Raw genomic sequence first — 120,124 nt, forward strand, 5'->3', positions numbered from 1 at the left:
CTGAAAGTGCATGTTATTATTTAGGACGACAACATAAATAAACCAGAGAACTTGAAAGGGTAGATAATTCATGTTCAATGTTGTAAAAGTAATAATAGTAAAGATATGTTTATATGAATGTGGTTTTATAAATGCCTGGAAATTAAATATATAGATACAAATTGTCAGTTGTCTAAAAATGTGAAACAGTATTACCACAATTTGTTTGTTAATGAATAGAAGGCTCAGATATTTTATACGTCACAATGTTTGAATTATAGAATGTACAAGTCTGAGTTTGGTCTTGAAGATTTTTTAACTACATTGACTTAATTTTGATCTAATAATTAATTTGTGTAAATATAAATGTTGTAGTCAAAGGTTACATATTGAATGTGGTACATTTTATAGCATTGGTTGATAAATAAAGGCAACAGTAGTATACCGCTGTTCAAAACTCATAAATCCATGGACAAAAAACAAAATCGGGGTAACAAACTAAAACCGAGGGAAACGCATTAAATATAAGAGAAGAACAACGACACAACACTGATATGTAACACACACAGAAATGGACCAAGCATCAGACAAAATCCCACGAGATCAGAGTGATTGACAAAACGAGCGGACATATATACGTTTTAGGGTTCAAAATTCCAAGTTGCTATGGTTCCTCAATTTGTATTCTGACACATGTACAGTGGAGATCACTTCTAACCTCTCATTAAATCTGTCAGAATCTGTCAGGAGAACTGTTCTAGGACAGTACGTAGAACTGTCAGCCTGACACCTTTTAGTCAGTTCTAGGTTAGAACTGTTCTAGCTAGAACTGATTTGGTCAGTTCTACCTAGAACTGATTTGGACAGTTCTACCTAGAACTGATCCTGACAGTTCTACCCTAGAACTGATTTGGACAGTTCTACCTAGAACTGATCCTGACAGTTCTACTCTAGAACAGTTTTAGTCAGTTCTACTTCTAGAACAGTTCTGATAACAAATTCAACGGCTAGAATTGATTTATAAATTCTACGGCTAGAATTGATTTATAAATTCTACGGCTAGAATTGATTTTAAATCCGACGGCTAAAATTGATTTATAAATTCTACGTCTAGAATTGATTTATAAGTTTTAAGAACTCTTTGTCTAAATATAAAAGCTTCGGCAAAATAGCGATTAATATTATAAAGAGTTTTGCTATTTTGCCGGTTTTATTTCAAATTTTTCGTCGGCAAGAGAACATGTTTACCCCCGTCATATTCTGCATGTAAGTGACTGTTCCAAGTCTGGAGCCTGTTATTCAGTGATTTTGTTGTTGTTGATGTGTTACATAAATTATTTGTTTTTCTTTCATTTTTGAACATAGATTAAGCCGTTAATATTGGGAAAAAGGGGGGGGGGGGGCATTTTTATTTCAATTGTTTTACATTTGTCATTTGGGGAGTCAGGATGGCTCATTTTACATAAAAAAAATTATCTGACCTTAATCTTTGTGCAATATGTTATTCTGGCCCAAACCACCAGGGACGGATCCAGCCGTTTTAAAAGGGGGGTCCAACTAAATGTCCTCATTCAAATGCATTGATCGTCAAAAAAAGGGGGTCCCCCACCGCTCTGGATCTGCCATTGAGCCACTATTAACTTAAACTGATCATATTTGATTTCATCATATAAATCTATATACATTTAGCTGCAAACTGCAGGAATCCAGTTTATCTTTAGGCAAGGATACCAATTATATTGGAAAACATTAATGATTTCAAATTTTTTTTATAGTACTAGCATGTCCTCTTTTTATTTAAAATATTGAATTGTAAACAAATGTGATATCTTTTTACAAGTAGTTTTCATACCTCGGACGGACCTGTTATACAAAAATCTTTTGACCGCATCAATCTAAACTGACCTTATTTGCTCTTTCTTCCTGCAAATCTATATAGCTGCACAGTAATTCAGTTATAAATTTAGGTCAAGAGGGACTGATAAATACAAGTTACAGCAATATTGGAAAACAATGACCTCAAAATGTTGTTCACATGAATTTAAAGTGCTAGCATGACCTCTTTTTATTCAAAGTATTGAATCGTAAACAAATATCAGTAGTTTTCATACTTCAGACTGAGTCGTGTAATAAAATATTTTGACCGCACCAATCTAAACTGACCTTATTTGCTCTTTCTTTCTACAAATCTGCTTTGTAAATAGCTGCACAGTAATTCAGTTATAATTTTAGGTCATGAGGGACTATAATATACAAGTTACAGCAATATTGGAAAACAATGACTTCAAAATTTTGTTCGCATGAATTTATAGTGCCAGCATATCCTCTTTTTATTCAAAGTATTGAATCGTAAACAAATATCAATAGTTTTTATACTTAAGACTGAGTCGTGTAATAAAATCGTTTGACCGCATCAACCAAAAATGACCATATTTTCTTTTTTTTTATGCAAGTCTATATAGTTGGACAGTATATCAGTTATAATTTTAGGTCAAGAGGGACTGTAGTTTATAAATAACTGCAATATTGGAAATCAACAACCACAAACAAAAATCGCATTGATTGAGAGTGCCATCATTTCCTACTTTTATTCAAAATATCGCATCAGAAACAAACATCAGCTAGTTTTCATACCTCAGACTGACTCATGGAACAAATATATGTGTCTGGGCAACAACAACCCAACCATAGAGCAGACAACAACCGATCACGATGGATTGTATAATTCAAATGTCAGCGTGTCCTCTTTTTATTCAAAATATTGAATTGTTAACAAATTTCAGAAGTTTTGATATACATGTATCAGACTGAGTCATTTTAATAACAAAATTATTTGACCGCATCAACCAAAACTGAACATATGGGACCTTTTATAGCTTGTTGTTTTCGGTGTGAGCCAAGGCTCAGTGTTGAAGGGCGTACATTGGCCTATAATGGTTTACTTATTTTTAAATTGTTATTTGGATGGAGAGTTGTCTCATTGGCACTCACACCACATCTTCATGATCTTCCTATATCTATATATTCTTTATCATGTCAATATATATGGCTTCATTCTAAACCAATAATATTTCTAAGTCAGGACAGATATTGTATGATAAAGAGGACACCAAATTTTATTCACATCATTTTAGAGCGCCATTATTTCCTCTCTGTATCGATAATATTACTATTTAAGGAATGACTGTAATATTTTTTCTGTCTGTGAAGAAATAACATAAAAAACTTGGTGCACACTGATAAATGCGCGTAGCGGGTTTTTTAACAGTGTGCACCACATTTTTTACGTTATTTCGAATAGACAGATAAAATATTACAGTCATTTCTTATAATTTAATTCTAAATTTCATTTTAACAAAATGTTTAAACCTTGGCAAACCATTAAAAAAACGTTGATGATGTTACGTTCACATGGCTAACTTATGTCTATGGGTGTTGATAACAAAATAACGTCAGAAGACCCGTTACATCCAAACTTAAATTATTAAATGTTGAACCGTCACAAAAGTGACTTTTTAAGTCAGTACATTTAGTTCATGATGTTTTTTTTAAACAAAACTATTTAACGGCATAATCCAACACTCACATGACTGATTCATATACTTTATTTTAAAATGAAAAGTACATGTACATGTATGAGAAGTTCTCTTCTTGGAATAGTATACTGACTATACTGTTAATATATAATTTGAAGAAGGACAATGATTGGTTTTGTTTGTAGCCTTACGTCCAGTGGCAAATATTTCATTTATGTTCAGATCGAGTATATTTTTCAGACTTTCAGGACTCCCAGATATTATTCATAATCGTTATGGATAAGTTTGGCAACGAGCTAAATTAAATGCAAATGTACATAGTTTTTTTCACGTTTTACAACACTGATTTCATTAATCCCATAATCCATCCACTGTACAATTTTCGTTTGAACATTTGTCAAAACAGAATCCTAAATCATGAATGTAAATCCAAGGCAAACAAGGTAAATCAAGATTAAATTTCCATGAATTAAATGCAGTTATATTTATGAAGAGACTGTTAAAAACGGGGAACGAAGAGACGTAAACAATGATGTTTCATTTGCAATCTTATAAAAATATTTCTCCGATGAGTTGGATAACCTCCTATCCACTTCGATATTTGTACATGTAAATTTTGATCAGTAAAAATATAGAAAAATCCGCTATTATATAAAGTAAAGTAATTGGAACTGATTTTTTCTTCTAAATTCTAAAGTGCCCTTTCTGCAGTGACGTCATTTAGAACTGTTCTTCAGTCCTGACTGATTTGGTCAGTTCTGCTGACAGTTCTACAGTTAGAACTGATTTGGTCAGTTCTACCTAGAACAGTTTTAGACAGTTCTACCCTAGAACTGATCCTGACAGTTCTACCTAGAACTGATTTAGTCAGTTCTACCTAGAACTGATCCTGACAGTTCTACCTAGAACAGTTCTAGGGTAGAACTGTTCTAGCTAGAACTGTTCTAGGACAGGTTAGAACAGTTCTATGACAGATTATTCTGACAGTTCTAATGAGAGGTTAGAACTGATCTCCACTGTATACCGTAACGATCTTTGTCGATTGCACCCTAAATTGTACTGAATCTTTCCAAATTTACCTTGATTGCAACTAAATATGAAATTCATCCGGCGACAAAGACGCTAAAAGATACCAAAGTCAAATAACGTGCACACATTTTTCAGGACAATGATTATGTTTTTGGATTTTACACCATTGAAACTATGTCGAGCTATTCTGGTTATTTCTATCCAAACATGAGTCGTATTGTGAAATTATTAATTATAGTGTCATGTTTATTAGTTAGTTAATGCTGTTATAAACATTACTTTTCAGCTCTTAGAAGACTACAAACATGGATAAGGTTATCCACGACTGAGTACAGACTGTACGGCATCTGAATGCTATATATATACATAAAAGTGAAACTTTGGGTGCACAGGCACTTGTTTCTGTCAATGTGGGGTTTACTATCCATACCAGTACAAAAAATAAATTTTGTACTGGTATGGATAGTAAACCCCACATTGACAGAAACAAGTGCCTGTGTTTGGGTGAGATAACCACCATTTTCAAGTCTAAAACTATGGAGAAATCTGGTCATTGTAAGATTTATCTCGCTATTGCCAATTTAGAAAAACATTGCATTTAAAGAAACTTGTTAGTATTTTTTTTTCTATCATATTAACAATTTTCATAAATGAATGATTTAACATGCATCTTTGGTTTTCATGCATCTTGTCCTGTATAACTCCTATTCACTTGAGAAGTCCATTAAAAGTCTTTGGATTTTGCACCATGAAGAATTCAGTCTGATTTTTTCTTTCAAAATTTTAAACGAAAAATATTTTACGGCTATGTACGGAAGCGTATTAGCGCCACACATTTTTTTTTTATTTTTCTTCCTATGTTTGCGTTATAACGCAAACATTTGCGTTAAACGCAAACCTTTGCGATATAACGCAAACCTTTGCGTTATAACGCAAACCTTTGCGTTTTAACGCAAACCTTTTGCGTTATAACGCAAACCTTTGCGATATAACGCAAACCTTTGCGTTATAACGCAAACCTTTGCGTTATAACGCAAACATCTTTATTTCAATTATTCATTAAGTTTTGTATATATGTCCGTCTGTCATTCATTTCGGATGTGATTTACTAGTAGATAAAAAAAGAAACATACATACAAGGCCAAATCATTATAATAAATATGCATAGGAATAATGGAATAATTGAAGTGCAATTATACATAAATTAAGACTGATTTGTGCATCAGAAAAGTATATAATTTAACAAGAAAATAGATATAGTATATAGTCATATTAAAAATAATGTCATACAATTGTGAAACCTCCAAGTCAAATAGACAAAATGATCTTTCTGCTTTAAAATGAATTATTAATAAGGAAACATTTTTTTTAAATCTCAGAATATGATCAAGATTCTTTGATAGAAAGTCATTGAATTTTCATTTCAATATAATGAAGTATTTTTAAGATGCTTGGGTAGCAATTTGAATAGAGAGAACATAATTTTATTAATGAAACATCTTCATTCTATACATTTATTGCCAAAGGGTAGCTTGTTTGAATGTAACCTACTTTACACAGTTCTCAAACGAGAGCTTACTTTGGAAGTATATTTATATTCGGTTATAGCTATATTAGCAGGGTTGATTTTTTTCTTAGGTATAACCTCAATTTACTCAATTTTCTTTGTAATATATATACTAGTAGTAACTTGGATATCGTTTTTTGGGACCTTATAGTTTGTTGTTTAGTGTGAGCCAATGCTCCGTGTTGAAGACCGTAATTCGGCCTATGATGGTTTACTATTACGAATAGTGACTTAGATGGAGAGTTTTCTTATTGGCACTCATACCACATCTTCTTATATTATTATGCTCATTATTAGTCATTGATATGATCTAATTATTCAAGTAGTTTACTTTGCAATTACTACAAAGGTGATAAATTTTATTATATCCAGCCTCCTCCATTAATAACTACTGTTTCCTTTGAATCTTAAATAAGAAATAAGATAAAACAAATGTTTGCGTTATAACGCAAATGTTTGCGTTATATCGCAAAGGTTTGCGTTATATCGCAAAGGTTTGCGTTATAACGCAAAGGTTTGCGTTATATCGCAAAGGTTTGCGTTATAACGCAAACATAGGAAGAAAAATTAAAAAAAAAATGTGTGGCGCTAATACGCTTCCGTAGCTACGTAAGTCTGTATACTTTTTTTTTTTTTTTATAATATGAGAACACACAATCTTCTCAACTTTGTAACTATCAAATGATTAAAAAAATGTATGAACAAAAATAATCTCCGTGTGTAATTTGAGTGCTGCTTCCCTTACTCAAAGCAATCAAATTTTGTAGAAAGTATGATATGAACATGAAAAGGCCATTTTTAATATTTTACCCTTGAATTGATTGTTATTGTCTTTACATGGTACAGACATTTTCTTATGTGAATTGTATTCTAAATATAGAAGACATATTGTTTACTTAGTTTGATAAAGGTTTATTTCTGGTAATCCTTTTACTATTTTTGATGGTAAATATATTAAAATAGCGTCTGAAGAGTTTGTTATCAGTGGTTATCAGCGACAATGTGAGACTTAAAATTAAATAACTAAGAATAGATAGCCAAATGTATTAAATATAGTTACAACCTTTAAAAGTGTCATATTGACCCTGCATTGAAAAGAAGAGAGACGGACAAGAACAAACTATTTCACACAACAAAATAAAATAATAGGTAAGGTTCACGATATCTCAAGATTTCACTGACCATTTCTTTTGAAAGACAACGCTATAGAATAGTCAGAAATATGACAGTTGTTTCATTTACATTCCGTTGGTTGATAAAATCTAACATTTGAATTGGTCAGTTTGTATTGGCTTTCCCTTTTTTATATTAACCTTTGAGAACGATAATTTTGTAATTCTGTACTATTATTTCCATGCAACAACATAAAAATCTGTAATTGTGATACTGAATAATAAATTTAATTCAGAATGGGTGAATGCAAAATATAGTTACCCAAAAACTCAGATTGAGTTGTGTATACAGTGCACGTTTCAATCCTTTTGAAGCACCCAATCGTAGTTTGTGGTAGCCTTGGATCTTGACCATGTTTTTTTTAAAGTTTTTAGGATACGAATATGGATAATAAAATGCCCGTTGCTGGAAAACAAATACATCTTGATGCCAACATTAATTGCGTTATAATAATTGAATACAAATAAACAGAAAATAAGAAATAAAAAAAAACATTATTTTCATCTGAAAACCGAGTCCATGTGGCTACTACCTCAGTACCTTTATTTCTTTGTTTTTAGATTATTAAAAAAAAATGAAAGTGGCTATAATTGGTGCTGGAGCCAGTGGAATAACTGCCATCAAATGCTGTTTAGACGAAGGGTTACAACCAACATGCTATGAACGGACACATGATATAGGTTGGTAAATACGTATATTACCTTTTCTTTAGTAAAACACTAATTGTTCATACACGGAGCACCTGCAATATTCCCCTGTTTTGGATGGGGTTCGTGTTGCTTAGTGTTTAGTTTTCTATGTTGTGTCCTGTGTACCATAATTATTTGTCTGTTTATTTTTTATCTGTGAGTTTGAATGTGACCCTGGTATCTTTCGTCCCTCTTTTATATACGTATTGCTGGTAGATACACATTCTACGTGCCAGGTAAATTAAAATCGAACAACGATCACTTAATTATTTGAAATAAACACTTTATTATGATAAATGTTTACTTTTAAAATTACTAATGTGAAGACAATAATAAAATCATGCACAATTATCAATGATGTTTTATCAACATTCTGACAAATACAGACATGATCTAGCAATAGATATTAACACTAAAAAACATTTTAGCAAACCAATTTGTGATACATATACACCAATATCTTATGTAGAAGGGTCGAAATTGAGCAAATATACCGAAACTCTAACACTCAAACTCATAGACATGTCGAAAGCAAACTGACAACGCAATAGTTAAAAACAGAAAAACGTCAAATGACGAACAGCAGTATACAAAACAAAACATAGAAAGATACAATTTGAGCAACGCAAACACACATAAAAACCGGATGATCCTGGTCGCTCCGGAAGGGTAATCATAGTCTGCTCCACATAATCGCTCTAGAAGGGTAATCATAGTCTGCTCCACATAATCGCTCCGGGAGGGTAATCATAGTCTGCTCCATATAATCGCTCTAGAAGGGTAATCATATTCTGCTCCACATAATCGCTCCGGAAGGGTAATCATAGTCTGCTCCACATAATCGCTCTAGAAGGGTAATCATAGTCTGCTCCACATAATCGCTCCGGGAGGGTAATCATAGTCTGCTCCACATAATCGCTCCGGGAGGGTAATCATATACTGCTCCATATAATCGCTCCGAATGGGTAATCATAGTCTGCTCCATATTTGTCAAACTCTTTAATTTAGTAGGTCATATTCGAGGAAAAAAGCACGGAGTTGTGGTAACGTAGTCCGAGATTACTCAGACGTCCAACGGCTGTTTTGTCAGACAAGCTTGGGCTGTTGGACGTCAGAGCCATACCAAAACGTGAATATTTGCCTGTCCAAAAAAGATGCGCTGCTTCGTCGCTTTGTGTGCCGACTAACGTCCTTGGAATTATATAAATCCGGTATCAATTTGTTCATTTTTCATTTATCTCTTTATTTATGTAAGTTTCATCTACCTGCCATCCTTTATTTTCTCATATTTAGACAGTTTGCACAGTGAACCATCGAATCAGACATTTTTACTTAGCATATTCGTCATCACCGTGAAATCGATATACCATTGTATTCTTCATTGGTCTACCACTAATGGCGTCCGTACAATATCTAAATGGATGATTTCAACACTGAAGGTTAACATATCTTTTTCTTGTATTCTATAATACTCAAGTTCGGAACAGCTTAAGCACTTTGCAATTTCAATATGTTGAATGTAAATAAAATCAAAGGTATCAAATGGTGTTATAGGTGGTCTTTGGCGCTATACGGATGAGGTCTCGGAAGGTCAGGCATGTGTAATGAGGTCAACAATCATCAACACCAGTAAAGAAACGATGTGTTACAGTGATTTCCCAATACCAGCGGAATACCCAATCTATATGCATCATTCTTATGTTCAGAAATATTTCAATTTGTATGTCGACAAATTTGAATTGAGGAAACATATTTGCTTCAGGCACGAGGTGAGCATTTCATGAATGTCAGTTTATTTAATTCATAAAGCAACTTGATATACCGGTATATCGCTTGTGTAACGCTTCAGAGATACCTCTTTATGTTCCACCTAAGGGCATTATATTTTTCGGTCTGTGCGTCCTTTCGTCGTACCGTACGTCCGTCTGACCAACTTCAAGTTATAGTTTTTGGTCAAGTAGCTGTTTTTGATGAAGTTGTAGTCAAGTCGGTTCATTCAACCTATGCCAACATTTTAAAATTTAGGTATAATATTGTGTGAAAAAATGTTGGCAAAGTTTGAATAATTTGTTACAGATTAAGTGTTATAAAAACATAAATTAATTAGGGGCTAATCAATCTACAACCAGTTTAAACCTAGCGTTGATGTTTACTCAATATACTATGTCTTTTTACAAGTACTAGTGAAAATGTAGGTAATTGTTTGTGTTGAGGATCTCTATTTCATATGGGAATAAGTTTAAAATTAGTATAATGAAATAATGAGGGAAAAGGGATTTTATGAATTTTTATTTGAAGGAACAATCATTTAGTCATTTTGAATATTTATGAGTGTCATTTCATGAATAATATACATGTAGAAATATATGATAAAAATATTCAATTTTATGTAAAATAGATTCCTTAAATTAAAATGGCATACACCACTTTTAAAACTCATGAATTTCATAGATACTGACTCATGTAAAATATCTATTTTAAATGTTCACTATCAATTCCAACACTTTCAGAGAATAAGACAAATTTCACTAATATGATTGCCTCAAAAGTCATAATATGAGATATGAATTGATGCTGCATCTGCACAAGCAACTGATGTCATGTTGTTATCCTTTATTTAAAAGACAAGACATAACGATCCTACATTCCATCTGCATCGGCGATGGCGGCTCTGTCCACTCTGTGGTTAACATTTTTGAAATCTTAATAATATCTTTCTTAAACTATTGTGGATTTCTACCAAACTTGGATAGAAGCTTGTTTATGATCATAAGATAGCATCCAGAAGTAAATTTTGTAAGAGAAAAATTAAAAAATCCTATTTTTCCGTATTTTGCTTATAAAAGGACTAAGTTATTTCTGCCAGGAAACATTACATTCGCTCTGTGGTTAAAAGATTTAATTTTTTTATAACTTTCTTCAACTATCCTGGATGTGTACCAAACTTGGACAGTAGCTTGTTCATGATCATTAGATAGTATCCAGAAGAGAATTTTGTAAGAGAAAAAAAAAGTTTTTTCAGTATTTTACTATTATTAAAAGGACTAAGATTTTCTTCCAGGATACAATACATTCACTCTATTGTCAAAGTTTTTAAAAATTTAACAACTTTTTTACACTATCCTTGATTTGTACCAAACTTGGACAGAAACTCACAACTCAATATGTAATGAATAAAAAAAACACAGAGTACTTGAATTTTCTAAACTATCCGTAAAACAAAGTAAATAAATAGTGCAATGTCCAGCTGGAAAGTTGCAGCCTATAAATGAACCAAAGATATTTTTTTTTAATATCTTTTTTAAATTTTATATTTCAAAATTGATTCTGTTGAAGTATTTTATATTTGTATATTCTGTTGCTTGTTAAAGTATGTTTCATATTTAATACAACAAAATAATGATTTTTTTTTAAATTGTACAATTGAAACACTTTTTTGTCATGTTTTTTTTGTATTGTTACTTATGATGTGATTGGTTTTTAGAAATTTAGTCTTATTTCATTTTTACAATAATTCAATATTTATTTCAACTTAATTTTGCTAGTATCAAGGGTACTTTTTAACATTTTTTGTCTTTTTAGAATTTTTTATAACTACATTTTTCAATACAAAACAATTTTGCAAATACTAAATATTTTTGTTTGTGAATTTTTAAAGAGTAATATTTAATGCTTAAATATACTGACTGTATTTTACCTTTTATTAATTAATAATTGTTATAACAACACCTATTGTATTTTGTTTGTAGGCATAGGTTGAATATATTTTTATCAAATGTTGGCATAGGTTGAAGACACCGTCAAGTCATATGGAAAGTAGGGCATCCCTGTACTATATTGACACATTCTTGTAGGTCATACTAGTTTAAAACGTGATAAGCTACTGTTTTAGCTGAAGTGAGAAGACTTTTTTTAGAACGTTATATTTGTTTATTGAGATACAATTTCAAATCAACGAACTTAAACATTATTTTATACAGTATATTAAGTAAGCTGTCGAATTAAGTCTTTAAAATGTATGTCGTTATAAACTATACAATTATTGATATAATTGTTACAGTAAGATGTTTAGCTGCAGAGACAATCATATAACATCAATCTGATCGATGGAGAAATACATTATTAGTGACTATTACATAAAAACATATGTCTAAAGAGTTCCCTTTATCTATATTTCAATGTGACTGTCAGTTCGACAAACTAGAATTCAAAATTACCTATTAGGTTAAATGCAAGCGTAAGTGGGAAATTGATAAAAATAGAGGCGAATGATACTGGTGTCCACGTGACAACCAATCTTATAAGTCGAAATAAACTGACAACGCCATGACGTAAAACGAACAAAAGACGAACAACAGTATAAAAACACAGCATTGAAAACTACAGACTGAACAACACGAAGCCCACCAATAATCAGAGGTTATCTCAGATTAAAGAAGAGGACCCGTATGCATAAATCCACTTAAGTAATAATAAAAAAAACAATCGTAGTATCAATATATCGTTGAACATGCAGAAAAGTCCGTTCGTTCGGAACAACTTTTAACTTAAGTAGATTTATGCATACGGGTCGAGATCATTTTATTAGTTTTCAAACATGCATTACATAACTATGCAGTCTATCAATAAATTTGCCATACATCAACAGTAAATGTTGTCAAATTCCTTTATTTTTAATTGATTTGTTTTTTGTTTTGAGATTATATTAGTTAAACCAGCAGATGATTTTGAAACAAGCGGCCAATGGGAACTGAGAGTCAAAGATCTAGCAAAAGATGTAGAACAAAGTATAATGTACGATGCCGTAATGATTTGTACTGGTCATCATGCTGAGAAAAACATGCCCGATTTTCCTGGATTGCACAATTTCAAGGGAAAAGTTCTTCATAGCCATGACTACAGACATACTGCTGGATATGAAGACAAGAGGGTCGTTGTCGTTGGTATTGGTAATTCTGGTGGCGATGCAGCCGTGGAACTTAGCAGAGTGGCATCACAGGTAACGTTAATCTTTTTCTAAGGTAAGGTTGAAAGTTTTGTTGACCGATACTTTTACGCAATGGATATTTCATTTGCAATTAATGTTTTTAGACTGCAAAAAAATTCAACAATTCTCTCACATAATGTCATATAAGTGCTGTAAAATAGGAATTACCAAAAGAAAAAACTTTTTAAAAAAGTCAATAGAACAACAACAACAAAAAGACTCACAACAATAACCAACAAAAGAGAATGTCAAGAACTATGCATTTCTTTATGAATTTTATAGTACATCATCTCCTTATACAAATTAAACCCATGGGATAAAATAAAGCACGACAAGAAACACCTTTTTATCTGATTGTTCTATGTATTGATTATTTTATCGTCACTATTGTTCCAGTTTCGAATTTAATTTGAATTTGATTTATTTCCATTTCTCTGATATATATTGTGTATTTGCTTGTAAATTAATTTTGTTGTAATCTTAGTCCTGTTTAAATTGTTTATAGACATACTTGAGCACAAGATCCGGAAGCTGGGTTTATAATCGAATATCAGACCGAGGTTTACCCTTGGATATGCTTTACGCACGCCGGATAACGTTTGCATTTAAGAATATGATTGGTGAACCTATTGTTCAACATTTCGCTCAAAAGAAACTGGAACAAAGATTTGATCATTCGATTTATGGCTTAAAACCAAAACATGGAATACTTGCTCAACACCCAATGGTCAACGACGAAATACCAAACAGACTCGCAAGTGGTATGCTTAAAGTTAAACCAAATATAAAGCATTTTACAGAGAATGGCGTTGCATTTGAAGACGGAACAACAGAGGACGATATCGATGTTGTAATGTTTGCTACTGGATATGTTTTTGGGTTTCCTTTCTTAGATGAATCTGTTATAAAAGTTGTAGAAAATAAAGTAGAATTATATAAATATATGTTTCCACCTAATCTAAAGAGACAGACTTTATGCATTATTGGTTGTGTACAGGCACTGGGCGCATTAATTCCTGTGAGTGAAATGCAAACTCGTCTGGCAACAAGAGTATTCAAGGTATATTATATACAAATCTAATTCAAGCATGTATTCTAAACTCTTCAAATACATTCATTCCTAATCCATAATGTATAATCGACAAAAAATATGTCAGTCGGTGGCTGCTTTTTAACTCACAGAATTTGGTGCCTATGTTTACAGATTGTCAGCGTGATAAACAATCAACCCAGATTACATGATAGAGCAATGATTATTTTTTTTATTTTTATGATCGTTGATTCATTTATTTTCGTAAATATCAATTATCACTTTTCATTAATTCCGAAAAAAAAATTGTAGATATGTTTTCCAGAGAATTACGTCGTTTGGCTACTAATTGCTAAAAAAAATTTGAAAAGTTATACTTCATTAAATATTTAATATCATGGTTTACCTCTGGCGTATAAAATTATAATCCTGGTACTTTTGATAACTAATTACCTATACCCATGAAATCTATGAAATGGTTACCATACGAAAATAATGTATCCACAGTATTTTGAGATGACGAAAGATATTTTGTTGATAAACAATATTAAAAATATAACTTGTGTAAACGGTACTTTAAAGTTAAACGTATGCTACTGGAGTTCTAATATATGTATCTAATCAAACCGCTAGGGAGACGTTTTGCTTCCACCAAAAGAAGAAATGTGGAAAGATATGCATAAAAACATTGAAGCAATGAGAAAGAAATACATTGCTGGAACGCGTCATACAATCCAAGTTGAATGGCTAGAATACATGGATGTATTAGCAGCTCTCAATAAGTGCATACCTGACCTATGTAAGTATAAATAAAGTGATTCATTCTCTCCGTCTTTCAATCTCACTCTTTCGCTTTCCAAATCATCCATATCCTCTTCATCGTTTTCTTCTCTCACTATTTTTCCCATTCTTCTCTCTATAAATGCGACCCATCGCAAGCTTTCTCACTGACTCCTTCTAACACACACTCACCTTGAGCTCACTATGTCCCCCTCTCTCATTCTATCCCACTCTACCCCTCTGCTCCTCTCGTTCACTGCACAATCTGTCCTCTCTCATTTTCACTGCCTTTCTCTAACTCACAGTGTCCCTTTCTCCCTCACTGGTCACTCTGTCCCTATCTCTAACTGTTACTGCTCACTCTGTCCATTTCTCTCACTGCTCACTCTGTCTATCTCTCGCACCTTCACTCTCACTGCTCACTCTGTCCCTCTCTCTCTTTCTCACTGCTCACTCTGTCCCTCTCTCTCTTTCTCGCTGCTCACTCTGTCTCTCTCTCTCTTTCTCACTGTTCACTCTGTTCCTTTCTCACACACTCACTCCTCACTCTATCCCTCTCTCTCATTGTCACTTCTCACTCTGTCCCTCTCTCTGACTGTCATGCTCAGTGCTAACTGTTTCTCTCCCTCTGAATCTCACAATGTCCCTCTCTGCTCACTCTGTCCCTATCTCTAACTCTCACTCGGAATTTCTCACTGTATCACTCTCTCTCACTTTTGCGCTGTTCTCTCTGTAAGGATAAGAGCAAAAGGATTAGAGAGAGAAATATAAGGTTTATGATATAGGGAGAGTTAAATAAAAAATGGAATGGGATAAGACAGAAAAAATGAAAGATAGAGAGAAATGAGAGAGATAAGAAAATGAGAGTGTAAGATATAAAGAAAGAATGAGAGAGAGGAAGAGAAACAACAAAAGAGTTGCTTCATTCTAAACATGTGCGCACGGTCAACGCTTTAAAGCCCTATGAAAATACAAAAAGAAACATTCAATACCTATAATTACTTTTTTTTAGCTAGGATCACGAAAAACACATTTTTATCAAGTGTTTCGTTAATTTACCTGTTCAATTTATTGTTGGAACTCGTGTCATAATGAATGTTACATTTCATTATGTAAGCAATGTTAATTTCAGAAGGACGGGAGATTGCCAATAGCCAATCAAAATAACGTATCATAATGGAACATACCTTTGACGTAATTTTTATATATTAGGGAAAAACATAACTATGAGAACAGAATGTTTACTTTACATGTATATATAGATTATAGCACTGCATCGAGTGTGATACGATATTTATCCACTCGAGACAGTTTTATTCTCAAATATAAAACATGAGGCTCGCCGAGCGTTTCAGAAATTCACATTCTAATGCAACAACGTTTGTAACGTTCATTTTGATTGGATAACGTCACTTATTTACATGGCATCATTTGACAATTGATGCTATTGGACGTACGCGCATGCGTAGACGGCATATGACAGATTTTAAATGCATGTTTTAACGTTGTTTTCTGTCAGTTACATTAGAATGGTGATAACAATATTGTATTTTAAGCTCCGATGGCATCAATTGGGGATTTGATGGTCGCAAATACCCGTTTACAGTCTCCGCTAACGCGTCGCCAGTAAACTTAATTTGCGACCATCAAATCCCCAATTGATGCCGTCGGAGCTTAAAATACAATACCGTTATCTCCTAAATGTAACCGTCGAGAGTGGATAAATATCGTATTACACGAGATTTGGAGGTGTAATCTGTTTCTTTAATGATCTTCAAACAATATGCAGGCATACATGTTCCTCCTTTACCAATGATATGCAAAAAGATATTTTCTTTTTATGTGACGTAATGGTCTCCTTTTTTCGTGCCGTCACAATAGTAAATTCAGAGGAAAGCAAGAAAATTCGACGTCATAATCGGATTTTAACCAATGTTGAACTGAGATCAAACGAACCACCTGTTGATTAATTTTTTTATACATTATGTTCAGAAAGGGATATATTAATAAAGTCGTGAAGAATTTGAGAAATATATATATACTTTACCGTTAATTTTCACATTTTTAATCGTTTATTTTAGGGAGTATGTTGAAAACAGATCCCAAATTGGCATTGGCATGTTACTTTGGACCAAGTACTCCATATCAATATCGACTTGAAGGTCCAGGGAAATGGAGTGGTGCTCGTGAGGCTATCTTTACACAGTGGGATCGAACACTTACGCCGTTGAAAACAAGATCTTTAGGCTTTGAAGAGAAGAACATTGGCCTTTCAAAGTTCAATGTCTTTTGCATCGCCGTCGTGGCTATTATTGTGTGGTACTTTCTTGTATACTATAATATATGAAAAACTACTATACGAATCTTATAACTTGTGCCCTTTTTTATTTCACTGAAGGATTAAATTCAATTAGTTTTATTGTTCTGTTTATATCAGTGGTAATTCTTGCTGTTTCTTTGTATGTGATACAAATTTTCAAGATAATAAGCAAGCCAAGTTTGGTTGAAATTGAAGAAAATTTTGATTGCAAATAATCTCGCCGTTAGTGTTGCGAGATCAACTTCAAATGACGATAGTTTTATGTTATGCGGTAGAATTCACATGTGGATCAGTTGTTTAATTAGTTGTCAAAGGTACCAGGATTATAATTAAGTACGCAAGACGCGCGTTTTGTCTGCATAAGACTCATCAGTGACGCTCATATCAAAATATTTATAAAGCCAAACAAGTACAAAGTTGAAGAGCATTGAGGATCAAAAATTCCAAAATGGTAATCTATGCCTTGGATAAGAAAATCCTTAGTTTTTGAAAAAATTCAAAGTTTTGTAAACAGGAAATTTATAAAAATGACCACATTATTCATATTCATGTCAACACCGAAGTGTTGACTACTGGGCGGGTGATACAATCAGGAACGAAACGTCAACCAGCAGTGGCATTAACCCAGTGGTGTAACTAGTTATCTAAGGTACCAGGATTATAGTTTAGTACGTCAGTTTAAGACTCTCCATATACCATTCTCTCAAAGATTCAATTTAGCTTTTGCAGAGTTTTCAATCTGAAATTTAAGACAAAAACGTCGTCATATTTGCCACCAGATTGATAGTAATAATATTCATCGTTTTTTTACGAAATTTTCCTTTTCGGAGTCTCAGCGGAGTCGAGTGATATGAAAAACTATCACTAGAAACTAAGGGTGCACATGGCGTTGTCAATAAAATTGACATAGACAACGTCGTCATATGTACAATAGCGATAAACAGATTACTATTGGTCATTTCAACTCGTTTACTTTTCTCACTTTCGCCGTACCGGCTCAAGCGAGAATAGCAAATCTCGTTTAGATTATCAACGATAATCTATAATTATGATAATGATAATATTGATATTTACAAATTGCACACTTCTTTAAAAAGAGTGTATTTGAATGTAGATACCGTTTTTGATTATCTTTATTGTAAGTTGCAGCAAACAAAATTGGACCACCAAAAAATACTTGATTTGTATATTTTTACATTTGATTAAAGAACTATTAAACTATCTGATTATAAAAGACGAGTATAGTTAGATTGTTTACAATTCAAGTGTAGGCACAACCATATTTAAACATTAAGTATTTTCCTGATAACATTATGAGGATTTTAACAAACTGCAACGCGTACGTTGTCTAGAAAAGCGAAGAGAGAAAATAGCAATATCGTTTTAATAATAATGTAACTCATTTTAATATAAAATGTCTTCACAGTATTCTTTTAAAACTGTCTGTAAGTAAGCATTAGGACAATTTGAAATTATCTCGTATACGAAATTAAACTTTGACCATATTCAGATTCAGAATTTCCAAGACTACGTTTACACTGTTTCCATTTTAAAACAAACGGATGCGAGAAAATGTAATCAATAACTCATAAGTCCCTGAACTTTATAAAAATTGACACCCAAAGGGAAAATAAAATTATAATACTGAGATTGACATTTTATTCGTCTGTTTTCTCATGCTTACTGACGACAAACAGAACCATTGGTACGTACATACGTTCGTACTTGTAGCACTGCCAACTAATATTACATTAGTTTATCATCACCTGTACCACATGAAACAATGGAATAAACCTTCAATAAAGTAAAAATTCTCGCAGGTCAGTATGTTACATTACTTTATTACTAATCTTAATTCATCATGCTTAATAAGAAAGTCAACGTGATAAATGAAATTGCGTTGATAAATATAAAATACCGTCATATTATTAAATTAACATCAAGTTCATATTTTTATGATTCAAATTTTAACCAGCTTCAAGCACATCTTAATGGTTATTTTCATTAAATAAAATTACTCAAATACAGTTATTGAAGAAAACACAATTTATCAGAAATAAAAAATCTTTCTTTCTGGTTTATCTATAATTCTGAGAAGAGTGTATATGTTTTCATGTTGTAATGAATTCAAGTAAAAGTATTGGCAATTTGCTATTTTTCACTAAATACATTTAATACTCGTTGTATGATTTCGTTGTTTTATTAAATAATAATTTTAACAAATGGTTAAATAATGTTCTATCAATACATGCAAAGTGAAACCGACATTCATTATTGTGTTTACATGCAATGGAAATATGTATATTAAGCGTGGGAGGTCATAGACATATCTTTTGGTTCATCTATTTATCCGTATGCATAAATACATAATACATGATAATAGAATCTAAAGCACTTGAGGGTCTTCATGGTTACCAGGTATAGTTGATAATTCCATAACCTAATAAAGGTTTATGACATGTCAAAATCACCTGCCATGTCATTGGCGGATCGAGGGAGGGGGGTTCATGTGGTTGGAACCCCCCTTTTTTGGACGATCAATGCATTTGAATGGGAGCATATAGTTGGAACCCCCTTTTAAAAAGGGCTGGATCCCCCACTGCATGTACTCTGAAATTGGTATCATAAGCTTTAAGATGATTGGAGTAACGGAAGTGTGTACGTCATACTTGAACCAAGGGAACTAAATTTTACGAATAAAAAGAGATATGATTTTTTCTTTTGTCCTCCACTTTTGTCCTCCATTTGCAGCAAGCATTTCGATATCTCATGACAATCATGCAAGATATGTTACGGTCCAAAAGCAAAACGAGAGGTTTTTGTTGTGTTTTTCGCTCATATTTTTTGTAGTTCAACCGTATGCATGATGTGATCATCTTAAATCTTATTATCCATTCAATAGTTTTCTTCGTATTTAAATGATGTATAAATGTTTGTGCATGTCTGCGAGATTATTATTGTTAAAAGAATGAGAAGTTGGCAGTGATACATTTGTACATATATGTAACATAAGATAATTTCAAGGGAGGGACAAAAGATACCAAAGGGACAGTCAAACTCATAAATCTAAAACAAACTGACAAAGCCATGACTAAAAATTAAAAAGACAAACAAACAATAGTACACATGATAACCATAGAAAACTAAAGAATAAACAACACGAACCCCACCAAGACTAGGGGTGATCTCGGGTTCAATGCACCTTTTGTACTTTTATGTTACTTTTTAAAAGTACATCATAGAGGTGATAATTTTGTTTTTGTGTCCGAACTATTTGTCTATATTATGCCTATGATCGAAATATTGAAGAATAAAACCTACTAGTATTCCTTTTCTTGCTGTTAAAGCTAATCTCATTTTGTTTTTCTAGAACAGCTGACTTTAACAATGTCAGGTTCGATTACCTAGATTAAGATATATAAGAACACATATTTTATTGTTTTTATCTTGTGTTTATATTGTGAGATGTAAATTACCCGTGTAGATCCTCAAAGATTCTGATGCAGTTGCCAATTATGATAGAAAAATGAATAAGTCACCTCCAGGTACATATGATTGACCGATAAGAAACACATGTATACACACATAGAAATTATGTTTATTATATACATTATTATTTGTATATATCTAGTATACTCGCCTTGTATAAATATTTTGATACAGATTAATTGAAACAAAAAAGTGTCACGTATATGTTTATGATATATCTCTAAAAACCAGAAATTATACTGATATGCACCAAAAATACCAATAAATGTAAATGGGGTGTATGCATTTGTCTTTCAATACCATGCATGCAATAAGATTAAATAAATTTTGCGGAAATATCCCTACTAAATTATTCAAAGCAATTATTGTACATTAACTATTATTATCATGGCATAGATAATAGAATAAGATAGTTTTGACTTTAAAATATTGTACATCTATTTAATTAAATAGTTATCAAAGGTACCATAATGATAAGATAGATTACGGTGTATCATATATGCCCATTTTTTGTTAAACTAAGAAATTTCTAAGTTCTGTATTGTAATGGATATTATATATATATTTGGTACTTGCGTCCTACCGTCAAGCACTTTATGAGAGTTCGACTCACGGTTTATCCCGTAATTGTTAACGAAAAAAGTAATGAATATTGCTGATCTTCAAGAATATCTAAATACCTATTCAAAGCATAAATATAATCGTTGTAAATCAATATTCCCCCTTTTCAACAGTTTCAACAATTGTGTGAAAGATGACAACGCTTCTTCAACAGTTATGTTTTTGGGTAACATCCTATTTCTTTGACGAATTCACTATACAAATTAGTGTTTAATTGACATGCTATTTTAAAAGTGTGTTATACAGTATCGTGTTCACTCCTCTTATCTAGTATTTCCTAGCCCATAAGGGATGATGATAGCTTCTTTTTTTTTTTTTTTTTAATATTTCACCACTTTATAACACTGCTAACAATTCTACATTCACAGTTAACTGGAGTACTTTCATTTCACTATTCAGAAAAGAATTTAAATGTGTATCATTACCGTTTACTTTTTTTTTTTTTTTTAAACTTTAGACCTCTAGTGCTTTTTTGTCTTTTATCATGCAGTGAATACACAATTTTCAAAAAATTCTAAAAAATCATTTTCATCTGTATGTAAAATCATTACACATTTTTCTACACCTGGATTTTTATTATCTAATTATACGTCGATAACATCAGACGTCGTTATAGAAATATCCTCTTCCAGAATAAGAAGGATGTAGACGAAATTCATGTTTGGCGTAATAGAGTATAGACATGCTTTTATCTCTTATGAGTATTTACATTTTTTTATGTCTGTGAAGAAAGATCCTAAAATATGTGGTTTAGGTGCTAGTATGGCTAAATAAAATAAAATAAAATGCAGTCATTCGGTAATTTTATAGTTTTGTCGTAAATATTTCAAATGCATATTTAAAAAAGACAAACAGACAAACAATAGAACACATGACACAACATAGAAAACTAAATAATAAGCAAGACACGAACCCCAACAAAAACTTATGTTGATCTCAGGTGCTCCGGACATTTCTTTTCTGTGAGTATCAACCCATTGTTAATGAATCGAGAAAATGCATAAAAAAATATCTAGATCATTTACATTTTCTTTTACTTGTAGGTAAAAAGATAATGGGGCGAAACCAATTTGCAGTTCTTGGTCTCATGCCTGGGGCATCAGGGGATGAGATCAAGAAGGCTTTTAGGTCCCTGGCACTGCAATACCACCCAGATAAAAACAAGCATGCAGGAGCTGAAGAAAAGTTTAAAATCATGTGTGCAGCATATGACTTTCTCAAAGACGAGACTAATCGTTTATCACACGCGAGAGAATTGCGAGAAAATTTTGATTGTAAGCGAAAACATAGAAAAGGACATAGTGAAAAGCATTATACTTATTCAAGTCAACAAGAAACCGACCCATTCGGACATTCACAGACGTTTGAGGACAGGTTTAGACCAAAATTTGATAGAAAGGGATATGAAAGAACAAGCACTGACTCAAACAGTAGATCAAGACATGATAGAAGTAAACAGGAAAATAGTGGGGATCATAAGTCAGAGAATAGACGACGAGACTCTCAAGGGAAGAATAGAACGGAAAAAGAAGAGTTTTACCAGAGAGATCATAAAAGGTTTATTCCAGGATTCATTTTCGAAGACTTCTTTTCCCTTTTTAGTGAACCATTCAAGTCGTTCGAGCAGGATTTCGGTCCGTTCCGTCAAAGGAGAAGCCCATTTAATGTGTTTCATAATTCGCACTTTGAGGATCCATTATTCGACAGACATTTTGAAGAACATTTTCATGTATTTCAAGAATTTGAAAAGGAGCCTATGGCACATTCATTTGGACCTTCAAATATTGAGGATATGATGAATGACTTCGAACCTTTTGCTGACGTGGGAAGGGATAGAGCTCATAGTCGGCGAAGGTATAAACCTGCAAGACGAAATTATACTTCATTCCATTATCGAGGAGACCCATTCAGAGAAACACTTTGAGATATTGCCTTTAATAATCATTGGCAGACATGAAAATGGATAATTGAAACGATGCTGAAGTTGGCCAAAATTGAAAGTCCGATTAAAATGACTTAACATCTGTGAAATTATTTTGCACTATTAATTTTTGTAATTCATGATCAACATGAACTTGCTATTAAAAGTTTATTCAAAGAGGAATACTCAATTTGAGCTAAGTTTTATTTCAATTTGATTAGATTTAATTATTCATACACCCAGAAGATTCATTTTTGATAGAAGAAAAAAAGTTATTTATTCACTAGGTATTAATATATGAACACAAATATAAAACAGGATTGAAAATCGAGAAAGGTTATGATTCATTTTCTTAGTCTTTTAACTCAAGGTGCAATATCAAAACTCATAAAAATAATAACAGATTAGCTAAATGTACTCCTATAATGAAGACAGACTGGTTCATTTAGTTGCTTTCTAAGCGTATGCTTAATGTTATCATATTCAATACAAAAACACAATCAACATCAAATCAAAGTAATAGGTTCAAAAATAATATTAACAGTACCAATGTTCTTGCACCAGATGCGCATTTCGACAATACATGTCTCTTCAGTGATGCTCGTGGCCAAATTATGTGAAATCAAAAGCTTATATAAAAGATGAAGAGCTATAATCCAAAAGGTCCAAAAAGTATAGCCAAATCCGTGAAAGGAATCAGAGCTTTGCATGAGGGAGATATATTCCTTAATTTCTAATAATTTCTAATATTTTGTAACAGCAAATTTTAATAACACAAAAAATCCGTATTACATGCCAGAACCGATGTACTGGCTACTGGGCTGGTGATACCCTCGGGTACTAATAGTTCACCAGCAGAGGCATCGGCATAAAATACGTTGGGAATGAATATCGGGGAATTTTGGACTGCCAAAAGGAGAGCAAACAGATTATTGTTGATTGCTAAATGCAAGACAAGAAGAAATAACAATGAGTTTAAAAGGGAAGTCCAGGAAAGTATACGTAAGGTGGGGTGTGTAAGTTAGATAGGAAGAAATGTATCCACGCAATAATATACATACAAGCCTTCCGGAAAAGTTATTGCATTTGGATTATAATATACAAAAAATTAGGAACTCCTCATACATGAGCCACTGGAGTTAACGTCTACAATCTGAGAGAATGTTACTCCTTTTTTATACATCGTAAACAGATTGTGGGTTATTCCTAGGTATTTTTTTACAATACCACAGTCACCCTCGTGGTCAAAATTTGTTTTCGAACCAAAAACAATAAATACCATTGCATAAGTGTTTTTCTTAATCTTTAAAAATAAGTAATTATAACTAATGATGAATTAGGGAAGTTAAAGATATAACTGTATATCTTGTTATATGTTAAAAGTTTGTTAAAATATTTACACCACTTAATATTCATTTAAATACGTTTCTAGATATATAATCCACTGGACAAACGATTGCTAGATGATATATGTACAGAATGCAAGTATGAAACACAAAGACAAAAAAAGGTACTACAGACACCATAAAGACAGTAAAATCCAAAACATTTTACCAAAATAAGGTTGTAACATAATTATTCTTATGTCTGAGTATAAATTCATGTAAAGTTATATATTGGCGTTTCTTATGATCAGATTTCTATTGTTTTGAATTTTGGATTAAGACCGATTAAATGTACAGCAAATTAGACGTTTCAAAAAATAATTTTAGTAAAATATCTGATAAGATCACACATACTATATTTTACCATGCGTATAAGTCATTTTGCCAAGGGGAGGTCATAGACAATAATTTTGTAATACATATGCAACTTTTTCTGTTAAAACAGTTAGATTTTATTTATTAAACAAAAATTTAATTCTGATCTTTAAGTTATCATCCTTTAGGTTAGACGTAGGTTTCATAAAGTTAATATCCGCCAACCTGTACTTCATTGTAACGTTCAAATAATGAAAGAAGAAGCAATATTGAATGTGCAGATTGTTCCACTGTGCACGTTTATAGTGCTCACCGAACAGTTCACAACAATGGCTAACCAGGTTTAATCCACCTTTTTTCTGCGTAAGAATATGCATGTCAGATATATGACAGTACTTTTCCATTCGTTTGATTTAAGTTGTCAGTTTATTTTTCGATCTATGAATTTGACTGTCCCTCTGGTATCGTTTGCCCCTCTTTTTAGACCAAAGTAGAAAATTTGAAGGAACTAAATATTTCCATACAGTCTTTAAATAAGGGATAAAACCAAGAGTAAGCTATGAATATGTTCAAAGTGGCCTTAGCATACAAAAGATATGTGTAGAGTCATTTATTACATTGGGCAAGTAAAACATTGACTTGCTAGGGTGTTCAACAACTGTCACGCTGTGCTTTGATTTGTAGTGTTATAATTGGAATGTCTTCATTATTCCAGTCGCCCTGAAAAAATAGAACTTATAAATTAGAAATATGAGAACTCTGTTGACCAACATTTCTATACTAATAAGTCACCGATCTACTCATACTGTGGATTTATATATTTTAGTTGGTACCAATTTTCGTGGATTTAGGAAAAATAGCATTTTCGTGGATATCTATTTTTGATGATTTTGGCGTAGTCATTTCTTTTAAAAGTGTAATTCGTTGAACATTTATATTCGTTGTTTCATTGTATCGATGAATCCACGAAAATAGATATCCATCGAATTTTAACGAATACACAGTAGTCATATCTTCAATACTGTCATGATTTAATACAAACTTTTCTTATGTATAAACTTAAAAGATTTTTTTATGAAATTGTGTGTTCAACTCCCTCAGACAAAGTTGACCTTAAATGAATTTTGGCTATTAGTTTTGGTTAATTTTGGTCATAACGCTCTTCAAGTACTTCGGTTCTAATACATCTTTGGCTATAATTCATTTGGCTTTGAGCTTTCCCGATGAAATTATTCCATAAAAGCGCATTGAACGCTGTAATTTATGAAGTGTTGTCTCATGTTTTATTTGGCTAATTCAATTTTATGATTACAATATAATGTCTCTTACAATGACTCATTTTTTCTAATTATCAAAACAAAGAGACAAATTGAATTCAAGAATTTATATTGATCATGTTATAATTTTGATTTCCATTTTTTTGTGTTTTTAGGGTTTCATTTTGGCTTCGTAGCACTTCAAAATTTGAATATAATTGCATCGGCCTCAAATAGAATGAATATATCAGAATAAATGTTTTATAATAATATTTTATCATCACTTTTTTTCTAAAAATGTCAGATTTACTAAATATATTTATGCAACTGATGCGTTCAAGGTTAACGATTTCCTTTCTTAACACGTATTTGCTTTTTTCTTAAATGTGGATTAATTTAAATTAGTATTGACAGAGAAGAGAAGATGCATCGTTATCAGTAGTAATAATAAACCATAAGATTTAAACAAAACTAGAAAAATGCAATTGACAGATACTCACTGGGAATCGGGTTCCGTCTGATCGATTACATTGCATCGATAATGGTGCGATATCGTAAAAAGTGCTCAACATCTGACTTGCTCGATCAGACCATTTAATGGACTGGTAGTTTTCTGCAACGTTTTGCGTCGATGACGTGTTATCTTTGTAACGTCTAAAAATGGAAAAAGGATTTTTATGTTTTGTTGAAGTATAAAACAATACAATTGTCCACTTAAAGCTGCCACAAAGATTCAACTGTTGTCTTTGTTACGAAAGCTTGTGAATAATTTAATTATAGAAACAGGATTGCAATTGTCTAAAAAAAACTCATTAGTTAAAACGGCAAAATAATGTGTAAAGTTAAAGAACAGCGAGGACATAACATTTCTAAAGCTTTTGCAAAGCACAGCTTAAGTAATCTTTTGTTAGGGAGGATGTTGTTGCATCTAGACACCTATTTTTTTAACAGTCATTTAATTAAAATGACTATATCCACACTGATGCTTACGGGAGAGAAACCTCCACCAAAAAGTGGCTTTAACCAATTGATTAAAGATAAACTCATCACAGATACCAGGATTATAATTATGAATGCAACGCACGTCTTTTTCAACAAAAGATTATGTTACGCTCGATTCAAGTATATTCTAAGAAAACACCAGAATATATACGAAATGGGCACTCAAAACTCATAAGCTGTTCGATTTTTTCCCCAGTGAAATATGCAAAACAGTTACATATGAATACGTTTGTTTGTAAATATAATGTCCTAAGGACAATCCATAGCTTTCTATGATACCCTTTTAATAAGTAACAATGCAATAACTAACTATGACATTATCATCTTACTTATTCATAAACCTAAAGAATGCCTGAAGGGCGTCTGAGTCGACAGAACTCTTGCAGACTTCTAAATCAACTGCTGGGTAGTAGTGAATATAGTTCACACACATTTCTTCTTTGATAGAAAAGCCACCCTAAAAATAAAGATTGTTCCGAGGAAGGCTACATTTATATAAGTTGTTTAAATAAAGGCAACAGTAGGATACCGCTGTTCGAAATTCACAAATCGATTGAGAAAAAAATAAATCCGGATAACAAATTAAAACTGAGGAAACAAAACAAAGATAAGAGGTGAACAGCGACACAACAGAAACACAAAAATGAAACACACAAAGAAACAAATTATTACATAACAATAACCATTTTGTACAGGGATATTTCTGTTACATAGTTCCTAAACGAAACAAACAATTAAAACAACTTGTAAGACTTTATTTTAAGTATTGTTTGATAAACTGTTAGTTTGGAATTCAAATGCATATCCTCGTTGTAAAAAAATGTATGTGTTTCTACGTATTGTTTGTCAATGAATACAATTGTCCCATGGCAGTTCTATTATAAATACGTTCTCCGACGTTTATTTCAAGTTTTTAAAACTGACAAAGAATATGTCAAAGTATGAGACATGTATATATCAGCATTTAAGACTATTTTTTACTTCTTCTGGTTGCATTAACTAGTAAACGAATTTGTGGTTGAAACTGTCATTTTTATCTTAACATCATCTGATCAATCTTTATAATATTATGCATAAGTTGTTTTGTTATGTTCAGTTTTTCAGTAATGAATTCATTACTATTCAGACAACTCCTTGCAGTCAATTCGGTCCGGTTCAGTAGCTTGTCATAGAATTCGGTATGCTGTTGATCTGTATAAAAGAATTCAACTTCTGAGCAATGAGCGAAAAAAGTACTAGACAGTAAGCGAATAATCTGAATAAACAGCATTCAATTAACTGCAGTCCTTAGGTCTGAAATTTGAAATTGGCAAAACAAAAAATTACTTTACAATATTCTGTTCAGTCTTTTATGAGCTGTTTATATCAAATGATCGCTTAAGATTGATATTCGTTTAATAGCGTTGAATAACATGAGGCATAGCCTCAAATTTGCATATATGTTATGTTGGCATGTGGAGCAGGATCTGCTTACCCTTCCGGAGCACCTGAGATCACCCCTAGTTTTTGGTGGGGTTCGTGTTGTTTATTCTTTAGTTTTCTATGTTGTGTCATTTGTACTATTGTTTTTCTGTTTGTCTTTTTCATTTTTAGCCATGGCGTTGTCAGTTTGTTTTAGATTTACGAGTTTGACTGTCCCTTTGGTGTCTTTCGTCCCTCTTTTTTTGGTAAAACACACACCAAAAAACTTATACTACATTCATAATTTTTCTCTTGGAACGCGACTCTAGTATTATTAAAACGCACTTAAGGGAAATAAATAATCATACTGGCCCGAGATTGAAGTCATTCTGAACACAAATATATAGGGACAGCTTCAAATTGAGGGGTTATATATTCAATTTGACAGATTAACCCATACTCATTTTTGACCTTTTTCAACTGAACCATATCACTTATCTACCTGTTAATTCATGTCCCAGTTTTTTCTCAAAGTGTAAAAGAGTGCTCCTACTATCAGCATAGTTTTATCAAAAATATACCGCAATGTATTTTGTCATCAAATTTAAATTTCTGTAAATTCAGTCTGGTGTAATTAAAACTGAAGTTTAAGGTCATCAAACTGATGTTTCAAACATTTACAATTCTAACTTAATTGTAATGCTGATTAATCTCAGCATATGCTAAATTCAAAAGATTGCTTACTAATGTGATGTTCTCTCTATCAAGTGTACTATCCTCACATGTAGTTATAAGACTGTCTCCCTAAAAATAATAAGGCAGTATAGCATATATGACTTACAAAAATTGGCATAGTTTTCGAAATTCATCCCTTTAAAATACTTTTGCGTTTGTTTCAGTCGTATAAAAGTCTACTTAATGTAAAACTATTGCCAGGATACGTATCGCAGGTCTTAAAGTGTTTCAAATCGATCTTAAACATTTATCAAACTTTTTTTATTTTTAAAAAGACTAAATTATTGATTAAAAACACAAATGAGTGCTCTAATCTGCAAAGTATTTACAGCTTTTGTTCAAATACATTACAGTCATAATTGCTATCATTTCTCATATTCTTAAGTAAGATGAACCATGTGCTTTTAAAAATATTATAGCTGTCAGTGACATTCGTACATACAGCAAACATGAAATATTCCTTTTTTTTATATTGATTGTTTTCTTTATTACTTTATTCTTTTAAAATGATTACACCTACTGGTAAAACAACGACCGGTTCTTGTAGTCTTCTTATCTCTTGAAAATGTGGACTATAATGATTGTCTCTATTCAGTTCTGGTAATTCTTTTCCATTCCTGACATGCTTTGTGTATACACGTTTCCCTGTCATATGCGTGTGCAATTGAGAAGCATATATGTGTATGCCTGTTCTTGGTAACGCCTGTAAAATGAAAAATATATATATATATATATTTATTGAGAAGCGAAAACTTGACAGCTAGGAACTTATAGCTGGGTTTATACAAGTATGCAAACCTTAAGTGTATCAACAAATCTGTTTGCCAATACGTTAATTTGATATCATGGTTTTGTTGCAATTAACATGATTTACATTTGTAAACGAAAAATGTTTTCTTTAAATTACCTCAATCGAAATTGAATATGTTACTAGATCTCAGCTAGTTTATTTAAAAAGCTGTTGTTTAATATATCATTTAATACATGATTCTCACAGTTCGTGTGCAATCCGCGATACAGTATCCTGTCAGAGAAAACAAGTTCTGGTTTGGAGGAATCGCCATTTTGTTTGTGTATTCCAACCCCAGCTCCATTATCCCCGAATCAAATTTTCTCAGTTTACTTGTAACATACAAACGGATACCAGACGAATCTTTCATACCTGTAAATAATTATAGTATATTAATAAGGCTAAAACAAAATTGATGCAAAATGGATAAACATATTACATGCTAAAACATCGGTTGAAATATTTGCGTTATAACAGTATAAAACTGAATGCGAACAGAGAACATCAACATATTTGCATAGAGCATTTGGAATGTACTAATTGAAAAATTTCAGCTAATCGAATGTGTCTTAGGTCATGGCAACATACCAAATACATTTTTTATCTGACAATAAGTTACATTTTTATCACAGTGACTTCTCTCGAGGGGTCAGTGAGTGTCGTTTTGCAATATATAATATCTCTCTCTGTATAAAACATTGAAACTACATCGTCACTATTAGATTTGTTTTAGAATGCTCGTAAATTAGTAAGTCTTTGAAGCCAGTGCCTTTTCGATATAAGATATGGTAACTGTCATATCTTATAAACAGAATTATGTATACAGACAATAACTGTTGATGATGGCAAATACAACTAAGGTGATATTCATGAATTAATTATGATCTAGATAATGAGTTGTTCAAGACAGAACAAATGACCACTTTGAATTCAGTGAATAATTCCTACATATATAGGTTCTAAAAAGCTGCAAAAATTCCATAGCAGCATCGTATTTCATCTGAATAGCTGAACGTTCTTGTTAAAGCTAGTTTGTATAACGAAATATTGCGTGAATCTACGTAAAATATATTTTCATTACACTCATAAGCGTGTTTAAGCGGCTTTTTAGGCATATTATTTGGATATTGTATATATATCTTTTAGAATATTTTCTTTAATAGAAGTGACAATAATGATGGTCTTTTTAAAGGGCCCTTTCAAAACAATAAGTATCTCTCTGACATGTCTTAAATCAGTACATGCATAGATAACCTAGTTTTCCTTTAATAACAAAGACTAATGAAAAACACATTATTTTGTAACCGTTAGCAATAATGCATGTGCAAACATCTTCATTTTCCTTTATTATGATAGATCTTCCGACTATTTGACATTTGACCTAAATAGCTATTCAGCCAGCTATATAAACAGTTCTGTTCTCAAAAACCATGACAAGGGTATAAAAGGTAGACAATTAATTATTATGCTCCACCTACAATAGTAGAGGGGCATTCAGTTTTCTGGTCTGTGCGTCCGTTCGTCTGTCCGTCGTATCGTTCGTTCGTTCGTTCGTCTGTCCCGCTTCAGGTTAAAGTTTTTGGTCAAAGTAGTTTTTGATGAAGTTGAAGTCCAATCAACTTGAAACTTAATATGCATGTGCCCTATGATATGATCTTTCTAATTGTAATGCCAAATTAGAGTTTTGATCCCAATTTAACGGTTCACTGAACATAGAAAATGATAGTGCAAATTGCAGGTTAAAGTTTTTTGTCAAAGTAGTTTTTGATAAAGTAGAAGTCCAATCAATTTGAAACTTAGTATACATGATAAGATCCTTCTAATTTTAATGCCAAATTAGAGAATTTATTCCAATTTCACTGTCCACTAAACATGGAAAATGACAGTGCGAGTGGGTTATCCGTGTACTGTGGACACATTCTTGGTTTTTTTTCAATGATTATGCAGGGATAACAAACGAGAATCATCTTTCAAAATTAATTCTTAAATTGCTGTATTAATTACAGAGGAACTAATTTAATAATTGCCTTTACTTTTATACATGTGCTAGCGATATGCTTTGTCATTACTGTTACCTTGGGTCAGCTGTGGGTTATTATAATGTACCTCTAGCAACACAAATCTACGTTACAGTTACCTTGGGTCAGCTGTGGGTTATTATAGTGTACCTCTAGCAACACAAATCTAGACCAACCATCACCGCCTACTGGTGTTCCAGCTTCCTCTGGTAATGTAACAGACTACAATATATTATCTAAGTAACAATGGTGCTGAAAAAATATTGCTTTACCAATACCCATGGGTAAAGAATTTTATAATTGAAATGTGCAAATACCTGCACATTTTGATAAGACAACGAATTAGAGGATTATTTTCGCAAACGTACAACATTATTGTAGAGTTAAAAATCTGTTTGTATGACGCATATGGAAAAAAACTGGCTGTAAATTATATAAGACAAGTGAGGTCTTTTTGGTTTGGCATATATATTTGTATTGCATCGCCATGATGGCTCTTGTCTTACCTAGCACTTATGTTCTAATTAATTATTTGTATACAATATAGAGTAATTACAGAGTAATAACAGAGTCACTGTAAATTATTCTTCCAATATTTCAAGCAAGTCAATAATATGCAACACAACTTGCATTTAGGTTGGTAGAATGTGAACATGAAGGGAGCGTAAGATAAACAGGCGGAAAGAGAAAGAGATAAGTCTGATAATAAGACACATAAGAAACATTTTACTTCCTTCTTATTGTATAAAACTATTCTTTCGCTCTGTCAATTTAAATAAATTCTGTTAAATTATAGTTATTTAAAATCTTTATCGTCATGGATATTTTTTATTTTGGAATTGATCGCGACCTATGTGTACTAGTATCTATTACTTACTGATGCGCCCATTGCCCATGCGCCAATGACTTTACGACAGATTGACAACCCTGGTGGTTTTCCTTCCGCTAAACCAGGACCATTATATGATGGTACAACTTCGTTTGGTCCGGCTTCACAATGAAATAGTTCCATGTGGTGAACAAGATGTTCGTGGCCTTTTTCGATGATCCCTTCATACTACGAGAACACGTAGGAAAAAGGTTTATATATTAAAGTCTTGTTATAATTTTAAGATGATAAAAACATGGATATTGAGTGGCAACATAATAACTACATTAACTCTTTCAAAAAATTGCTATATATTGGAATTTGCGTGTTATTTCTCAGTTCTTTTTCAGTTAAAAAAAATATAGTTATTGTGACGTCTTTTTTCACTGCACCAGTACACATTCTTTGTTTGGAGACCAACTGAAGCCCACTTTCTGGTGCTGGATTTTCTCGGTGTGTTGGAGACTTATTGGTGGCCTTTGTGTTGTTTTTTGCTAATTGGTCGGGATGATGTCTTTTCGAAACATTTCCCATTTTAATTCCCAATTTCATCATAAAAACTATCATATTTTAAATACATAATATGATTGGAGAACGTTTGCTTGGTTTGATTCAGATTTACTTCATACATTTTTAGGTTTCTCATTGTAATGTTACCTTGATGATATGATGTTTCCGTTTGAAATCTGGTAACTTCGTTAGATACCACCAGTAAGTAGTATCAGTTGATGGAACTGTTATCTATAAATATATATAGACAGGAACTTAAACATTATCACACATTTGGAACTAAAAGAGGGGCGAAAGATTTCAAAGGGACAGTCAAACTCATAAATTTAAAACAAACTGACAACGCCATGCATGGTGTCATCAAAACCGTGATTATAACATTTTAAGTTCGTCGATAATCTTGTATGCTATTGGCATGTGCCTAGATTGATTTCTATGCCATCAATATTTTGATCAATCCTAAAAATTTACACTACGATTTTTTTTGCAGATTAAGAAGTCAAACTATTTAAAACTGAATAAAGAAAGCCATTCTATAAAAGTTTAATACAATTTATGATCTGTTTACTTTATTTGATAATATTTAAGGAAATAAAGCCGTTCCAATTATTAGATACCAATATGCTAAAGTGCAAAATAAAATTGTGATTTCGCCTATAAACAGGTCATTGGACTTAATTGTTGCAGACCATTGCGTATTTGCGTTACCTAGTAGAATACATACCTCTTGGTTCGTGACGTCAATTACCGATGTGTCGTCTGGCATGTTCACATCTGGAATATCTGGTTTTAAAATTTGAACTCTTTGCAAGCCTTTCTTATTCTCTAAAGTGTTGATCCGTTTGGGATATCCGTAGCCAGTGAAAAATATAATGTGTGTCGTTCCATTCTGTTAAACATACAAATAGTTTTATTACATTCTACTTATTTTATACATGTGACGAAACAATGTATCTTGGAATAGGCTCCTGGGTATAAATCAATTTTTTTTCTAATATAGGATTTCGCTATATTTTTCTCTAAATAAACTTTATCCTATACCTAACAGAAAAATAAAATAAAAATATGGGGTTACTGTTCATTTAGGCTCACAATCTGCCATCGAAAAAAGCATGCATTTTTGTTTAGGTACTTTTTTTCTGTTGAACTAATAGGAGAGAAAAAAGGTAAAATCGAAATAAAAAAAGAACCTAATATAAGAAATTGCTTAAATTTTACAATTGTTTAGTTTAAGTGCAGCTTATTTGAAAAAAATGATAAAAAAAATATAGGTCACCGATAAGTTTAAAAAGATATTTCAATTTTAATGCCAAAAAATCTCATTTTTTTTCACCGAAGGGAGATAATTTGGAGCTTTTTCAATGATATCAAAATTTTAAAAATCATTTGGGGCTAAAACGCCTTGATTTTTTGGGTTGATTTTTTTACCATAACATAATGTTACAACTTATAATGTAATGAATAAAATTTGTTATGAAAAATAAATGTTTAAATATTTGCTGATTTTTGTTGTACCTACGAGCCTCCTTAAGTGAATCATGAGCTTTTGTATTTGTTCCTTTTATTCAAGATTGAATAAAGTGATATTGCGAAGTGTACAACAGTCTAAAAAATAGTCGAACATCCTGTTTCCCCCATAATATGATTGAATTATAAATTTATAATTACAATATGATCAATTATACAAGATCGCATATATGAAAACATTCTGTCAAAGAGTGTCAGAGGAGTTGCATTCAAAAAGTGTCATTGTTGTAATATAGCATTGGCGAATCCAAATGGGGTTTCCGGGGGTTGAACCCCCCTTTTTTTCTTGGCCGATAAATGCATTTGAATGGGAACATATAGTTAGAACCCCACCCCTTTTGTCTTGGGTTAGGACCCCCTTTTTTTAAATGACTGGATCCGCCCCTGTACAATAGTAAAATAATGATCATATCTTAATGACAGTCTTATCAGGTCAACTATTTCTGTGAACAAACAATCCTAGCAAGTACGAGTGCTTTCTGTTAAAAGGTGTCAAAAAAGTTTCGTGCACAAAGTAACCAGATTTCTCTCAAACGGTCTCTTGAGTATTTGTGTGTTTCGCGGGACAAACGTACGAACAGACGGACGAATATAGACCATCACCACCATCCTAACTCATCCCAGCCCCCACCCCAAAGCGTGTGCAAGGTGGTCAAAAACTTTTCAAAATAAAAATGTATACGAAAACTGCTGCACTAGAATGTTCTTACTTATCATTGTTTTTCAAATGTTTAACAACAAAATGGGTCCCGAATCAGTTTTGTGATATAAACCGCGTTTTAACTAAAACTTACGTCTAGCTTGTAATCGTCTCCGTCACATGTATCGAACTTCCTAATGAATTCTAGCGTAAATCTGTTATATTTCCACTTTACAGTACGAGTCCGGACGTAGTTTTGGTTTTGGTCAATGTGTATGTATCCTTTATTGTCTGTATGGGCGTCCTAAATTAAAAAGGTAATAAAATAACAAAAGATTTTTTTCACAAAAATTAACAAAAGATTTTTTTTAAAAACCTAACAAAACATACTTAGTAGACGATTTGGGTTTACAAATTAATGGAAGTCAAAGTTGACCTTAAACCTCACTTCTTCCAGTTTTGTATTAAACAATCATACAAGTTTCATACGATTCCTTAATTTTGATTGGCCGTGACATTTCAAAATGTATATTTCATTTCCGTGTAAATTGCAACATCTAGCATGACTGTACGTGTTCAGTGATAAAGTCAAAACAATGTTTAAACAAACAAGAGAAAGCTTTTTGTAACTAGTATTTTAATGGTTGTTGCATAATTATGTAATAGTAAGAATTGAATGCTTCATAGGATCGTGCACATCTAAGGCATCCGTTCGAGCTATCCGTTAAGGTGTGACCGAGGCTTAAAAGTATGACGCGCTTTCATATTAAATCTGTCTCGGTCAACTCTTTTACAAACTATAATAATACAAAAATAGATATTCAATTCTTGAAGACATTACCAAACTTTCAAACTGAGTCCGGACTTAAACCATCTCGAAACTAAATACTGGGCATATAATGTTTTCCATTTGACTCTCAATTTATCAATCGTTGGTGAATACATTATTCATACTATCTAAAGGAGGAACTTACTTTGAACATTGTATTTCCAAATAAGTCCTTCCAAAACAAAACCGAATCATACTATCTAAAGAGGGAACTCAATTTGAACATTGTATTACCAAATAAGTCCTTCCAAAACAAAACCAAATCATACTATCTAAAGGGGGAACTTACTTTGAACATTGTATTACCAAATAAGTCCTTCCAAAACAAAACCAAATCATACTATCTAAAGGGGGAACTTACTTTGAACATTGTATTACCAAATAAGTCCTTCCAAAACAAAACCAAATCATACTATCTAAAGGGGGAACTTACTTTGAACATTGGATTACCAAATAAGTCCTTCCAAAACAAAACCAAATCATACTATCTAAAGGGGGAACTTACTTTGAACATTGGATTACCAAATAAGTCCTTCCAAAACAAAACCAAATCATACTATCTAAAGGGGGAACTTACTTTGAACATTGTTTTATCAAATAAGTCCTTCCAAAACAAAACCAAATCATACTATCTAAAGGGGGAACTTACTTTGAACATTGGATTATCAAATAAGTCCTTCCAAAACAAAACCAAATCATACTATCTAAAGGAGGAGCTTATTTTGAACATTGTATTACCAAATAAGTCCTTCCAAAACAAAAACAAATCATACTATCTAAAGGAAGAACTTACTTTGAACATTGGATTACCAAATAAGTCCTTCCAAAACAAAACCAAATCATACTATCTAAAGGGGGAACTTACTTTGAACATTGTATTACCAAATAAGTCCTTCCAAAACAAAACCAAATCATACTATCTAAAGGGGGAACTTACTTTGAACATTGGATTACCAAACAAGTCCTTCCAAAACAAAACCAAATCATACTATCTAAAGGAGGAACTTACTTTGAACATTGTATTACCAAATAAGTCCTTCCAAAACAAAACCAAATCATACTATCTAAAGGAGGAACTTACCTTTAACATTGTATTACCAAATAAGTCCTTCCAAAACAAAACCAAATCATACTATCTAAAGGGGGAACTTACTTTGAACATTGTATTACCAAATAAGTCCTTCCAAAACAAAACCATATCAGCATTCTCACATTCTCCGTAATCAGAAAACCCGAACGACAACCATTCGTTTGGTCGCAGTTTTCCTTGTATCCGAAACTTCACCAGTTCATCAGCATAATTCACATTCCATAGCAAGTTAAGTGATTTGTCCATACTTAGAATTGTTTCATAATCAAAATGTTCGGCAAAAATAATAGTATAACATAAAAATATGAAATACACAAATGAAATATATTTCATTTTGCTGCTCTTTGAATCAGTAAGCACGATATGCTTGTTATAGTAACGAACTATATTTCTTCTTTTATATGTTCCTTAAAGATTCCTCTTGAGAAAGGCTTGAAGAACTAAGTAATTCTACATCGACATTTTTTTTATTCAACGAAATTTGGCGTATTTTCTTATCTGTAATATATGTAGGTTGTAATCGAATTATTAATGCTTCCTTTAGACGCCAGGGATATTTAAATTATCGCTCTAAGATAAAAACAAATTTCAAATTAGATTCTTAATTACTATTCTTTAGTGTAAATTTAGAGCCATCAATTAGAAAAATATTTTTATCTAGTTATTCTTGTCTAATTTCATTTCATGCAAAAGGAATGAAGATGTACATTTCTCGTTGGTCATTACCCTCTCCCAGACAATGGAAGCGAGCTTGACAGGTGCTTCCCAAATTGATTCCGGATATTAAATGAGTGTCGACAAAATGAATATTTCTTTATTTCTTTATTCAGTTAAAGATAGCTCTGAATTAATTTGTAGTTATTGATGCAATGTTTTGTTGTCGAAAATTTAATCAAGTGTTTACAAAAAAATGAGTTTCGTGACAAGTTTTCGTTCAATTACCGCTTAAGTAATTGATGACATTTGATTTCTTGTATATTGCTGTATTTGTTGATTTTCGTGTATTACGCATTCATTACATGCTTTCTGGCATGTTAAACATATTAGGATTGGTCTGGAATTATATTTGATAGACACATATAGAAAGAACATTCGGTAAAACAAACTGCTGCGTTCTTTTCTGTATTTTATTGCACCGAAAGAGAAAAAAGGGAGGAACAACTCAGATAATGCACTGCAGCAATAACTAAATTGATTCCACAAGGTTATGTTGAGACCAGATATGTGTAGTTGATTAAAAATCAATGGCTGTTTAAAGCTGTTCAAAAAACCAAAGGCACATCCAACGGCTTCGGAAAGAAAAAAATAAAATGCCAGCACGTAAAACAAAACGAGACCGGTTGTAACCTCGATTGAGTTATTCAATAGTGATCAATCTTCCCTTCAAAATGTGAACGGATTTTCAGTTAATCTTTCAGATATTCTTCATTATAGACTAATACTACTGCAAAGTACAAAGCAAACAAAAACAAGGAAGACAGATTGAAAATCATATGATTCCCTTATTTGCCAAATCAATCACAATGAAGACTGTCTCCCTCATCAACGAACCATCCGCCCATTTTCTGGCATACTACCCAGAATTCACTTAATCGGAGAAAATCCTTTTTAAGATCAACTGCATCTCTTGCATAATATGGTGAATTACAATCGTGACAATCACCAGCCAAATCATTTGCCTAAAATGTACATATTATCTGCAAAAATTAGTCAAAATTATGGCATTCTATCGGCACTATTTTTTTAATTTGATGTTGCGGCTTTATACACATGATTCTTTTTACAGTTTTTTTTTCAAATTTTTAATGTGCAATGACTGTATCAGATTTTTCGGAGTGATTATTTGACTTATATTATATTTCTAGATTGTTACAAATACTGCACAATGAAGAAATCTCCGGTGTAAAATAGCAAGAATATTTCAAAGTTGCTATAGATCACAAAACCAAAATCAAAAACAAAAAGCTTACTAAGGAAAGTCAAAAAATCATAAGAAGCAACTTCCAGGTCGACTGTATAATAATTAGTAAAAATTAGTGTTGTCAACGGTTAACCGGTTAATCGGTTAATCGATCGAACGACCGAATACCGAATACTCAAAACGCTAACCGGTTAACCGGATTTTTTTAAATTACGATAGATTTGATATAAATTTGTGTTGAAAATCAAATCATTAAATAGTTATGTTTTATTTTAAAATTGTCGTCGTCGTAATTAGTTTGACAGATCAATTGTCCAGTATATTGATTGCTATTGTTAATCCTAAAAACATAAACATTAATTAGAGTTCGGGGCAGGATATTTAAGAAACATAATTAGTAAACATGTTTTTTTAACAGTAACTTTAAATCGGTAAAGAGATTTAATTTGACAAATTACTTCATTACTTCGTTTTCGATCTAATATTGTGAAAACCTACATTTAAATGTGCAACCTCCGTAGTGCAAGGGTTAGTCTTACTTTAAATTAAAAAATTGCGAAATGCAAACCAATGTGAATGTACTCAATGTATACGTGAAAGTACGAGAAACATACTTAAAGAAAAAAGCAAAAACAGTGATCAAACAGGTTACTAACAAGAATGTGTCCACAGTACACGAATGCCCCACTCGCAGTATCATTTTCTATGTTCAATGGACCGTGAAATTGGGGTAAACACTCTAATTTGGTATTACAATTTGAAAGATCATATCATAGGGAACATGTGCACAAAGTTTGAAGTTGATTGGACTTCAACTTCATCAAACACTACCTCGACCAAAAAATTTAACCTGACATGGGACAGACGGACGAACAGACAGAAGAACGAACAGACAGACAGACAGACAGACAGACAGACAGACAGACAGACAGACAGACAGACAGACAGACAGACAGACAGACAGACGAACGGACGCACAGACCAGAAAACATAATGCCCCTACTACTATCGTAGACGGGGCATAAAAATTGACAGAACAATTTATCATTCTGCAATTTTGACAAACTTATCATAAATTCACTACTGGTATCTGAATTACAAAGTGAATTAATACTTAACGTAGTTTCATTAAAAAGAACAAATCATATGACAAACAAACTTCCCAGACAAAATATACAAAAATAAAAATATCTAATATGATTGTTATTGTACGTTATTAACTATGCTTTTGAGACCAGGTGCGTGTTATTGTGTTCTTCAGTAGTGAGAAAAGTGAGGTCCATTTCTGTTGTTTTTTGTTTTGTTTTGTTTTTTGCATTCGGAGGATCTACCTCTTCTTTTAAATTATGTGGTTTATACGCAGGGGCACATCACAAACATGTCGTCATTTAGTATTGCAGCCTCAGAACATTCCTGTCAGGAAGATAAAACCTCAGAACATTCCTGTAGGGAAGATAAAGCCTTATAACATTCCTGTAGGAAGGATAAAGCATCAGAAAATTGCTGTCGGGAAAATAAAGCCTCAGAACATTGCTGTAGGGAAGATATAAAGCCTCAGAACATTCCTGTAGGGAAGATAAAGCCTTATAACATTCCTGTAGGGAAGATATAAAGCCTCAGAACATTCCTGTAGGGAAGATAAATATCAGAACATTCCTGTAGGGAAGATAAAGCCCCAGAACATTCCTGTAGGGACGATATAAAGCCTCAGATCATTCCTGTAGGGAAGATAAATATCAGAACATTCCTGTAGGGAAGATAAAGCCCCAGAACATTCCTGTAGTGACGATAAAGCCCCAGAACATTCCTGTAGGTAGAGATAAAGCCTCAGAACATTCCTGTAGTGAAGATAAATCATCGAAACATTCCTGTAAGGAAGGTAAAGCCTCAGAACATTCCTGTAGGGACGATAAAGCCCAAGAACATTCCTGTAGGGACGATCAATCCCCAGAACATTCCTGTAGGGAAGATAAAGCCTCGGAACATTCCTGTAGGGAAAATAAAACATCAAAACATTCCTGTAGAGACGATTTAGCCTGAAAACATTCCTGTAGGAAAGATAAAGCCTCAGAACATTCCTGTAGGGAAGATATAAAGCCTCAGAACATTCCTGTAGAGTAGATAAAGCATCAGAACACTCCTGAAAGGAAGATAAAGCCTCGGAATATGCCTGTAGGGAAAATAAAACATCAGAACATTCCTGTAGGGAAGATAAAACATCAGAACATTCCTGTAGGGAGGATAAAGTCGTAAATTATTCCTTTAGGGAAGATAAAGCCTCAGAACATTCCTGTAGGGACGATAAAGCCCCAGAACATTCCTGTAGGGACGATAAATCCCAAGAACATTCCTGTAGGGAAGATAAAGCCTCGGAACATTCCTGTAGGGAAAATAAAACATTAGAACATTCCTGTAGAGAAGATTTAGCCTGAAAACATTCCTGTAGGAAAGATAAAGCCTCAGAACATTCCAGTAGGGAAGATATAAAGCCTCAGAACATTCCTGTAGAGAAGATAAAGCATCAGAACATTCCTGTAAGGAAGATAAAGCCTCCGAACATGCCTGTAGTGAAAATAAAACATCAGAACATTCCTGTAGGGAAGATAAAACATCAGAACATTCCTGTAGGGAGGATAAAGTCGTATATTATTCCTTTAGGGAAGATAAAGCCTCAGAACATTCCTGTAGGGACGATAAAGCCCCAGAACATTCCTGTAGGGACGATAAATCCCCAGAACATTCCTGTACGGAAAATAAAACATCAGAACATTCCTGTAGAGAAGATTTAGCCTGAAAACATTCCTGTAGGAAAGATAAAGCCTCCGAACATTCCTGTAGGGAAGATATAAAGCCTCAGAACATTCCTGTAGAGAAGATAAAGCATCAGAACATTCCTGTAAGGAAGATAAAGCCTCGGAACATTCCTGTAGGGAAAATAAAACATGAGAACAACATTCCTGTAGGGAAAATAAAACATCAGAACATTCCTGTAGGGAGGATAAAGTCGTAAAATATTCCTTTAGGGAAGATAAAGCCTCAGAACATTCCTGTAGGGAAGATAAAGCCACAGAACATTCCTGAAGGGAAGATATAAAGCCTCAGAACATTCCTGTTGGGATGATAAAGCCTCAGAACATTCCTGTAGGGAAGATAAAGCCGCAGAACATTCCTGTAGGGAAGACATAAAGCCTCAGAACATTCCTGTTGGGAAGATAAAGCCTCAGAACATTCCTGTAGGAAAAATAAAGCCTCAGAACATTCCTGTAGGGAAGATAAAGCCCCAGAACTCTCCTGTTAGGAAGATAACGCCTCAGAACATTGCTGTAGGGGAGATAAAGCCCCAGAACATTCCTGTCGGGAGGATAAAGCCTCAGAACATTCATGTAGTGAAGAAAAAGCCCCAGAACATTTCTGTAGGGAAGAAAAAGCCCCAGAACATTGCTGTAGGGAAGATAAAGCCCCAAAACATTCATGTAGGGAAGATAAAGCCCCAGAACATTCCTGTAGGGAAGATAAAGCATCAGATCACTCCTATAGGGAAAATAAAGCCTCAGAACATTCCTGTAGGGAAGATAAAGCCTCAGAACATTCCTGAAGGGAAGATAAAGCCCTAGAACATTCCTGTATGGAAGATACAACATCAGAACATTCATGTAGGTAAGATTAAACCTCAGAACATTCCTGTAGAGAAGATAAAGCCTCAGAACATCCTGTAGGGAAAATAAAGCCTCCGAAAATTCCTGTAAGGAAGATATAAAGACTCAGAACATTCCTGTAGGGAAGATAAAGCCTCAGAACATTTCAGTAGGGAAGATAAAACATCAGAACATTGCTGTGGGGAAGATAAAGCCTCAAAACATTCCTGTAGGGAAGATAAAGCCCGAGAACATTCCTGTAGGGAAGATAAAGCCTCAGAACATTCCTGTAGGGAAGATATTAAGCCTCAGAACATTCCTGTAGTGAAGATAAAGCCTCAGAACATTCCTGTAGGGAAAAAAACATCAGAACATGCCTCTAGGGAAGATAAAACATCAGAACATTCCTGTAAAGACGATAAAGCCTCAGAACATTTTTGTAGGGAAGATAAAACATCAGAACATGCATGTAGAGAAGATAAAGCCTCAGAACATCCTGTATAGAAAATAAAGCCTCCGAAAATACCTGTAAGGAAGATATAAAGACTCAGAACATTCCTGTAGGGAAGATAAAGCCTCAGAACATTTCTGTAGGGAAGATAAAACATCAGAACATTGCTGTAGGGAAGATAAAGCCTCAAAACATTCCTCTAGGGAAGATAAAGCCCCAGAACATTCCTGTAGGGAAGATAAAGCCTCAGAACATTCCTGTAGGGAAGATATTAAGCCTCAGAACATTCCTGTAGTGAAGATAAAGCCTCAGAACATTCCTGTAGGGAAGAAAAACATCAGAACATGCCTCTAGGGAAGATAAAACATCAGAACATTTCTGTAGGGAAGATATTAAGCCTCAGAACATTCCTGTAGTGAAGATAAAACCTCAGAACATTCCTATAGGGTAGTAAAACATCAGAACATGCCTCTAGGGAAGATAAAACATCAGAACATTCCTGTAGGGACGATAAAGCCTCAGAATATTCTTGTAGGGAAGATTAAACATCAGAACATGCCTGTAGGGAAGATAAATCACCAGAACATTCCTGTAGGGAAGATTAAGCCATAGAACATTCCTGTAGGGAGGATACAGCCTCAAAACATTCCTGTAGTGAAGGTAAAGCATCAGAACATTCCTGTAGGAAAAATAAAGCCTCAGAACATTGCTGTAGGGAAGATAAAGCATCAGAACATTCCTGTAGGGCAGATAAAGCCCCAGAACATTCTTGTAGGGAAGATAAAGCCCCAGACCAATCCTGTAGTGAAGATCAAGCCCCAAAACATTCCTGTAGGGAAGATAAAGCCTCAGAACATTCCAGTAGGGAAGATAAATATCAGAACATTCCTGTAGGGAAGATAAAGTCCAAGAACATTCCTGTAGTGAAGATAAAGCCCCAGAACATTCCTGTAGGGAAGATAAAGCCTCAGAACATTCCTGTAGTGAAGATAAAGCATCAGAACATTTCTGTAAGGAAGGTAAAGCCTCAGAATATTCCTGTAGGGACAATAAAGCCCCAGAACATTACTGTAGGGAAGATAAAGCCTCGGAACATACCTGTAGGGAAAATAAATAATCAAAACATTCCTGTAGAGAAGATTTAGCCTGAAAACATTCCTGTAGGAAAGATAAAGCCTCAGAACATTCCTGTAGGGAGATATAAAGCCTCAGAACATTCATGTTGAGAAGATAAAGCATCAGAACATTCCTTTAAGGAAGATAAAGCCTCGGAACATGCCTGTAGTGAAAATAAAACATCAGAACATTCCTGTAGGGAGGATAAAGTCGTATATTATTCCTTTAGGGAAGATAAAGCCTCAGAACATTCCTGTAGGGACGATAAAGCCCAAGAACATTCCTGTAGGGACGATAAATCCCCAGAACATTCCTGTACGGAAAATAAAACATCAGAACATTCCTGTACGGAAAATAAAACATCAGAACATTCCTGTAGAGAAGATTTAGCCTGAAAACATTCCTGTAGGAAAGATAAAGCCTCCGAACATTCCTGTAGGGAAGATATAAAGCCTCAGAACATTCCTGTAGAGAAGATAAAGCATCAGAACATTCCTGTAAGGAAGATAAAGCCTCGGAACATTCCTGTAGGGAAAATAAAACATGAGAACAACATTCCTGTAGGGAAAATAAAACATCAGAACATTCCTGTAGGGAGGATAAAGTTGAAAATATTCCTTTAGGGAAGATAAAGCCTCAGAACATTCCTGTAAAGAAGATAAAGCCACAGAACATTCCTGTAGGGAAGATATAAAGCCTCAGAACATTCCTGTTGGGATGATAAAGCCTCAGAACATTCCTGTAGGGAAGATAAAGCCGCAGAACATTCCTGTAGGGAAGACATAAAGCCTCAGAACATTCCTGTTGGGAAGATTAAGCCTCAGAACATTCCTGTAGGAAAAATAAAGCCTCAGAACATTGCTGTAGGGAAGATAAAGCCCCAGAACTCTCCTGTTAGGAAGATAACGCCTCAGAACATTGCTGTAGGGGAGATAAAGCCCCAGAACATTCCTGTCGGGAGGATAAAGCCTCAGAACATTCATGTAGTGAAGAAAAAGCCCCAGAACATTTCTGTAGGGAAGAAAAAGCCCCAGAACATTGCTGTAGGGAAGATAAAGCCCCAAAACATTCATGTAGGGAAGATAAAGCCCCAGAACATTCCTGTAGGGAAGATAAAGCATCAGATCATTCCTATAGGGAAAATAAAGCCTCAGAACATTCCTGTTGGGAAGATAAAGCCTCAGAACATTCCTGAAGGGAAGATAAAGTCCTAGAACATTCCTGTATGGAAGATACAACATCAGAACATTCCTGTAGGTAAGATTAAACCTCAGAACATTCCTGTAGAGAAGATAAAGCCTCAGAACATCCTGTAGGGAAAATAAAGCCTCCGAAAATTCCTGTAAGGAAGATATAAAGACTCAGAACATTCCTGTAGGGAAGATAAAGCCTCAGAACATTTCAGTAGGGAAGATAAAACATCAGAACATTGCTGTGGGGAAGATAAAGCCTCAAAACATTCCTGTAGGGAAGATAAAGCCCGAGAACATTCCTGTAGGGAAGATAAAGTCTCAGAACATTCCTGTAAGGAAGATATTAAGCCTCAGAACATTCCTGTAGTGAAGATAAAGCCTCAGAACATTCCTGTAGGGAAGAAAAACATCAGAACATGCCTCTAGGGAAGATAAAACATCAGAACATTCCTGTAGGGACGATAAAGCCTCAGAACATTCTTGTAGGGAAGATAAAACATCAGAACATGCATGTAGAGAAGATAAAGCCTCAGAACATCCTGTAGAGAAAATAAAGCCTCCGAAAATACCTGTAAGGAAGATATAAAGACTCAGAACATTCCTGTAGGGAAGATAAAGCCTCAGAACATTTCTGTAGGGAAGATAAAACATCAGAACATTGCTGTAGGGAAGATAAAGCCTCAAAACATTCCTCTAGGGAAGATAAAGCCCCAGAACATTCCTGTAGGGAAGATAAAGCCTCAGAACATTCCTGTAGGGAAGATATTAAGCCTCAGAACATTCCTGTAGTGAAGATAAAGCCTCAGAACATTCCTGTAGGGAAGAAAAACATCAGAACATGCCTCTAGGGAAGATAAAACATCAGAACATTTCTGTAGGGAAGATATTAAGCCTCAGAACATTCCTGTAGTGAAGATAAAACATCAGAACATTCCTATAGGGTAGTAAAACATCAGAACATGCCTCTAGGGAAGATAAAACATCAGAACATTCCTGTAGGGACGATAAAGCCTCAGAATATTCTTGTAGGGAAGATTAAACATCAGAACATGCCTGTAGGGAAGATAAATCATCAGAACATTCCTGTAGGGAAGATAAAGCCATAGAACATTCCTGTAGGGAAAATAAAGCCATAGAACATTCCTGTAGGGAGGATACAGCCTCAAAACATTCCTGTAGTGAAGGTAAAGCATCAGAACATTCCTGTAGGAAAAATTAAGCCTCAGAACATTGCTGTTAGGAAAATAACGCCTCAGAACATTGATGTAGGGGAGATAAAGCCCCAGAACATTCCGGTAGGGAGGATAAAGCCTCAGAACACTCATGTAGTGAAGATAAAGCCCCAGAACGTTCCTGTAAGGAAGATAAAGCCATAGAACATTCCTGTAGGGAGGATACAACCTCAAAACATTCCTGTAGTGAAGGTAAAGCATCAGAACATTCCTGTAGGAAAAAATAAAACCTCAGAACATTGCTGTAGGGAAGATAAAGCCTCAGAACTTTCCTGTTAGGAAAATAACGCCTCAGAACATTGATGTAGGAGAGATAAAGCCCCAGAACATTCCTGTAGGGAGGATAAAGCCTCAGAACACTCATGTCCAGAACATTCCTGTAGGGAAGATAAAGCCCCAGAACATTCCTGTAGGTAAGATTAAACCTCAGAACATTCCTGTTGGGAAGATAAAGCCTCAGAACATTCTGTAGTGAAAATAAAGCCTCAGAACATTCCTGTTAGGAAGATATAAAGACTCATAACATTCCTGTAGGGAAGATAAAGCATCAGAACATTTCTGTAGGGAAGATAAAACATCAGAACATTGCTGTAGGGAAGATAAAGCCTCAAAACATTCCTGTAGGGAAGATAAAGCCCCAGAACATTCCTGTAGGGAAGATAAAGCCTCAGAACATTCCTGTAGGGAAGATATTAAGCCTCAGAACATTCCTGTAGTGAAGATAAAGCCTCAGAACATTCCTGTAGGGAAGAAAAACATCAGAACATGCCTCTAGGGAAGATAAAACATCAGAACATTCCTGTAGGGAAGATATTAAGCCTCAGAACATTCCTGTAGTGAAGATAAAACATCAGAACATTCCTATAGGGAAGAAAAACATCAGAACATGCCTCTAGGGAAGATAAAACATCAGAACATTCCTGTAGGGACGATAAAGCCTCAGAACATTCTTGTAGGGAAGATAAAACATCAGAACATGCCTGTAGGGAAGATAAATCATCAGAACATTCCTGTAGGGAAGATAAAGCCCCAGAACATTCCTGTAAGGAAGATAAAGCCATAGAACATTCCTGTAGGGTGGATACAGCCTCAAAACATTCCTGTAGTGAAGGTAAAGCATCAGAAGATTCCTGTAGGAGAGATAAAGCCTCAGAACATTCCTGTAGGGAAGATGAAGTCCGGAACATCCCTGAAGGGAAGATAAAGCCTCAGAACATTCCTGTAGGGAAGATAAAGCCTCAGCAGAACAATACTGTCAGGAAGATAAAGCCTCAGAACATTCCTGTATGGAAGATAAAGCCTCAGAACATTGCTGTAGGGAAGATAAAGCCTCAGAACATTCCTGTATGGAAGATAAAGCCTCAGAATATTCCTGTAGGGAAGACAAACTTGATAAATATGGACAATAACAGTGAGGGAACGACTATTTGATATTCTGGGGAGGGTTCAGGAAACAGTAGGATTTGTTTACGGATTTATGATTAATTTTATTAGGTTTTATCAATTCTATTTTCAGCTCTTACCAGGCCAACCATGATATTTATATTTAAAATACTCTATCTACCGTCCCAATCAAAAATAATATCAAATTATTTTCTCCTGATTTTTAACACGATTTTGAATTGATTTGGTGTTTACCGCTTGTTTCTAAGTGACAAATATTACATGCATGTCATGAAAAAGAACTCGAATCAGAAAGTCATGGAATATAATATAAAAATTTTAAAAATGAGGTAAAGTGCCAATGCGACAACTATATATTGGAGTATAAATTAAGAGGATAAGGAGTATTATAGGTAACTGTTTGGCCTTCAACAATGATAAAAATCCATCCCGCATAGTCCGCTATTAAAGGACCCGAAATGAAAAAAAAGGGAAACAATTGAATCCAAAAAATAACGGCCTTATTATATGTATCTTTCATTAATTTGTAGGATCCTTTACTATAGATAATTTAGCTGATCTGTAACAATAACATATTCATGCCTTATATATCATGTACTGTAGTACGCCGCTAGATTAAAACTGACGAGGAAAGGTAACATACGGCCAGCGAAAGCTCTATTATTAGTAGAGACAAGGTGGTCGTGTGGTCTAGCGTGACGGCTGTAGTGCAGGCGATTTGGTGTCACGATATCACAGTAGCATGGGTTCGAATCCCGGCGAGGGAAGAACCAAAAAAAAAAAAGCGAAAGCAAATTTACAGATCTAACATTGTTGCGTTGATGTTTAGACGAGTTGTATATATATATCTTTACTATTAAACGAGAAGACCTCATTTTGGGTGTCGCTTCTCTTCCTTCCACAATAAATCAATCATCATGCCTCTGTGTCCTTTAGGTAACATGCATAGTCGCATTTGTCATCCATTCCTATGATTATTCAGATTGAGTTATTTTGGGAGAAAAACATCAAAAAAGAGTCCGGATATGATTCCGTCATCGGACTATCTTTTAGTCACAGATGAGATTTCCGGTTTGAAAGATGCACAAATACAACCAATCGTATGATAGATAACTAAATATGAAAAATAAATAAGCCATTCAGAGCGTTCTCCATAACATGGGGCTTAGATCGCACGAACCACAACTATAATACCTCCTTATAGAGGTCTGGACAAAAAAAATCGCGTTTATCTATTATGTAAACTACGATTATGATACTTTAATATATAGAGAATCTCTGTATTCTGTCTTCTGTTTTCTTTAAAATGTTTACTATTTAAGGGGTCATACCAGTTGTATATATATATATATATATATATATAAAATAAGTAAAATATTTGACCCAAGTACAACCAATCGTATGATGGATAACAAAAATGGAGAAAAAAAAGCCATTCAGAGCGTTCTCCATATCATGGTGTTTAGATCGCAATAATCACAACTATTATACCTCCTTAGAGAGGACAATTATTTTTCGCGTTTCATATCACGGTGTTTAGATCGCAAGAACCACAACTATTATACCTCGTTACATAAGTTAATTATTTTTCGCGTTTATCTACATGTAAACTACGATTAATATACTACTTTAATATATAGAGACTATTTGTATTCTGTCAGGGACTTTCTATGTTAGTATAGAATGTCGGCCCTGATTCTGTTTTCTTTGAAATGTTTACTACTTAAGGGGTCATACCACTTGCATATATATTAAAATAAGTAAAACATGCTTAACTTCATCTAAAACTACCTCGACCAAAAACTTTAACCTGAAGCGGGACAGACATGGACGGACGGACGAACGAACGAGCGAACGGACGGACGGGCAGACTAGCCTGAAAACATAATGCCCATAAATGGGGCATTAAAATTTATTGTCGAAAGGGAAAATAGTGATTTGGCAAAAATGAAAGTAAGTTAGAGATTAAATTTAGGCGAGCATTTTTCGGGGCGTCGGGATCGTGTGTTTTTAAGCTCGGGATTTGGGGATTGATCCTTTCTGAATCCGGAAATATATTTTTCGATTTCGTGATTTCGGGATATGCATTTCTTTTAATTCTGCATCTCTGGATTTCATGGTTTTTAAATCCGCGGGATTTCGGGATCAGGACCCCTCCGACCACCCCTCAAATTAGCCTTAGTCATTTATACATGATGCATATCCTACCATTGACATCTTAATAAGGCTCTCAAAAGAAAAAGTAAAAACACTGAAGGATTGTCCTAGAAGCATATTTTATTATAATGATCTATATATAAGCAGTTAGATTTATTTCATGTTTGAAACGGTGCAAATTGTTAATTTTATTTAACTTTCACCAAAAGCAGCATTGTAGCAAAGGAGAAGAATAAAAGTGGTCTGAGGCCAGACTCACGAAAATATTTGAATTTAACAGATAGGAAACAAATATCGGACTTTTGAACAAGGGAGAAGGCTGTTGATACCTTTTATGAAATTTCCCATACATACTATCTTTCACAAAAAAATCATCCTACAACAGTCCACAAGCTGTATATACCCGCGATTTCGCGGGTGTGTTCTAGTATATATATATATATATAAACAAGTCTAAATTGAAAATACGTTCAAACCTATGATTGCGTTGGATAAAAACCGCAATTTTTATACGTGTGCATGTAAAACCGTTGTAGAAGGGTCTAAATACTGCAAAAACAACAATTTCCAAAAGACCAAAAAAGTGAAGAAAAAAAAGTATATTTAAACAAAACGCATTTGACTAACAGGTCGAAAAACTGATGTTCTTTAACCCTGCTGACTGCCATTGGCGATTGCCAAATAAAATATATATATATCAAAAACAATTTACAAATCTCAAATATGAGTCAGAAGGTTTTGACCACTGAAATTTGTCAATAGAAATAAAAGTTAGATCAAACAGATTTTGAAAAGTGTGCGATATATTTTATACAGAAATAGTCCAGTGCTTTACTTTATAAACTTTGATAGACAAGACGTCCTTTTCAATCATATAATATATTATAGTACTTGGTAAAACGTTTTTTTTTCTGTGTCATATTTTCTCTTTTAAAAAAATGAAAATATCAGCATGAAAACGTTAAAAAATGAAAATATAATGCGGAGGCATAAATTATAAGACCATCTTCTCCCTTTAAAAAAAAGATCCACAAAATACGTTCGTTACTCTCCCCAGACGTTAACTATACTTGAAGCACAAAATGGCTTTGAACGCGCAGTGTACAGACTCTCAAAAGGAGGTAAACATTTAATTAATGACTTAACAAAACATAATTTACAAAACAAAATCAAATACATACACTCAAACCTTAACTTTCAAAACAAAGATAAAAAAAAATGTTCTGATAAAACCATTGATTTACGTGTCTCTCCTGCAACAAATAAGAAACAACTTCAAGGGAATACTATTTCTTTCAAGTGTATATGCTCAAAATTCTAGGGTAAATATTGTAAATTACAAAATGAGAAAAAAAAATATTTGTCAAGGGATTTGTTAAAAACAGAAATATGTAATCGTTATGTCTTCGGTTTGTTTGAATAATGAAATAACAAATTTAGGCGTGTTTGATTCATAAAATGATCAACTTACGGTGTGTTTGAATATTAAAATACATGTGCCATAAACATTCCAAACTTCTTTTGAAGTAGATATCCGCGTGTTGTTGTGTCATAATATAATAATAATAAGTGTGACAAAAGTGTCCAAATCTGGGCAAAATAACTATTTAATTGGAGTATTTGGGTTTAATCAAACAATAAAAAAAGTTTTTATAAAAGAAAGAACTTCAACTATTATTTAGGTAATAATGTTTGTTAATTTTTTACTCAAACACACCTTTGCAAACCTTTATGAATAGTGTACCAAACTTGGACTTCGTGTTCCATAGCAAGAATCTAAAGCAAAATTTTCAAAATCAGAACTTTTTTCTTCGTTTTCTGCTTTTTACTGTCAGATGAACAGGATTGTGTTTTATTGTTGTCATCATTCACATGACGATACAGCCTGTGGTTTTGTTTTTTGATTTTTTAAAATAAATTTTGATAATTATTTTGAATTTTTCATGTATTTTTCAGAATTTGGACAACACTTTTCTGTAGTTTATTTTTATTATTTTTGTCATTTTTTTTTTTTTTTTTTTTTTAATTATGTTCATAATTACTTATAGCAGCAGTCAATGGCAAAACACATGGTTTTGATTAACTTACAAAACATTTCCAGCATATATTCCTTGAATAACCACGTTTTGCATTGGTTGTCATTTTAGAAAGTTCGATCAACTTAAAGTTGATACATGGCCAGTCACTCAGTAGATACTCATTGTACATACATGTAACAACCACTAACATGAAAGAGCCGCTAGTTAATGTAATGAATAAGGTTCTAACTTTCTTCTAAATCACTAAATACTATACAGTTTCTTTTGTGGGAAGTTAATATTTTTTAAGACATCTTAATACAACAACCGGTAAACAAAAAACAGACAGATAAAAAAAAAATAGAATAAAACATTGTCTCTGCTGTTAATGAATATAAGGACGTGTTGCATGGTGGTCAATCAAGCCATTTTCCAATAGAGTCAAAATAAAGCAGATATAAGCAAGCCAATCATAGGTTAACGTATATCCCTTAACAATGAGCAAAACCTATGCCGTTTAGTCAGCTGTTAAAGGCCCTGACTTTACAAAATGTATGACAATCTAAAGTAATTATTATCGATTCTAATAGACTGTGTATTTACTTTTTTAATTTGTAGATGCCTCCAGTTGTGAAACTTAATGTAGGTGGTAGACATTTTGAAACAAGACTTGAAACATTAAGGAAATATCCGGAATCAATGCTAGGAGTTATGTTTAGCGGCCGATATAAATTAGATTTGACCGATGATGGACGGTATTTCATAGACAGAAACGGTGATTACTTTGAACATATTTTAGAATTTCTGAGAGACAGCTCTTACCTACCACCTAAGGACTTTCTTTTCGCAGTTTTCCGCGAAGCTGACTATTTTGCCCTTGATGCACTATGCGATAAAATGACGATGACACCACCAATATATCCATTTTGCGGTGACAGACCTGACCCAGTTCCAAATTACATGGAAATTAAAGAAAATATAATGAAAGAATCACGTGATTTCGTGAAAGCTACAGCACGCGGACAAACAATTGTATATTTACTTGCGCTTCAGGCCATTGAAGACCACCAGCCGTATCCTGAGTATGTGTATTCCAGTGAAATAAAGCACCTGTTGAAAATCGTTGTACCAATTGATAGTCCATGGGATTGTTTTTCACACCAATCAAATGCAATTAAAAGTATCGTAGATGAACAGGACATTGAGGGTATCGAAGATGTTCCACCTATACTTACATTTAAAGCTGAGAGCAAAGACCACGCTCTGTCTGTTTCCAATTGCTTATTCTTTGATTTAAAGAAACACGGATTAGACATCAAAATGGAAAATGAAAACTGTACTTCACTAGGTTTTGTGGATCAATTTGATTTTAAAACAAAAGAATATGGAGAATTTGGATGTAATCCTTGTCATCATCACAGTAAATTCACGTTCCTCTGGTAAAGGGAATGTTGTTGATGTAATTGTGATTAGTCCATCAGAAATATTGTGTTTTGGCCGAATGCACACGATTTTACATTAACCGAGTCGATATGTAGATATTAGCGAAAGCACAATCAGTTTTAGATAAATAAATGCTATCAGCTACTTTGAATATAAACATTTTCAGAACTAAGATTGTTTTAATAAATGTATATTCCTGCGACTTTTTCTGATTTGTAAAAAAGCATTGTAATGTTCAGACCTGGCAATCACACAAAAAAGATCGATCTTTAATAAGGTCGATCTGAAAAAAGATCGATATTTACTAAGATTTAAGATCGATCTTTGGTCCAGTGTAAATGGGTAAGATTGATCTTCAACCGGACTTAACAAGTTTACCTCTAGAGGTGGTTTTAAAAAGATCAATCTTATTTGAATCGATCTTTTTTTTTTTGTGAATTTAAAACGTTTTTAGGTTTTTGTGTTATATTTAGATAGGAAAATAAAGGTCATACCGGTTCTTTTTATGTTATAATAGTGTAAACACACAGGATTAGATAAGATTATCTTGCTTGTGCAATGAAACGCAAGCTGGTCTTTTAAAGATCGATTCAAATAAAGATCGATCCAATTTCGTTGCCAGTGTAAACGGGATCTTATAGTGGAATCCGATTTAGTTAGTGCATATGACAATTACTAAGTTAAATGTTAATGTATACGGATGGACGTTAAAACACGTTACTATAGATTACTCTTCTTTGTTCCCATTTTCAAAAAGACATTTTTTTGTAAAATAAATGAATAAACATAAATTTATCCATTTCTAAATTGTCAAAATAGTTTCAATGCTGACACCCCCCCCCCCCCCTATTTTAAATAGCTAAACACGTCAAGTGCACGCGAAAACCCATCTCCAACTAAGGGGTTACATCGGAGGTCACATGAATCCGGATCCAATGGGATTGAATTATTCACTTGCAGGTGAATAACTTAATCATTCATAAGCGATGTTCCTTAGCTTATTTTGTCAAAAGCGAACCAAACTAGTAGTGCGGTGACTGAAGGTAGATTTTTTGGATTTTAATCTCCCCACCGAACACACACCTATATAATATATCATTGCAAAGAGGAAATCGTGTACTATAATAATATGCCTGTCGTCAGGACTTTGTATGGTCACAACTTTTTTAAATTGAGGTCAAAGGTTATATGTGAAAATCTGTGAAAATTTGGGAGGGTTTCAATTTTGACATTTTTTTCTATTTCTAAACTCTACATAAATACAAACGATACTGTTTTGGCTTTATTAATGTTTGTTATTATACATAAACCTTAATCATTAAGATTTATTTTATCAAAAAAATCCTAAAACGACGTTTTAGAAACAAAACTTCAAAAATTAAGTTTTCAACCTATAAAATGTTTAGAGCACCTGAACCTTTTGAAAAATTTCAATTTCAGGTAAAAAAAAACGTGTCATGCAGGACAATACTTTCAATTTATTTTTTAAACTATCATAGTTGGTGAGGTATCAAATCAAAGCAATAGAACACTACAGTCAAATACGACCTCAAATTGAATTGCGGATACTTCAGATTTTATCATAGACTATTCGTTGCTTTTGTTTTTTTCACAATTATTACTGCTTCCATATAGTATTATCTTTTGTTGCGTATTTAACTCTGGTTAATATCTATTACATTATAAGTTTTGTACCTATATCCCCCCTTTTTTTTCCTTGCAACGAATTTCAAAAGTATTCCATATAAAAAAAAGAAAAAGTGATATGATTGCAAATGAGGCAACCCTCCAAATGAGACATAAATTACCAATACGTCCCGTATGGGCTCCAACGATGAGTAAAATTTATACTGTATAGTCTTCAATTCACGAGATGAATATTGTAAAACAAACGAAAAATCTCTCGACCTGATTAATGTGCAAAATGAATAAGAAACAAACAAATAAAGTATATAGAAACATACGACAAACACTGCATTATCGTCTCGTGACTTGAAACAGACACAAACAGAATGTGGCGGGGTTTGACTTTTTTAAGGGCACGCCAACACTCCCCAAACTCAGGGGCTGGGACCATGTGTATCAGTTCAACAAGCTCTATACCTAATCAACCGTTATCTCCATCATTTTTATTTTCACCAACCGTCACAAGACATGTTTTTAATATTTCTATACATTTCACTCATGGCCACAGGTATGCACATGAAAGGTTCTGCTCAAAGCAAACACGTTATTTTGAGTTTTTCTTTACAAGTACAGACAAGGTATTGTAGGAAGTCCGAAGACATTTGTTCCCAAAGAAATAACAGCTTTAAACCATCCCTTTCAATTCATCCAATATTTTACAGAGATCTTAAATGGGGTTATATACATTTTCATGGACCTACAATCTGTCGATACCTGTAACTTGGCATTGCACACGGTCATGTTCTTCTCTGGCTGTTTATGACGTCTTTACACTAAATCCATTGTATGTTGGATGTGTACGGATTGAGTGCTTAGTCTTAGAGGCATGGTTTTTTAATTAGTTGTTGGTGGTTTTGAACTAGCTGTCAGATAACTGCGAGTACTCTTAGATCTGCTCATTGTGCCTTTTTTGTCGGGATGTATAAGTACCCTGCCACGTCAACTTGCATTTTTTGTCTATCTGATGAGTGAAGTCTTTTTCAACTGACTTTTATAGTTCGTTCTTATGTTGAACTGTTATACCACTGTCCAAGGTTAGTGGGAGGGTTGGGATCCCGCTAACATGTTTAACCCCGCCACATTATTTATGTATTTGCCTGTCCCAAGTCAGGAGCCTGTAATTCAGTGATTGTCGTTTGTTTATGTGTTACATATTTGTTTTTCATTCATTTTTTACATAAATGAAACCGTTAGTTTTCTCGTTTAGATTGTTTTACATTGTCTTATCGGGGCTCCTTTTATAGCTGACTATGCGGTATGGGCTTTGCTCATTGTTGAAGGCCGAACGGTCATTTTGGTCTTTTGTGGATAGTTGTTTCATGGGCAATCATATCACATCTTCTTTTCTATATTAAGATGACATCCATATGCTTGTCTGCAAAGATGATGGGGAAACATTATGCATGGGACGTACACACTATCTTGTTTTCGCTCAATTTCATGGTTTGCAACACATTAGATAGCGTCGCACTATACTTTAAGAAGCATAAAATCCATTGGCATTCAATATTTCAACAAGGTGTTTCGAACCAAACTCATGGTACATTTATAAAGCCAATCCGAAATGAAAAGGAGTAAAACAAAATGGCCATACAAACGGTTGACGCAACTACGTAATTTCTGTGATTCCATTTCCTGAGAATAGTCTTGGCTATGCAGTTTCATCGAGTTACCATAAAATGAATTGCAATAAAGACGAAGGCATTGACTGAGTTGAAGAAGAAAGAGACATTTCTTCGGAAGGTGGGTATACTTCTGTAGAGTTTGTAGAGATGTCTTTTCTATTGTATACTTGCAGCGGAATGACATATCTATCCGTTATTTGTGTCTATTACATTTGACATTAAAATTTTGAGTTCAGTTTTCAATTGACTAGCAGCTGATATGGCATCTCAAATAGTTATTTTGTTACAAAATATTGTTATATTTGCCTTGAACTTGTTGAAGTTGTTTGACAACTGTATTTCTATAGAAATCAATGAGTTTAGACTGTATTTTACAAGTAGAATATTTTAAATTAGAAACAGCTGGAAGAAAAGATCTACTTCTCAGTAGTATATTTATCTAGAAACAGTGTCATGAGTAATGACCATTACATCGTTGTCAATAGCCAAAATAAAATTAGTAAAAGCAGTATCGTGATCTGAGATATCTGCTTTTTTTTTTTCGTTTTTAGCAAATAATTTGTAATGCAACCAAAATGACAGAGTGCTTGAAGTTTAAAAGATGGACGGGAAACTATTTCAACTCTAACTTTAACTGACACGGTTAAAACATTCTTAATACGCTCATATGATTCAAACTTGAGTAGTTTTTTTATCTTTCTAAAATGTTTTGTTGCAACAAAATATACAAGCGCTCTAGTTGAACGACTGCATTCTAGAACGCGTACACATACCCGAAACTGAGGGACAACAGTCCGATAATTGTATGTCGTCATTAAATATCAGATAAGAAGCTTCCTCGCTCTAAAAGGGGGAACAAATATGTTAACTTGTGGAACTCTTGTAGCATGAACAATGATAAACAGCCTGCAAGGACTTCTGTAAATTAACAGCTTTCGCATGAAACATCTTGATGTTCACCTCATCTAATCTTTTATTCAATGCAGGTACAAAAATCGACTTTCCTATAGTGGTAAATTGACCCAAAATTTCAGTCCATTTTTTCTTTTCTTTGCATATTAAGCACTGCATAAAATTTAACAACTTTTGTCTTTTCTTTGGACTTAATGGAGCAAGTTGCAACTGACTTGACATATCACGGAATATTTACTGAAACTATCCGTCAATTATTTTGATTTTACAATTAGACTTTTCTGACAAAGTATATTTATTGTTTTATAACAAAAAAATCATAGAATATAAACACATACAAACAAAGAATGTAGCATATATCAGTGCAAATATGTGTATATAATAGCGAAAAAGGTAATAATATCATATATCAGTTGAGAGCAAATTATTGACTAATACACAAAATGTGACGGAAGGGAAGTGATTAAGTTCCGTGTTGAAATTGAAGTTTTTTATTCCATTCTTTTTCCATTGATTTCTTAAGGGTTTTTTTCATATTTTGGTTCCGAAATTTTTATCACTGATTAGTTTTATGAAATACTATATGCTAAAATTATTATGGGATAATTTTTATTACTACTATAAAGAAGAAACTAAAGTTTGTGTCTGAATTTGGAATTACAATTACCTCAATTTTTAACAGTCTAAGATTCGCAAATTTTATAGATTATAAGAAAATGAAATACTAAATAGAATATTTCGATATATGAAAATAGCTTCCGGAAAAACTATATCAGTTAAATGTAAGCAAACATACACAATTTTTCATTTTGAAAAAGGGGGGTTGAAACTCTCCAATGTACTACCAGTCATTAAAACGACTATTTAGAAAAATGTGACCGTACGAAATTCTGACGACAGGGCAAAAACTAAAGAAGACATATTTATCTTTAAGTTAAGACCATTTTTAGCCGTGTGTTATTTGGGGAGATTAAACTCGCGATCTAGACGACTTTTTACACTTCTGTCACCGCACTATAGGTGCTAAAAGCGAATATTTTTATTATTTTTCACTTTCCTATAATGACTCAATTTGAACAAAAATATATATATATATAAAAGAAGATGTGGTATGATTGCCAATGAGACAACTATTCACCAAAATACACGTATTTCATTTTGTTAATATCTCGTACCTGATGCCCCTTTTAACTAGCTAGCTATACTGCAGTCATGTCGTATCTCTCTAACGTTTAGAATCAATATGTGTATACACTCTTCAAGGCAAGAAACCCATTATTGGCTGTAGCTTTCCATTTATACATTTAGTTTTATGTCGATCGTCTGAATCAATTATGCATATTGTCTCACTATTGGTTGACCCCCACACAAATGGAGATTTTTTTTAATCAAAAGCACCATCGTCGGGGTGTGATTTTTCTGTATTTATAAATGAAATGTCGGATATTAGTTTTTTTGCTTTGGTGATGACGACGAGTCGGCTTGCAAAAGATGGAGATTGTGTATTGTGACCTTGACTTATCAACAAATCTACTGAGATGTTTTTCAATGACATGGAGCATTCTCAAGCTATGTTTGGTGATTTATTAGACAGTCACAAGCATCATAAAATAAGACATCACATTGGACCACTCACAGTTTGGTAAATGATTGACAATTGGTTTTAAAGCTAACATCTAGGAACAAAATTACGGTCCTTCTTTCTGTGTCTATAAATTGCTACTGTGACTTTGACCTTTAACACAGTTATATTGAAATTAAATATAATAGAGGTTGTGTTAATTCCATTGGATATTATCCCACCAAGTTTTTTTTTCATTAGAAATACGAATGGTTCAGAAACAAAACAAAAAAAATGTTGTCCTAATTTCAGTTTATTGAATACTGCTCACAGAAATATCATCTTTAACTAAATTATAACAGCAAGTTATGTAAACGTAAGACCCATATTAGACCTTGACCTATAGAATATAAAATCACTAATTATGTCCCTATTTCATATGCAGAGTTTTATCAAACAAACATTGTTAAAACAAATAATCATAGGATCAAAACATAACATCCGAAACCAAACTGTTGTCCACGTTTTGGTCCATCAATATCTGCTGTGACAATGACCTTTGACCTAATGTCCCCAAATTCAACAAACAAAAATTTCCTCATCCTTTGGGGCATTATTAAAACCTAGTAAGGTAAAGATTTTATTTATGACTAAAGATTTTGTTCGCAAACAAATATATTGACATTAGGCCATTCGGACGCTCGGATATCCGGACGGAATTCCTCCTATAGTCGAGTATGTCTTTATCGGAACTCGTCTGAAACGTTTGTATAGCAAGAAGATCAAATACTAGTAAACGTTTTAATATACATGTAAAACAATAACAACAAATATAAATCTTTATAACATTGAACATATATGACATATATTACGTACTGTAATGTTAAACAAAGGAATACTGTTCCTTGACAGTAATTAATAAATGATAAATTATATATTGGCAAGTTGTTTTATTGTATTTCTACTTTAAAACATAGCGACATGAATTATATGAACATTGTACAAATATTAATAAACAAGCAAATTCAATATGCTTATTATATATCATAGCTTGTGATGGAACAGTTAAAATAAACTTGTTTTCCAACAAGATAACTACAGTTGCCAATTTCTTCATCCCATCTTAGTTGTTCTCTTTTTTCTTAAGTTGTTGCGTACAATCAATACTACTCCAAGGACGACGGCAATTAGTGCTACGCCAAATGTCAAAAGATATCCGTAACGAGTACAATGCAAACCTTTACAAAACGTTGAAGCATCTGAACTTACTTCGAGATCATATATTTCACCAAAAATCAAATGAAGAATAATTATTAGAACAGCTCGAAGTAGCATTACCAGACCCCAATTGCGCATTAAATTATCAATGTGAAACACTTCACTCATAGCTGTAGGTCCAATGGTATACACTATTCCAGTTCCAATAGCGGCTAACACTACCGCAGTGATGACAACCCCCTTTCCTGACGATAAGAAAGCATTTAACATCGAACTGATGGCTAAACATATTACTCCCGCGATTAAGAATGATGTCCTCGTTAAAATATGCTTCATTTTGTCAGATGCTGCACTGAATACCAATGCTGCAACAATCACTATCGGTGGGTACATAATCGTGATGATACTATCTATAGAGGTCAGATCAAGTTCTTTTGTTAAGACTGTCATATTGTTGCTTAGCAAAAGCGACACAGCAAATGCCGATGAACACATCCACGCAAGCAATTGATAATCAACAGTGCAGAGTAGTTCCGAAAAGGATTTTTCTGATAATGCGTTATTAGTGTCCATTGCTTCATATTTGAAATTTGAAGACTGTGGTTCCTCATTGTCAACAGTAAGTTCTCCAACATTAGAGGATGCGTTTCTGAGGAATATCATACAAAATATATATACGGCAGCATTGAAAGATACCACAACAATCAAAAGTCCTTCGAATCGGTCGGCTGCTGCAAAAGCCTTGTAATATATAACAGTGAAGCTGATCATGCCAATATCAATGAAAATAAACATCATTGCCATAATACGACCCCTTTTGTCTTCTGCAAAATGCGTTGCGTTAAATCGTAATGCCATAATGTAGGCTACAGAACCTCCAAGACCTTTGAAATAAAAAAAATATAAAGAATTCATTTAAGAGCTTTAGTTTGACAATTTCCTTCACTATATTCTAGGTAAAGTTCATACAAAATAGTAATTAAACAGCTCTATATACATTAGTTTTGTCTCCACTGAAATGAAAGGGCGAACCAAACTACACACCGGGCTATGTATATTTATAGGTAATACTGAATTGGATTTGTCATGTTCGGGTCCCTTTAAAGCTAAAGTATACGGTATGCGTATTGCTCATTGTTACAGAACGTTCTTATGTCCATTTCTTCGTCATTTGGTCTTTGGTGGAGAGTTGGCTCATTTGCAATAGTACTTCATCTTATAAAAACATATTTTTTTTCAGAAATTTTGAATTTAAATTTCTCATAGATTTCTAAATATACTTAATAATATAGTTGTCGCAATATACAGACGTTGCTTTAAAAAAAACCAAGTGAATAAATGGATTCATAAATCAAGGTATTATTCTACATATGACTATTTAGAAGGAAAAAAAGTACTTGTAACTTACCGCTAATAAGAAAATAGAAAGCCATAAGCCAGCTCTTTCCCTCATAGAATGCCACCATCTTTGTAGAGCTCCACAATAAAAGTAAACCAGTAGTACTTAACAGTAAACCAATAACTAATATCCATGTTGATTTCAGTTTGCTACCAATCAAATTGGGTAAAAACCCAAGGCCAATTCCGGCATTCAACATGGAGGCAAATAATTCCACTAAAATGTAATATACTTTGTTTTTAATTCCAGCTTTAGTGCAAATTCTTTAGTACATGTATATATCTTAAAACTTATCCGTCTTTGTGTTTCTTTTTTTAATTGACATAACAGGACGACCCTCTTCCCTTGCTGATTTTTTTTTATAAACCTTTGATATATACTTCATATAAATTCTTTAAGACCTGAAGGTGTGAGAAAAAAGTAAAATCACAAAAATACTAAACTCTAAGGAAAATTTAAAATAGAAAGAACTCACCCGAAAATTGCTGACATAAACATTTGGTATTATATAAGTTGCATATCAATCCTACAAGAAATGCAGTATGAGGGTGCTTACAATAAAACGTTATAATTGATCAACATTTCTAAGGAGCATAGATCTTTTAATAATAGTTGATTACCGTTGGTTTTTAACTCTTCCAATACATTGTTAATAATAGCCTTCGAAATAAATCTAATAACAAGACCAGACGTCATTACTAGGGGGACCATAAAATTATTAAAACATTTCAAAATAATGTTGGTTCAGGTAGCAATACACAGTAAGAAGTTTAGTTTCGCATTATGGCCATGGTGATTTTTTTTAATATAAAAGTTGTTGTACAAAAAACTGATTTTTAGATAATTGATGAATAATTTAGCCTTCTTGGTGGGTTTATATGAACATTTAAATTGTTTTTATCATGTTTTATAGGCCATATATCTGTTTGGCAGTCCGTATTTTCCTATCTGTACCATCCATAGGTCCATAAATTATTGTAGTGTTTATCAACGAAGATTTTGCGCTCGATCTTTTCAATAATTATTCAATTTTATGGAAAAACGAGCAGAAATGCATATGATTTTTTTGTGGACCAATTGATAGATATGAACCTATGGTATCAGCTGGAAAGGTATCACTATAAATGATTGATATTTTCCTTGGACCAAGTTTTGGAGACATTTGTGACCTGTTCACCCCCTTTTGCATTTATTTGGTATAAAAGAAATGCAAATTGTTGACATGGTTACACCCAAAAGGGATTATATTTCACCATTTTGACCAATAGAAATTAAATCTATGGTAGATTCTCTTTCTACAAATATATAAATGCATAACACAAAAATTAAACATTATTTGTTAGAAAGGAGGGGAAAGAGGGTGTTTAAAAATTATGAGTGTCAATTTTAAGTTTTTTTCCTAACCGCATATTGCTACGTCAACTATAAAACAAGAGCTATCAGAATGAGAGTAACCCGGATTTTTTAACATTTATTAGTGTCCTGGCATTTATCAAGATCACAAGGACCCCAGCTCCTAAATGGTAAAAATGACAATCATCAATACCAAACTTGATCTCCAATTTTTTAACAGTAACAACATTTTAAAATTTGAAAAGCTTTGTTTGAATGGTTCACGAATAAATTCATGGACACGACTGGAAACAACATTATTCCATCTATCAAGAACCATAACTCCTGAACGGTCAAAGTAAAAAACTGTCATTGTTGAACTTGACCTCCATTTTGTTGTCAGTAACAACATATTAAAATTGTAAAAGCTTTGATTGAACGGTTCATGAGTTAATTAACGGACAACATTTGGCTGTCGCCCGGCCGTCGGACCGACCACCTGTCCTCCCGCCCGCCGTACATCCCCAAATCAATCACAACGACCCATGCGCGGATCCAGGGAGGGGGGGTTCCGGGGATTAGAACCCCCCCTTTTTGGATGATAAATGCATTTGAATGGCGACATGTAATTGGACCCCACCCCCTTTGTCCTGAGTTAGGACCCCCCCCCCCTTTTTTAAATGGCTGGATCCGCCCCTGCGACCATTGTACCCTTAGCCTTTTTGTACAGTTAACAATGATCGAACGAACTACTCAATAAGATATTTTTTCCAAATCAGAGTGGTTGTACAAGACATTGTTAGCCGGTAATAAATTAATATCGTGTAAATTTCAAAATACACAAATGTATACGTGTACACAAAAAAGCAAGTTTTAACAATTATACCTTCTTTCTGGTTATAGTGAAACATGGCTTTGATATCATTAATGTAAACATAGAATATCAGATTGGATGCCATCATAGCATGAGCAAATCCTCCAGCAAGTAGGGACATCCATCGGAGATAATAGTTCTTCTTTGTTGTCGACAGCAGTTTGTCAGTTTCATTCCCCTACAAAAGAAAATGACATTTTGTATAGAACCGTCATGTGACCAGTAATTTTTGAAATTCCTCAATCAAAGTTGATTCTACTCGCGATTTTTCAAAAGTTCGATTAATTTGTTTTGTGTTTAGAGCTATTAAAATTGTATTACTGACTGGCAGCATAGTCTTTATGCGAGGTAAAAGGCATCCGTACATATTTGATTATTACATGCACGATTGCACTGTCATGGCAAAGATTATTCGATTGATGTCCGATTGTATAATTAAAATTAGGATGTGTGGTAAGATTTTTAAATGAGTTGAATATCCAAAAGATTCCAAATGAAGTGCATGTAAGAAACCATCAGTCATCAAACGACCTTCAACAATAAGAAAAACCCTTACCATATAGTCACATATAAAAGACACCGACTTTACAAAATTGGAAAACAATGTAAACGAGTAAAACCAACTGTACTGATTTATGACAAACAATAAACGAAAAACAAATATGATAGACAGCAACCAACGAAGTCAAATATGATAGACAGCAACCAACGAAGTCAAATATGATAGACAGCAACCAACGAAGTCAAATATGATAGACAACAACCAACGAAGTCAAATATGATAGACAGCAACCAACGAAGTCAAATATGATAGACAGCAACCAACGAAGTCAAATATGATAGACAGCAACCAACGAAGTCAAATATGATAGACAGCAACCAACGAAGTCAAATATGATAGACAACAACCAACGAAGTCAAATATGATAGACACGAAGCCAAATATGATAGACAGCAACCAACGAAGTCAAATATGATAGACACGAAGCCAAATATGATAGACAGCAACCAACGAAGTCAAATATGATAGACAGCAACCAACGAAGTCAAATATGATAGACAGCAACCAACGAAGTCAAATATGATAGACAGCAACCAACGAAGTCAAATATGATAGACAGCAACCAACGAAGCCAAATATGGTAGACAGCAACCAACGAAGTCAAGTATGATAGACAACAACCAACGAAGTCAAATATGATAGACAACAACCAACGAAGCCAAATATGATAGACAGCAACCAACGAAGTCAAATATTATAGACAGCAACCAACGAAGTCAAATATGATAGACAGCAACCAACGAAGTCAAGTATGATAGACAACAACCAACGAAGTCAAATATGATAGACAACAACCAACGAAGTCAAATATGATAGACAGCAACCAACGAAGTCAAATATGATAGACAACAACCAACGAAATCAAATATGATAGACAACAACCAACGAAGTCAAATATGATAGACACGAAGCCAAATATGATAGACAGCAACCAACGAAGTCAAATATGATAGACACGAAGCCAAATATGATAGACAGCAACCAACGAAGTCAAATATGATAGACAGCAACCAACGAAGTCAAGTATGATAGACAACAACCAACGAAGTCAAATATGATAGACAACAACCAACGGAGTCAAATATGATAGACAACAACCAACGAAGTCAAATATGATAGACAACAACCAACGAAGTCAAATATGATAGACAACAACCAACGAAGTCAAATATGATAGACAAAAACCAACGAAGTCAAATATGGTAGACAGCAACCAACGAAGCCAAATATGATAGACAACAACCAACGAAATCAAATATGATAGACAACAACCAACGAAGTCAAATATAATAGACACGAAGCCAAATATGATAGACAGCAACCAACGAAGTCAAATATGATAGACACGAAGCCAAATATGATAGACAGCAACCAACGAAGTCAAATATGATAGACAGCAACCAACGAAGTCAAATATGATAGACAGCAACCAACGAAGTCAAATATGGTAGACAGCAACCAACGAAGTCAAGTATGATAGACAACAACCAACGAAGTCATATATGATAGACAGCAACCAACGAAGCCAAATATGATAGACAGCAACCAACGAAGCCAAATATGGTAGACAGCAACCAACGAAGTCAAGTATGATAGACAACAACCAACGAAGTCAAATATGATAGACAACAACCAACGAAGTCAAATATGATAGACAACAACCAACGAAGTCAAATATGATAGACAACAACCAACGAAGCCAAATATGATAGACAGCAACCAACGAAGTCAAATATTATAGACAGCAACCAACGAAGTCAAATATGATAGACAGCAACCAACGAAGTCAAGTATGATAGACAACAACCAACGAAGTCAAATATGATAGACAGCAACCAACGAAGTCAAATATGATAGACAGCAACCAACGAAGTCAAATATGATAGACAACAACCAACGATGTCAAATATGATAGACAGCAACCAACGAAGTCAAATATGATAGACAGCAACCAACGAAGTCAAATATGATAGACAGCAACCAACGAAGTCAAATATGGTAGACAGCAACCAACGAAGTCAAGTATGATAGACAACAACCAACGAAGTCATATATGATAGACAACAACCAACGAAGCCAAATATGATAGACAGCAACCAACGAAGCCAAATATGGTAGACAGCAACCAACGAAGTCAAGTATGATAGACAACAACCAACGAAGTCAAATATGATAGACAACAACCAACGAAGTCAAATATGATAGACAACAACCAACGAAGTCAAATATGATAGACAACAACCAACGAAGCCAAATATGATAGACAGCAACCAACGAAGTCAAATATTATAGACAGCAACCAACGAAGTCAAATATGATAGACAGCAACCAACGAAGTCAAGTATGATAGACAACAACCAACGAAGTCAAATATGATAGACAGCAACCAACGAAGTCAAATATGATAGACAGCAACCAACGAAGTCAAATATGATAGACAACAACCAACGATGTCAAATATGATAGACAGCAACCAACGAAGTCAAATATGATAGACAGCAACCAACGAAGTCAAATATGATAGACAGCAACCAACGAAGTCAAATATGATAGACAGCAACCAACGAAGCCAAATATGATAGACAGCAACCAACGAAGTCAAATATGATAGACAGCAACCAACGAAGTCAAATATGATAGACAGCAACCAACGAAGTCAAATATGATAGACAACAACCAACGAAGTCAAATATAGTCAAATATGATAGACAGCAACCAACGAAGTCAAATATGATAAACAGCAACCAACGAAGTCAAATATAATAAACAGCAACCAACGAAGTCAAATATGATAGACAGCAACCAACGAAGTCAAATATGATAGACAGCAACCAACGAAGTCAAGTATGATAGACAGCAACCAACGAAGTCAAGTATGATAGACAGCAACCAACGATGTCAAGTATGATAGACAGCAACCAACGAAGTCAAGTATGATAGACAGCAACCAACGAAGTCAAATATGATAGACAGCAACCAACGAATTCAAATATGATAGACAGCAACCAACGAAGTCAAATATGATAGACAACAACCAACGAAGTCAAATATGATAGACAACAACCAACGAAGTCAAATATGATAGACAGCAACCAACGAAGTCAAATATGATAGACAGCAACCAACGAAGCTAAATATGATAGACAGCAACCAACGAAGTCAAATATGATAGACAGCAACCAACGAAGTCAAATATGATAGACAGCAACCAACGAAGTCAAATATGATAGACAACAACCAACGAAGTCAAATATGATAGACAACAAATAGACAGCAACCAACGAAGTCAAATATGATAGACAGCAACCAACGAAGTCAAATATGATAGACAGCAACCAACGAAGCCAAATATGATAGACAACAACCAACGAAGCCAAATATGATAGACAACAACCAACGAAGTCAAATATGATAGACAGCAACCAACGAAGTCAAATATGATAGACAGCAACCAACGAAGCCAAATATGATAGACAGCAACCAACGAAGTCAAATATGATAGACAACAACCAACGATGTCAAATATGATAGACAGCAACCAACGAAGTCAAATATGATAAACAGCAACCAACGAAGTCAAATATGATAGTCAGCAACAAACGATAACCACTAAACTATAGTTCACTGACTTGGGACATAATCATTGGAGCACACTTATGATAATAACATTGTTAAGATAGACAACTATAATTAACTAGTTTGATATTTTTTAAATTTTGTGTCTGCAGAGTAAAAGCCAAAATAAATGAAGACAAACCGATCGAAAAACATAAAAAAAATCATAAATTTGATAAATGAAAATTTGCGAAAATTGGGTTACTAGCGGAAAGTAATTATCGATGTACGAGAAAATCAATCGGATAAATGACCGATTATTTGACACCAAAAAATGCATGTGATATATAAATTCATGAAAGATAAATTACAATAACAAAATAACAAAGCCTACAAGGATCCGTTTCATATGTGGCCTGGTTCAATGAGTATACAAAATATATACTTTTCCGACGCGCGACGCTTAAAATACAAATGTATTTTGTACGAAAATTTGTGAGATAGTTATAGTGTCCTTTTTAGCTTCTTAACTCTTAGTCTTATGTCGACGAAACGCGCGTCTGGCGTACTAAATTATAATCCTGGCACCTTTGATAACTATTTACACCACTGGGTCGATGCCACTGCTGGTGGACGTTTCGTCCAAAAGAGTATCACCAGCCCAGTAGTCAACATTTTGGTGTTGACATGAATAACAATAATGTGTTCATTTTTATAAATTTCCTGTTTACAAAACTTTAAATTTTCGAAAAACTAAGTATTTTCTTATCCCAGACATAGATTACCTTAGCCGTATTTGGCACAACTATTTGGAATTTTGGATCCTCAATGCTCTTCAACTTTGTACTTGCTTGGCTTTATAAATATTTTGATATGATTGTCATTGATGAGTCTTATGAAGACGAAACGCGCGTCTGGCGTACTAAATTATAATCCTGGTACCTTTGATAACTAATTAAAATATGTAAAGACTTACTGATTCTTTTAGAAAACGCAGACATATTTTAAAATTCCACATTGAATTAAAATCAAACTTAACATAAATTCCATACAGTTCAAGTTCTGAATATCTAATTCTTACATTAATGTGTGTGAATGTAATTAACTGTTTTGAAATATTTCTGTAAATAAGGAAACATGCATAATCATGCATAGCAACCACTGTAAAAATAGTTTAATTATCTAAAATGTCCAAACATTTATAGGCGTATACAGTAACTGCTCAGAATAATCGAAAAAACTTTTTTTTTTAAAAGGAGTAACACAGCAACATTATGAATTGATTGTTATTGTATCATATGATGTAGCTGCAACAGATTTCCTGGAGTTAAAGTAAAAAACACATAAAACAGGTGTTGGTGTTAAGAGTGCACACTCTCGCTTTATTGTTTTGCATATACGAGATCAGTAGATCAGGTGTTTAAAATTTATTGTAAATGCTTTGTAAAAAGTTCTGATTTCAGTTTTCTCTTTAAGTTTGGAGCATTTTATAGCTTTCTGTGCGGTATGGGTTTTGCTCGTTGTTGAAGGCTGTAAATAAAAATAAAAAATACGAAATCATAAATTAGGTATATAAAAATTTGAGAAAATGGGAAACCTCTCGCGGAAATTAATTGTCCGATGAACGGGTTGTTGTCTCTTTGAAACATTACCAAATTCCATTCTCAATTTTATACAAGTATTTATCAAAATTAAATTTTCTTAAGATTATGAAGCGATAGATATATATGATTTTTGCTCTTTGTTGAAGGCTGTGAGAGTATCTATACTTAGTAATTTCTACGTTATTTTGGTCCTTGATGACCTGCCAGTTGTTTCAATCGCAATCATACCACATCTTCTTATTTTAATACAGACTTTATACTGTGTTTGGGAGGGGGTTCGAGGGGTTAGGGGGACTATGTATGGGCCGTTGAAAAGGGTAACTTTTCTACCTTCATGATTATATAGTTCGGTCAATAATACAGGTGAAATAGCCAACGAGCTCCTATCTTTTTTATGTTTTTTTTAATTAATCTTATTGAATATTTCAACTTATAAATAATATTTGAAAAGATAATTCACCCTCAGATGTTGACATCGGTGAATATCATGTTTCTGGAATCAATAAACCATTGTAGCAAACTCATAAAAAGCCAATAATAATTTATTATTTAAGGTTACTGATTGAATCATAAATATCTGAAAATAATCAGATGTCGATCATTTAGCAGATGTTAATGCACCAGCTATTTGTCAAATCTATTTATTTCTCCGTGAAAACGCTTTTTAAAAGCATTTAAGCTATAGATAAATTGTTTGTGAAAAACAAAACCTTTTAAAGGGTATACATATGTATTTGACATTCAAAATATGTAAAAAGGGAAGTTCCTCAATACATCAGCTGCCTATCCTCAAGGCTAAAGTGGCCGTAATAAAGCCTGGTTATATAATAATTAAATACAACTGATATATTGAAACTTCATTGTATCTAACAAGAATTAAGCCTCAGATATAAAATTGATTAATGGATTTGAAATGTATACAATGTTTCGTATATATATATATGACAGTGCATCACAAGCCTCTTAAGGCTGGTTGGTATAAATATACATGTTAATTGAATGCTTATGTTTAAAACTGAAATTTATTGTATTACATGTATATGTACCAAGTTGTACTTTAAAATAAAAATATCTATCTATCTAAAAAAAAATTCGAACGACAGGTTTAACTAGTTTTAATGTGTAGGGGCAGTAGGGCTCCCCTCTTAATTTTTTAATACTTGGTCAGCTTAATACATTTTGTAGCAGAGTTTAAAATTTGGTTGTGCTTACATGTTACGATATGTTCATACTTAAGGTAGCATAATACAAAGATTTTTTTACTTCCAATCACTAACCTTTGAAATGCTGTAACTTTCTTATGAATGCATAGAAAATAACAAAAGAGGTATATATAGATAGATAAAAGATTAATCTTTTAAATGAATGAAATATTTTTATTATGCAATCATTATGTCAAGCATTATTAAGAAAGTTACAGCATTTTAAAACTTGGGAGTTAGAGTTATAAAATCTTTGTATTGTGCTATCTTAACATCTGGATTTAGAATAACTTTTCTTTAAAGCCAGTTTAAAAAAAAAGTTTCAATAATCTTGTTTCAGACTGAATTACAGACTGGATTGGTTCGACCAGATTTGCTTTAAACTTACAAATCTGATATAAAAATAAGGCGATATGCAGGTTTGATCGCCAATAAAGAAAATTATAAAAGAGTTAAAATGAAGAGGGTGTTATCAATTATAGGCAACCGTACAGCATCAACAATGAGAAAAATAATGATGTCTTAGTAAAATTTAATTTGTTCGATATACTTTGAAGTGTTCTTTTATCAAAACTACGGACTGAGTAAGTACGTAAGTACCAAAGTCCTTCTAGTAGATTTATAATTGATCTACAACCAATGTGACTGTCACAGATGTGGGATTTGTAACAAATTGTAACTGGACTGAAAGGTCAATAGTTTAAATCGGATTGATGAATGGCGTTTGGACAATCGATTGATTCGGTATTTTTAACGCGTTTCATAGCTTTTATTATGATTTTTTTTTTTAGAAATTAACTGTTTCTAATTTTTTTTTTATAACATAATGCAATTCCAGTAAGAAAAAAGGGAAAATTTCAACGGCTACATTGTATAATAAAGGGCTGCGCTTTAGCGCATGATACGCCCGTTGCTCTTTTAACTTGTCTTTTATGCTTTAAATGAATTTATATGATCAACTAGAAATAGTGTGAGCCCTGTCAACCCCCCCCCCCCCCCAAATAATAAATAAAAATGCACAAAAAAATTGGCACTATTAAGGTCAATAGATATAAACAATTTATCAAAGTTGCATAAAATTTTGTGAAAGTGTTAGTTATTGTCCCAAAATTGGAAAATCACCCCTTTTTTAAGCATAAAAATTCATAACACGGAAATGTAAAATCTGAAATATATAAAAATTGAAAGGGAGCTTACATCAACAGATATAAACAATTCACCAAAGTTTTATGGACATTGGTGAAAGCCTTTTTTGAGTTATAATCCGAAGTGTTGAAAATCCCCCCTTTTTTATGAATAAAGCCCCATAAATCCAAAACTTAAAATCTGAAATTAAAAAAAAACGAAAGGGAGCTTACGTCAATAGATATAAACAATTCACTTAAGTTTCATGGAAATTGGTGAAAGTGGTTTTGAGTTATTGTCCGAAGTGTGGACGACGGACGGACAGACGGACGGACGGACGGACAGACGGACGGACGGACAACGGTATACCATAATACGCAATGTCTAAAAGACGACGGGCGTATAAAAACGAAAAATTGTCATGTTTTAATAAGTGAAACTTCCTTTTTAACTTTAACATTAACCTACATGTAATGTGATATCATACGTTGATATTTTTAATAGAGTTAATATATCTTATATTGATTTAATGAGGTATATCGTAGAGTAAGAGAAATTATTAAAACAAAAACAAAAAACACTTAAAAGCGTACTTGTATAGAGGCAATAGAACTCTTGCACAATACACATAATTTACGGTTATGCTGTTAGTAAACTATATATATCGAATAGTATGTTGTATATTATTACTTTCAAGCATTAATTAAGTTATTATATTTTTTATTTCCTGTTGATAAAGAAAATTTGTTGACAACCACAATATATGTATTGTGTAACAGAGAATGTAGTTTCTACTTATTTTTATTCAACTGAACTAGGAGACAGATTTATTCAATCCTTAGTTACTTGTTCAAGTTCTGGATCTAACTTGACATTACGAGATTTTATTTTGTATAAAATGTTATTATTTTCATGGTATAATAAATATTATTTTCAATAACACATGATTTCACATGAACATGATATAAAACGATGACGTGTGTATACAGTGTTTGTAGGATTTTGTGTTTTTTACATTACAAAACTCTGACAAAGTAACCTTTACCTGCAGTGGTGGATACAGAACTTTTTGAAAGGGAGCCCACTGACTGGCCTAATAGAGGGAGGGGCGGAGCTTGCTCTAGTCATGCTTAAGTGATTTCCTATATAATAAAAAAAAATCATACAAAAGCCCCCCCCCCCCCTTTTTTGGATCTGCCTCTGTCCTGCTATGAATTTTAAAAAAATTTAAGAGAAAGGTTTTGTGAACACTATAGCTATCATATTTTTTTTCATTTGAAACTTAAGAATATTTGTCAAAAATCTTCTATTTGGTTAATCTTTTCCTTTTTTGTTCCTTTGAAACGGATAGACTTCATCTGTATATTCTAAGTGGTTAGTTACATCATTTATTTATAAATCTTTCTTTTATTTAGAGTATGTGTATTTGGTAAGTAGAAGAAAAATATTATAAGGTAAAACTTTGAAGTAGAAGTTATGAATTTGTATTTATATGCTCTCATAATTCTCAATAGAATGATACTTGTATAACTTTTATCGTAACACGTGTTTTGTAGGCGTATGACACTTTGCCCTGTGTTCTTATGTCATATTCCTACATTTATAACCATGTAAATTGTAAACACTCAACTGAATATGATTCTGTATCGGCTTAGAATATTCTTAAAAGAGCCGTACCAATCAACAATACATTTTAAAAGAACAGAACAAGCTTGACCCAAAATTTACATTAAAAATAATGACAGATCCATGATTTGTAAAAAAATTACTAAATAAAAATATATTTAACAAAAGGTTGCATTTATCATTTTTTTTGTCAATTGAACCTATTTTTCATTTACTTATATCTACATATGGGAACTAAAAACAAAACTTTAATATATAATTCTTTATACATTTTCCCTATGAGTTATTAAAAAGTCCAGTAAAGGACAAAACCGGATCATGTCTCGCTCTTGGCTATAAAATATTATATCTTTAAATGTGTCCTTTTATTCATAAAACTAATCCATAGAATGAACTTTGTTTGTCTGCTTCAACAATATTCTTGACAAATGCATCTATTAAAGATGATATGTCATACATAAAGATCGTCCTGTACATGCATGAAATATTTGTCACTGGACGTCAAGCAATCACCAGTCAACAAATCAATAATACATACATTAAGTCAGACCACTAAAACAGTTTGTATTTTTTTTAAATATATATTTTTGAATTTCTTTTCATTGAAATTACAAACAGATTCCCGCTAGTCTGCTTACATAACTGTAAATAAAAGCGATCTTATGTAACTGAATAAATGTAAAGAGAAGACAAACAGATAACCGCAAGCGAGCTTCATATATTACTGCATGAATAAGTGTTGTAAAAAGACAACGTTTTAAATAGATAGACAATAAATAGCCTACCTGAACCGGTTCGGGGGAATTCTCTTTCCATATTTCATCCATCTTTATTGTTGTTAGATTTACACTTGCTAGTCCATCTGTCACGTTTTGTTTCTACATGAAATCGATTTCCGTCTACATATATTTAGAATAATTTATTAAATTACGGCACACGGTTCATTTACGATGGATATTTAAATCATATGTACACGTCAAGTTCAACTAATCACCACAAACGGCTGCAATCGAAATATAAATTAAGAGTTCTACATCCGTTTATTCACTTAACGTTTTGAAAGAAAATATTAGATCATTTTGATATATAACAAGTTATACATACACTACAAAAATATATATATTTTAATTTATATACTTTTTCTTAATATATGTTTTATTTAATGTGAGCAAATCGACTATTTTTTTTTTAACAACGTGAAAGAAATGTATTTTTTATATGAATAATACGTTTGGAAAAAGGCCAATTAAAGTCATCTTTAAAATAACATGAATATATTTTCTTATACTTGAATTCCTAAGAAGAAAAAAAAACACGTATGTATAATTTCATTAGATGTATGTTCAATTATAACACGTGATTCTGATTGGCTACTCTGTAATTTCGCGTTATTCCTTAATATAAGCAACTTCATTATACACAATAAGATTTATCATTCATGATCACACGAGGTCCCACAATAAAGTGCACAGGTCAATTGAATAAAAACTTGAGAAAAATCGTGTTTTCATGATCCAGGCGATCCAGGCTAAAAAAAATGTAACTATAAGTTAGTATTGAATGCTTCTTTTTGTAACTTCATAGGGTTTTAAAAGTGTTAACCGTGCGCACATATTTAGAATGAAGCACTTCCGCGCTCCATACAAAATGTACTTCATTCATCGCTTTTACAGCCCGATAATGTTACAAAAAGAAGCTTTCAATTCTTAAATAAAAGAAAATACTTTTAAATTATCTTAAAAAAAATAAAATCTTCAAAAGGTATTACTTATTTTCATCTGTATGCAGATGCCATACCATGACATTCTCGGTAGAAATCGCCATTCGCAAAGTTTGGAGGAAAGTATAAAAAATAACAAATAAATATATAATGTAAGGTCAGCGTCAGACAAATAATAAACTTTTTGTTTGAGACTGAGAAACTGGTGAAAGGCGAGGTTTTATCGACGCTTTCCCCAGTTTTGTGCCGAATACAAACAAAGTTTATATTTTATGACATTGACCTTGTATTTTTTTCATACTGCAATTGAATAACTACATTGATTTGTATTTTTAAAGATAGCAACCCAAATTTCAAACTCATTTTCATCCCGAATGAACCCCCGATTTCATAATGAAATTGACCTCGCTATATCGTCTCCTTTACGTGCTCCATGATTCTTTGTTGATTATTTTTTAAGGTCACGATCGGAAACTTTCTGCAATTGAACCCAAAATTAAGAAGCCGCAATTTTTTTCGCTCAACAATAACAATTACAAATATTCTAATTCTCAACTACAAAAAAAAACTAGGGTGAATAGGGAAAAGCCTGAATGAGAGTATTTGCCAAGGAAGTTAATGTTTTGAAAAATTTAGTCGAAATAAAGCAAGTGGTGATAATAAGAAGATGTGGTATGATTGCCAATAAGACCCAAAATGACGTTTAAAGTAAACAACTATAAATAAGTTACAGACAACCGACTTTGGACTTGGGAAGACATAACGGGGCAGTTTTAAACATGCTTGCTGGCGCACAAACCCTCTCCTAACCTAGGACAATTGTGTAAGAGCATAACATAGAATAAACTATATAATATTCAGTTGAAAAGGGCTCAATTCATCAGATCCAAACAAGGCAGTGGGGTATACCGAAATCAGAGTTGTATATCTTACTTAGACTGACAACAAGGCACAAAAACAATTAACAAAAAAGATTTATAGACACAAAATACAAATCTGACAGAACTCGCAGCTATACAGAAAGCTTGTTGAAAGCCAATACATGTAACTAATAAAAAAAAAACATGCATTATCAAGACTAAGATATCAATCAGGCCTGAGGGTTGCGTTCAATATCATAGTAGCTACATAAGGCTACGTAGATGTTTGACTTCTGAACGTGTAGCTAGCCTAGCTGCTATCTAGATCTATTTAGCAGCTAGGCAGCTATCTTTCAGTAGGTCGGGATGTTTTTCGTTTTTTTTCTAATTTTTCGCAGATAAGGTGTGATAACCTAATTTATGATAGAAAGTCAGCACACACTTACTCTTCTGGTGACCTTTTCCTATTTATAGATGTTATCAGATGCGAAAATGTCTTTTTTTTCTGCAGCCCCGATTTTCTTGGTGCACACGCAGTTTTTACAATCGCTTTTTTTGTAGAATAATTGTTGGAGAAAATTAGCTTTATTCTTATTGTCTTGTTAAAGGCATATGGAATGCTTTTTGTGCAATTTTAAGGGGTGGGGTGGGAATGGGTTGTAATATTGATGTTTGTTTGAGAGCTTGTTATACAGATTTGTCAATATGAGTCCATCCTTCACTTGCGTCGCAGTGTCAATAAATGTGAATAATATGTTGAAATTGCGATTTTATCTTAATTAGAGAAAAATATCTTCTGTAGATATAATGATATTAACATCGAATAATGTCTCAAAGAACAGTACATGTTTCACTGATAGTCCTTGTTTTTCCATATTTTTTATTAAAGTTATTTTTTTCTGCACTCGTTTCTGCAACGTCAACTAGAATTGTAACATCTTGGCCAGAATCGTGTCTTTTTGTAAGCTCTTCTTCTTCTATCACCTGGATCTCAACTCCATCCTTTCCAATAACTGGTAGGGAACAATACGTATCAGCAGGTTCTTCCATAAAATCATCGTGTCGACCAATCAGAAAGTACGTATTTAACAGACCTTTACCTTTCACCTCTATCCTTCCGCGGTCTCTGAATATGTAGTCCTCATTTATAAGCAAACTGTAATGAGTAATTCAAAGCAACTGTATATTATACATACGCATTTGTTTTTATTGATTTCGATCAGATTTGAGTTTAAATGGTTAGTGCTGTCTTGCTCAGATATAGTTGATAAGAATTTCATAAAATTTGTACTTAACGGTATTATATCTTACTCATTGTTGAAGAACGCACGTCTGGTTACCTATCTTTGCTTACATCCTTTCTTTTGGACCAAGGTGTATAGCTGTATCATTGGCAATATAAATATTTACCTAGGTATTTGTTACAGTGAATTGTGTAATCAGGGATTCTACAAAAATTTTAGTGATTATATAGTTAAGGGATTATATATAATCACTAAAATTTTCAGGGATTATGTATAATCAATAGAAAACAAGAACTATCTTTAAAAAAAGATATCCGACGTATTTAAATTTGAGTATATGTTTAAAACTATCATTTCGATAACCTTCAGAAGCACACTGACTTAATGATGCAGGACCTCTTTAATAAAATCTCCATCTGAATGTAACTACAAGAAATTCTTTACTAAGTCTGGTTATATTAAGGCAATAATATATAAGAATATTGTGATGACACATAAAAAAACTATTTGTCAAAAAATCTAGTGCAAATAAAAAGAAACAAATATACATTTACCACTGTTTACATTAGACTTAATTCATGGTTAACAAAGCTAGAAACTATTGGTAGTATAAGTAGTACCTTTCTGTTTACATTCACCAAAACCCCGCGGAAATCTCATATGCGTAGGTGCGTTCTAAATGTCATATACCAGGTGTACGTTCGTACAACAAAGTTAGCATTAAAAACTATATAATTGTCCAGAATAAACAGCTGTCATGGATGCAAAGAGCTATTGGAGAAACAATTATTTTAATAAAAATATAAATCTTTGTAAGATCTAGTTCAAATATTTATAGTTTTTCACTTGCTTTCCATCACGATATAATTTTCGAAACGTTTTTTCAAACACAACCAAATCACCCACCGTGACGACATTTTGTCCAATCACAGAAAGGAGATTCGAGCATGCGTAGTCTGTTGCCATAGTGAAGCGTCCTTAAGTTCAAAGTGCACAAAGCGAAACTATACCGACTACGTCGGAAAAACGTCAGGAATTATACAGAATAACTGAAATGATACTAAAATATATAACATATTGAAATATAATAAAGGTTAACAGTAATATATCAAACTGGCATAATATAAAAGACACACAAATATTGAAATGATAAGCACAATATAATTAGATGATAAGCAAAATATATATTTAATAATTGATGTTTTGTTTTTAATACTTACTTTATCAGTAATAATATCAAGCGAGCCCTTTTTGATACCGGCTGTATCAGTATTAATAATATCAAGCAAGCCCACAAGGGCGGCTTGGTGAAGTTAGTATGAAAATTTTAAATGGCATAATAATTATTCTTTTTATCGTATTAGGGAATTTGTAGAATACTAATTACAATTATCAGTGATTATGTAAAATCACTGGTCATTTTCAGGGAATCTGTATAATCACTAATGATTTTAGTGATTCTACATAATCCCTGAAAAATCATGATTTCTACATAATCCCTGAAAAATCATGAATTCTACATAATCCCTGAAAAATCATGAATTCTTCATAATCCCTGAAAAATCATGAATTCTACATAATCCCTGAAAAATCATGAATTCTACATAATCCCTGAAAAATCATGAATTCTACATAATCCCTGATTATACAAATTCACTGTAACATATATACGGCAAACATTTATTCACTAACTTGTGACGACGAAATCCACAATTTACCATGAAATTCTTTTTTAAAACGTTAGCAACACTTCCATAAAATCAGAGTAATTTTGTTTACGAAAATGAACTATAGACACGTTTTGTATAAACGAAACTAAAACAGACTTAAATTGAAATTGTAATTGAAGGTGTAAATACAAGTCCGCTACTAAATATTGGCGATAGTATTTTGTTATGAAAATCTCAAAAGGTTCTCTTTATTCTACGTCGGACATTCTATTTTATTCCAGTGTAATTATCCATCATGTTATTGTTCTATTGTTATTTTTGCATACTTTGAATGACAATTTTTTTTACATCTCTACCTGTGTGACGTACATTTTGACGTCAAACACCCGATTCTACACTAGAGTTGATGTTAAGCTAGTCATTCGGTCACAGGACTTGAAACCTTTGAGGGTTGATTTAACATACATAAATGAAATACAAAAATAAGTAACCAATGAAACGTGGTTGTGGAATTCGATACATGCTTTTTGGTGCTTCCTTGATAAATATTGGTTTGTTTTTGTTCTGATTAAGATTGTGACAAGGGGATGACTGCTGAACCCCTATTTTGACAATTTTACCTATTATGTCTGTTTTGTTCACGCATCGTTATCAATAAAATGGAATTTAATGTGACTTCATACAAGTGAGAGGTTAAGCGCAATAAAACTAGATTTAATCTACCATTTTCTACATAAGAAAATGCTTGTACCTAGTCAGGAATTTGACAGTTGTCCATTCGTTTGCTGTATGTAAACTTTTGATTTTGCCATTTGATTAGGGACTTTCCGTATTGATTTTTCCTCAGAGTTCAGTATTTGTGTGATTTTGCTTTGTACCGACCTGTAAGCGAGAGGACTAACATGTATACGTCCAGGAACGCCGTGACTTTCCATCCTTGATGCAGTGTTAACAGTATCTCCAAACAGACAATACCTAGGCATCTTAACACCGACCACACCCGCCACAACTGGACCGCTATGAAATCCTACTCTTATCTGAAATATAATGAAAGCGAATGGAATCAGCACTAAAATTGTAATCAAAAGATTTGTTAGATTGGCATTGTATCAACCAAATTGTTAACATTATTTGAAATACGTTTATATTAATTTAATTTTCGCTGTTAAGATGAACATAACATGCATTAAACCTGCACATGAAGAGTAATATAAATAATAAAAACGAAGCATTGTTGTATATTACCAGCATAAATAAAAGCATCTATCTCAGTATGCTTATTTGTCCGTCAATCGATGCGAGACGCAACGCTGATCTGCAAGATAGCAACAGTATACAATGAACTGTTCACACAGATATGTGTCTCGTCTTATTTTCATGATTTCGATAGTAAAATGCAAATGTTGAAATTAAAATAGCAATACTTTTAAAACATTTAAGTTCTGCAAAATATTCAATCAATTAGCCATGGCTAAAGGTACAAGGCCAAACAACCTATATATGATGAAACAAATGCATAGAAAATATAATTGAACTACAATGTAGCACTAGTGGTTCCCCACAAACGAACCTAATCACAAACTAATACATCTAAACTAAAGTTTCATATAAAATTGAGAAATTCCACGGGGACAACAACCCGACCAAAACAATATAACATGACTAAGGGGGTAGGTCAAAATAAACTCCATGTAAATGATTAGACAACTGCAAACCAAATTGTATTGACCTATTGGTTCTTATATGGTCTTAATCACAAACTCATACTTTGGTGGCCTTCGTCTGTTGTCTGCTCTATGGTCGGGTTGTTGTCGCATTGACGCATTTCCCATTTCCTTTCTCAATTTTATTGTTTAACGCCACGACGACGCCGTGCATAATGAAAAAAGGTCCGAACATTTTTATTCAGAAATGACAGAAGACCGGGCATATAAAACTATATGTACCGACCACTTAGTGGGTAGGACATAATATGAAATATGGTTGAATGTTGATGGTATATGTCAACCCAACAACATAAGTTGATTAATAAGAATGACTAGATTCTGCAAGCATTCCGAGTATATTGGAATAAAACAACTCGCTGAGAAAACACAAATTTAATTGCCGTGTATTTCTAACAAGTTGCTTTAAATGGCAGAAATGTACATCAGATAACTTCAGACTGCATATAAATAAAATATGTAAAGCAAGCCAAATCAGGGTTTATTGTTTTACCTTCCTATCTGTACACATACAACTTACGGAACCAGCATTGTTGCTTAGTCTACAGTTTTATATTTTGTGCCTTGTGTACTATCATTTGTCTGTTTGTCTTTTTTCTATTTTAGCCATGACGTTGTCAGTTTATTTTCGATCTATGAGTTTGAACATCCCTCTGGTATCTTTCCCCCCTTTTTTTGCGACCTCGTTCAGCTCTTTCACTCAAAAATGATTTATTTAGTCTTTGAAAAAAACCTTTCATCATCCACCTGAAGTGATAATCATGAAGCTGGATACTTACTTGAAGTGATAATCCTGTAGCTGGAGACTTTACTTTAGCCGCCTCCTCTACCATATCCATAGCAAAATTTGCCACAGCTTGCACGTGAATCTCTTTGATTTCGGGACATCCATTGACTATCATATACGCATCACCTATTGTTTCAACCTTCAAAAAAGTGAACCACAAAAACAATGAATCCACTGTTTTCAAAAGAAAGTATCAAAATTAACAATATCTTATTACAATTAAACTTATTGGTAATTGCAATAACATAGCACACACTGTATCAACACTAAAACATTATAATCCTTCGAACAGAGCTCTGGTGATGACATATGTTTATCAGGCTCATACGGTTGTGAAAAGAAAACCAATACAGAGCTCCAAGGCAAATTCAAAACGGAAAGTCCCTGATCATATGCATGGCAATATCTAAAACTCAAACACATGAAACGAAAGGACAACAACTGTCATATTTCTCACTCGGTACCGCCATTTTCTCATGTATAAATTGATGAATTAAACATGGTTTTGTAGCTAGTTGAACCTCTCACCTGTATAACAGTCACATTTTATTGGCAACCATATGTAGCCAAAACAAATACAGACATACTTATAGGTACAAAAAAATGTACATATTGTGATATTGAATAAAAAGAAGTACAAAACAAAAATAGCGAACTCCGAGGAAAGTTCTAAACGGTAAGTCCAGATGCAAATTGAAAATCAAAAGCTGAAACAAATCAAACGAATGAATAACAACCGTCGTATTTCCGATTTGGTACTTGATTACTTATGCAGAACCGAATTAAACCTGGTTTTGAACAGCGGTGTACTACTGTTGTCTTTATTTATAGTCATGTAATTAAACCTCTCACAAATAATATAGAAAATATTAAAATACTGGAAAATCAAAATCCTAAAACTATACACATAATTATTATCTGTAAAAATTAAGAAATAATTGATGCAAGCTATACTTTTATGCTATTATTTTTGCCCGAGCGATAGTGAGGATTAAAACAACACGAATATAATGCCTTTCAATGTTAAAACTACAATAAAGTATAGCTTGCATCAATTATTTCTATTCTGAATAGGACAATTAAGGTAATTTCTTTGTCCCATAGATATAAGTGTAAAAGCGTTTGTGTAGACTCTTCCATGAACCTCCCTTTTTTGTCAAGAAGCAAACGGCTGGCACTGTGATTTTTCAGAGGGAGAAGTTTGATCAGCCAGCATAAACGCTTGTCGTTTTTAGATAACATATGTCAATTTCGGGATGCAACACATTACAGTCATAATAATTGAATTAGTAACATCATGTGTACCATTTTTAAAAGAGTTTAAAAGTGTTTTAAAGTTAAGGAAATATATTTAGTGCATGATAATTTGAAAACATTCATTATTCTAAAGAAGTCAGTGTACGCATGTGCAAACATATTTTTTTTTGGATTTAGAGCATGGGTTTGTTCACAAAGCAAAAGAAGCACATCATATAAGAACATACTATAAAACGTCAGGCTTCAAAAAAACAAACGTAAAGCATTAGCCAGACAAACTGTGTATCATATGTGAGACTTACCAACGGACAGGCGGTCACCACGGATAAATACCTCTTGTGTTGTTGCTTGCATGCAAACATAATTTAACGCCTTAACTCAAGTCAAAAACTTGATCAAATAAGCTACCAAATGTATTCCCTTACCTTATACACATCGTGTTCATTGGTTTTCTCATCAAACTTCGCATAGAGATTGTTCAACATGGTTACAACTTCCATAGGAGAACACTCAGAGGCTATGTTGGTAAAGGTAACTATATCACTGAAGAGAATAGTCACTACCTCAAATTTCTCTGAAATATAGAAGTAAATTGTATTATCACTTAGTTATTATTTATTACAAACACACCCATCAAACACTTTCGTAGAAAGAAGAGACCAATGATGACACACCATGTGTAACCAAACTCATTTATTTATTTTCTAATTTCAACTGAGGATTAGAAAGCCGTACGTGCGTTTCATCAAAAAAAAATTCATTTGTGACGCTCGAATTAAAAAAAGCTTTAAAGACAAAATGTAGAACTACTCACGATAGTTTAACAGCCCCCTCTCGTAATAATTCTTATTTTGGGTATCTCAACTACAAATGTATTGCATTGCTAGGGAAAATGATTTCGGATAAGTGCATTAAATTCAATAAATCAGTACGTTTCACAATGATTAAGTGGGGTAAAAAAAAAACACACCTTTTCAATAATATGCGTTCGAAGCGGTATTCCAGTTATACCTAAACCAGAACGAACACTCATAGTCACAACTTAGACACTGAAGGCTGTAGAAGTACCAAACCCGTGAATAATTGTGCATAATTGTGGGTATATATCAAAAAACAAATATCAAATTCCTCATGCAAAGTTGTTCTCAAATAGCTATAATTCACGTCAGTTTTAGTGAACATTTTGAATCAGTTCAATTTAAAACAATTAAAAATATTCGTTGTATTTAATACAAATTATGTTTTTATACAATAAGTAGAAAAATTACTCTACACTTCAAATTAAATGATCAAAATCAGAGCACTCACCTGCTGCTATTGTTATTCCATTTTTTAAGTCATTTGCCACTTTCTGTGGGAGCATTTGGTACAATAATGCATCAGTTCTTTGCTTTTCTTCTTCCAGAAGACGTGACGTTTTCTTTAGTTCAACTGTTGTTTCATCTAACTTTTTACTGCAATTATATGTAAATCAAAAATTTATATTGACAAAATTGGGTGATCAACTCAAACAAACAGTTTAAGTTAATGCGACATTGATTGGGATCCTGCAGCCAAAACTTACTCCACAGACATAAACCTCAATTTAATACCAAATTTAAACAAACATACCCATTAATCTAACAAGTGCACAGTTGGTTCCCATCGGAATGCTGACAAACTGCTGGAAAATTCATCCTCTAAGTTCAACAATTAAGTTATAATGAGAAACTCAAGCATACTGATCACTTGTTCTTCGGTGAACACGTTTTATTTTCGGGCTCAATTTAAACACAATGTTTAGAATTATATAAAAAAAAACATACCAAACGAATGCATGAATATATTTGTATGTATATATTCATTTAGCTTTATATGACCTTCATTTCGGATTCTCGGACTTCATAATGGAGTCTCATATAGGATGCATTTTTGTTGCTATCTTAATCTATGCAGTATCTTGGATAAAGCTATACGTTAAGTTATCTAAAGCTACGTAGTCCTACGATATTGAACGCGCCGCAGTACTATAATTAGAGTTGCCACGGATTAAATTATGCCAATGTCAAATCAATGAACACTAGTCATTATTGTATGCTACTAAGGTAAATAAAACTTCATCCGCAGCGATTCCGATGGGAGCGATATGTCACTACAAACAAATGATGGCAATTTCATGCAGTGAAAATATACCAAGTGATGACTGTTTGTCGAATAAAGTTGTGTACGAATGCATAAAATAGAAGAGAGAGTTGGTACAACACAGAGATTTTCAAACTGAAGTCAAAATAGAAAATATTTGGCCAATATAACATGCATTTCTTCCCAATATTGCGTTCTCCTCATCTAACGTTATTTCTGGAAAAAATGTGGACCCATATAATTTTATTGACAAGACTCCAATAGAAAACTTGCATCTTGGTTATTTAAATGTTGGTACAAGGAACGGATTGGGAAGACTGCCTATTGAATGTCATATAAAAACCAAACTATTATGTATTTCGCCAGGCTTTTCACCTCAAATGTGAATCCCTTATTACATGATTTTTTTCAATTAACTAAAACTTTGGATTCTAGTGGCTCCTATTCATGATTCACTTTTGCAAAAGATATTCTTTCTGAATCTAACATTAATATTGACAGACTAAAAACCTGTGATAATTTAAAACAATTAAAAAATATTAAAAGCTATATAAAACCCCAAATAAACTCATACTACAACAACCTGTTGATAAGTTGAAATCTATTGATGATAAAAGTAAATTAAATTTTTATAAAGGACTTCAGGCAAATCTATTGATCAAACCTTACCTCTCTAACTCAAATTTTGAATTTAAAAAAATAATTTCAAATCTTAGAATCAGTGACCTTTCATTATCAATTGAAAAAGGAAGGCATTTTAAAATTCTTTGCGAAGAAAGACTTTGCAAAAAATGCAAAGTACTAGATGATGAGAAACATTTCTTAATGAATTCAAATATTAGATTAACATATTATAATTGCATTAACAGAGAAAGAAATTCATTTGCTAATCTCACTGACAATGATAAAGTTATACATATACTTAACCCATCAACACCAACGCATGTGAATAAACTAGGATCCTTTATAAAAAAAAAAGTCAATGGAACTGAGGACAGGGGACCCTTTAAAATTTACCTGAATTTATGTATTTATATTGAGTTACTTAGTTATTGTTTGTATTTGTTTCTGCTGTTGTTATATCTCACAAACTGTAACAGGTTACTAGTATATGGCAATAAAACTTTGAACTGAACTGAATTGTTATTTGTTTTACCTATAAAATACGCTTAGAATGCAAATATTTGAATTGTCTTAACTCTCTAGATAAAAGCGAGGCTTACAAATCTCAAGGTGTACTTTACTGTCAGATTTTTTTTAACTCAATGAAATTATTGAAATAACTGAGGACCCACAATATATGTCAAGGTTAACTGTTTGATGTTTATCAGACGCATGGGTTGAATATTTGTATCGGGTAGCAATCACTTTGAAAACGTACAGTTGTTGGCATGACACGGGTTATGTTCTTCTCATATATGTTATGATGGTATGATACTAAACCCCTTACGGGAAGGATTGTGTCTGATGTTCATATGATGAAATCATAATCTTTCAGTCAGTTTAATTGAAGTCTGGAGCTGGCATGTCAGTTAACTGCTAGTAGTCTGTTGTTATTTATGTATTATTGTCATTTTGTTTATTTTCTTTGGTTACATCTTCTGACATCAGACTCGGACTTCTCTTGAACTGAATTTTAATGTGCGTATTGTTATGCTTTTACTTTTCTACACTGGTTAGAGGTATAGGGGGAGGGTTGAGATCTCACAAACATGTTTAACCCCGCCGCATTTTTGCGCCTGTCCCAAGTCAGGAGCCTCTGGCCTTTGTTAGTCTTGTATTATTTAAATTTTAGTTTCTTGTGTACAATTTGGAAATTAGTATGGCGTTCATTATCACTGAACTAGTATATATTTGTTTAGGGGCCAGCTGAAGGACGCCTCCGGGTGCGGGAATTTCTCGCTACATTGAAGACCTGTTGGTGACCTTCTGCTGTTGTGTTTTTTTTATTTTGGTCGGGTTGTTGTCTCTTTGACACATTCCCCATTTCCATTCTCAATTTTAAAATAAGTCTTCAAAGAGAGATGAAAACTTAGATATTTGTTCAAAGGAGTAAAACCACAAAATCAATTTCTAAAAATATCATACAGTTCGCTTAGCAAACAATATTTTGTATTTCAATGAAAGATAAGTTAAAAAGAATTCTCTATACAATATATGAGATTAAGACATTCAAACGGAAAAGTGTATACCTATAAAGATGTACCATAGAAACATAATCGATCAAGAAATAATATCTCTTTTCATGTTTTTTTTTATCACTTTTGCCGTTGAAAAGTTCATGTTTTCATACAATTCTGTATAAAGCGCAGAAAATAAATTTCTAGTATAACGCTCATTGTTTTGTCTTATTTGATGAAATAAACGGATTTTTTTTAGCTATTACGCACGATTGAAACATGGTTTGAAAACATGAAGTAGATTTTATTTTTTTAAACAATGAAGATAATTTATCATTTAGTTCTAGTATTATAATCAAACTTAAATAAAAAGTTATATTTAATAAAGATTGAATTGTTCATTCACATTTTTCGTGTTGAATTCAGAAATAACTTTTTCATGTCATACTCCGTGCTTGATTTAACATGGGGGTATCGGTGGCGGATTGCCAATTTGGTATAAGTTGGAAGTTAGAACTCAGCAATGTGCTCGACTCCAATCTTGATTGACCCCAGGCATCCGGGCTTCCTCCATTAATAAAAACTTACCTACACGAAATTGCCAATAGTGCTTAAAATGGCAACAAATTCAAAAAATTCATTAACAATTGCATATCAACTTACGCTATATCAATCTCAGCAATTCTTTGTTGATTAAGTAGAATAAGCTCCCTTGTAACATCATATAAAGGAATGTCCGATAAGTACATGTTTAATTTCGTCAGTTCAGATAGGCTTGTTAGTCTTGGTGAGCAAATATAAATCATATGCTTAATTTCAGCTAACCACATCATTTCACCTGTTTATAAAAAAAAAATGCTTGCCTGATTTTTATCAAGTTTAAAATGCATATAAACTTGATTAAGAACTACTATATTTTAAACTTAAGAGATGAAAAATAAAAAAACTTTTTAGTAGTAAAAAATATAAAATTTGGATATCACAAATAAATGATTTTCAAACTTACTCTCAATGAATCTGTTCCGACTTATCTTGAATAAAATGGTTTATTTTTATTTTGGCTGATTTGTACGTCTCTATAGGCTTCAAATGTTCCCAAAGTAATCTGGAACTATTTCCAAGTAAAACAAATCATAGTAAAAGTGTTGTTTTTTTCATAACGTTTTATACTTTTTTTAGTGTTATTATTTTACCTTTATATCAATATTATGTACATATATCACTCACCATTCATTTGTTTTGAATGACTTAATGCACATGACAACCATTTGCGCACCAAATGAAAGTGTCATAACAAATTGTTCTGGTATGTAGCGTACCCTTCAGAAACCCCTTTTGATCATCCTAGTTTTTAATGAAGTAAATTGTGCTCAGTGTTTATTTTTCTATGGTGCGTTTTGATGCTTCTGTACTTTAAAAGATCCCGTCAGTATGATATTGTTCAATTATATGTCATTATGATATATTTCTATTATAATAACTTTATACGTTGAACCACAAACGTCAAAATCATTCAAACGCGTAGTGGAATTAACTGTTTTGGGATTCTTATAAATTCTATATATAACTTTTGGACTAGTTTAAATCTTGGTCTATTTCTAAAGTTTATTCTTACATACTTTTGATTTTTTACCCTGTATGCTAGCATTGCCTATGTAAATTTTAAAATTGTTTGTATGCACATTGAACGACACATTTATGTGACGTATAAAAACATTCTGACGTCAGACACTCAAATCAATCAATGTGTTCGTAGAAAGTAGATGTTTTTGTGTTCTGTTAAATTGTTCCTTTTAAAATTGTTATACGATGATGACTGATGTACCCATATTTTGACTATTTTATTTATCATGTCTGCTTATGTAACGCATCAATGTAAATATGACGGAATTTGATGAAGACTGTCATTAAAGTGAGAGGGTTAGCTCTATAGAACCAGGTTGAATCCACCATTTTCTACATTTTAAAATGCCTGTTCCAAGTCAGGAATATGACAGTTCTTGTCCATTCGTTTTTGATGCGTTTTGTTATTTGATTTTGCCATGTGATTATGGACTTTCCGAATTGTAAGTTCAGTATTTTTGTGATTTCACTTTTTGCGCCATGACAGTGTCAGTTTGAGTCATTTTATCCTTTGTATCTGTCGATTATTTTTTAAGTTTTGTATTAATTTCAATCTGAACAGTAAGGATTGCTTGATTTCCAAACAGAGTGTTACCAAGTACTTAAGTATGGAGAGGCGAATAAGTATCCTGCTATACTAGTATCAACTTGTATATTACAACGACAAAATAATAGAAACAAATAACAGAAAAATGCATTATGACTATTATGCATATATGTCACATATTCATACATACACAAACCATTTTTAAATGATTATATAGAATTTCTATTGTGAATGTTGTCAATGATTCCTGTCTATAATATATGTTTTTGGTCATTGTTTTCACCAAAACATTAGGCCGTCGAGATAAATTTTTTCAAATTTTGTTATCTTTTTATTGCTGAATAAACTTTACGGGTTTTGCTTAATCTTAAAGGCTGTGTAAAGTCCAATTGGTGTTTACATACATGGTCTTCATAGAAAAGTTCTACTCATAGCTAAACACTACACATGTATTCCATATGAATGTTGTTTCCCATTCGTTTGATTTATTAAATTTGCCATTTGCTTAGAGACTTGCCGTTATCATGTTCCTTGGAGTTTGGTCTTTTTGCTAATTAACATTTTTCATAATGTTATATATCGGAACAGATCTGTATATAAAGTCATAGTTATTTTGCTGAACCTACTGGTACTTATATAAACGACAATGAAAAAAAGTTAACTAACCTCGTAAAATAAGCGGATTATCTGTTCTGTCTGTTTTCTTCAGAGACAGATAGAAAACACTATTACTAAACATCCTTATATTTTCTACTAGGAATTTCATTGGTGGATGCATAATAGAAAATATTGACGTCATACATGTGTTCGGTGGTAGATAAGTCTGAAGTAGTTTTGATATCATGTTTCCATATTGTTTAATTTGTAAGTCCTCGTCAAAAACTATATGATATGGTAAGGCAGTACAAATATGACTGACACTTAAAATACTTGTAGATGGTAGCTGCTGCTTGTCATATTTTGCAACAACTTTTTCATTTTCGGCTAAATCTTTAAACTGTACTATGAACACGACATGTTCCCTCTCACTTCCGGTATCACTTTCATGCGTTGATATGCTTTCTACTTCCATTTCTGCTGTTTGGTTATAAATGTCCCTTGAAACTGCTTTGGCAAGACCTACATAAAAAAAAAACGCAATTGATAATACTTGACAGACATGTTATTTTGTGAAAATGCAATAAAAACTAATTCATTATTAAATTGGGACACTATTTTTAAGATATAAATAATAAGTTTACACATTAATCATGGCTTTGGTGAAACTGAAAACGCTCGCAATTTCTGTATTGTATTTTCAAAAATAGTAGGGTGATGTTTGCACTTGTTCATAAAAAAAACTTTTTCGTAGTGATCAAATAGAGAAACATTATTTCAATATTTTTTTTAATTGATGGATCTGAAAAATACTTCACACAAGACGATTTCCACATTATAACTGGAAAAGTAATAAATGAAAATAACGATTCGTTTTAATCCTCTAACATGTATAAACTATGTTAATTGGACATGCTTTGATACTATATATGCCCTTGAATTTTTACTAGATAACATTTTTGTTCGCTTTGGGGATTCCGTATATCGTCAGATTATCGGAATTCCAATGGGGACTAACTGTGCACCACTTATTGCGGACCTCTTTTTGTATTGTTATGAGTTACAATTTATGACAAAAATAAGCAAAGACCCATCAAAACAACATCTGATAAACAAATTTAATAATACTTTTAGATATTTGGATGATATTTTGGCTCTCAATAATGACGACTTCAGTTTGTATATTAATGAAATTTATCCTGCTGAACTTACTTCAAATAAAGCTAATACTAACAATGACCACTGCCCTTTCCTCGATCTTGATATCTATATTACTAACGGAAAGCTGAATACTAAAATTTATGATAAAAGGGATGATTTTTCATTTCCTATTGTTAATTATCCGTTTTTAGATGGTGACGTTCCCTTGTCACCATCTTACGGTGTTTATATATCTCAACTTGTACGATTCGGTCGTGTATGTAACAATGTTTTAGATTTTAACGAGAGGGGTTTTCGATATCACAAACTAGTCAAAACATTTACTAAATTTTATCATCGGTATAAAGACATCATTCGTAAATATAGCTCAACATGCAGACTTCTTATACGTTCAGGTATTTCACATCAAATTTTTTATGGAAATATTCTGTGTAAAGCACAGAGGTGTCAGTATTCACCTCAGAAACTAACAAAACCTTTGAATAGACTTATTAAGAAGGGATATAATTACGATACTGTTGTCAAATTATTAAAGGTTGCATATTTTGGCGTTAATATTGAGTCACTGATAAGGTCTTTGCGTCGGAACTAAACACATTTATTCTAAAAACAGTTGCTGGCATGACACGGGTTATGTTCTTCTCATATATGTTATGATGGTATGATACTAAACCCCTAACGGGAAGGATTGTGCCTGATGTATATATGATGAAATCATAATCTTTCAGTCAGTTTAATCGAAGTCTGGAGCTGGCATGTCAGTTAACTGCTAGTAGTCTGTTGTTATTTATGTATTATTGTCATTTTGTTTATTTTCTTTGGTAACATCTTCTGACATCAGACTCGGACTTCTCTTGAACTGAATTTTAATGTGCGTATTGTTATGCGTTTACTTTTCTACATTGGTTAGAGGTATAGGGGGAGGGTTGAGATCTCACAAACATGTTTAACCCCGCCGCATTTTTGCGCCTGTCCCAAGTCAGGAGCCTCTGGCCTTTGTTAGTCTTGTATTATTTTAATTTCAGTTTCTTGTGTACAATTTGGAAATTAGTATGGCGTTCATTATCACTGAACTAGTATATATTTGTTTAGGGGCCAGATGAAGGACGCCTCCGGGTGCGGGAATTTCTCACTACATTGAAGACCTGTTGGTGACCTTCTGCTGTTGTTTTTTATTTGGTCGGGTTGTTGTCTCTTTGACACATTCCCCATTTCCATTCTCAATTTTATAAAATAGGTAACCCATTAAAAGACTGAATTGTAATATTCATTTAACTGAGTTTTTGCTTAAAGAAATTTCACGTTGATTCTTTTGAACCTTGAGTTAATATTTTAAAAGCGTATACCAAAACTTGTCTGGTAACGTTTAAAGCAACTGATATTCGACTAATGACATAAGGTTAATATATTGTGTCTGAACAACGGATTTACCAATAATTATTTGAACATTAAACGGCAAGATATGTAGAATGTTTTAAAAAGTTAATATCTTTAATTCAAGACTTTGGAAACAAAATATGACAAACTCAAAACTTTCAAAATAACTTGTTACAATGAATGAATCAATTTTAGTTTTTAAGATGTAATCTGATTATTTTTACAAATGGATTTGAAAGACTTAAAAAATAAAGAGATGATTGCATTTGTCATTGGATTTTTAATACATACAGGAATATTTTGATCTTGTAAAAATCGATCCACAGACGTAGTTAATATAGTGAAAGTTTGTCTTATTTCTAAAAAGTTATACTATTTATACTGGTTAGATACTAATTCCTATTAAAAAAAAGAAGTAAAGGCCACTTAATTACCAATCTCACACAACTTGTTTTCACGATTACGACGGAATCAAATCGTGTGAGCTGGTGTTTATAATTTGTAAAAATGGGATCATTTCAAATCTGTAAAACAAATGTAATTATTTTTCTAATGTATGAGTTTTTTATTATGCGTCTTGCACGAAAATTTATTTAATATTATTGTAGCATGCCTTTAGTTTATGCGACTTATGGTTGTAGATTACTCCATGCTATGTCTGTTTTATAACATATATAAATATGAGACTCTTCTTTAAATTTCTAACTAGCTGAAAGGTAGCAAAGTACAAACTTGAAACTCCTGTTTGAACGACGAATGATAAAATCAAAGACTTTCAACACGAGAATCTAGCACGCATTTTACATGACCACCGATTCAGTTTCAACTCAAAAAAGTTAAGACACATTTTTTAACATTAATCATGTATAAATCAAGTTTAATGAAAACCTGGTACTTACATGGCAATGTTTAACCGGCGTCACAAATCATCGTATAGCTCCGACGTACGTCGGGTGTAGTTAAACATTGTGTCAGGCTGCCGATACGCTAGTAATTTTGGATATATTTAACCTGTAAATCATATCTGTATCGTGTGAACAACGAGCTTTAAGCGTGTATTGTGCGTACGAGAAGCATACCTGGGAGTGTATCGGGCGTTCAAGTAACGTATGTTGGCGTATGCCTGGCGGTTTTCTAGCGTACACGGAATGCAGGCTACGAAGTTTTATTGCGTATTTGAGACGCGTCCCAGTCGATCTGGAACGATAATCCGTGCTTTCGACTTTTTATTACGGAGTGTTTGTAACAAAAATACCCGCATACGTTTAAGTTAAAATCGAACGGTCTTGAAGCGTATACAACGTGCCCTAAACTTATCTGTGACGTTTTTAAACGCGCTTGAAGCGTATGTTTTACGTGCGTGTAGCGTGCAGATATCACTATACAAACGCTTGAGCTGAATGAATTTTTTTATGCAGCATACAAGTTTCCTGGGGGTTTAAGCGTTCACCTAGCGTATGCCTTTTCAATGCAACGCTCGTTTAACGATTGCTTAACTAAAGTATACTGACTTTGTCAATTTTCTCTGTACGTCTGATACACGCCGGTTTATACGCCAATGTGTGTCGCCGGCATAAAGAATATCGCTAAACTGTGACAACTTTACGTGAATAGGAATATAATGCAACTATAAATGCCAGAACAATCAGGACAAAATACAATTATAAATGCAAGAACAATCAGGACAAAAAAACCACATATAAAGAACAGAAGAGAACATTTCATCATGTTACCCCCCCCCCCCCCCCCCCCCCAACAACAACAACAACAACCAAAAAACGAACACCTAAAACTAGTTTAAGACAGTACACAAATACAGCACAATAGAATTATGAACTATGAGTCTCACAAATGTAACAACGCCACTAAAAGTGACGCCATAAGTAATGTAAACCTTTTTGTACTTTGGAGAGTTATTTCATAAGTAAATATACAACATCGTGTATTGTTTATCCAATCCCAAAGAGGAGTATATTAGCAGGTATGTTTTTAAAGAGACCAATAATGCATTTGAACATAGCTGAGTTTTTTTCAATCTGACTGTAAATTTCTCGAAAAAGAAGTAAAAATACAAACGAGAAGATATGGTATCATTGTCGATGAGACATCTACTACTAACCAGGTACTAAATGAAGAAGTGGTTCTTTTTTATAAACTCTTCTATTATCATTGTGTTGCTGCAGTTCAACTTACCTATAACAAGTGGATGGAGACCTGTCCTTTCTGTTAGATAATGCAAGTTTACAGACTCAGCATTTCTTCTTTCACATCTATATCAAAGATAGGTGTCAATACTTTTAAGGAATAAGTCTACACATTTTCTAATCAAATCATTTCTTCTTCTTTCTTTTTTTTGGGGGGGGGGATAACATACAATAAAATACGATAGAAATACATAAGTAAGGAGCTCACATCTTACCCAAAATTGTCATTAACGAAACTTCTAAACTTGTTAAAGTTTTTTCTTAAAAAATCTCGACATTTTAATGCTGAGAATCTATAAATATCCATATATAATATGATGGCTGTTTTGTATTCATATATATCTGACTAGATGATATACCTTCGGGATAGGAAGTCATACAGTATTCATATCAGCGGTCGTAAATGTAACTAAAAATATTAACGATGTGACCTCAATAAAACATATCTCACAGTTGATACGATATTCCAGATCTTGTATTTCCTAGCATGATTTCCTTGATCGCTTCCTGCTTATAACAAGGAAGATATTAAAAACTAAGGCTGTGTTCACACCAAACGCCGTGTACAGTAAACATGTTTACATTTGGTTTAATGTAATGAACACTAGTTTTACATTAAATTTGTTCACATCTATACACCTTGTTTAGCTACCTGTACGTAAGATTTGTTCACATTTGTAAACTATATGTCATTTAAATGTTCATTATGTAGAACCGAATTCAAATTTTCGAATATCTTTTCTATCAGCTAGGGAACTACCACTTGACTTAAAAAATCGGTTCATACATGAAAAAAATCTGAATCCAAAGTTTCCCCATACATTATAGTCACTGTGTTAAATATTGAATTGGTACAATCGAAAAAAAAACTAAATATAAACTTTCGCACGAGAAAAAATTCTGACTCAGACCCCCCCCCCCCCCTTTTTTTTTAAAGATAAGTGGTCTTTTTTAAAAAGTCATTTTGGATGATTTGCAGTAGTTTAAAGATGTCTCAATTTCGCATTAAAAACGTAGGCTGCATCAGCGTGCTTACAGACGGAGAAAAAAAAATCGATGTTTAGGATCACTACATTTTTATCTCTTCTGTTTGTTTCAAAAGCTATTTTTTCTGCAAGAAGTATTTGGCAAAGTGAGGGGTAATGTTTTTTTTTTTTATTTCTTATTGTATTTTAACGGGTCTCAGGTACTACACAAACAATCAATTAACCTCACCCTTTTTTCAGTAATGAATTTATAAGTGAATCGTTGTTTGAGTATACAGACCAGTGGTAAATATTTCTGTCAGTGTGTACGTCTAATCGATTCGGGAAGACCTTTTCAAATGAATTATGTGTTCGACAATGATGATAGACCAGTCTTGATTAGGGGTTAATAAGGCTACGTAAAGTGTTTTTATAACAAATTAATATATCAAGTTTAGACAAATATTTCGGTAAAGAACTTTATTAATAAGTGTTTTTAGTATCAATTTTATAAAAAAAAATGTTTCTTTTTTTAAATATACATCGGAAAATTAAAGTTCTGAATGCCTAGTTTTGTTAACACTTAACCTACACAAGGCCTAAATCGACTATCGACTGCATGTAGACAAAGCATGATTTAAACTGCATGTAAACATTGAGTTTTATCAATGGAAACGCAATTATGTTTAGTTTATGTGTGAGTTACACTAACACAACACAGAGTTTAGGTCAATGTGAACACGGTCTAAGAGGTGAAGTTGAAATCATCCCCTCGTAAATTTTATGGACACCATAACACGAGTTTGTTGACCGTTATGAAATACAGGTATATTGTTTCTCAAATAACATCAGATAAGTCCCATCAGAGAGGCGAATGATACCAGAGACCTTCAAACTAATAAATGGTAACCAAAATCTTTTTTATCTTCTACTGGAATGTGACCTACGGAATTAAACTTAAAAAATGCCAGTTTTGTACTTTCAATACAACACGACAAGTAACACAAGTGAACCAGGCTTTGCATCACTTTCCGGAGAATATGAGATCGAACGGTTGTTACGGTGTTCGTGTTGGTCAATCGTAAGTTTTTCATGTTGTGTTTTGTATATGGCTACATAATTATTTGTATTTTCATTTGTTTTTTTTCTTGTCATGTCATTGTCATTTTCTTTCCCACTTATTAGTTTAAATATCCCTTTGGGATCTTTCGCCAAACTTTTAGAATGTGCAGACATCCACGTTTGTATTTGACTTATAAATGAGACCCAAAGCATTATGTAGGCATCTGAATGGCGAATTTTGTAATTTTTATATTTACCTGAATGACGGGAAGCGAAGCTGAGTATAAGTACGTGCGAGGTAAGAATGTAAAGTATCTAGGTTTTGGATGAATGATATAAAGTCTTTTCCTAATGTCCGCAACAGTTGATCATAACCATTTCTAAAGCAGTACTGGACAAAGTATTCTCCAAATTCTTCTAGAACTGTATCGTAAGGCGTACCTGTGAAAACATCCAGTTACTGAATATCAATAGACAAGTCAGGGGAAAACAAATTTCACAGTAAGGTGGATTTGGAAATTGATGATATTTGAGTTAAAACTCAGTCTTGTTAATTGAATTCAACTCTATCTACTTATTATTTTTTAAATATTGTTGTATCGTTCAGAAAGGGATCAATCTACATTTTTTCCGTATTTTACAATCGCATTCTATCAGCGAAATGAAAATCTATCAAAATATTGAAAAAAAGGATTTTTTATTTATGATTTTAACATCAATTCTTCAATATCAAATTGAGTCCTACCTGATACTGAACTCACTGCTCTGAGTAGGGCAAACGTTTTGTCATCAGGATACGATTGGAATACCAAAAAGTCTGTGTCATCGTCAAGACCACTGACAATTCTGAAAGACAAAGAGATGAAGTCTGTGTATACTATATGCAATATCTTTTCATGCTAAACCTTTGTTTGGTTATATGAGGCATTAAAATCTTTGATATGTGAACATCAAATATTTATATTTATACTTGTTTTCTAAACTGGTGAGTAAATATGAATTAATTTAAATATATTTTACATCGATGCTTTGCACATACGCAACATAGATTCATATAGTATATCTGATGCCATTATTGTAGATCTAAACTTACTATTAGTTCAACATGAGCCCCAATAAATCATTTGAACCATAACTTAATAAATACGATATTCCCGTGCTTGCATTATCTATCATGATTTTCTTGATAGAGGTTTGCTGCTCACAGGGAAGATATTCAAAAAAGAGTTCCAAATGGTGAAATTGTAATCATCCCTTCGTAAATTTTACGGACGCCATCACGAGTTGGTTGACCGTTATGGAATAACCGTTTCACAAATGATATCAGATATGTTCCTTGATTCGTAACTACAATTCCCTTCCCTTTCATGAATGTGACCTAACGAATAAGACTTTTTACCGGATTTGTTATCACATAAGCAACACGAAGTGTGCCACATGTGGAGCAGGGCCTGCCTACTCTTCCAGAGCACCTGAGATCACCCCTAGTTTTTGGTGGGGTTCGTGATGCTTATTCTTTAGTTTTCTATGTTGTGTCATTTGTACTATTTTTTGCCTGTTTGTCTTTTTCATTTTTAGCCATGGCATTGTCAGTTTATCTTTCGATTTATGAGTTTGACTGTCCCTCTGGTATCTTTCGTCCCTCTTGTAATTGAGGATTACACCATAGCATCGGCTAAACGAGAAGGGGTTGAATATGACGTTTTGTCAGAACGGGTTAAAGCAAACCGGTCTCTGATGAAACGTCGAATTTAAGAGTTGAATAAATGATCAACCGAAGTCTATTTTCAGAGACAAAGAAGCTGTGAAATGTCTATTATCTCTTTATGGTAAATATGATGTTGTTCCTAAGGACAAAGCTTCAAAATAGTATTGTTTGTGTATGTAAATCGTTCTACCACAAGTGTCTTGTAAAAGAATAAGGAATAAATGAGCACTTGAAGGTAGTCCCACATACAAAAACATAATACTAGTATTTGACAATGAGGTTTTTGCGAATCACAAGTCCTTCGTGGCGTCAATAACCATTTCAGATCTGAGGGCTTACCTTTTTGTAGTTGAAAACCTTAGCTTCACAATATTCCTTACAAACAAAGGTACATTGCCGAGGCTGATCTGCGTTTACTGCAAAGGAATTGTCCCTTAGATTGATTCTATCATTATAACAATATGAGGTTTCCAAAAAGCTTTAAAGAATATTTTGGATGATTTTCAATCGTTTTCTGAAATCAATTATGTCGAAACCTTTGATTTCTTTCAAACTTTTTAACCAACATTACCCAAGTTTAATGGAAACATCTTTTAAATGAAATAAACTGAAATGTTTTTCAATGCAACAATGATAGCACATGCTATCAGATTTATTGCTTTGGGGTACCATACGGCATATTTTTATGATAGTGATCACATGTTTCTCATTGGCAATATATTTGTTGAACTAATAGGTATACGTTTTCAAGAAATTGTCGCCATTTTCATGAGAGAAAAGAGAAAAATCACGAAAAAATACTGAACTCCGAGGAAAATTCAAAAAGAGAAGTTTCTAATCAAACAGCAAAATCACAAGTTTATTAGCCAAAAATAACGAATAAAGAATACAATAATGATTATGATAGTTCTTTTGAAGGTAAAGACAATAAACGCACGTCTTTCCTTTCGAAACCTTTCTTATTTTCAGATGAGTCGGAGTTCCTTTAGAAATTTGTCGAAAACGAGAAGATCAAAGAAGACAGATCCTTTAATTTTACATACAAAAAGACTAATGATGCTCTATTATATTTTTTGAATGGGTTCCATTTAGATATTATCCAGAACTAGAAATTAAAGGAACAACAAAAAAAAGCTTTTTCCGCCTTATTTTTGACTTATTCCACGAATTTGACATATCAGAATCTATGACAAACAAGACGATTTTTTTTTTGAAATTATCAATCACCTGTTTTGGTGGTTTTGCATTCGTTTGATGTGTTCGAACTTTTGATTTGGTAAATTTAAATTTTACTTGGAGGTCGGAATTTTTGCTATTTTACGTTTGACTCAATTCTTAAAAGTCGCTTTTATATTATTGTCTGCAATGTCCATTAATAAATTCTAAGCTTCGTAGTCACACAGATTATTTAGATTTGTTCATATTCGAAAGGCATAGATGAAACTAATAATTCCAAACGCTTTATAGATTCCAAGACTTATTTCTCTTAAACGTGGTCTATTCTTTTCAAACATTATATCATTTTGTAGATATCTTATTTATCATAGTTTATATATGTATATATATATATATATATATCTGTTTTCGGTGTGTGGGTCAATAGATTACTAGTACATTTAACATTTTAAATGTATCGATAAATGAAATGACAAAATCTCTTGCGCACAGTTTACATGTAATCACATAAGCAACACGACGGGTGCCACATGTGGAGCATGATCTGCTTACCCTTCGAGAGCACCTGAGATCACCCCTAGTTTTTGGTGGGGTTCGTGTTGTTTATTCTTCAGTTTTCTATGTTGTGTCATGTGTACTATTGTTTTTCTGTTTGTCTTTTTCATTTTAGCCATGGCGTTGTCAGTTTGTTTTAGATTTATGAGTTTGACTGTCCCTATGGTATCTTTCGTCTCTTTTATACATCGAAACAGCTCTTCCTGACGGTTGAAACTGGAACAAATATTATCATCATTTGTTTTGCGATTTGATTTTAGTTCTTTTTTAAAGGTTGAGAATCATTATTAGTATGGTCAAAGGTTACATGAATAATTGTGATACTCGAGAAGAAGAAAAACATTTTGGAAATTGAACAATATTTTCAAAAAAATCTGGGGGCACGGAGACGACTTAACTTGAACTGCTTCAAAAACAAACGCCTATATATATAGAAACTGATTATTCGATATCAATAATGTCTCTTCTAGAACAAGTATCATACGTTTCTGTGTCAATGTAACAATTGCCTGCACACCATGAGAACTTTAGCTCAGCCCCGGTTGTTTCTAAGTTGATTTAAATATTATTTAGTTTTTAGCTGAGAAGTATTTTGTAGATTGCTGTTCATCTGTTAACCAGTGTAGTATATGTACTCACTTCTTGTTACTCGTATACATTATTTTAAATCAAAAGAAATCAAATTTAGAGTTGATATCCTTGTGTTTCGATTGCTCTGAGCTTGCAAAAATAACCATTCACTCCATAGGATACCAGTTGCAATGATAGTCATGATGTGTTTTGGTGACTTGGTACAGGCATTTTCAAATGTAGAAAATAGTGGATTAAACCTTGTTTTACAGCGCTAACCCTCTCACTTTGATGATAGTGTTTTGGATGAACCTCTTATTGAAATAATAAATTATTTATACTCAACTCTTATATGATATTTAATTATTCAGAAATACACTAGAGCAGAAAGTGCTTGAAATATCATTGATATGATTATTTTCTGTAAATCAACATTTATGAATTATTGAAATATTAAATACATTAATTATTTTTATTACATTGGTTGGTATAAATTACATTGATTTCCCAGTTAAATAAAAACCGATAATTTCACATGTGAATTTGAAATAGACGTGGTTATTTCACTCTCTGACCTCATACAACAATAGGCGTCATACAACAATAGGCGTTGTCAAGACGTCGATAACGTCGGATCAAAACACATTTTGAATGCGTAGGAAAAGCATATAGTTCCTTACATTTTCTAAATTAATTTCATAAAAAAAGCCATTAGCCAATGCAATAAAAAGTATAACTAATCGCCGTATTTGAATATCAAAAATAAGACAATTTGTGACCAAACGCCGCTATGGATTAAACTCGTGCTGCGCACTCGTTTAATCCATGCGTTGTTCGGTCACGCGTTGTCTTATTTTTGATATTCCAATATTACGATTAGTTATACTATAATTATCCTCGCGTATTTTAACCGTATTTGGCACAACTTCTTTTTTCCGGATTTTCGGTTACTCATCCTTCTCAACTTGCAATATTTTATTTCCTTTCCAACTGTTTTGATTCGAGCGCCACTGGTGAGTCTTATGTTGAAAGAACATCCTTCTGCTGTACTGAATTACACATCTGGTATTTTTTTATGAGTTTTGGCAATAAATTAATCATTTCACTGAAACACTTACAAAATCTCCTTCCATGCTTTTCCTCCAAATTTATCAAGCACCATGTCTTTTATTGGTAAATGGATTTGACCATACTGAAACATACAAATTATATTTTATACAACAAGTGATTGCCTATTAAAGACGATAATATGGTTCACAAACTTGTTATGTATTCATAAATCTTTCGATTTCACTTTCAAAATCTCAACATGAGAATAAAACTTTATAAATAGTTCAGCATTCAAAACTCTTTTCAGGTGTTATCTTTGCTAGGAACGTTCATATCCAAAAAATCGAGGCACAATGTACTCGGGTATCGAATATTTAATGTCGCATTTTAATAAAATTTCCAAGTATGATACATTTTATTAAAGCTGAAATTTCAGTTTCTTTCCAAATCCTTAATTTGAGTGAGTAAAATACGAATCGAGTGTTTAATGTTCTTACAAGCATTATAACGTTTCTGTTGTTGAAATATACTATAATTAAACGGTGGAGAATGTCATAATAACGCTTATCATTAATATTATGATGAGATGTTTGTCGTATCAATGTATTTATCTAATTTAGGTCCATTTTTGTTTTATGAGCTCTTCAACGCTAACATGTGATTGTGCGTCAAATATTTTTGACTCGAGTGTCATTGAGACATTGATTATCGAATTGTGCGTCTATTGAACTCAACAAGTGGTAAATTTCCAATTCCGTAAAAAGCTTTTAATTTTTGTTAGATATGTACAATCATTTCAGATAAACTTTCATATAAAGATTATCTTTAATTATTGTGCCAATTCGGATTTATCGTAACTTTATTAAACAGTTTAAGCAACGTTTTGTCAAAGTTGAATATCACATTAATAATACAATGCAATTTCAATTCTAGAAGATATATTTCATCTAGAAATATGAATCGCCTCCATAGATACAGTGACTTCTGACATATCTAGTTTTTTGTTTGTTTCCATGCAAGGCAATTGCATTAAACGTTTAGCTTATATGTATTTACCCTTTTAGTTAATGATGGTTCCTGAAGTATTTGAAATGAAATGCAAATACCTGTACCTGAATTTATGAGTGCAGAATCAGCATATACCGTATTAAGTAAACAAAAAATTCTACCCTTTTGGCCGATATCCAATTAAGTCTTATAAATGCTTCTAAATTCCCTTTAATTAGTGATAAATAATTTATATCTTAACACGATGATGGATTAATTTAATCTTTATATTGGAATACAATCATATGATTTTAAGCTAAAATAACTGGAAAACAAATATATCAAGGTGATTTATCGCCCTTCAATACAACACATTTTACTATCTCTTGATCTTTCAAATAATCGGAAAGCCTTTCTATTTGAAAAGAGGAGCAATGCTTTATTTTTGATGTTCGGGTAATGCTAAAAACTGACCGTTTCAGTGTACTTTAAAAACTAACAGTACTGTGTATGAAGAGTTCCTGGCGTTAATTGGCGATTTGAAGTCTGATCATTTTCTAGTCGGACATGCTTTTTTTCAGTGGCGTCCAATTTTGTCTCCGGGTTTATCACTTTTTAAAGCTGATATTGAATGTTTTGTTAAACAACTGGTTTATGTTTTGTATTTATTCTTGTTTAAAAGGTATTTTATTTGAACTTTTAATTTTCTGTTTCTTTTGTATAGACTTTTTTGTAAAGTGAGTTTGAGTAGCATTTTAGATATATATGCAACTCACTGATCAAATACAGGTTAATTGCAAGGGCATTTCCTTTCCACTATTAATGCTGGGGATATGTTATGTATCGAAAATTGTTAAGTAAGTACCACATGTTCTGTGCATTATATTATTTTCAGTATGGTGCAATGATTTGTTTATAGGTCGATTTGTATTTGACTGAAGTGACTTTTATGTATAGTCATTTTTATATAAATGTATTAGCGAACATGATCAAGGAGCTAGGTAATTGGAGGAAAATCATGTCTACCTTTAATCTTGCCTATAATTGTCATGAAAAAAGATTATGATCGGTGTTTTTTTTATTGTGGTGAACTAGTACTTGTCACTTGGTGTAGCTTTTGTGTTTACATTATATTGTGTACGAATACCGTTTGAATGTTTGATCAGAAGATAAAGTTATAATTATTCTATTGGTATTTTTTTTTACATATTCCAACAACACAAGCAATGAATCCAATTAATCTAATAGATAACAACCACTACATTAGACTCTATATAACAGTGGCTTGCAGGTAGGCATTATGTAAATAGCAACCTGTTATACCGTTCATAAAGGGTTAAAAATGGTGATGTAAATTCAATCCGATAAGAGATTTTTTAATGTCCACTGAGAATTGAAAACAAAGAGAGAAATTATAGGCAATAGTAGTTCAACGACGTGCCATTCTCAAAAGAGATATAGGAAGATGTAATGTAAGTGCCAATGATAACTCTCCATCCACATAGCAATTTAAAAAAGGAAATCATTGTGAGGCCTTCAACACGGAGCCTTGGCTCACGCCTAACAGCAAGCTTTTAAGGGCCCAAAATGACTAGAGTAAAACCATTCAAACGGGAAAACCAACGGTCTTATCTATTTAAGAAAAAACGAGAAACGAGAAACACGTATAAATTACATAAACAAACGACAACTACTGTACATCAGATTCCTGACTTAGGACAAGTGCAGACATTTGCAGCGGGATTAAACATTGAATGGTTCCAAACCTTCTCCCTTTTTCTGAAATAATAGCATAACATTAAAACTCCGTTTAGAGGATACAAATAAAGATAAACGAAGTAGAGGAAGACAGGAAGATAAATGTTGTTTACGAATAATTTAATTTGTGATGAAACGTGTCTTCTGATTGACTGAAACTGTTTTGTCTATCAGCTCATAGAAATAATTTTATCACCATAAAAGATTGAATTTGAAATACCTGAACGTTCAAAACTGCATGTTGAGTTATATTAACGAGTTATTTCCTTATACCGATGATAAAATTTAGTATATGTTTTTGCTAGTTTGTGATATCGAAAACCCGGGTGTAATATATTTTTTCAGTTATACATAAATTTCTCTCGCTAATAACTAATATTTTTTTTTTTTCGAAATAAAATCAAAGATGTAGTGCATACTTCGAAATAACTCGCTACAGGGGTTGTCCAGTGTGTGTCACACTTTTAATGTTATTTTTTCACAAACAGAAAAAATATTACAGTCACTCACTACATGTCATTGATATAATGATATAACTCACAGTTGGATATACTAGATGTGCGTTTACCAGCCACTAATAAATTAATATCAAATTGGTTTTTGAAATCTCAAATATTTTATAAAAAAAATATAAAATAATGAATAATGATATACATTTTTAACGATCATTCAAATTGGATGTAAGACAACTGGTTGTGTCATTTAAACATCGAAGGTAAAAACCAGTTTGACCACTATTAAACATTTACCATTTTTACGACAAATATAATTCAACTATGTAATTATTTATGGTACCATTGTGTCCAATATATACACAAGCGTAAATGTTCCTATGTTCCATCTACACGAAGCGACTTTACATAATGTCGTTATTAATAAACGTTAGAAACCTTATAACAGAGTGATTTAAATCATAATTACAATTTAAGCTCCTGCTATCAAAATCTATTTTTAATGCGATGTCTTTTTTTCGGGCTCTGGGCTTTTATGTAATCCACGGTTGTCTTATATTCCCATTTAGCCATACAGTAATATAATAAAACATCGTATAATTACTTAATTTACCACTGTTTGTATTTTCTTAATGAATTGATGAGAATTGATCAATACTGTTGCTTATTGTTTACCACCTTTTACAGAATTTATGGTGAATTTCAAAAAAAAAAGAATAAAGTTGTCTACACGAGTCGTGAAACATAATTCTGAATTCATAAAGGACATATCAAGTAAAAGAGGGACGAAAGATACCAGAGGGACATTTAAACTCAAAAATCGAAAGTAAACTGACAACGTCATGCCTAAAAACGAAAAAGACAAACAGACAAATAAAAATAGTACACAAGACACAATATAGAAAACTAAAGACTGAGCTTTTAGCTTTTGATTAATTTAATTTGTCCTGTTTGATGTGACATTGCTAAAACATCATAACTTCAAATTGTCATCGATCAAACTTGTGTTTATGTGGAATTTACATTTAGTTCCGACATAGCGCAGGAAACGTTCTCATTCAATCGAAATTGATTATCTTAATTCATTCATAATGTTTACAACGTTTTTGTGTATTATCTTGATTTCCATGCTTCCGAAGTTTAATGTTCCACCATATCCATTTGATTTCGGATTATCCTTGGTAATCCAGCACAGTCATTGATGGCCAGGTTTTCAATTTTTAAAATTGTATAATCGTCATGGTCATATTGTATGTCGGGAAATTTTCGTTGATGTTGATTGTTCGCCTCATTCGCTATGAATAAACTTATTTAAAAGTTTCTATGTTGTGTTTTGTGAAGTGTTGATTGTCTGTTGTCTTTTCCCTTTTAAATCATGGCATTGCAAGTTTTCGACTTATAAGTTTAAATGTATATTTTATGTATCTCGCGTTTCTTATATGCTCTATACAACATTTTATCAGTTGTGTATATATCTGTAGGACTCAAATCTATGGCGGGTTCCCAATCTATGGCAGATTCCTAATCTATTGCAAATGTGACGTTACAAACGCCAAACAACTCAAATTTGTGTAAGATTTTTGTTTACTCAAAATCTATGGCAGATCTTGAGGAAAGGGTACCGGATAACGTCACAATTGAATATAACGCCATATAAGATCTTCGACGCCGCTAATGATGGTGGAACCCATAGATTTGAACACCATTCAAGATGAAGATAATTCTCTAACAACAATTGTTTGGTTGTTTAAAGGAAGGTGTGATCTATTATTCCGAAGATGGACCAAATGTGCTGTACTGGCCGAACCCCGCGCCGTTATTTTCAGTACCGCATATTTAAAAACAAAAAAAGGATTTTTTTGGGGCCCTTTATAGCTTGCTGTTCGGTGTGAGCCAAGGCTCCTTTTTGAAGTCCAAACATTGACCTATATTGGTTAACTTTTGGAGAGTTGTCTCATTGACACTCATTCCACATCTTCCAATATCTAGTTAGAAGTAGTTTACTGTTTACGGCTGGCACAGTTTACAAAATAATTTATGAAATTACCGGATACACATTTGATATAAATTGTCATCAAATAAAAGATGTATTAACGATATCGCTGAAATAAATATTATTTGAAAATTTAAACTGTCTATTTCTATTTGTTACTTTTTTATGTATTTTGTTTAAAAGCGACCATCTTGTTTATTAGAGGTCTTAGTAGTTGGTTTAATGAATTGGTTCAACAGGTACCATGGACAGATTAAAAAATGGGGTTTTTTTTACAGAGCACATTATTTTAATCTTGAAGTCTGTATTAAGGCATATGAATTTATCATATATTTTTTTGGGTCGACCATTATGAAATGTTTATTTCACAAATGTTCATAGACATACTCCCGTTGTCGTATTTTTCCACTTGCTCAAGACAAGTTATTGTTCGAAAATGTACTGTATTGTTTTCCATTTGCACAAACATTGCCATAGATTCGGGAACAACATAAATCCGCCATAGATGAGGAAATTATAAAACTTGCCATAGATTTGGGATGGCATGACGTCACATTTACCATAGATTAGGAATCTGCCATAGATTTGGAACCCGCCATATGTGTCAATAAGATATTTAATCGTGTAAAATTCGTCCGATTAAGTCATTTTTATGTCTGTAGTTACTTTGTTTAAAACATAATAAAGCACAAAAACGACTTCCGAGCTTAATGGTATATGGCTATTAATATATACAATACATGTATTTCCAGTTCTTGTTCAAAACTGCTTTCATCACATACAGGCTTGGCATGATAAGTAATCTTTATGGCCTAACTACACTAATACAGAAATGCTGACGTACCCGGATGTTCATAATTCTAATATGTAAAGTTTAAGTTAAATACAAATGGGTACCAATGATATAAATTACAATGGCATGAATGCAAAATAATGTATATACACCTACATTTCTATTGTCTGCTTTATCAGACATATTTTGAGCTAGTCGTTAAACGAATGCTTCCAAGTAATTGGTCCAAAATGTACTGCAGTGTCTTCCATTTGCACAAAATTTGCCATAGATTCGGAAACAACATAACATTAGAAAATGCCTGTACCAAGTCAGGAATATGACAGTTGTTATCCATTCGTTTGATGTGTTTGGACTTTTGATTTTGCCTTTTGATTTTTTACTTTCCTTTTTGAATTTTCCTCGGAGTTCAGTATTTTTGAGTTTTTACTTTTTTCCAATCCGAACTAGTGCACTATTTCTGATAATATACCCTTTCTTATAATATGAATTTAACTAAATAGAATTGCTTAATCTAAACCTAATGGTTTTAAATAAAGGCAACAGTAGTATACCGCTGTTCAAAAGTCACCAATCGATTGAGATAAAACAAATCCGGGTTACAAACTTAAACCCATCACCTGAAAGAGAAAACAAAAGAAACACTGAAGTGTAACAAAAAAAAACGCCAATGCAACATGCATTCAAACGACCAATTTGATAACACCGGTTATACTACTGACTTGCTACAGGACATTTTTCCAAAAAAACAATGATAGGACTGATCTTACTTTATGGCTATCCAAACTACGCGATATTTGTTTTAAAAGCGATATTTGTTTTTAGTCTTTTTGCTTCGAAGCTATAAACAAAATGCGAAAGTAAACTCTTAACTCCTAACTGTGTATTGCTAACTTCAGGCAATGGAATTAAGAACGTTTATACTTCCGTTTCATTTGGAATAAGGGCTAACATTTCTGTATTATTTGGAATATGTGATGTAGACCAGAAACATTTTTAATTTAATATTACAAAATTGGTTTGACTATCTTCTAGAACTATTTTACTTACATGAACCAATTTATGCGTTTGGCAATAACGGTAAACACTGAAGGCACAGTACACGCGATAAGATAGAAATACTATATACTATATAAACAACATATTGACATAAATGACAAGAGATCATTAAAAGCCAACATACAGTTGGTTTTTTTTTAAATTGACAGTTATCTTTTAAATATACATAGAACTACAAAAAACTTCGAACCACAATATAAAGTTCAACATACAGTTTCCATGTGTTATCAATATAGTTGCACTTCAGTTTTTCCGTTGGTTCTTTGTTTTCCTCTGATTGTTGATGTGTTTCACACGGTTTCAGATTGTAGCCCGAATTAGTTTACTCTGAATCGGTTTATGACTTTTGAACAGCGGTATACTATTATTTACATGATTTATTAATATATCATAAAGGATGCCACTATTTTTTTATCCGTGGTTTCACATTATGTCGTGATCGGGACCAAGCAAATGTGACAATACAGTATCGCCTTTGCTCATAAATAGTTGAAACTGTACGACGACCTATACAAAATACCTGGTGTAGCAAAATGAGTACCGTTCATGTTATTGCAAACATATTACATTCTCTTATCTTATAACTTATTAATTTCTGCTCTTTTTGCAGGTCTGGTATGTAATCATTATCAACGCTGATTACAGATCTGCTTCAGATTAACGTTGCGAAATGGGCTTTTTAAAACAAGTCTTAGATCTTAAATGATATATGTAGATCTTTATTGTATGCACTATAAGAAATGAGGAATTGTATAATACATTTTAATATGTTTAATATGTACTTAATTCTATCCCTTGGAACATATAATCTTGAATAAGAAGTTTTCCTTTATTAAGCCTCAAATACTGATCAAAGATACCAGACTTATACTTTTATTAGCCTGACGCTTGTTTCGTCCATATAAGTCGTATCAGTGACGCGCTAATCAAAATGTTAAAAGACAAAATAAAGTACAAATATAGATAACGTAATTTATTTCTGGGGTTTTAAATCAATATGAACGACATTTGTCATAGAAAACAACAATACGTTTATTATTCCTTACAAAATAATATATTGAAATAAGTCTTTACATATAATATTTGCCTTCAAAGTAAAATGATCCTATCTGTATTGCTATCTATGTGTTTTCAATCGCAATTAATTGTAAATACATTTTTCCAAATTATAATAGGCGTCTCTACTGTTAAACGTGTAGACATTGAATATCTATCAGAGAATTTTACTTTGGATACCCGGGAAACAATATAGATTAATTAGTATAACACAAATAAAGTTTCTAGGGTAAAGGTTTATGTGAGTATTCATTACTCTTGGTACACTACATCTATGATACACAGGATCCGCATCAGAAGTATTCTTTATATGTATCTCATAGAGTTACTGACCCAGCTTTGTCAATATAACGAATCTATAGAGAACTGTAATACAAGAAGGAGGTTAAGATTGCTTTCTTCTTCAAACCAGGTGTTACATATTTGTTTTTCGGTCATTTTTTTTATAAATAAGCCCGTTAGTTTTCTCGTTTGAATTGTTTTAAATTGTCATTTCTTCTTTAAGCTTTCCAGTTTTCCATCTCTATAAAGATGATTAATTACTGGTGCATACGTGGCTTATTCATTTAAAATTAGTTAACATTTTAGATATATACAAAACGGTGCAGACAACATATGTAGTGATTACAACTATGTACAGGAGATGAACATATTTAAATGATAGGGGAGAGAACAGCATATGCAAGCTGATCATTGAGAGAGTCGACTGTCTGTGTATTCACTACTGATGTTGGTAAAAGATCCCTTTGAGTTATTGTGTATGACAAATGAAAATCTGTACGAGACTTTTGATGTATGAATTAATGTGTCTGAAGGTGTAAGAATGGTGTTTTTTGGTTCTCGAGTCTGATGGAATAGAAATTGTGCTAGATGGTATAGCAACAAGATGTTGAGTGATCTTGTACATCATAACCAGGCGTGCACGCAGTCTGCGTTGTGTTAAAAGATGCCAGTTAAGTGTGTTCAGCATGTTTGATACACTTTTAGTATTATGATACCGGTTGCAGGCATACCGAGCAGCTCTCCTTTGCACCATCTCTATCTTCGAGATAGATTCTGAAGTGTGGCGAGCAAGAGTATTCAAGTTTGGGACAAAGAAGTGTTTTGTATGCCTGGCTCTTGATATTTTGATTTGATGTTTTCGGGTTTCTTCGGAGGAAGCCGAGTGTTTTGTTGGCTTTCGAGATATTGTCATCTATGTGTTTGTCCCATTTAAGGTTTGATTGTAATGTGATGCCTAAGTACTTAGCAGATGTAACAGTTGCAAAAATATGATTGTGAAGTGTGTAATTATGTTGTAAAGATTGACGTTTAGTTGTGACAGAGGGAAAATTACACTTGTCTGGGTGAAAGGCCATCACCCAGTCCTCTTCCCATTTTGCAGCTGCATCAAGGTCGGCTTGCATGTAGATTGTTAGTCCACGAGGGAATGACCAGCCCAGTAGCCAGTACTTCGGTACTGGCATGAAAATATGGATATTTTGTGTTATTGAAATTTGCTGTTACAAAATGTTAGAAGATTAAGGAATGTATCTCCCTCATGCAAAGCTCTGGTTCTTTTCACAGATTTATCTATACTTTTTGGACCTTTTGGAATATAGCTTATCTTTTATATAAGCTTTTGATTTCAAATATTTTGGCCACGAGCATCATTGAAGAGACAGGTGCAGGAAAATTGGTACCGTTAATGTTATTGTAGTTTACAGCAGTAACTCTGGGATATAATTGGCATAAATTTAAGAAATGACTAATATTTTTTTCACTGAATAGCGGTTTATTTTAAAGTATCAATCACATTTTTTATGTTATTTCGAATAGACATAAAATAATATTATGGTTATTTTTTATAATTTAATTCTTAATTCCATTTTAAAACGGAGTAGACCATGAAAAAACTTTGATGACATCACGTTCACATGACTAAATTATGTCTATGAGCTGACAAACAAATCAATGTTAGCAAATCGGTATATGAAAATTTAGGTACAAAAAACATCCTGTAATATTTGACACATATAGTGTTTATAATAAAATTATCATTAAACAATACTCATTTCACTCATACAAAGATAAAAAATGTATGGTGTTCGTTCTCCTTGTAGACCTCGTTTCGTTACATGACTCACAGTCAGACATGATTTCTTAAAGGAGTAGGTCCGGTAAGGACCGATTTTGGCCTCAAATTTCAGGTTCATTTGACGAAAGATGTTGGCCACTTTTTAAACACTTAAGTGTCTATTTCATTTGATTAAATTGATATATGTGAAAGATTTTAACTAATTTAGTCATTACGAACGCACCGATTCAAGCTCAATTATGAAAAATCTACCAAACATGCCGAAAAAATGTCACTTTTAAGATGGTGTTTGTAAAAAATGAAAGTGGCCGCATCCATGTTCATCCTCAACCTTTATACAATGTATATGTTATGTATTATCATCAATACAACTTAAAATTCAATATTTTCGATGAAAATGCGGCCACTTTCGTTTTACACGGAAACCGTCTAAAATTTAACCAAAATGCTAGAATTATGAAGATTTCAGTAATTTAGCATGACTTAATGGTGCAAGTATCCGATATATGTACATCGTATTGTCAAAAACAGCCCATATTTATGTAGCAGAAGCATTCTACTGTCCAATTAATAACTAAAAGTATACATTTTAACAATTTTGTAAAACTGCTATATTTTGGGGACGAAAAGGGGTCTTACTGGACCTACTCCTTTCCCGTTGTTTCCTGTTTTTTCTTGTAACATTTTGAATACGAGCTCCCCGTCGACGCACAGGGCGCCTTGCTCTGTTTGAAGTTATTGGATTTTTTCACTTTGTTTTATCTTTATTTGTATATTCCGATTACATTTTCATGATTTGAACATCTAGATACTACTGCTGGCTTATCTTGCATACTTCAATTGTTATCAGATCTTTAGCTATGGACAGTCGAAATTATTGATTGGACTGTGAAATTGAAAAATGTAATAAACAATTGATCAGATATGCATTTACTATCGTTATTCCGTCACTTCTGTCATCCATTTACCATGTGTTCAACGTATAATAGCAATCAAAATAAGAACTATCATTCGTAGCTAAATAGGTTGAATAAGAAGGTCTCTGATAAAATATTTCATTAAACCTGGTTTAACTAATTTGGCATTTGATTAGTTTTAATTTATATGTTGATCATCGTTTTTACCTGTAGAATTAGTCAATCAAATTGTATACCCTTGTTTCAATTTAAATTTTGACATTTTTACATCATTTAATCACTTAACACGCCGATTTCATGTGCTACCAAACTAAAACTAAGAGGTTAAGCTGAAGGTCACATAAGTATGGATGCAATTAGGTTGAATTATTCACTTGCAAGTGAATAATCAATTAGCGATGTTTCTTTTCTAATTTTGAAAAATTGAACCAAACTGGCTATTAAAAGCGATTTTTTTCACTGTGTCACTTTCAGTAATGATTTTTATATCTCATAGCTAATGTCCCTAAATAGTTATCAAAAGTACCAGGATTATAATTTTATAAAAACAAATAACAAAGTGAATCTATCATAGATATAGGAAGATGTGGTGTGAGTGCCAATGAGACACCTCTCCATCCAAGTAACAATTTAAAAAGTAAACCATTATAGGTTAAAGTACGGCCTTCAACACGGAGCCTTGGCTCACACCGAACAACAAGCTTTAAAGGGCCCCAAAATTACTAGTGTAAAAATTTTCATCTAGATCAAATATCGAAATTAATCATCAAATCTAATCGCATTTAATTTGATGACCGGAATTTATCGTTAACGTCAAAAACAGATGTAACAAAATATACATGTTCGTCTTCTGTGTTTAACCGTAGAAGGTTCAATGATATAATAGAACGATAGCGAGTTCTTCGAAAATATTGGAATCGCTTTTTTCTAGATTTATCTTCATCGGTAGTATTCATACCCAGATATGTGATTGGCAAGGAAGTATAAGAACCTAAACCGATGGAAAACTAAATTTCCAAAATATATCTAAGGTCAACTTTCACTGAGATGTTTTATTTTTAGATTACTGTAATGTAGTTCACAATTCTCGTTAAAATTTGAAGAGTTATCTACACATTATCATTTACTAGTATTGTATTATGTCTACGTTGGTAAGATACATGATAGGGACGAAGTAAGTAATATTGTTACTGTCAGTTCCAAGTTGGAATTTGATGCCACTGTTATACAAGTGAGAGGTTTAGCGCTATAAAACAAGGTTCAATCCACCATTTTCTACAATTAAAAATGCCTGTACTAAGTCAGGAATATGGCAATTGTTGTCCATTCATTTGATGTGTTTTATCAGTTGATTTTGCAATTTGATTATGGACTTTCCGTTTTGAATTTTCCTCGGAGTTCAGTATCTTTGTGAATGTACTTTTTCCAAATCATTTTTGTATTGATTAACAAATTCTGTTGTCAGATTTTCTTATGAAAAATCATTCTGAGTTAATTGCCCGAGGCTTTGCACAAGATCTTTTCGTGTTGATAATGGCATTACTGTATGAAAAATACAAGGTCAATATTTTTATTAAGATGGCATGATTTCATTTCAACAGGTTCAGTTCTCTAATAATTGCGAGTATTCTTCAATAAGGTACGTACTGTTTATTATTCCCTAAATGTATCTTTTTATAATTCAAATTGTGTCATAGTGATAATTTCTGAATTGATATAAGAAGATGTGGTATGAGTGACAATGAGACAACTCTTCTTCCATCGAACAGCAAGCAATAAAGGGCACAAAAATGAATAGTGAAAAAACTTCAAGCAGGAAAACGAATGGTCTTATCTATATAAAAAAAGAGAACCGATATTTTTTGATTAACGCTAAAATGTTAGGAAATAAAATAATTGCTTTCTTTCAACCCTAATAAAGGACATACAGTTATGAAATATATCAGACTCATATCACATCTTCTGATATCTGTATATAAACAAAAACTGAGAGGAAAACATCAACTATAAAATATCCTTAGATGGTTTCCGAATAGATAGCAGATAAAAACCTCTTCAAAAGGGCTTATCCGCTTTTCAACACAATCATAAACTCAAACAATAGTTTTCGTACTTAATCAAAAGAGCATTCGAAAAATCTCAACATCAATTGCTGAAAGTCAAATACTTTTACTTCTACAATGTAAAGATAACAATGCTGGATTTGATTCCTGGATATGTTATAATGTTGTACTTGTTGTTCATTAAAACACCTTATAGGTCGTATATCAACGGGTTATTTGTATTCTTATGGGCACCAATTACGCATCATGTTATTGTTTTGTTTTTATAAATAGATAAAAATGGCTTACCACAGTCAACATCCGTTAAGTTTATATTTAATAGAGAAAAAACAACGATCTGGTTAAGGTTAACGACATTTTTTTCTTTTAACTTTGGTCTCGTGTATTTAGGAAAGTTATAGATTTGAGTGAAGGGTATATATGATCATTGATTTACAAAAAAGTATGTTAGGGATTTCGTTATAACAAATTACTCTCAACGTTCACCCAACTCTGTTAAACATATAAATGCTTGGCGTTGGTGTTTTTCTGTAACACATGGGATATTTATATTACCTCCATGTTTACGGTGATGTTGTTTTACATAGAGCTAGAAAAAAAAGACTTACGATCCAAATAAGTAAACTGTTCTTTTGAATTCATTCTCATTAGTTCTCAACCCAAGGTTAACAATTAAGCATTGTAGTAAGATTCTTTTATTTTTATTTTGTCTTAATCTTTAGGGTGACTGGGGTATAGAAATATGGTCACTTGGTCTTCTCCCGACCGGCAGTAAAACGCTTGCCGAAGTGGGGCGTCCGTTTGGCTGTGCGGGATGTATAAGTTCGCAGTCACGTCCGGTCAGAAGGGGGACGTTAAATCCGATGCCTCGTGTAAAGAGAGTGCCACGCTCTTTGCACGTTAAGAACCCTTGCAACAACTCTTTGAGGGGTCCGTAGGTGGCCTGTTGCAAGGCAAAATTTCTGTCTCTATCCAATATAACCTCATTTTTCAGTGGCAGTCCAAATTTCCCCGACCATCATCCTCTATTATAACAACCTACCTATTGTATTTATTGTTAACTTGTTCTCGTCCTGAATATGCATGCAATATTTGCCACTGGACGTAAAGCAACCAACAATCAATCAATCAATCTTACGATCCAAATAAGTAAACTGTTCTTTTGAATTCATTCTCATTAGTTCTCAACCCAAGGTTAACAATTAAGCATTGTAGTAAGATTCTTTTTTTTTATTTTGTCTTAATCTTTACTTATATTGATTTTATTCATAATAAACTAATATATAATAAACAGGTATTGTTATACAGTTATTAACACTTACATGTTGTCGATAATTATATTTTGTCATTGCATGAAGGTCATATTTTTTCTTGGACTGCATTTGACGTCTTAAAACTAAATTCGTAGGATAAGTATTGATAATATTTTTATTTCTGAGAGAACATGAGTTATTTCATTCATGCAATTGGAATTGAACACATTTGGAATAAATGCAAGTCTTAGATTGATACTCTGTGTTTTTTGCAACTTTTTTGTTTGATTATGTTCAGTTTGATCTCAAAATCTGTTTTACAACCCTGTCCTGCCAAAGAAGAAGATTAGGCGTTAACAAATTTATTTTATCCTTCCACATTATGTATGTGCACGTCCACAGCAGTAAACCTGTTGTCATTGTCAATGGTCGTTACACTAACTAAGCATTTATTGTTCGTTCATTGATGTAGCATTTATTGTTCTCTTGAAATTGTTTCACATTTTCTCATACTTTGTATTTCTTAATATACGATGTGTGTGTTATCCAAGGTCGTACGGTAACCTGTAAAGGGTAACACATGTGTGTTTCGGTTCTTATAGAGGGTTGCCTCATAGGCAATGACTTTATTTTTATACTCAGACAGAGGCCAAGCTTTATTCTGCCTGAAGGCCGTACTTTAACCTATAATGGTTTAATTTTTAAATTGTTATTTGGATGGAGAGTTGTCTCATTGGCACTCACACCACATCTTCCTATATCTATTATCTATTCTCGTATGATTGAAGAGTTTTCTTGGATATTTTCTTTTTGTGTTCTCATGAATACCTATAAATTTTCGATTCAGTAGATTTCTTAAAAGAATATTTGGTCCAGAATGGGAATAATGCCATACACGAAATTGCTTGAGCAAAATTTCAATAACACAAATCACTGTACCTTAATATTTTAAATGTTTAAGTTTAGTAATAAGATTGTAAGCCATTTACCCACTAGATCTGGACAGCAGTCGTGGATCTATACGGAGGTAGAGTATATAACGATAGATAATATGGCATGTATGGAAAAAATTATCATAACAGTCGAATCCAAGGTAATTATTGAGATGATCATTAAACGGGGTTTCTTGCAAGAACATTTAAAAATCTTACATTGTTACATTTAAGTACTAGATATTTCATATTCGAGTTTATTGTAACCAAACTTTTATGACTACCCAATCATGATGACGAGGTAGCTTGTGAAAGTAAGTCGCAAAGGGAAAAAAAACGATGTGTATCTCCTTCATTTTTTTATAATTCGAGATGCACCTTAGATTTATGAGTCTTTTTATAATCGTATTTCGTATTTTGTATTATATATTCACAAACTTGCATACCTTTTTATAATTATTCTATCTGGTTTTTGGTTTTTTTGAGATAATAGAATTTAATACCTCAGATATATTTGAAATTCTCATTTATAAACCATTTTCTCTGTGAAGAAAATCAAATGTCAGTACTGAAGCAATATTTGAAAAATAAATTAATGTCCAATATTAGTTTGAAACTAGTTTGTTAAAGAGACACTAGGTTATCATATTACATTCTTACTTTAAATATATAAAAAAAAAACTTACCATGACTGTTCCGTTAAACAACCTTATGACTTAGAACTACCTGTAATATCCGATGAAGCAACTATCTCATCAACGCGTTATTGATTACTAAAGCTTAAACTCAGGTACAATAAAATTACATAGCAAAAATGCATATTTTAGTAAGTAGAAAATTCATTATTGATATGAAAATATATATATATAATAAAATCATAAAAAAGAAAAGGAAACATTAGAATAAATTACGTGACCAATTAAATGTCAGCTTAGTTGATTTTAAATTTATGGCCAATAAACAACAAGTTAAAACTTTCAAATAATGTTAACAGTGTTTTAGTATCACAGATTTGTGTTATGTTTTGTTTTGTTGTTTTTGATTGTTTCGAGAGAAAATTCTTTTTTTTTTATTTACAGGTACAAAAGTATTTGATATTTCATACATATTGTTTTTGATAAAAAAAAAAAATTATAGTTTCTGTTTCTTTATTTTTACAATTTTTATTCAAAGGGTGACATCACAAGAAATATAAGCTCGGTTACAAGGGTTTCGTGTAAAGGACAGCTATGGAAAATTTAAAATGATTTTTTTTTACAAAATTTATTACACTAATAAGGTGCTATTTGGGTTACAATTAGGCTGTTACGCGAGCTGTTCATTCAAAAGTTTTTTCATTGCCCCTGCTAGGATAAGTATATTTTGCATGACAATATTTCGTAAAGATAGAATTAAGTCTATTGATAACAGCAATTGTATACGTCACATATAGTTCTCAGGGTCAGTAAAACATAAATTGATGTATGTTAAAAGTCAAACCGTTTCACATGCAATATTGACGATAATCATCATCAAGACAACATTATTAGTAATTGTTGTTACTTAATCAATCATAAAATGGTGTATATATCGTATGAACGGAAGTTAAAATTCCGTGTAACAATACGAAACAATAAGTGTCTAATCAGAACGTGAAATTCGTTTAAGACCAACTTTTCCGAGAAGTTACAACTTATATAATTTTAGTAATATCAAATAGTAAGTTAACTGACAATATCAAATAAATATGTTATCATTTTACTACTTAGTGTATCATAGAATTGGAGACTGTTTGTCCATTGCAGAGGTAACAACCAATTTTATTTTTTCAAATTCGATATTTTCCTTGTTTTTGGAAAATGTTTGTCAATGATCGATTAAATTGTTTTCTTTTTAGTCTTAAAAACAGGTTCAGCCGACTACTTTTCTTAAAATGCGCTGTACCAAGTCAGGAATATGAAAGTTGTTATCAAGTAGTCCGTTTCTGTGAATGTTAGTGTTTACTTTTATTGTATTTAAGTATTTTTGTTGTTCCGTTGTATTCCTCTTATATTTGATGTGTTTTCCTCGCTTTTTACTTTGTTACCCGGATTCTTTTTTTCCTATTCGTTTAATGACTATTGAACAGCGGTATAATTCTCTTAACTATCGTTATTTTTGTTTGATATTTTATCATTGAAAATTATAAAACACATCCAAAGAACCGTAGAAAGTAGAAAAATGAAGAAGAAAAAAACTCCACGTAAAAGTACCTCTAATAACAATGTCAAAGAACAAAAGCCAAGACAATTAAACGAAATGAAAACACCTTCCATATTCCTGACTTGGAACATTAATTTCCTTATGTAGAAAATGGTGTGTTAACCTGG

General features: G+C 32.9%; 9 protein-coding genes across 11 annotated transcripts; 6 read left to right on the forward strand and 3 right to left on the reverse strand.

The window, feature by feature from the left end:
* The first annotated feature begins 7,853 nt into the window (after nucleotides 1–7,853).
* Nucleotides 7,854–17,144, forward strand: LOC134705558 (flavin-containing monooxygenase 5-like). The gene is made up of 6 exons (XM_063564275.1): nucleotides 7,854–7,964; nucleotides 9,528–9,742; nucleotides 12,673–12,972; nucleotides 13,466–14,020; nucleotides 14,624–14,789; nucleotides 16,852–17,144. Exons 1-6 carry the CDS (start codon nucleotides 7,859–7,861, stop codon nucleotides 17,115–17,117), a joined length of 1,608 nt encoding a protein of 535 aa, XP_063420345.1. The 5' UTR covers nucleotides 7,854–7,858; the 3' UTR covers nucleotides 17,118–17,144.
* A 1,614-nt stretch (nucleotides 17,145–18,758) lies between these two features.
* LOC134708451 (dnaJ homolog subfamily B member 9-like) lies at nucleotides 18,759–23,311 on the forward strand. The gene is made up of 2 exons (XM_063568979.1): nucleotides 18,759–18,910; nucleotides 22,244–23,311. The coding sequence occupies exon 2, from the start codon at nucleotides 22,255–22,257 to the stop codon at nucleotides 23,122–23,124; it is 870 nt and encodes a 289-aa protein (XP_063425049.1). The 5' UTR covers nucleotides 18,759–18,910; nucleotides 22,244–22,254; the 3' UTR covers nucleotides 23,125–23,311.
* A 2,105-nt stretch (nucleotides 23,312–25,416) lies between these two features.
* Nucleotides 25,417–37,733, reverse strand: LOC134706130 (dopamine beta-hydroxylase-like). The gene is made up of 12 exons (XM_063564838.1): nucleotides 37,551–37,733; nucleotides 35,723–35,872; nucleotides 34,126–34,290; nucleotides 33,549–33,632; nucleotides 32,901–33,080; nucleotides 32,143–32,245; nucleotides 30,211–30,377; nucleotides 29,736–29,918; nucleotides 29,225–29,284; nucleotides 27,409–27,536; nucleotides 26,578–26,731; nucleotides 25,417–25,541 (listed from the first exon to the last, which is right to left on the reverse strand). The coding sequence occupies exons 1-12, from the start codon at nucleotides 37,731–37,733 to the stop codon at nucleotides 25,473–25,475; spliced, it is 1,626 nt and encodes a 541-aa protein (XP_063420908.1). The 3' UTR covers nucleotides 25,417–25,472.
* A 3,841-nt stretch (nucleotides 37,734–41,574) lies between these two features.
* On the forward strand, nucleotides 41,575–43,022 carry LOC134706131 (uncharacterized). The gene is made up of 3 exons (XM_063564839.1): nucleotides 41,575–41,657; nucleotides 41,855–42,182; nucleotides 42,492–43,022. The coding sequence occupies exons 1-3, from the start codon at nucleotides 41,575–41,577 to the stop codon at nucleotides 43,020–43,022; spliced, it is 942 nt and encodes a 313-aa protein (XP_063420909.1).
* Nucleotides 43,023–43,033: 11 nt separating this feature from the next.
* LOC134706132 (uncharacterized) lies at nucleotides 43,034–45,824 on the forward strand. The gene is made up of 5 exons (XM_063564840.1): nucleotides 43,034–43,065; nucleotides 43,187–43,541; nucleotides 43,820–43,941; nucleotides 44,120–44,513; nucleotides 45,294–45,824. The coding sequence occupies exons 1-5, from the start codon at nucleotides 43,034–43,036 to the stop codon at nucleotides 45,822–45,824; spliced, it is 1,434 nt and encodes a 477-aa protein (XP_063420910.1).
* An 11-nt stretch (nucleotides 45,825–45,835) lies between these two features.
* On the forward strand, nucleotides 45,836–48,466 carry LOC134706133 (transcription initiation factor TFIID subunit 1-like). Its single transcript, XM_063564841.1, has 5 exons — nucleotides 45,836–45,867; nucleotides 46,411–46,618; nucleotides 47,253–47,503; nucleotides 47,570–47,777; nucleotides 47,903–48,466. Exons 1-5 carry the CDS (start codon nucleotides 45,836–45,838, stop codon nucleotides 48,464–48,466), a joined length of 1,263 nt encoding a protein of 420 aa, XP_063420911.1.
* A 3,149-nt stretch (nucleotides 48,467–51,615) lies between these two features.
* LOC134705559 (BTB/POZ domain-containing protein KCTD14-like) lies at nucleotides 51,616–54,256 on the forward strand. The gene is made up of 2 exons (XM_063564276.1): nucleotides 51,616–51,717; nucleotides 53,233–54,256. Exons 1-2 carry the CDS (start codon nucleotides 51,679–51,681, stop codon nucleotides 54,055–54,057), a joined length of 864 nt encoding a protein of 287 aa, XP_063420346.1. The 5' UTR covers nucleotides 51,616–51,678; the 3' UTR covers nucleotides 54,058–54,256.
* A 6,514-nt stretch (nucleotides 54,257–60,770) lies between these two features.
* LOC134708452 (uncharacterized) lies at nucleotides 60,771–75,308 on the reverse strand. The gene is made up of 4 exons (XM_063568980.1): nucleotides 75,124–75,308; nucleotides 64,677–64,842; nucleotides 62,468–62,674; nucleotides 60,771–61,943 (listed from the first exon to the last, which is right to left on the reverse strand). The coding sequence occupies exons 1-4, from the start codon at nucleotides 75,163–75,165 to the stop codon at nucleotides 60,955–60,957; spliced, it is 1,404 nt and encodes a 467-aa protein (XP_063425050.1). The 5' UTR covers nucleotides 75,166–75,308; the 3' UTR covers nucleotides 60,771–60,954.
* Nucleotides 75,309–77,731: 2,423 nt separating this feature from the next.
* LOC134705560 (guanylate cyclase soluble subunit beta-2-like) lies at nucleotides 77,732–95,914 on the reverse strand. Of its 3 annotated transcripts, none has more exons than XM_063564277.1 (9): nucleotides 95,802–95,914; nucleotides 95,340–95,416; nucleotides 90,678–91,130; nucleotides 88,505–88,679; nucleotides 84,909–85,054; nucleotides 84,026–84,174; nucleotides 82,336–82,482; nucleotides 80,715–80,869; nucleotides 77,732–78,074 (listed from the first exon to the last, which is right to left on the reverse strand). In XM_063564277.1, exons 1-9 carry the CDS (start codon nucleotides 95,837–95,839, stop codon nucleotides 77,750–77,752), a joined length of 1,665 nt encoding a protein of 554 aa, XP_063420347.1. In that variant the 5' UTR covers nucleotides 95,840–95,914; the 3' UTR covers nucleotides 77,732–77,749. The 3 variants fall into 3 exon arrangements, with proteins under 3 accessions (XP_063420347.1, XP_063420349.1, XP_063420348.1); XM_063564279.1 differs by having other exon boundaries at nucleotides 95,710–95,911; XM_063564278.1 differs by lacking the exon at nucleotides 95,340–95,416 and having other exon boundaries at nucleotides 95,710–95,911.
* Nucleotides 95,915–120,124: the final 24,210 nt, after the last annotated feature.

This window comes from Mytilus trossulus, chromosome 2, assembly GCF_036588685.1.
Source record: "Mytilus trossulus isolate FHL-02 chromosome 2, PNRI_Mtr1.1.1.hap1, whole genome shotgun sequence".
NCBI lineage: Eukaryota > Metazoa > Mollusca > Bivalvia > Mytilida > Mytilidae > Mytilus > Mytilus trossulus.

What these genes read in the sequence shown, in the direction of transcription:
- LOC134706132 (XM_063564840.1), top strand. Translation starts at nt 43,034, where the DNA reads ATGGAAGATACAACATCAGAACATTCATGTAG. An exon ending in ACATCAGAACATTCATGTAG is followed by an intron (nt 43,066 to 43,186) that starts GTAAGATTAAAC and finishes ACATTCCTGTAG; the next exon opens with GGAAGATAAAGCCTCAGAAC. An exon ending in AGAACATTTCTGTAAGGAAG is followed by an intron (nt 44,514 to 45,293) that starts GTAAAGCCTCAG and finishes ACATTCCTGTAG; the next exon opens with GGAAGATATAAAGCCTCAGA.
- LOC134708452 (XM_063568980.1), bottom strand. Translation starts at nt 75,165, where the DNA reads ATGGATGAAATATGGAAAGAGAATTCCCCCGAACCGGTTCAG. An exon ending in ATTCCCCCGAACCGGTTCAG is followed by an intron (nt 64,843 to 75,123) that starts GTAGGCTATTTA and finishes TTTCTTTTGTAG; the next exon opens with GGGAATGAAACTGACAAACT. An exon ending in TTTCTATTTTCTTATTAGCG is followed by an intron (nt 61,944 to 62,467) that starts GTAAGTTACAAG and finishes TTTATTTCAAAG; the next exon opens with GTCTTGGAGGTTCTGTAGCC.
- LOC134705558 (XM_063564275.1), top strand. Translation starts at nt 7,859, where the DNA reads ATGAAAGTGGCTATAATTGGTGCTGGAGCCAGTGGAATAACTGCCATC. An exon ending in TGAACGGACACATGATATAG is followed by an intron (nt 7,965 to 9,527) that starts GTTGGTAAATAC and finishes ATGGTGTTATAG; the next exon opens with GTGGTCTTTGGCGCTATACG. An exon ending in TTAGCAGAGTGGCATCACAG is followed by an intron (nt 12,973 to 13,465) that starts GTAACGTTAATC and finishes AATTGTTTATAG; the next exon opens with ACATACTTGAGCACAAGATC.
- LOC134706131 (XM_063564839.1), top strand. Translation starts at nt 41,575, where the DNA reads ATGCCTGTAGGGAAAATAAAACATCAGAACATTCCTGTAGGGAAGATA. An exon ending in CCTGTAGGGAGGATAAAGTC is followed by an intron (nt 41,658 to 41,854) that starts GTAAATTATTCC and finishes ACATTCCTGTAG; the next exon opens with GAAAGATAAAGCCTCAGAAC. An exon ending in TAAAACATCAGAACATTCCT is followed by an intron (nt 42,183 to 42,491) that starts GTAGAGAAGATT and finishes ACATTCCTGAAG; the next exon opens with GGAAGATATAAAGCCTCAGA.
- LOC134706130 (XM_063564838.1), bottom strand. Translation starts at nt 37,733, where the DNA reads ATGGACAAATCACTTAACTTGCTATGGAATGTGAATTATGCTGATGAA. An exon ending in CATGGGCAATGGGCGCATCA is followed by an intron (nt 32,246 to 32,900) that starts GTAAGTAATAGA and finishes AATATATTGTAG; the next exon opens with TCTGTTACATTACCAGAGGA. An exon ending in ATAGAGAGAACATCACATTA is followed by an intron (nt 27,537 to 29,224) that starts GTAAGCAATCTT and finishes CTTTATTTTTAG; the next exon opens with GGTGGCTTTTCTATCAAAGA.
- LOC134708451 (XM_063568979.1), top strand. Translation starts at nt 22,255, where the DNA reads ATGGGGCGAAACCAATTTGCAGTTCTTGGTCTCATGCCTGGGGCATCA.
- LOC134705559 (XM_063564276.1), top strand. Translation starts at nt 51,679, where the DNA reads ATGGCTTTGAACGCGCAGTGTACAGACTCTCAAAAGGAG. An exon ending in GTACAGACTCTCAAAAGGAG is followed by an intron (nt 51,718 to 53,232) that starts GTAAACATTTAA and finishes TTTAATTTGTAG; the next exon opens with ATGCCTCCAGTTGTGAAACT.
- LOC134705560 (XM_063564277.1), bottom strand. Translation starts at nt 95,839, where the DNA reads ATGCTAGGAAATACAAGATCTGGAATATCGTATCAACT. An exon ending in TCTCCATCCACTTGTTATAG is followed by an intron (nt 91,131 to 95,339) that starts GTAAGTTGAACT and finishes TTTTTTATGTAG; the next exon opens with GTCTTGCCAAAGCAGTTTCA. An exon ending in ATGAACACGATGTGTATAAG is followed by an intron (nt 82,483 to 84,025) that starts GTAAGGGAATAC and finishes ACTTTTTTGAAG; the next exon opens with GTTGAAACAATAGGTGATGC.
- LOC134706133 (XM_063564841.1), top strand. Translation starts at nt 45,836, where the DNA reads ATGGAAGATACAACATCAGAACATTCCTGTAG. An exon ending in ATAAAGCCTCAGAACATTCT is followed by an intron (nt 47,504 to 47,569) that starts GTAGTGAAAATA and finishes ACATTCCTGTAG; the next exon opens with GGAAGATAAAGCATCAGAAC. An exon ending in TAAAGCCTCAGAACATTCCT is followed by an intron (nt 47,778 to 47,902) that starts GTAGGGAAGAAA and finishes ACATTCCTATAG; the next exon opens with GGAAGAAAAACATCAGAACA.